At 32.3% G+C, this 144179-nt stretch overlaps 1 protein-coding gene across 1 annotated transcript; it reads right to left on the bottom strand.

Annotated features, from left to right (window-relative positions):
* Positions 1 to 41145: 41145 nt before the first annotated feature.
* Positions 41146 to 123830, bottom strand: LOC121120521 (peptidyl-prolyl cis-trans isomerase F, mitochondrial). The gene is made up of 5 exons (XM_040715403.2): positions 123611 to 123830; positions 104868 to 105020; positions 67408 to 67596; positions 61605 to 61839; positions 41146 to 43493 (listed from the first exon to the last, which is right to left on the bottom strand). The coding sequence occupies exons 1-5, from the start codon at positions 123792 to 123794 to the stop codon at positions 43175 to 43177; spliced, it is 1080 nt and encodes a 359-aa protein (XP_040571337.1). The 5' UTR covers positions 123795 to 123830; the 3' UTR covers positions 41146 to 43174.
* Between the last annotated feature and the right edge of the window lie 20349 nt (positions 123831 to 144179).

Genomic DNA, 144179 nt, shown 5'->3' with positions numbered 1-144179 from the left:
TTTGAATTTATCAGTCAAAAATGATCGTTCGTTTTTTTGGGAAAATAGGGGGTGGGGTCATTTATGTTTAAAGGATTTATTTCAAAGAAAAATGTGAAATGTTCGACCATGTGTCTAGAATTCTAGACACATCTATACTTTAAGTGTCAAAATCTCTTCTTATTTATACGTTGAATATCACACAGTATCATAGTTTAAAAAATAAAAATATAAGTTGTTAAAATAAAAATTTGAATGGGCTTATTTCTTCTTTTAAAAAAAAACATTTTAACCTATCAGCGAGCAAGGAGTACTATAGTTTATACTAATTTCTAGTTATGAAAATAATGTGTATATTGGTCATGTTAAAAAAAAACAACAACCGTAAATCAACATGCAAAGCTTGACAATTTGAAGAATGTTTTTGAAGAGAGCAGCTAAGCTGCCATGACGTTTTATTATATCAGCTACAATGAGATGTGAGAAGAGAGGAGGAGGAGTAGGTAATCAACAAGGACAGAGGAAGGAATTACTCCAATGTCGATCCTCAATTCGACTCCGAGTCCAACAAGGACCTACAATTATAAATTTGGAACAAATCCTCAAGATTATTCTCCGTCTTTTATAAGTACACACGGATATTCATTCAAGTTTTGAACATAATTGAATGTCGTAGATTATAAAGATAACTGCTCAGGAATGAAAATAATATTATAGGCCATTATCTTAAAAAATGAACGTGGCCACCCTGATAATTTAAAGAATGTTTGGGAGAGAGCAGCTGAGGTGTCATGACATTTCATTTGGTAAGCTGAGAGTAGCTATGCTATAAGATTAAGAATATAAACACAAATAATATAGGCAGGAGTTACTTCAATATTGATTCTCAATTCTACTCCAAGTACAGCAAGGACTTACTCTGATAACTCAGCAACAAATCCTCAGTGTTATTTTTCGTCTATCACATACTATCGATTATTATATAATTTTATGTTCTCTCTTCAAGAATATAAAAATAAAAACATGAATCTTTGTAAAATAAAATCACTTATATTCAGGTACCAATTTAGCCAATATTCGAATTAAAAAGTATGATACGTATAAATATAGAGAGGTTTTGAGACTAAAGGTTATATGTTCCGATATTTAGGAACATTTTGACCCATTATCATTTGTTCTCATTCTATTTTTTTACTATCTCTAAATAATTAATACATACAAAATTCAATCAATTTTAAGTAGTTTTGAAGCATCAGTATATTAGTTTTGAAATTGATATTAGATCGATTTCTATCAATCAAACAGATTTTTTTTTTTCATATCTTAAGGTGATGAATGGATTCATAAATCATTATAGTCCGTGATATATATATAAATTCTATAAATGAATCGTATATATGATTACGCATAAGCTTTTCTCAGAATCAACCAAATTACATTGTACAGGGATTTAATTATAAAGTCACAGTTTGTTCTGATAGACAGAGTTAGACATTTGTTCTGGGGGGTATATATTACTTTTATTTACAGAATAATTATATGAATGCATAAATCTTGAGGATCACAGTTGGGGTTTGGGCCCCCTGACCATCTTGTAAACTCCGATTATGCCTGTCCCATTATCTATGATAATGATTCCCAACTTTTTATCTCTATGGTGTCGTTAGCTGGTGCTTTTTAAAAGAAAGGAAACAACTAACTTTGTCCAAATATTTTGATCTAGAATGTATCAGGATTAAAGTTTCACTATTTACGGGGGAGTCTGCAGGATTTTTGTTTGGGAGGAGGCTTGGTTCTGGGATTTGTTTTAGAAAAAAATTGTGACATTAAAATTTTTGATTTTTATAAAATCCATGGCTATTTACAAAAAATTAAATTTTTGGAAAAAAATTTCAAATATTAAACTTTTTCGAAAAAAAATTCATAAATCTGTACAAAAAATAAAGCTTTGGGAAAAAAATTAATATTTGAAATTTCATACATAAAATTTTTGAAAAAAAAAATCGAAAAATCCCCAGCTGTTAACAAAAAAATTATATTTTTAGGAAAAAAATTTCAATTTTTCAATTTTTTTCAAAAAATCCATAAATATTCAGAAAAAAATTAAATTTTTGAAAAGTTTTATATTTAATATTTCATATATTAAACCATTGGAAAAAAAAAATCAAAAAATTCACAGCTTTTCACAAAAAAATTAATTTTCTGGGAATAGTGAAAAATCCAAAAACGAAGCCTTCCCCCAAATATAAACCTGCAGACGCCCCTGAAAGTAGAAGTGTTTTTGCAGGTGATTTTTACTAAAAAATAGCACCAATTTTATTTAGTTTTCACTCAAAAAAGAACAACATTACCAATTATTTTTTTCAGGGATTGAGCTATCACACAGAATTCCTAAGTCTACTAATTACCTACTAAGCCTTTTTTCAGTTGTTTTTTTCCACCAAGAAATGTTCTGTGATACAATAAAGGTTACGACGTCTGATACAATTAAATCTCGAGGGATTTCAAAACAAATCTCAACTGCTATAGGGATCTTTAAAGCAACATCTTCATTAAGTAGAATTTATTACCAACAATATATTTTGGATACAACTTACATCATCAATATTAGATGGGAATATTGTGTTAACTCCAAAACCATTAGAATTAGCACTTAAAGTTATTCATTATACCTTAAAAATGTATTTGCCAAAGGGATATTACTTCTATTTATTTGGTTTCAGGCAGATAAATACTTCCTTTACCTATAGTGTTTATTATCTCACCCCTGTATCTAATTTTTGGTTTATCTATGAATCAGCTCATCTTCTCGCAAAGATACTTACTGAAGTGATTATTCCAATCCCTTTTTACAAGTTTCTTGATAATTATATATTTAATGCAAATATCAAAAGAAAAAATCCATAAAGGAATTTTTCTTGAAAAAAAACTTTGAAAAATTATTTTTTTGGAAAATATTTTTAAATATTGAATTGTTTTGATGAGAAATTACAAAAATTAAATTTCAAATATTATTTTTTTGGAAAAATTTCAAAAATCTTCACCTATTCACAAAATATTAATTTTAAAACTAAATTTAAATTATTATTTTCAATTAATTTTTTGAAAAAAAAGTTAAAATTTTGTAGAGAAAAAAGTTTAAAAGGAATGGTTGGGAAAAAAATATTCTAAAATCCACAGCTATTCACGAAAAATTTCTGATAATTTTTTAGTGAAAAATTAAATTAAATTTCAAATATAAAACTTTTTGATTTTTTTTTTTTAATATTATATTTTCTATTAAAAAACATAAATTCCTTTTTGTTGGGTGGGGAGCTACAGCCCTCCAGCCCTCCCCTGTGGATGCCCATTTGTATTCTTGGTCGATAAGTTACACTTTATAAAGTAGCAAAAAGTGATCAATACAATAAAATAATGATAAATTGATAGATTTTTTTTGAAAGGGCATATCCGGGCCAATATAAGTCTCCTAATTCAAATAAAGGTTCTGAACTGTATTTGAAATTCTTAGGTATCTTAAATCATACCAGTAATTTGAATATAAAGTCGTATATAATGGACTCAAATATGTGTATGTCCACATGAAGTAAAAAATTTGAATTTTTTCCTTTTCAAAATTTTAGTTTAAGATTGTTTTTATGTTGATGCACTGCATTTTAAATCTAAGTTACTAAATACTTAGGAAAATAAGCTTATAAATTTATGTACATTGTATATTTTATCGATAAACCTTAAAAGGCTAGTCAATTAATTTTTTCAAGGATGCAAATTAGATTATTAAGAAATAAAATATTCGACTTTTATGAGTTTAAATCTTGTTTTTCAACCTTATATTCGAATGTATTATTCAATCTATTATTATATTTAAATAATTCTTTAATTAATGACGAAAAGGTTTACTCTATTTTAATGATTAATTAATTATTTTTTAGATTTAGACAAAAGTCGAATAATAATTCATATTGTATTAAAAAAAATGTCGGAAGTTTACACGTTGTTGGTCATTTATCATTCAACCTCTTACTTTGGTAAAAAATATATGGTTATGATTAAATGAAGTTAACTTGATTAATAAGGCGTTTTCAAATGACGTCAGCATTGTTAATTTCGTCCATTTTGGAGCCTAAAAAAGTAAGTTTTACATAAGGAATCCCCTTTTTTCATCAATATTAAGGCATACCTATAGTGAGGCCAACACATAGAAGGACTTCAAGCTTACTGTCTATCAGAAATGTTTCCCTTTTTTGTCTAATTTTATTATACATTAGACCCTAAAATGTATAAAATATATGTAAATACATCGTAATGTAATCTTATTTTCATATGGTTGACAATAATTAAGCTATCACAATAGAAGGTATAAGATATTTTTCCTTAATTATTCTACTTTTATTGTACCTAATCCATTAAAAAAAAAGTACAAATTTAGTCATTCCATAGGGATTTTCAGTACTTATTACCTTGATTTAGTTCTAATATAAGTGTGTACTCATAAACAATGATGTAAATCTAGTGTGATTTTTAGCTACCCATTAATTTTTAATTGGTAATATACAAAGACATCTTTTACTACAGGACACGAACGCTCAAAACGAATTTGTGTATTTTACAAGAGCTACGTGCTATTTATTTTCTTATTAATAGTTACCAATATAACTTATATCAATTACTTAATGTTAAATGTATTCTATTAATTAATTATCGTCATTATCTATTCACTGTTCATAAAACACAGTTTTGTTTGGATTAATTGAATATTAGTTTTATTGTCGTAAAATCCTTAGTTAGTATTTTTAAAATAGGCTGATACTATTCGCTTAGAATCGATAAAACAATATTATACTATGTTTAAAAACTTTCTAAGGATGATTTTTATGGATAAGTTTTCGTGGACAAATAATGATAAATAAATAGAAATGAGCAATTCCAAGAAATTAGGACCATCGAAACTTATTAATTAAATTAGTATAAATATGATGATTACTTAACAATATTTATTATTGTATATAAAATAGAAATTCAATGTTACGAGTATATCGTGACGGAGTAATTTTTCTGACCACTATTAAGATCTTAATTAATGCGAGATAAGCTCAAGTGAAGTCTCTAACGTAAAGTGGCGAGTTTTTGGGTACGTGAATCAGTGAGTTTCAAGCCCTAGAGTCTAGAGGATTACGAGTCTTTCATATTGAGTCTTAGTTTAATCTAAAATATATTTTGTCTAGTCAAATCGAGTACTCCTGGATTTCGAAGTCCCAATTTAATAAGCGTAAACTGCAACCCATGTTTGAGTCTCCAATTTGGATGAGTGAGTTATAATTATTATTAATTGATGACCAAATAAACTGAATAATATTTTCTTCACTTCCCTTCAATGTATTAAATATAACTACTTTAATAGGTTGCATGAGGCATTCAAGTCCTGAAGTAAAATATGTCTTTGGGACATATAAAGCAGGAATTTTCTTTTCCATAGCAGTTCTCATTACTATTTAATTCCTGAGTAGTGAATATTAGTGTTGTCTCCGTCCTGATTTATTCGGTCCAGTCCAGTTCAGTATTAGGGGTCCAGTTCTTAACTATACGTCTTTGGAATTTTTTTATAAAAATATCGATGGTTTATTAAGACAAATAATATATATGAAATATGTATTAAGATTATTGCACATATTTTGCAAAAAAAAAAAAAAAAAAAAATAAATAGATAAATCATTACAATAGAATTAATACGAACGTATTAATTAGTTATATAATTGATTCAATTGCATAGCGGAATAAAAAAACGAAATAACACCCTCATTGACGTCACGAGGGATCGATTTTACCTTCTGTAAGGACCGACAAATGGGACTGTACTTGACTGCGGTCCTCGGTTCTAAATAAGGACCGACACAACAGAGTTATAATTGTAAGTCTTTGTTGGATTACGAGTAGAATTTAGGATTCGAAATCGGAATAATTCTTACAAAGTTTCTTTTTTATATCCTTTTCTCCTTCCTTTCTTGTCACAGCTGATTGTAGCTGATCTAATGAAACGTCATGAACATTATTCTTTCTCTCCTCCTAAAAATTCTTCAAAATTTTCAGGGTTACCATGTTGATTTTCGGTTTCTTTTTTTTAACATGTTCATTCTACAATGGATTTTCATCATTAATCATTAGAGTCTCCAAAAATAACCAAAATGTGTTTGTATTATGAAACCAGTGCTGTTTTATTGTGAGGCTTACCTAAGCATATCTTCAAGCCTAAAGTTTATATGAATGCATGTTAAATTCAGCGAGGTCTCAACCCATGAAAATGAACGCCTAAAATCAGTCAATTTTCTCACAATTTTTTTTTTTTCAAAAATGTATTCAAGTATATAAGGATACACAATTTTTTTCAAAGTGTTAGTTTAAAGCCCTAGACTCAAGTCAAGGTCGATTGCTTCTCTAAAGTTTTTTTTCTTTTTTTTTGCGTCTATATACATTTTTTTCCCCTCATTTTTTAACTATTTTTTGTATAAACGTATATTTTTTTAATGTTTTTATTTATTTTTATCTTATTTGTTTTGTTTTAATCAATCGTTTGACATAAATAAGTTATTGGAAAGACTTTAATTGTTGGAAAAGTAAAGTCTTTGAGCAGGAGCTCTTTACATTGAATTTTTGCTTCAAGATGGTCTTCATTGTGAACAGTAGGAGCTTGGTCGGATATTCTGGACTTGTAATCTAACCAAAAATACACTTCCATGCAGATTTAATTATTAATTCTCCAATATGATGGCTACCGTCTAAATAAAGAAGAGGTTTTTCTAGAGCTCTTTCAATAAGAAGATATGCTCCTTTATGAACTCCAGTATTTGATGCTGTTGTATCAAAAGAGATAGCAGATAGATTTTCTTTTGTATTCCACTCGTTTATAGCATTACAGGTAGCATTAGCTTGTAGTTCACCAGTTGCTCTTTCAATTACAGGCATAGCCAATATTTTTGCATTAAAAGAGGCTCCAGTTGCAACTACTGTCAATGTATCTGCAATTAATATCATTTTGGAATCCCAGTGAATTTGTTATTTCCCATGGAGACTTGGATTTAACTTCTCTAAAAGAGTATTTCACTTCTTTGGATATTTTTGTGCGTATTTCCTCCTGTGCTCTGGCTGTTGATGACTTTGAAAGAACAAAATCCTTTATTTCTCCTCCGCCAGCTTTAACTGTTTTTGCAATTCTATTCGAAATTTCTGCTCTTTCAAGGATTTAGGGATATTTCCGGAGATGCAATAACATTTTTTGAGAAAGATCAGCTGCTGTTTTTTGTAAGTTAGTTGATCAGAGAGTTTTCTCTTTGTGGGAACAAATTATAAATCCTTTGAACTGAAGTTATTGGTTTAATCAGAGGATATTCTTCATTTGAAAATGTATTATTGGCTGCATTATCAAGACGTTGTTTTCCTGTTTCAAATAGTTGCTTTTCTTTTGTTTATTTTCCTTTGATTTTGTTTTTCTTCGGATTTCTTATCTTTTGCTCCCAAATGTACATTTTTTCCTACTCTGAGCCTTTTCGAAAACTCCATATCTTCTTGAACTTCATCTATTCCTAGCGTAGAACGCATTATTTCTTATGTTTTGGGATTAGAGATATCAAAAATATTTCAACATTTTGTAGATGAAATTCTGACGTCCTTTCTTTGTCTTTAATTTAAGCTTGTCATTCTTTGTAGTACTTGATAAAGTTGTTTTTGGCATAACCTTTTGCAACTGTGAGTAAATTGCACATTTCTCAAAACAATTGGACTTCATCGATAGCGACTCCAGTTTATTTTATATCTAAGCTTCTCTTATCTTGTATTTGATTATAGTGTAATGAAACATATTTAATATGATGAAAATATTTCGAGATTTTACAAACTGTTGGTGAAGTTGATGATTCCATCACAGAAATAGGTTGGACCTCATAGGAAATTTCCATGCAGCTTTTAATAGCAGGTTTAACTTTCGCTATAATGTACTCTAAAGTTGATATAAATAACTTAAAATGGTATATTTATGCAGAAAAAACACTAAAATAAACAAAATGAAGCTAAAATATATTACAACGCTATAAAGAAAATATTGATTTATAGTTGTATCAGAATGAAAATATAATATATTTGTCACATTCACTGAAATATAAAGTTTTAATTTGCCAAAACAATAAAATTCGAAGCAATTTTTTCCCTTCAAAATCTGGCAAATCTTTGAACCTCCAGAACTGGTTTTAAGATATTTGTATGACTTTTGTTATACCTTGAAAACCTTATAATCAAACAGCAAAGGTTTCATGACACCAAACCATTTTTTTCCGGACCCTTATTGATCATAGACATCAATTAGTAATCAAAACTTTGTTGTTCTTTGAACCATTTGATTAAGTTTTATCAAGGTTTGTTAGAAATTTGTTCGTTTATGTAGTAAATGAACCTTCATGATGGCGTTGCCTTTAATTATGATGCATTTTATGACATCAGTGAAAACGCTCTATGTCAAGTTTGCCAATGAATACTAAATTTTATAAAATTATATCTTCACATGAAATATTGGTTTTTAAATTAAGTTTTATATATTTTTTCAAAGATTTATAATGTAATTTCCAAACCTTTCACTCGCAGTTACACAGGAACTATAGGGACCAAAGGCCATTGACCTCTACTTTATTAGCGTAATTGTAATATTTATTTAATATTATATATAATAATAACGTTGCACGACTATAAAGTCACCATTACACATAAATTGCTCCCCTCCCCCAATACAAATACATTCTGACACCACTGCTTACTCGTCAGAAAATGCTATATTTATTGATATAGCAAGGTTTGTCTGTACATCAAGGCCTCATTTTTGAGGTTGTACTTAATATCCTTGATCTACGTAACTAGTTGCTCTAAGAAATAACAATGTAGAAACAACTATGTGAAGGGGAGTATACAGGGTCCGCGGAAAGTCCTGTTAATTAACTTTTCATAATATATTTATATGTAATGTCTAGAAATAACATCTTCTACTTTCCAATGTACAATTTTTTCCATTACTTTAAGTATGTAGTTTGAGAGGGCGATTGGTCTAAATGATTTTCCTGAGCTGTAGTCATCTTTACCCGATTTCGGCAAAAATACAACTTTCATTTCTCGCCAGGTCCTTGGTGTATAGCCAGTGCTGAGAATTACTCTGTGCTGAGATGTCCGTGGACCCTCTATATCTATTGTCAGTCTTTTTGTCTGTTTTTTCTAGCAATGCTGGGTGTTCCCCCTAGTTTCTTCAACATATATATATGAAGAATATTAGGAGTATTATAAGTAGTGATACAAATCCTGTGTATTTACTAGCTCACCTGTTTGTTTTTGAATTGGTAGTCTGAAGAATTAACTTCCTTTTCTACTAGATTCAATTATATTCAAAATCTATTTGAATATTCGTGTGCTCATAAAAGATAGCGGGTTTACTTGAGGATTAGTTGCGGAGTTATAATTGTAAGTCCTTGTTGGACTCCGAGTAGAATTGAGGATCGACATTGGAGTAATTCTTACCAATGTCCTTGTTTATTTCCTTCTGCTCTCCTTCCTTGTCGCAGCTAATCTAGTGACACGTTTTGACAGCTAAGCTGCTCTTTTCCAAAACATTCTTCAAATTGCCAGGATTACCATGTTCTCACCGAGATTTTATTATGGCATAATGTGCGCATACAACATTTTCTAAATTATATTCCTCTGCAAATGATCTCATATCCCATTAATTTTTATCTTTTTTATTGCAAACCTAATAACAATTAAATAATATTTTATTCTAATAGAAATTGCAAAACATTTCCCGAGGATGGATATCGATTCTACATATACTTTATAATATATGAATAATGCATTTAATATATTTTCGCTTCAAATGAGAGGCTTTTATTGAATGGGAGCTCTTTTCAATGCGTTTGAATGTTCATTGTATTATAAATACTTATATAACTTAAGAAAATAAACAAAATAAGGCATTTAGTCGAATAGGGATTGAATCAAAATTTCTTTAGGAGCAACAGTTCCTATTAAATAAATTATTTACTCCATAAACTGTAGACACGTCGCAAAACAGAGTAAGGAAGGTAAAAAAAATCAAAACATGATATTATTCAAGTTTTATACTTAAACCTGCTGATTAAAGTAAAATACTTTAATAAGTGGAAGTAATGTTTGTTATTGATGGACTGTGTGATAATGGTTTACCTTCAAGTCGTTACCTTGATTCTATCACACAACCTTTCCTAAAAAATAAACAGAAAAAAGGCCAAAAATCATCTGGTAGTTAGCCAAATAAGTGAATCATACCAACCGCTACTTATTTTGTAAGTACCCCCAGGCTATCATTGTCATATTATTTCTCTAGCATTTTTCAAATGAATTAGATACAATATATATTATAATATTAAAATCCTACATATTATTTTATTTGATATTGTATTATAATAGTGTTTTTTAATATTTTATTAAAAAGTGGAGCTACAAATTTGTATTTCGATATGATAGCCAAAATTTCATCATATAAATAATAACGTATATGTCAATTATCATGATGTGTGTTACATCAGAAATTATATACTACTATTCAATATTTATGAAATTATTACTATTGTAAAACTTAATTGTGTTATGTAATTAGTAGATTAACTATTTTATGCTTCATTATCTTTATGATGAAACCTTCTATCTACAAAACTCTGTAGTTGGTTGGTACATAGAAGGTTTCATAATATATTTTTAAGTATTAAGCCTATTTGATACTATTTCTCCAATAAAATAAAAATGCAAAATTTTGTAGATCGGAGGTTCCAAAATAGGGCTGATGATATATGCAGTGAGAGATCTACAAGAAATTGTATTCCTGTCCTTTTAGAAACGGAGCATAATAAGTATCCCTTGATTGTCTCACGCATTCTTTACTCTTAAAAGAAACCGAAAAAAGGTCTGAAATCCTCTTGTAGTTAGTCGAATAAGTCAATCATGGCAACAGCCATTTATTTCTTATTTACTATCAGACCATCATTCTCATATTATTTATTCCTCAATTTTTAAAATGAATTACAATTGTAATTCTCTGACAATCCTTAAGTTACGTCAGTTTGTTTTTCAGCTGTGGGAAATGAACAAATTTTTCCTTCTTTCACTGCTTGGGAAAAACTTAAGGCTGCATTAAGAGAGCAAATACATCCTAACCATGTAATTTTGTGTTTAATTCCTGTATCTCTTGCAATATGTCAACATCAAATGCAAAATCTACAATAAATATTTGGAACTAGAGATGCTTGATATTCTAATTTGGAGTGAATCCTGTGCAATGCAATCTGCATACAACTAGGGTTACCAACTCTCTGAAAAATATATAAGGAGCACCTCATTAGCAAACTGAACAACATTAAAAAAAACCAAAACTCATCTTTACATACATATCTGCCCTTGGCGTGGTCTGGTAGGCAACAAATTGGTCTAGGGTTCTCTTAATTCTGTTTTTCCTTATGCTTCGATTGTGACCACCACTAGAGGCATGGCGCTTGAGGTCCGTCAGCCCACCCTGGGCTACAGAAAAAGTTCGATGACACACTTTGTATGTTTTCACGCACATTTTCTACCCAGGTGTTCGCTCTCTCCCACTCCTCCCGGTACATTTGCATCCTTTTCTTTCTTTTTTCGAAGGAGTACGAGTTGAATGTGTATTTGAAGCTAGACCCCTGCGTAGAGCTGTATCGTCGTCTGAGTCACAGTCAGCGATGTTGCTGTGTTTTTCCCGCTATCTTTTGCTTGTGCAGTATTACCTCCTTGGCCAATGGGATGAACGTATCCTGTGTCATTGTATACGTATGTGAATATGCTGTCCGCTCATTGGTCCCAGAGCAGGGCATGAGCTCAGAACACGTTTACCGACAAATACCATACAAAATGCTTTATTTTTATTTTCTAATGGCATTTTAATGACCATTTTTGTAAACTAATCGTATAACTGGACAAAGTGTCTACCGTTTCAGCTCAATACAGGACGGATGCTTTTTTTCTGGATATGGGACAATTCTGTTTTTCAAGGGGGGTTGGCAACTCAACCAATAGTGGTTCTTCAAGACTGCTCCGTCCCTAACTATCCATGTTTTTTTTTTCCTTTTTTGTTTACTAATAACAGACGTGGTTATTCGGAACGAATATAATTTTTATCACACAACCTATGGAAACCAAAATATAAGAAAGTGAAATTGTTCCCTATTTATCTGGACCACCCTGTACATGACAATGGATCTTAAAATGAGAGAAAAAAATTAACAAACTCTGTAAACAATAAATATTTTGAAGATTAAATTTTCGTCGAATCTGTGCAAAAAAACAAAAAAAAAAAACACACTCACGAAAAGAAACGAAACAAAATATATAAGACAAACATTGTCTTTGACTGAGATAATCATAAAGTCAAATTAGATTTTTTTTTTTTTTTGCATAGAATAATCATAATATTTGCATGGTTTATTCATTTGATATACAAAATAAATAATATTTCAAGTGCATTTTCACATTATGGTAATGATTTTTTATGTGTTCCTTTCTGATAAAAATGCAAAATATATCAACGACTATCATGTGATAAGCATGAAATATCTTGTTAAGATAAATAAGGGCTATTATATTTAGGCCATTCAATTATTATCATACATAATTTACGTATTTTCTTATTCTAGATTTGTATCTCTATATTATGAGTCATGCTTATAAACAGAACGCAAAACTAAAATGCGTTATACGAATGAATCTGATTTTTTTTCAATGCTGAATCCTATAAATTTTAAATTAAATTAAAAAAAATAAAGAAAACAATTTTTATTATTAAATTAATCTTGTTTAACTATGATTTAAAGGCCGATAAAGCAAAGACGAACGCTTAGGAGACGACCTATTTTGTGGGAGTGGCACAGTGAGGCTGATGCACATCGACACTAATATGGGGAAAGACACAGACACTACTTTCGATAAAGTCCCAGGTACTCTAGTGAAGAGAATTCATGTCGGGCAGCGAGGAGGGAGGCCACAAATCGTGTTTCCAGAAATCGGAAAAATTCTCCTCGAGCCATTGCAATGATTCCCAGCATCATTGTAGAGGCTTGGAACCTAGTCTAGTTGACTGGTGGAACCTCATCGACCGCACAGGCGATGTAAAGGTCATTCTTAGAGTTCTCGACTAGTACAGAGTCAAGTTTACTTATCTTGTTGCTGCGGTGGGTGGGAATCAAATCGACTATACTTTGCCTTTTGGGCTCCATTTCTACGATAAATGAACGGATTTTAATCTGCTGTAGCTTATCTGAGCGCTAATATTCACCAGATTATTGTGTTGAATAATTTTGAAGCATGGTCCTCAAATGAGGCCTCACTGACACTATCAGAGTGGAAGTTGCGATATGCTAGCCACCAGTGTATATGGACTAATGCTTGGAACAACGGAACATAAATAATTGATGAACTCTGAAATTGGAACGAATACAAATATAGTATGGAAGGCTTACAAGTCTGTTGGGGGTCATGCATTTATTATGTCCAGTTGATGGGGAGGGGGGTTCTGATCTGTAGTTTGTATTAACAAAAGATCACGAGGAAAAGGCGAGAGCGAGACATATGGTAAACTTGAATGAAGATCCTATTTAACATTAGCTGCTTCTTATATGATTTTGTGGGAAGAAATTGAAGAACTGAGATAAAGAGGAGAACTTTCTACATTTAAAATAGTAAAATAATAAGTTACGCTGAAAGTTCTCTGCGTTTTTTTGCTTTATTTTGACATATAAAAGTAACATAATTGGGATTGTCCTTCTTAGATGGGTCCAAAAGGTTTTCTGGCTAATAGGGTGATGGCTTTCCCTCATTTTCTCTTTAGACTTGAACTTTAAAACAACTCTTCAAAATTTGGTGAGGATTGGACAGTATCGTACGTTGGCACATTTGGATTATTTTCATTTTATTTCATAGCAACAACATATATATATATTTTAACAAATTTGAATAATTTATATTTTCTTTAAATATAGGTTTTAATCACATGGAGTTAGATACCATGTTTTATTGTCAGATTGATTTTATCGCTAGTAGCTTATGCGACCCCGACATTTATCGACTACTTGTAGTATGTTTTGAAAGGTTTGCTTTCTTTTTTATTTGCCTATATAGTCATTTCAAGGCTTCGTTCCCCTCTCTGCGGTATCATTTACAACAGATAGGTTTTCCACGATGGATTTTATATGTTATTTTTTATATCTTTTGTTTGATTTCCATTTAGATACAGGTGTCTTTAAAATATCAGAACTGATATTCAAAATAATGCCCAACTATCTGACCCAATGAATTCTGACAAATCAGTCATATTTTTTTGCGGTACGAGGGTTAATTTTGTTTTTTCAGACCCATTTCCATGTATGTTTAAGTATTTCAATTATTTTTCTAACTGGAGAGCTTTGCTTGTAATGCTCATTTTTGCCGCTTCATCGATTGCCTCACTAAACAATGCTAATAAAACCCAATCTTATTTCAAATACCACATATGCAACCCCATTGCTTTAGTAGCGACTCTTCACAAAAGTAAGTTGCACATTTTTATATTCTAGGCTAGTATGAATAAGATTTAAATCATTTATAGGAGCAGAAGTTGAAGATTCAGCGTTTATCCCCCAAGGAATATAACAATATACAAAGAATTGGTACAAATTGTTTTAATTTGTACAATTGTCCGGGATAAAAACCTGTTGACCAAGATAAACGAATGTGAACTGAATTTATTCTTTATAGTCCCCTCTTGAATAGTCAAACGCTAAAGCCTGCTTGCAGAGTGAAACTCTCACATTTTTTTTTTTGTAATTCTCTTCTTACTCTAGTTATTGATAGATAATCTTTTTTTTTCGTGGTTTAATGTTCCAAACTTTTTTTAAATCTTCAAAATAAAGAAACTTTAGGACTTTTTGATACTTCAATTTTCAATGTATCACAAGAATGTATAATAAATCTTTCTCCAATAAGATGTCTACAAGCAAGCCACAACAACTTTCTCTTCAATAATTGTTGAATATAACATGCAAGCCAAAGATAGTTTCTAGTGTTCGATGCTGTTGTGCCATAACATTTTTTGTACAACTCCAATCACTCAAAAGTAGTCCTTGCGATTATCTGGCAGTATAAATCATAATTTATTTGAATAATGCAGGAGCATCGAGTAATTTTACTATACCATTCTAGAAAAAAAAGTGTGCAATTTTTCTTCCAAGCAACTAGGATTTTCAAGAGTTTCCATAAGTTTCCCATCCCAGTGCAATGGATGGAGGTTTATAACAACTTTTATTTTGTTTTACAGTACTAGTAACGGTTTCAATACAATATTTGTTAGCTGTAGCATAAGATGAATTAATCTTCTATACGTCAGCATTGCCTGCTTTGTTTAATGCTGACGTTATTTACGTGTTATACTTATGTTATTTATGATCTGTAATTTTTGCTTTAATGCTTAGGACTAACAAACAAACAAATGACAAAAAACATTATCTCCATTCTACTTCTTTGACGGAGGTAAATATTATGATCAAACTAAAATCACGTTTATTTTTTCTTTAAAAAACTAGATCGCAGTAACAGGAATTTAATGTTTGTTCATATATTTATTTGTCTTTATTAAGTCAAAATCGAATAATGGGACACCTCTTTCGTCGCTGCTGTCAAAACAATTTATAGGATAAAGCTCATTTCTCATCTTATACTAATTGGCAAAACGGTATTTTTATACATGGTGGCAACTAGCCTGCCATTCTTTTATGAAAGATTTAACAAAAATCTTAAAATAATATTTCATTCTTTTTCTGATACATAGCCAATGTCAAATTGATTCACTCTATTCGGCACCTATTGGCCTCACATATGGCGACAATCCTCTTGCAAAAAGAGTTACAAGTATAGTGAATTAAGTTCGAGTCCATGGGAGCTCAATCCTTGTCGACAGAGGCCTTAATGTCTTCAATGTTCGGGTAACAGATGCTGCAGACCCTCCTCTCAATGAGCGGTTCGAAAAAAAAATTGAGGGAATTTACATCCCACTATATCGTGTCCACATTCTCTTGTCCCAGAAAGCGATGTCGTTTGCTAAGAAGGTCTGAGTAATTTTTGCAGTTTGAGTGAGGGCCCCATCTTGCTGAAAGACAAAGTTGCCTTTGTAAAAATTTACCTTGAGCCAGGAGTATAGATTGGTCTTGATAACGTCGATGTATATGGCTTCCGTGAGGCTGTAACTAACTGGAAACCAGATCTGGGGCGTCCTTGAGGGCATCCACATTAATGCAGAGCCCCCTGATCCCTTCTTCCTCTCTATGGTCTCGTTATGGTCTAGCCTCTCTTATCATTGTAGATGGTCTTACGAGCCCTTCCTGTCAGCCTAGTCACCACTGTTGGAATGTTATTCACACGAAGATAAGTTTATACCCTAAGCCTTAAATCTCGCTGCGGCCACATTTCCCGTCCGATTTAAAAGAGTCAAAAAGGAACAGGTGCTGTACAATTACAGACAGTTATAATTTCCTCACAAAATCCTCTCAAATCGATATTATAAAAGTTTGTAAGAGTCAAGTTTCCAACCGGAATATGCCTCGACACTCTTCTTAAGTGAAATGATGTGTGTTTTTATGAGTCAACAGTCTCCTAAAAAGTGCCCAATATATTTTTTTAATATTTCCTCTCAATTTAGTCCATTCAAAGTCTCTATTCGTACTCTTTTTAAAGATGTAGAAAATTTGTTTCACTTCCTTTTCCCCTTCATAAATTATTTACCATTCGTATGGATATAGTACAAAAATGAATTAGGCTTTTTATATTTACTCAGGGAGAGGGACTCCGAGTAGATCCATGGACAAAGGGAAGGGGTTAGAGGAGATGATTTTGACTTTTTCTCGTATCTACCATGAGTCATTAAACGTATGATAATTTTTAGGAATATGTTTTACGGGAGTTGTAGTGTGCAACCCCGCATCTTTCAGTTGCTTCTGGCATTCTTATTCTGAACATCGATGAACTTGTATAATGTTGTAGTGCCTTACATAATTATCTCCTCCGGCATCATGCCTTTGTCCATAGATCAGAGGAGATAAATTCGAGGTCCAACTCCTCCTACTCAAATAATATACCACTCTTCGTTTCGTAACTTCATGTAGTTATTTCCGTAGTTTAAAAAGGTTGCAAAAATCGAATTTCAACTTTCTGCTCTCTCTTTCTCCCTCCAATTTCAAAATAGAAAGAGATGGTATGACGTGCTGCTAAACTTATTCAATGTATCCTCAGTTTTTTAAACCAGTCCTTGAGATCGGCAGTCCTTCGCAATGTCAGACCCACAACTGATTAAAAAAGAAGACATAAAGTTGAGTAACGTCATCAAGGACCGAACTTTATAAGTTTTAGGACTGATATGCAGGACTGACCTACCCCGACCCGGGTTGGATAGGACCAAATAAGTACCAACACAACACTAGTTCATGATATATAATTTTTTAAAGGGTTACAAGGCTTGGAACCCTTCATCTGTTACTTTCTGAAAAAGTTAAGTCCTTATTTTTTTCCTTGTATCTGTTCCATTTTTTAATTGCCAAAAACCAACTAGTTTATTCATTATGCTTTTAGAGTTAAGCTTAGTTTTTCTTTACACAGATCGTTTTTTTAAAAATATTTTATACCAAGTGAAGAAACAAACGCCACGTGATCCATATTTGTAGAAGGTTTTGTCCACTAGAAGTGCTCTAAGTTACACCGTTTCAAACGACACAACCTTCATGAAATCACTCTCTCTTACCTAAATATACAAGGTGAATTCTGAAAAGGGAAGAACAAGTTGTTTACTTCATGAGGGGATATGACAGAAAATTAAAAATTATTAGAATTTTGTCAGAGCTACAATTGGAAGTCCTTGTTAGACTCAGAGTAGAATTGAGGACCGGCATCCGAGTAATTCTTGCCCACCCGAGTTCTTGTTTATTTCCTACTCCCCTTCATCCCTTGCTGATCTCTTCCAAAAAGTATTCTTCAAATGTTCAAGGTTACCATCTTGATTTTCGGTTTCTTTTTTAATTACCCAAAATACGCACCATTTTCATCTCTAATATTTATAGTAGCGAAACGAAAACAAAGTGATTAACACGTGTACAAAATGATAGTCAGAGTGATGTCGTCTGTGGTATCATAAAAAGAAACATCTTACGTTACTAAATATACATCAATACCCCCACTAATCTACTCAAACAAATAATCGTGTTCGCTACTTTATTTGAAGGCTTTAGTATCCCTTGTAATCTCTAATTAAAGAAAGCTTCAATAAAACAACTTTGCATCTTCATAATTATATCTTTTGCAGGACTTGTCAGATCTCTATATGGATATATGTCTTTTTTATATTTATGGTACATAAGTATATCTGCAAGCTATTGAATATTAAAAAAAAGAAGCTGTAGGCACCTTTGATGGAGAACAAAATATGTTAAATTCAAGAATTTTAATGCACATATTTATGTACAAATATATGCTGTGTACAAGTTGTAACTTGTAGGAGCAAAACGAACAAGTTGAAATCGACATATTGGACAAATGTATAATCCCATGTCCAATATGTCGATTTCTTTCTCGTATGGTGTGCTCATAGTGGTGACTAGGACATTGCTTTTCTTAGGAATCGATAGCTAATTATGTATTCTACAACATTGCTCATCGGATTATTGTAGAACAATGACTCTTAACCTCTCAAAGTTTGTATAATAGAGGTGAGTAAATAATAAATGTTGGGCAAGTAGATTGGACGGATCCACATTTCTTAGGATCTGGGTCGGTTCGTATCTTTAGACGGAAATATTCGAGTAAACTTCCAGATCCGAAACTAAAATTAAAAAAATACTTTTTTTAAATTTTATGAGCATATTAGACAAAGTTCTTACCTTATTAAAATACAATACGGATGAAGGTTACACTTTGACTAATTACTAATGACAAAAAAAGGGATTACTTAATTTTCTTACTATTAAAACATACTTATTCGTATTTATTCTAATTATTCTTGTAAAAACACTAGACACGTCGTTGTTACCTTTATTGTGTCTTGTAACCTATTCTTCTAAAAAAAACCAGAAAAAAGGGTGAAAATCAAATGTGGTTTAGCCAATTCTTCCAACTATAAGATTATTATTACTTAATAATAAATGATAATTGTTAAAATCATAATAAGAAGCACTTCGTAAACAATCAATTAATGTTAAGAACACTGATTAGAGTAAAAGAAGAATAAACATCGACAGCTGACAGCTGAATACACTATACATCTTTGGTTACTGAGGTACTATGGAATAATCATGCAATGCAACTGTTTATATAGATTTTATCTAGATAATATATTTTTTTGTATAACTAGATTAAGTATAAAGTAGTATGGGACGATTAATCAGAATCGTGAATTGGAGAATCGGCTATATCGTCTGGATTCAGTATTTAACTCAAAAAAATAATGTTCCATTTGCAATTCTGATTCTTATTTGTTACTGGTGATTAACTATTCATTATTTTTCTAAGTTATGAAAAAAAAATAGCCCTCCAAATTAAAAAAATTTAGCTTCTTACTAGAAAATTTAATACTTGGACGTTTGTTTCACAAAATTTGATTATTCACAAATTAAATTTCGAAAATTTTAAATTTCTGTGAATAACTATGTATTTTTGAAATGTTTTTCAAAAAATTTTATATCAAAAATGTATTTTTTTTTAAAAAAACCCGAAGATTTTTGATTTTTTTGAATAATATTTTTTGAGCAGCTGTGGATTCATGAAATTTTCTCCAAAGAAATTAAATTTGGATATTTTAAAATAATACAAGTTTACTCATAGCGTACCCGAGTACTTTGGATCCAAAACCCCATCCTATTTCTACTTGCAATGCAAAGATAATTTTTCAATTCTTTCCAACTCAGGACTATTCTTCATTTAATAGTATTTAATGGTTCACAGCTGATCGTGAGGTAATTTAGTACAATCTTTTAATGTTTAAAAGTTTAAGGAGCAACCATGAGATGGACCAGGGAAAACTAACAAATACATTAGTCGTCGTAAAACTAAACACAGCTATGGGTATTAAGTTAATTAAATAAATTATTTAAACACATTTTGAGAAATGAAATCAAATATGATTTCTAACAAATATAAATGACCTGAAAAAGCTGGAAAACAGCATTAATAGATTAGATTTTATTAAATAATTAATAGTGGACTTATAATTGAATTATTACATTCGAAAGAGATATTTACAATGTAATCTTTTTTTTTTTCTTTTTTTCAAAGTCTTTTCGCTTACTACAATAACATTTCCATTCTCATTAGGCTAATTTTGTTTTAGAAACTATGACCAAATCGGCATTATTCTTTAATATTATACATATTTATTAAACCTTTTATTTGTTGAGTAGCTTTGCACGACGATGAAAAGACAATTTCAATGTTCAGAACACTGCCAAGGCTGATAATAATTAGAAAAATCTCCAGCTGACACCATAATACGATGTACATTTTTATGTAAGTGAGGGTAACGCCCTGCTTTCTCTTTATATAAGAGAAAAGGTTGTGAAGGCTTATAAAAATTATGTAAAAAAAATGTATCATTTCAACTTTTTATTTGACAAATATTTAAAAGTATTTTCTTTCCTTTGGTTCCGTGACAGCGTTAATTAAAAGAAAAGGAACTTGTGACCTCATATTAGTCTGATAAATAAAACTTTCTTCTTGCGTTTAGAAATAAAACCTTCGTGGAAATAAAAATGTAAAAAAAGTTGGTATGTAAGAAGGTAATTTATAGCTGAAAAATAGAATATATTAGTCTACAATAAACAGGAACTTTTATTTTTCAAATGTCTAAGACTTTTTGTTTTATTTTTTACCAATGTATATTCCAATTTACTATATATAAGTTATTTTATATACTTTTATATTTATAAAAGTATACTTTTTGTGGAGTAAAGACCCACCCTTCACCAATAACAAGGAGTAAATTGTGGATTAGAAGAGTCAATTACATAATAAAAACGATTATTATTTTGTGTTTTTTAAAGAGTAATCATTTAAAGTATCTAGACATTGTTTTTTTTACTCAAAGCTTGCTTCCATCTTGGCTAATGAATCTTGGACATATATAGAAAATATAATGTAGTTGTCTAGAAATGAGAATTTGGGAAGACAAAATGACAACTAGATTTTTTTAGAATCCTCAACGATAAATATATTCGAAAATAAAGATTACTACCGGGTGGTCCATTGAAATCTGAACACTTACAATGTTAATACTTAATGAAGGGCTCTGTCAAAAAAGACCAAACTGGACCTGGAGAAAACAGCCCAGGCCCATCTCCTCAAGTCCAAGATCTCGAGGTTTCACACTAGACTGTCCAGAGAGCTATCAAAAAGTCGGTGGAAAGAGCCTTGTGAGGGTGAAGAGGACACTTAGGACACTAGCAATGAAAGAAACCCGTCTCCTTCGTCCCAAGACTCAATTGAATAAGCATTTGGAGTTCTTTTGACCTCATTTTTGACACTTTTGACCTCGCCCCCCTTTGTGGAGGTGACAAAAGTGTCAATGAAAGGTTTTTGATGAAAACCTGCAATGTCCGTCATTCAAACACAGAGGGCCTCTAAGCCACTGCGACGCCATGACTGAAGACTACATCCACAGATGGTGCTAGGCATTCAGCCACCTCATGGAAGTAATCATTGCTGCTAAGGGGGAGGGGGCTACATTAATGATTAAGTCTGGCTACCAGTAGTGAAGCTACCTGAATCCTCTTCAAGTCATCAGCTAGGGTCGTTGACTTGATGAAAAAAGAAGTTTTGATAAATGTTGACAATGTTTCCTATCTGGAACTGTCAAATTTTTTTCTCTACCATCACCCAACTCCGAGTTTTAAGTCATTAAATTTGAGTCTCAATTCATTTGCACAGACAATGGTGTCCTTCATCCAAACACCGAAGCTCTCTAAGCCACTGTCAGCCAGCACTGGGACTCCATGACAGAGGGCTACATCCTAGGCTAGGTTTTCCGTCTGCACCTGGAATCCATCATTCGCGCTAAGGACTGATACATTTATGATTAAGAAAGCATAGATACACATCTATATATGGTATTAATTTTGTTGAAATTATATTGTTAAATAATAAATTATATCATGTTCAAGTTGAAAATTTAAAGTGTTTAGATTTTAATGGATCACTTGGTATATTAATATAGTTTCAAGAGGAGGGCTGACTAATCCCAAAAACCTAATTATTATTACATAAGGCTGTTTTCTTTCAAAAGCTGTTATAATTGTTCTTTAGTCCTTATAGAGAGAACATTTAAATAGAAAATAAACCACTTCTGGGTTTGCTCATGCATGACAGAGAGTAAAACTGATCTTGTAGATGTAAGTCCTTGCTGGACTCATATAATAAAATGGAAGATCGACATGAATATAATTCATATCGATGTCCTTGCTACATACAAATTAGGATTTGTGTTTATTTTCTTACATCATAGCTGCAGCTTGTAGTTATTCTAACGAAACGTCATGTCAGCTAAGCAGCTCTTCTCCCAAACATTCTTCAAACTGTCGTTTTTTGGTTTCTTCTATTTTTAATTACTGAGAGGGTCATATTTTATTCAAATGAAGCGTAAACATATTATATATATATATGGGTTTGAGAAAAAATAATTTCTTATTTTTCGCTATATTTCATTGCTTAATAAGAAGTGTTACAATGTTCTGTTTGATAACTTGTCGTCGCCTACGAAAACCCAACTTATTAATGTCTTTCCTGTAGAAGCTGTATTGGCAAGAACCTCGACCAACTAATTTTTTCAGTCCCTATTGAGGCCAAATTTGTACCACAGAGGGTATTGACCATATAAAGAAACAGGTGGTAGTCACTTTGTGCCAGGTCCGGACTGTAGGGTGGATGTATAAGAACTTCCTATATAAGCTCTCGGTACTTTGGGCGGCTCGTCAAATATTGTTTAAAACCTGATGATGTCATGATGAAACACAATTCCTCTCCTATTTGAGTTTCTTTTTCAATCCCACTTTTTTGCAAATGGTTCTATGATCGATGTTCAGGCCCTGGGCGATGCTACGACTGGTAATATGACGGTCTATTTCGATATTTTCTATGATTTTATCGACATTTTTGACGCAGGCCTACCAGTGCGGGGTGCATTATTCCCCTCCACTACGCCAGAAGGAACCACTCATGTGCAATACGAACCGAAAGAATATCGGCCCCGTATACATTGCTAATTTTTTTGGTTGCGTTCGACGCATATTTCCTTGTAGGTAGTAAAAATGTAGAATATGGCGAATTGATAGTTTGAAACCTCCATACTTGTATATATTCATACCTTTACAACGCCTTACTGTATGATACAATAATGAACAAGATATACTTGGTTACACAAACACGGGAAAAGAATAGAAATTACATTTTCCCTAACCTATTATTTTAAAATGAAGTTTGTCTGTGGGAATATTTGAAAAGGCAGCATTTTTCAGTGTTACTACTTGAAATAGAAATGTAGCAACGAGCATGTGTAGCTAAAGATCAGTGCATCAAATGGAAACACAAAATAAAATAGAAGTTCGTAAATCTATAATATTGAGCAAAGTTTGTTTTGCTTTTTGTCTGAAACGCCCCCTAATAACTCAAAGCCATGCCAGGTACTTCCACGAGGTGTATAATGAAATCGTTGAAAAAGAACAATTTAAAGGTTTCCTAAGTTATAAGTTGCAATTACTTTTAAGGGGCATGCCTTGGATATTAAGCGTCCTTTCAGACAAGAAACATGCAGACTTTGCTTTTTCTGTTTTAATATGGCACTCTGAGCTTTATCTACAAACGTTCATTTTACAGTGTTATTTCAAATACAATATAGTCACTACTCAATTCTAGGATATTAAGCAGAAACTAAAAAATAGTTGGGGGGGGTAAACAGTCAAACAACAGCAATATAAAATATGATATTAATTCGTGCGAGAATGTTTTGTTTATTTTACAATGTTCTTATCATGGCTCTTTAGTAACTGAAGCGAGAAAATCTATGTTTAAAGTAAGTACTAGTGCGTTTGATCCTAAGGAATCTAAGATTTTAGGTGCTCACTCAAAAATAATCAATCCACGGAATAAGCAGAATCCCACAGGCACATATGAGAAGAAGCTGAGGCCCATCTGTTTTCCTCCTTATTCAAGGGGGTCTTTAGGTCAGCAATGTTGCAGTGGGAGACTCAGCAGGCTATGACTCCACTCACCAACAGATTCTATAGTTCAAGGTTTCAGGTGGTCAGAAGTAAATTAAGAACTCATTAAGAATATTTCTACAAGGCTCCAATGCAAGTATTGATGGTTTTAAGTAAATAGTGGCCTGTCTTCAAACTTCTTTGACTTCCCCACAGCAGCTTTGAGTACCTTTCACACGATGGATCGGAATAAGGACTTTTCTAGCGAATTCGGCCATAAAATTGGTCGGGTTGGTCTCAAAAGTGTGTTTGGCAGCTTCTGGGCTAGCTTGATAGGCCTACTTCAAGGAGCGTCTCTGAGGCCGGACTCATCTTCCAGGTACTTTTATAATGAAGTAAATGACAATGTGGTTGATCTCAAAATAATTGACGATGTCCAAGGTGTAAGTGCTGATGCGGATTCAATCTCCAACCTTTTTGTATTCATCTTTGTTCAGATGTGAGATGTATTTATTTGCTATATCTTGTTTGAAAGATGACAACGGCTTTTCAGATAGTCGGTCCGGTTCATTCATTCAAGACTCGTCCGACACGATTTAATTGGTCAGATACAGTTGCTCTGATAAAGTATAAGTAATCATTACAGTATTACATTTACTCCATTTAACCTAGGAATCTTCTTTGAAGTCCATAAACAAAAACTATATTTGGTTCTCTAGGAACAACCGGAGCATTAACCTACTCACATTGAGTTCAAGATAATTATTTTTCCTAAGTGGATTGTCTATTGAGCTACGTCGTTCCATGCTACTATTATTATTTTATTCTTGAGAAAAGAATGTCTAAATATGAAGTGAGCAGTTACCTGTGAGTGTTTTCATGACAAATGGAGGTAAAACCGTGGATTTGTTGGTGTGTTAGCGTCTATATTATTAAATCAAAGTTTATATGTTTTTTGTATGCATGCACTTTGTCGTTGTCATCCTTTTTTTCTTCTTTCCAATTTGAGTGTATAAAGAGAATATGTACAGTGTACTACATAAAAGAAAAGGATTTTGATCTGTGAAAGGCTCTCTCTAAGGAATACATAAAAGGGATCTAGATTTATATATTAGTTTTTTTATATCAAGTAAGACATTGAATGTACACAAGGAGTTGTATACTCAGGGGGGTCTAAAGAGATGATCCAAGTTCCCCCCCCCCTTTTCCTCTTTTATAGAGTTATAAGAAATATGACATGTGGGCATGCTATAAAAATAAACCAAAAATGAGCCTGGTAAGCCTGACAATATTAAAAATTGTTTGAGAGGAGTACAGGATAGCAGTCATGAATATTCTTGTGTTAGATTAAGGACCACGGTTTCATTTTACTCCAGTTTCCCTCCTGTTTAATCCACCTTTTCGGTCCTTAAAGAAGATAAAATCGATCCCTCGTGACGTCATTGATGATTTTTTTTTAATTATTCAATTATATAATAGAATTTAGTGAAAGTGTAATATGTTTGTATTATGCAACTTTCGAAAGGTTACAAATTAATTTACCCTTTTTCCCCCGTTGTATCAACGGGTAGAGATAAAAGGAAACAATTCTTACAACACATTCTTTCATCAGACCAAGGGTAACTGTTTCAACCCCTATTGCTTCGGGAATGAGTTATGAAAAGATCCTCTGAATCTTCCAAATAATCCAGGGGCATCATCATCAAGTTTAAATGATTATTTCAAGGAAAATAAATATATAAAGTATCATCGTCTTACTTTTGGCTTGTATTTTTTGAGAATGTTGAAATAGTGAGCATGGGGAAAAATTTGTTCCTGACTCACAGAATTAGAATGAAAACAGGAGTATTTTTTTACAATGGTCTTAAAACATAGATTAAGGACTAATATGCCCGGTCCTATGACTGGACTGTACCCAATAAATATGGACCTACACAGCACTAGTTACGAGTATAAACAGTTTACGATTATTTGGAATCGTGAATGGAAATTGATTTACAATTATAAGTCAATTTTCAGCACAAAAATTAAGAATCAATTCAAATGTTAGAAAAATGAAAATTCTACGACAATTTTAAATAAAAGTTTTTTTTATACAAGAATAGTAATGCATATCTCATACAATTCTACTTACTCTCCAAAATTTTAAAATATTAAGTGGACACTAAAAAAAGACAGACAAACTTTGCTTTATTTATATAGATTTAAATTCAGATGACTTTAACTCATTTGAAAATGGTTAATTTTGCCTTTATGATGTTTAAAAGTTGAGTAATTTAAAGATACATATATTCACATAAAATTTCTCGAATTTGCTATAATAGTCGAAGCAAGCAAATGTTGTAGGTTGGGGCATGTTGCCGAATTCAAAAGATACTATATCAGCGTGCTCTAAAAAATGCTCATAACGATGTTATACAGTGCACGAGATAGTTGACATACTAAATATATAAAATGGCAGTGTGTTTCCTATTCTGTATGAAAGTGGGTGCTGCGTTTGCTCACATTGACCAAAAACTGCAACGTGTCGAGAACTTGTAGCGTTATTTTGAGCCGTTTTGCTGCAATAAACCGGATTTCTTACATCGTTATATCCCAATGGACAAAACATTTTATTTAAAAAAAAAATGAAAAGTATCATGCTTGAAGGAGACTATGATGAATAAAGTTGAATTTTGCTAAAATATTTAGTTTCTCTTAGTTTGCCTCGTTACTTTTATTGAACAATGGGTTAAGTGCATTCGGTTTACGGATTTAGTACTAAAAAGATGGACACCAGAAGAGAAAATATATGCTATATTTACAGTCTTTCTTCGAATTTAGTGATAAAATAACTGAGCATATACACAAAAAAAAAACCCACAAGATTCTATACATTTTCTAACTTAACACCCAAGAACCCAACATGACTCTGTAAAACTCAATATCTGGAGGAGGACCCACACACTGACAGTCCTGATTCATTTTTTTTAGCACCCTGGTAGGTCATATTGTATACATCTCTATATATAGGTATTAATAAGGTTTGTTCTTCTTCTCTGGATTAACTATAAAATCAATCAACGAGGTATGAAAGTATATATTATTTATGTTGCCAGTTCCTTCTGCTTTTGAAGAAGAGTAATATTATACTCATATAATTATCTTTGGTTGAAGAATTATTTATATTTTGTAAAATCTATTTTTATGTGGATAATATTATGGAAAAAAAACCCCTTAATGGTTTATTTTTTATTACTTAAGCACAAAATGTAATTAAAGAAAGGGTCTAATTATACATATAAATTTATAATGATAAAGACCGTAGAGTACTTGAAAATGGAACATTAAAATGAAAACATTGGGGTGTATCAAATCCGTATAATTATCTTGGATTTTATTACTTATTCTCTCAAATGTGACTCATGGTAATATAAACATTTAGTTTCAAAATCGATGATATTCGAAGTAGTCCTGGGTTGCCAGCGAGTACTTATATATAAGGTATCAAGGGCTTTTTTAAAATTATAAATATATTTTCATGTATATGTTTTTTTGGGAGGCTTTGTTAGGGAATTAAAAAAAAAAAAAGAAAAAAAATCAAATATTGCAGATCAAATATTTCTTTTTTTAGAAAAAAATGGAAAATTTATATTTATTTAGAAAATAATAAATTTTTTTCCAATAAGTTTCAAATGTTAAATATAAAATTTTAATTTTAATTTTTTTCACAAATCCAGAGTTATTAAAACAAAATTACATTTTTTGAAAAAAAAATCAAAAATTAAATTTAATGTAATAACTTTTTGGAATTTTTTTCTCGAAACAGTTTCAAATCTTAAAATTTAAATGTAAAACATTTGATTTTTTGGAAAAAAAGTTCAAAAATTCTCAGCTTTTGAAAGAAAATTGATTTTTTTGAAAAAAAAATTGAAAAGTTATATTAAATTTCTTTAAAAAAAAATTAAATATTAAATTCTCTACTGAAAAGAAACAATTCCATAATTTGGTAAGGGATACAGCCCCTCCAGCCCACCCCCTTTGGACTCCCCTGGATATAACAACAAAATCTAGCACTTTCGATGTATCTAATTTAAATGAACATGAAATGTGTATTTTTTAAGATTTATTCAAAAAACAAAAACAGAAGTAAATAAAGGCCTCGATTCGAGTTCTGAACTGCGAGCAGACCCTAGACAATAGAGCCCAATCTAAATTTTTTATAATACTTTTTCGTGGTGTGAGGACCTCTGTTATCCTTAGACCCAAGGTATTTTCTAGGCAAAATAATCGATCAGATTCAATTCAGTGGAGCTGGGAAGCCAAATATCCTTAGACATCCTGTCGTAGAAGTGCTCCTGGGGACATTCCTGAGTCTTTTTGGAGGTGCACGAAGGAGCAAAGTTCTGTTGCTAAACAAAGGACTAATCCCTGCCATCTTTAGGACGTAATCTTTGAGACCTTGGAGGTCAAATATAATTTTTAGTCCCAGACATTGCAGTGCTCTTGTGTCTTGTTCTCCGCCAGGGCCTTCCTTAACTCTGCGAAAAAAAATAAAAAATAACCTTTATTAAGACAGCAAATAATTTAGAAAATTAGAATCATCTAAAATTATTTGGAATTTTTTATTTATTTATTGCATTTACAGAAATATAATTACACATTATGTTTTAAAATTTATTCACCAGATTAAGGCTTTCAAAAATAAGATATCCAATTTAAAAACATTACCATCAAAAATGAATAAAATACAAATATGTAACCTTAAGAGCAAATTTTCTTTTAAACTAAAAACTAACACGTTGTTTTTTGCTCTTTCTAAAAAGTTTGAGTATTTTCTGCAATGTCCAAAAATGTCTTGATGGAGGATATCTGTTATATAGTGTATGTGCAACTGAATTTGTTATAATATGAAGAGGTAGATAGGAAAGAAATATATATATCTACAATAGTTATAAACAAGCAAATATGGTAACATTAATATAGATTAATAATATTTATATATATAAACCACAGCAATTGCAGAAAAAATATATTAATAATGTACTCTATTCTTGGTTTTTGTTGCAGTCTTTAATTTGAGAAATTCCTCATTCCTTATGTAAAGTGCGTGCACTAATTTGCTAAAGAGTCTCCATTCCATCATTTGTTTCGTGTATCTTTAGATAAGGTAATGTCAAACGACAATACTTAAGAAGGTCACATATTCTTTGTAATAGTTTATTATAATTTCTAGCAAAAACTGAAATATCATCTACGATCTTAAGTATACCATTAAGTCCAGTAATTATCCTGTATCAATGATATCCCCTTTCAACATTCAGATCCTTAGAAATAGATCCTAGCGACTGCGCCACGTTGTAAAGTTTATGTGTAACTGAATTTATTATCAAATATCCTCTTTTGAATTTAAAAAAAAAATCATTTTCAATTGCCAAGGACCTGGCATATTGTGTAGGGGGGTAAAGTTCTGTTACTAGACCAATGGATCAAAACCTGCCATCTTTAGGACGTAATCTTTGAGAGCTTGGAGAGCAAATGTATTTGGACTCCCAGTCGCTGTAGTACTCTAGTGTCCTTGTTCTCCAACAGAGTCTTCCTGAACTCTGCAATCCTTCTCCTGTCGATCCCTCTCATCTTTGATAACTCTGCTTGCTAATATGCAAATCTTTTTTCACCAAAATCCTCACTGCAGCGCACCTGCCTTCTGCTTCTGAAAGTTTAATTGGGTTAAAGTTTCTGTTGTTGAATCCATGGAGGGGTTCAGGGTTTTAAGATAAACATATATATATAGAATTCTACCACAAAACAGAGCATTGCACAATTTCGTCATCATATATTATGAGAAAATACGGAAATCTGAAGCTCCGGATTATGTTTTTACATCCTCTATATGTACTTTAATATTCTTAACCCTTGTCATGTATGATATTCTTAAATAATCTTCTATATTAATAAGCAAGGTTTATTTGTATGTTGAGGACTTATACTCGGTGGAAACTTGAAACTTAAACACTTGAAAATAAAAAAGAAAATAGCCGCCAATTCTTTAATTATATATTTAACAAAACTCTTTATTAATCTTATTTAGATAAAAAAGCGAATGCAAAATTGATTTATTCTATACAGCCGCCTTTGGTTTCATCTTTTGGCCCTATCTAACTGAAAGACTGAAAGACGAACACTAATTATATTAATATATAATATTTTGATATCTAGATGTTTCTATTTTTTCTTTGTTCTTTCTACCACTACGAGACAGCCTCAAGTAAGGTACGTCTACGGCCAATAAATTGTCTCCCATGGCTACTATATCTGTTTGGATGTCGTCGAGAGAGCGAAATCATTTATACACGACAAATTCGCTCATTCCCCTTCTCTATGTATAACTTACTTAATTTAACTGTTGTTTAGATAACAAAGTATGTAAATAAATTGCATATTAGTCATTTGTTACTCGTTCTTAAATTATGTCATTTATATTCATATCATTGAATCTCTAATGAAAATGATACAAATATCATTTAATTTTTTTGTCTATTCATGGGAAGCTTATTTTTTTGTATTAAATAAATAATTTATAAGCCATTAATATGAAGGTAGATAACATGGTTCTTCATCTTCTTTTTTGATAGCATTATTATTTTTTTGTACTGGTATATGATCTATATTTGAGTTGTAAAAACTATTACCTCCTGTATGTTAAAAAAAAGAAATAATGTTGAAAATTTAGGGTAATCCTTATAATTTGAATAATGTTTCGGAGAGGAACAGCTTTTTTGTTCAGACCTAGACCAATTTTAGGAAGCCATAAGGGGCAATGGCACCAAGCTCTTGACTTGAGGATATAACTTATGTAAATTTATACGAGGTGTGTTCAAAAAGTAAGATGAGTTTTCAAATTTCGTGGGCAAGGTATATTTGGTAAGCTCGATTATTTTATGTTAGTACACTCCCCATGAACATATGTATTTACTGTCTCAGCAATATAATATGATAATTTTGTTTGTGAGAGGCACAGCCGTTCGAAATATTTTGCATTTTTTACGATTTTTTGCTATTGAAAAAATGGATAACTGCTTCGCAATACTGTCGAATCACTAACAGAAAAATTGCTATGAATATTAACATATTGGTTAGATCGATGATTTTTTAAAAAGTTTTTGGGCATGAGACGGGTGTCAGGCAAGTTTGCTTCAAAGTTGCTTAATTATGACCCTAAAAAATCGTCGCATTTTTCGTCCTAAAACAACACCACGATCATGACATACCTCAGCCACCATATTCACTGGATTTGGCTGAGGTTACCACCAAAATTGAAGCCAAACAGAAAGAAATATACCGATCTGGCTGAAAGTTGGTGTGTGTTCTTCCAAGAGATGCCACTAACTAAACATAACTTCGATACGCGACAGTAGTGTCATCTTTAGGACTTTGCAAGGACTTTTCAAACGACCATCCTATAAGGGTTTGTCCTTGTTGAGTAGAATTAAGGATCGGCAACGAAGTAATTCCTACTAATGTACTTGCAATAAAAAGAGGTGGATTTAAAAAAATAATCTTTTCTTAAACAACTGATTAGAGAAGTTTTCATAAGCCGTCATGGCAGCTAAGCTGCTCTCCCCAAACATTCTTCAAATGGTAAGGGTGGCTGCTTTCACTTTTTTATTTATATTTAAATACCGACCCGACATGTTTTATGAATCACTGATAAAAACTCCCTTGACTTTGCAATGCTGGGTTTTGCCAATCCAGTTTCCTGGGTCAGCATGAATTTCCAAATAGAAGTAGCGGATACAAACATTCGGGAAGACGTTGGTCTACTAGCTGCAAGTCAGTGGCAAGGAGTATTTGACAAGTTGTTTAGAACAAGGACCAGCATATTGAATGATATTTTAGTTAATTGTTAGCATCATTAAACCTGCAAAAAGTACAAAAATCGGAGAGTAAATTAATTTTTTGGATAGAACTCGAATTTTGTATATACGCTTGATATAAAATAATGAAATTTATTTAAAAAAAAAAAGGGGTGGGGGATTAGAAATGACTGAATATAAATTCTTAAATTAAGTATGTAAGTTTATAAGTCTTCTTTTTAAATTCAATTAATTTATTTAGTATTCTTTGGAGAAGGCAAGGGTTTTTATTGGGCTCTTAATTAATGCACCAATAACACTATAAATAAATTTTTTATTGACATAATTTTAATCATTAGAGCAAACAGAAAATTTAATTATAAGAGATTGTAAATTGTTATATTCACTGTGAAGTTACTACACTTTTTAAACATGTACAAAGTTGGGAACCAAAACTTGCAGTATCATCACTAAATTACAAAAAAATCCGTGATTTTTATGGAATCAAGAAATAACACCTCAAAACGAATTTGCGATATGTTTAAATACTATATTTAGCTATATTTTTTATTCAATATGTCCTCCTTCACTAGCAATAAGAGCCAACAGATTGTATTCCTTGAACACGTCGTACCATGGTGTCATTATAGCAGCTTGGAACGAATTCACGTTTGGATGGGAGATGCGACAGACATTCTTCTCCAGGACCCCCAAACTGCAAACTCCAAAAGGTTGTGGCGAGGGCTAGACGAGGGCCGGATGGAGGCAGGCCAAAAGTCAGCCATATTGTTGCCGCAGAAGTTTCAATTCCTATTGGCTGTATGGGGACTTTTTGATATTATTACTGATTTTGGGGCTTTCCAGTTTCTTTTCGGAGAAAGGATAGCGTGAAATGGGGCGAGGTGGTGGTTTAAAGGAAATAACTATTTGATCCCTTTCCGATTTGATTCCAGTTTGTCCACTGATAAATATTTTCTATGGAATTGACTTCAAGGTGAATCTCCTGTTCCACTCCTTTGTTGCCATGGTCGTACGTACAGGGTCATTCATTGCCTTACTGGAAGACCCATTACATTTTCAGTGTCCAGCCCTGAGGGAAAGAGGTTGTCCTCAAGATTTCAGCGTGAATCTTCCATTCTCCTTAACAGAGAAAGTACTCCAAAACAGAATGATTCCCCATTCAGAATACCATTCCCATACTTAGTGACTTCTTGATGCTGCATATAGTCTGTGAAGATGCCAACTGTCTTTGCAGTATTCTCGGCATTGACACAGGTTGTTTAGGTCGTCCATACCTTGCCTTTTTCGTTGTTTCTCCAAAGGTCAATAGAATTACAAGGTTAGCCCATCATGTAATCGGGCTTGCTTGACTTTTCAATTTGATGTATCGTACCGACTGCTGGGCAACACAAAAATGCAACCAATCATACGCTATGACGTCAATATTAAAAAGCGTGGTGGAAGTCGGTATAATCTAGTATTTCTATTTACCTTGGTTTCTCCAACATTTTTATACTTAGAGATATAGGATTAAAAAAAACTTGTTTATTTTTGTTTCAGCTGGCGTTTGGTTGCGTAACTAACATTGTAGTTAAAAATAATGGGGTTAGAGTCATAAATAGCTGCTACTGTAAGTTTTGTGTCCCCATTTTGTAATAAATAATGAGTATATTAAGGATTGGAGTAAGTAGTCAATAAATAATTTGAAGTAACAAAATGTGACCTGTCAAGGCAATAGTAAGCAAAAAGGATATAGCAATTCATACATTTACTGTCTTAAAGTGAAAGACAGTAATTATTAGATAATATTTTAAAGTCAAACATGATTAAAATGAAATATTTAAAGCTTAATTTTGATAAAACAATTCTTGTCTCAATATCTTTATTCTCACAAGAGAAAAGAACGAAGAAGGCGGAATAAGATGATGAATTTATTTTATCTGACGCTTGGTAAATAAATTCTTAATAGTGGAACTCTAGTTTTAAGATTGTTTATTTTATTTTCTTCTACTCACTCAATCTTCTTCTCTCCGCTCCACAAACTTTGTCCATAGAAACTCGTTTAGAGCATCACGAGCAAAACTCCTCGTAGGATAAACATTGTCATAGTGTTAAACAATATTTGTGTAGCCATTTCAGTTTGAAGAATGTTTTGAAGGAGATACAAATTCACGGCGTTTCATGAGATCAGCTACAATCAGTTGTAACTAGGGAAGAGGATGAGAAGAAAATAGTCAAGGAGATGGGCAAAAATTACTCCGATATCGATCATCCAAAAAGTACTTACAATTAAACTGCCCCAAGTTAGTCTTTTATAACGAATCTTCTCTCAGCTTTTGAATATATTAGGAAAAAGTTAACTACTGGGGAGTTAAATAATAATGATAACAGCCAAGGAAGAAAATTCATTCTTCAGATTACCAATTCCAAAAAAACGGGACTATTTACATCACTAGTCATGTTGTGCTCTAGATAATAAACATTGGAGTTTATTAATAACTTTAGCGACTCACTCGAGATCGCTAGCTTCCACAAAACCATACAATAGTTTGTGGCTTGATGGCATTTTTCCCAAATTTTGACTCTGCACCCTGTCTAATTTCTTGTAGAAGTAAATATTTATGGAGCATTAGTCTCTTAAATTATGCAATACTGTTTTTTTTTTTTTTTCATCACATTATTTGCAGATTGGTAACTCGTCCTTGAAGAGTCTCTCTGTGAAAAAAACTACAAGGAGATACAATATTTCAAGTACATTTGCTTTAATGTAAGGATTGAGTGCCTTTAAATTGCACTTAAAGTAGCCAAAAATTATCTTCAAAAGCAAAGAATGAGAAGTTAACAGATCCTTTTTGAATGGGCTATATGGGTGACAATATAAGTTTGTTAAAATAAATAAAGGTTATAAACTATAGGGAAGATTATAGGATGTTTCATTTTAGTCGATAAATTTGAAGAAATAGCCGTTAACTGATTGAAATATATTTATGAGTCATTGAACAGTATGCACAGGGTCGTTCAGGTACATCCGTACCATCTTTAACTACACCCTGAAAAATAAGGAGAGCATTTAACTCGGTGATTTCAATTTTAAAGTGAGAGGTTTTGAGCCTTAGATTTAAGTTAGTTGCCCAGCTTTTAATTCATGACATTTATTTACGATGAAGGAGACCCGGAAGAACACCATCATCGAATTTGCTTGCACGGGGCACAGTCCAGTGGATATCAAGAAGACACTCAACTATCCAAAGAGCACAGGCCTCGAATTCTACAACTGCTGGGAGGAGGAGGGGGCATATAAGAGAAAAGCCCACAAGTCCCAGAGGGATAAAAAAAACACTCTCCCATATTCTTTGAAGTCATCTTTTAGGATTTACGCTCTTAGCAACAGTCTTCAGGGCCATAAACATTGAGCTTGGGATGAAATAATACTGCCTCTACAAGAAGACATATTCTTGCAGACCAAATGAAGGCCACCCAGGCTGTCTATGGAAGAAAATTGCTGAACGATTTGTAGTCAATTGGGAACCAAATCATTTTTTATTCGGATGAGAAACAATGGACTTTCGACAGATTCACCACAACATCCATAACGACAGACATTTGGCCACAGAGAGGTTTAATGTCCTCCACGTCTTTAAAATCAAGTTTTTGGTCAGCATTATGATCCTTGGCGTCATCGGGAACAACGGCAGAGTCATGCCACCATCTTCTTCTTTGAACCAAAGGAGAGGGTAGTTACCGACAGGTACTGTGCACTCCTGTTGGACAAAATGATACCTTGGATGAAAGCTGGGGACAATGTTGTCTAGTGGCCCCCTCTCACAAGATCACAAGACGCAAGACTTATTTAAAGAAGATAATATTTGTCATTTTTACACACCCAAACCTCCCCCCCTTTATGAATCCTCTGGATTACATCTTTTAGAGGGAGGTAGAGAATAAGGTCTCTTCCAATTCACACAACAGCATCGACCATCGACTCCTTGAAGTCCTTCATTATCAAATACTGGAAAAAAGTATCCCCCACGAACGTTATCCAGGCAGGAAAATCTTTTAGGCCTCGTTATGAGCGAATGATTGGTGAAAATTGCAAACACATTCAATGATTTTTTTAATTAGAGCTTGATAATAAAATGTCAAACCTCTACTTGCTTTTCTTATTGATCAGGATGCAGTTGATAGTATTCCGGATTTAACCAAACGACCTTCTATATTTAAAGTAAAAATATATATGAAGATTGTCTCCTTTTCTTGAATCTTGTTCAAGGAACTCAACTAGTGATTGCTCCTAGACTTTTGCTTTTCTTTGAACTTGTATACTTTAAGAGGTATTTATTAAAAAAAAAAAAATTAACACATTTCAAGTCTTATTATCTCGAAAGTTTGTAGTTTGAAAATAAGATTTGATAATACAATACGAGATTTGTGCGAGATTCCCCGATAAACCCTCCGTCTTTGGCCGGAATGTTTCCGTGTAAACTAAAGCTTTCTTCTATGTTATTACAGAAAAATTCATTCACAATTCATTCAGGTCCATTTATTACTTATAATGGGTTACCACAAATCGGCTCATTTAAAAGTTATTATATTTTTTATATAAACTGAATAAATCAGCGTCTACCAAAACAATTTGATTCTTTTTTCCTTCATCAGAGAGCACGCTTCTTTCTTTTTGTTGACTTTAAATTCAAAACATTAGATTGTATTATCACGTCGTAATAACAAGAAAGGCGAAAGATTACAACATTTTTTATCGCTGAAATGTTCTTAAAATCAGTTATTGGGGCCAAATATGGCTCAAAAGCAACCTTCTACCGTGTAAAGGAGCGCATGGATAAGGGCGAGGATCTCAGAGGAGCCACCAAGAGTGGCTGTCAAAGAAAATGGACTACTAATGCAGTAGCCAAAGTTTTTAAAGAGGAGTCGGATTTCTCCAGGACGGATATGGCCATGGACGTCAGTGTCTTAAGCACTCAAACACCCTGATGAATTACCAAAGCACCCCCACAAAAAATCATTTCTTAACACAAAGGAAAAAAAGTCAATAAAATATAATTATGATGCGACAATTTAACGTTTTGGAGGCCATTCAATTTTCTTAGACAAGAATATGCTCTTACCCATAGCAAATTATTATGGAATATATAAAGATAATTTGGCTGTGGAACTTCATTAAGTGCAACGGCTAAAGCCCTTCAAGGACAATTTATTCACCGTTCTAAAGATTTTTTTTCATCTCATGCGCCCATACAGAGATGTCTTTATCGATTTATTTCAGTCAAATGGCATTTTTCTAACCTTTCCTGTATCATCAGTTAGCTGTAATATACATTTTTCATGCCTTAAGAGACTAAAAAAAACCATTTGAGAAATAGCTGGAGGGATAATCGTACAAGTGATTTAGCTATGCTATCAATTAATGTATCTACAGCAAGGAAAATGACGAAATTAATGATGCCTTTCCTAGAAATCACAATCGTAGAAAAATTGTACTTATGTAAATAAATATTTAGATAGAAAAAAAAAAGTAAATAATATTTTTTGATGTTGTCGTATAATTATTAAAGTAATATAATATTGAATAAATAACTTTATACGTTTTTATATTCTTTTATTGTTGCTTTTGTTCATTCGTACGGTTCTAGCTATCTTTCTTTTTTCTTCAACCCTAGCTAAGTTTCAAGAATATAAGAACTTAGAAAATATTAAATGGTATTAAATGGTTTTTTTGGATAAATCCAACACTAGATATTAATTAATAAAAAACATTAAACAAACACTAGTCCCAGTCCGTATCTGGCAATGACATAGGCAGGATCCCATGTTGATCTTGTATTCTACTATGAACCCAACAAGAACATAGACATATATATATAAGTTCACAAAAATCCTACACGGAGTCTAACATGGGCATACACTTATAACTTTCAAACCAATCTTGAGTGTCTTTCCTTACTCTTGTGATTTTCTTTATACTTAATGTATGTATAAATATCCGGGATTCTTCTGAATTATTAGGCTTCTAGGAACGGATGTTCTTTGTTTTAATAATCACTCCTGCACAAAATCCTCAGAGTTACGCTCCATCATTTATGAGCAAAAACATTCGCAATTATCGGGTTGCCAACAACGGAATTTTTTTCTAAAAATTACTTAGGATTTAGAACTCTAATAATATCTTTTAGTATAAATACATACATAGTTAAACAGACATGAATGAACGGAAAGAAGGAAAAAAATTGTCAAAATTTTGTTTTAATAGGATTAAATTATATTTTAATTCCAAAGTATTATTTTTTCACTTTTTAAAAGGGTCTTTTCATCTTTTTTTTTCTCCCATCCATAATCTTTTATTTTCGTTCCTAGTTAGTTTTTCTGTAAATATTCTTTCTGGGCTTAAATGATTTGTTTTTCTATAAAAGAAATTATAGACATATATAAGACTGTAAATCCTAAGCATTTTTTAGCGTAACAGTTCTTGTTGTTGTTGGCAACCTGAAGAGATTTTTCTTCGTGAGGAAGGAACATTCAAGTATAAACCACATGTGGTTATGAATGATGGAGAGTAACTATGATGATTTCTTGGAGAGTTATAAGTACTTATGAAAATCCTTTATACAATGGGCATGATCGAAAAAAAGAATCCAAAGATCAACATTGTAATCCTAACAGTTTGAAGAATGTTTTGTAGGAGGGAAATAATCATGCTCAGAACGTTTTATTAGATCAGCTACAATCATCTTTGATAAGGGAAGGAGGAGAAAAGGATATAAATGGTTATTTCTTAGCTGACCCGTTTTTTTGGAATTGGTAATCTGAAAAATGAATTATCTTTTCCATAGGAGTTGTCATTATTATTTCATTCCAGAGTAGTGAATATCCTTTCCTAAATAGATTCCATTATATTCAAAACATGTTTGAAAGTTCGTGTATGCTATCCATAATCAGATTCCAAACGAACAGTGATAGAACACCCCTTGTGAGCTCCCACTGGTTGGATTGATACTCATTTATGCGCCTTTAACCATGGCGGTGACCGTACGGGTACTTAGTAGATTTTTGTACCAGAATCTAATACACTTTGGAATACCGAGTTTTCCATTGGTGTATCAGTTGAATGAAATTGTATGTAATCAAATGCACATGTGTAATCAAAACTGACAACCACTGTGCATTGTTGTTAATAGATGGATTTTTCTATGATATTGGTTAATTATGAATGTGCTGTCTCACTCGTTAGCCCCAGTGTAAAATCCGTTTAAGTCCCTTAAGTATAAAGTTGGAAAGAGTTATCGGTCTGAAGGATTTGGCCAGGTTGTAATCTTTTTTTTCCTGGTTTTGGCAGACAACTTACTTTCATTTCACTCCAGCATCTAGGCGTGATGAAAATGAGTTTATAAAGTTCTGAGATACAGGAGACGAGGATGTCCCCCAAGTTGAAAAAGTACAACTTTTTTCAGTTCATCATGTATAGAGCTTTTGTATGAGCCAAACGAGTTGAAGGATTCCCCGATTTTATTGCTATCGAAGAAGTCTATGTTAAAATAATTTACGTGCATGGATCTTGCAGAATACGTACTGATTCTATTTACATTGCAGGAAATGAGTTTCCATGAGTACTTTTAGTGATTCGACAGGTGATGGAACGTAGCCCTGATCCGTTATAAGAAGACCAATAGAGTTGTACGTCGTTTTTTGAAATCTTATAAATTGAGCGATATCTTTTGGACCTTTCGCTTTTCTGCAGAAAATCCTCCTTTACTATCTTTGCTCTTTTCTAAGCACTGAACGATAAGCATTCTTTGCGATAAGGTATTAATCTATGGGGGAACTACGTTGACGGTTTGGTTCGAGTTTGCTGTGTTTATACCTTAGTCAGGGAAGATTTTTTGTCCACCAAGGAATTGATTTCGCTCAAATAGTTTTTCTCCAATATCTAATGCCATGTTTATAGCCTTGTTAAGCGATTCAGCGCTCTCATCCATAACATTTTGAGTTTGAACCGGTAATAATACTGATTCTGTATGGGACCTAAAGATGTCCCAGTTAGCTTCTCTGAAGTTTCTTGATTGCTCCGCGATTGACATGCATTTGCCGAATCCAATAACTATATATCTATGGTCCGACATAGATGGTCTAAGATATACGTGCCACCCTGTTATTGTGAACTTGTTAAAGGGATGTTGATTCACGATTGTGATGTCGATCTCATTAATGGTGAAAGTAGACTCGTTCCCTTCGTTTATAATAGTCAGATTGCTTTCATCAATGATGTTTTCCTCTGGTGTCAGTTTCTCAACTACTTCACAGTTGATTGTGGGCATTTGAGTCCATAGCTAAGAGAAGTGGTTTTTGTTCTGATTCAAAATGTTTAATGAGACGTAACAATGCTTCATTCTTAATAAGTAATAATGGTTTAATGTAAGCAACAGAGATATACGTTACTAGCCCATCTATTCTCATACATATCGTGCAGATGCCTCTGTCTAAAAATTCTGTAACTGACCATGCTTGCGAATAGTTAGCAGATCATATACAAGCCCTTGGATTTTACTCAGGTGACTTGTGGATTGAAAATCCTCTAAGAGTGATACTTTCTGATTCGACGGTTTTGCAAAACAATTTTCTTGAGTGTTTCAACGTTTTCATCTGTTTTTAACGTCCGAGGCTCGTCATTGGCATTTTCGCCGCCACTCTGACCAATTATAAACATTTTTTAAGCTCTGAACAGTTTTTTTGTACGCAATTGTCAACATTTCACGTGTTTTGGAGCAGTTAATTTCATTTTTTACATCAAATTTGATGTAAATTCTTTGTTCCATGTTTTCAATAGCAAAAAATGGTTGCATACGCAAAATATTTCGAACGGCTATACCTCTCACAAACATACTAAACATATTATATTACTGAGATAGTAAATATATTTACGTGGCAAGTTTACTAACATAAAAAAATCGAGCATACCAAACATACGTTGCCCACGAAATTTGAAAAGTAACATTTGAAAACACTTCGTATATAATTCCCCCATTACAAGAAAAATGATCACCTAGTTTTATATCAAAAGAAAGGTCGTAGTTTTTATTGATAACTAATCATTTATAATTTAATGTTACAATAATTGAAAGGATCAAACAAATAATTAAAATATGTATAAGGTATTTCTAGGAGAATGATAGACCTTCATTTGACGAGTGGAATTAGTTTTTGTTCTTTAAATATTAAATCAGAGGGAAATAAAAATATTAATAATAGTTATTTAAACACGTCGTTACTTTCATAGCATCTCGCAATCTTTCCTACAAAAAAAAACCCACATCAAACAAGGCCCAAAATCAATTGATATCAAAGAGTCAATTCTTCTCCACAACTAAATAATTATTGTACAGTAAAAATTGTTGGGACTGGCCACCGCTTCCCGCCAACAACTAATTCGAATTTAACCAATCAATGCTCAAAACATTGATCAGAGAAAAAGAAACAGTAACGTCGACAGCTGTCAATTAAATCTATAGTAATTATTTTATGAGTAAAGTAACGCCGTCAATTGGTTTCCAAATTGGTTTGAAGGTTTATTTGTAACCTGTACAAGCAGTGGCGGCCTGGGAAAGGGCCCCATGAGACTAATATTTCTTCAAGGGGCGGGATATTATAGTGGGCGGCAAATTTATGCAGGGCCACATTTTTGTTTTTATTTAAAAAAATCAATTAGCCCTTTGTTAATCAAATGGGGTTTTTAAATTATATAAATTTAAGTTACAATTTTGTTAGAGAACATTTAGGATGTAATAACGATAAGGATGTTTTTTAAGCTTTTTAAGTGGCACACGGGTGGGAAAATCAATTTTTCATATAGCAAAAATACAGTATGTGTTGTATACAATGACAATAATATAGAAAATTGACAATAACGGATTAGTAAATATTGTTAAAAATTATCGTCGTTTTTTATTGGACATTTTGTGCCTTAACTTTGGAGCTTTTGCTTTGTGTTTTTATGCCTCTCTATGGATTTCTATTATTATGTCTAATTGTGTTACGAAGTACTTAGTGATAATTAAATGCCACAAATAAAGTCCAAGAGAGAGAAGAAAAGCTCTTTTGTTGAATTTTGTTTTTTGAAACACCACTTTTTTTGAATGAGTTGTTTCCCCTTATTTTTTGCTTAAATTTGTTCACTTTTTTTCCAATTTTCTTCGAGTTTTTGTGAAAATGAATAAGGATTATTACAAAAATTGATAAAAAATAAAAGAAAAGATGAAGGGAACAGAAAAATAAGCATAACGTTAAGATGAATAACGACGTCATCTGGATATTTCGTAAGGGAATTGTAATAAACTTAATTATAAATAATTTTTAATAATATAATTCTGTGATAATCCTAAATGTTATTTGATAGTAATAAAAATGGATCTGGATTTGAAAATTATAGAAAAAATCTAAGTTGGACCGGTTTTAGAGCACTGCCACCGATAGACATCGCACTGGATCTATAAAAAGCATCCGAAAATATGTTTTCTAAAAAAAAAAAGTATTCTTAAAAATTGAAAATAAAGGCAATAAATAGTATAAATCATTTTTTCTTAAATAATAAACAAGATGGAAAACATTTAAAAAACAAAAGTAATTCAATGAATAGAAATGTTTTATTAAAATTTTTTGAAATGACTTTTTTAACCCAAAGACCGGCCCTGATACTATAATTGCAATAAAGCTTATTCTTACTTGGATGGAGAAATCCCCATTATATCTGATGGAGGGTTAAAAATAGCTGAAAGAAATAAAAAAATTATATCCATAAAATACTTATTTAAAAAACCAAGATTAAGGGGTGGTAATAGTTACTCATGGTTCCCTCTGTGAAAGTGGGGTCAGGCCTCGCCACTGTGTTCAAGAAAAATAAGCAATTAATAAAAATACTTTACATATTTAAAAGCAAAAAAAAAAAGAGTTATAATAATTAAATGTTACTTGATGCATATTTAATTGTATTTATTAATTAATAATGATTTGTTAATAGTAAAAGAGGTTTCTTGAAAGAGAGTCTATATATATTTATATGTAGTTAAAAAATTGATTTTCTTAATGTGTTGGAGATGGTGAAGAGCCTTTCTCTACTTTGGCAATTTCAACAGGAGTACATGTACATTTTTCAATGACGATCTTGGCCTTTGGATTCCCTTCCTTCGAGCCAAAAAACTCGATCTTTTTGACAACTTTCTTTGAGGTCTTGTTGAGTACTTTTCCAAAAACGACGTGTCCACCGTCTAACCAAGGGGTTTCAGCCGTTGTAATGAAAAATTGAGACCCATTTGAGTCCTTTCCTGCATTGGCCATGGAGAGGCTAAACTTTTTATGCTTTAGCTCAAAGTTTTCATCCTTGAATTGTTTACCATAAATGCTGAAAAATACATTAAATAAAAGATACATTAGGAATGTAAAATTTTTTGCACATTAAAACCATCTTGTACAAAATAAAAAAAAGAGAGATGCTCAATAGAGTGATCTGTTTTTCTACTTTTTTTTTTTGAAATTCCTTTACGGCTAATTCAGAAAAGTTGTCGTGTCTTAAGAAAATAACCTCATAGATCAATAGAATTTTGCATATGTAATTTTTATACTATACGTCGACTTTTCCGCTCTAGCCGTAACCGAAATTCGAAAAAAGTTAAAAATCTAACTGCTCTAATGGTCAATTTATTTTTCTACATCATAAATATAACGTCCAATATTTTTAAGACATATTTTGGTCAATTATAGGTTTTGTAGTCAAATTCTATGGATAAGGTGAAATATAAATGTATATTAACCATTGTTTTGAATCTTTATTAAACATTTAAAACAGTATTTCACCCTGATATGATCCTTTAAGCCAAATCTACAAATATATAATTATTTCGTTGCGACAATAAATTTGTATTATTTTAATTGCAAATTAAAGCGCTTATGAACTATTAATAAGAATAATTGGTGATAATTCCATCTCTAAGAATACAATTTATACAATCCAGATTCAATTTTGAGATAAAACATTCTTGCCTGCTTTAGTGTTGATGGGCATCCTAATGTAATTATATCTTTGTGGTTTATCATTGGTTGGTTTCTATCTTATATTAATTTTACTTTATACTTAAATTTAATTAATTAATATGATCCCTTTCTGATTTAATAAGTTAGTGGTTGATCTTCCTTCGTTAATCTATATATGTGGTGCGTCAATATACAAACAATCTTAAGCAAAAATCAAGAAAAGAAGAAGATAACTTTTTTGTTTCTTTATATATACTTCCCAATATTTATTTAACATATTATGTTTGAGTCAGTTATAGGCCTCATAATCAAATTTGTGGTATAAGATAAGACACTCCTGTACTTAGGCATTAGTTAAGAACCTTTGTTTGATTGAAGAGCCTTATATTTGCACGGATATGATCTTTCAAATTTCAATTTCTTATTCATTTATTGGGTTGATTAATTTCGAGTACTTTAAGTACAATTTATGACACACTCCAATCTTGCACTTTTACAAATGCATTTAAAATTTAGCCCTTATATCCTCGGCATTACTCCCTGTCATCCATGAGCACACGCAATTGGTATTACTTTATACTTAAGTTTTACCTTTTGAAGAATGAAATAGGTAATAATGGTAACCTATAGTAAACCACGTTCCCATTTTCTTGGATATATTTTTATACATCTCTACCAAATAATTGCACAGATTCTATGATATTAAGCGCACGCTCAGAAATGAGGGGTCGACAAACAGACATACAAACTATATAAATTTAGATATGACAAACACTTTTAAAGCTAAGAGTACATTTTCAATGTAAAAACATTAGATATATAATTAGAAATGATATATTTAGATTGAAAATAGTTTTAATGTGAATCCTTCACATAACTTTAAATACAAGGCTCGATGATGAAATCCGTATCCCCGCGCCTATTTTCAAAAAACAGCTAAAAATCCGTCATTTTAATTCTTTCAAATTAAAAACAAAGTCATTGGAGGTCATGTGTCTTCAAATTGTCCTCAGCCTCGACCCGGTCTTCCATACGGTCTCTGACGTGGAAGCAGACCTTGATGACTAGGTCCCTAGGTATAGATGAGAAGTGCTCCTTGATGGAGACCACCAGACTTGCCTTAGATGGGTGGGAACGTCTATTAGTGTGTGCCTCAAGGTCGCCCCAGACAAAATAATCCATCAGATTACTATAGGCGCTGCTGTGGGGTCAAGATATGATTGGTGTGTCTATTGTAAGACTAGCATTTGAGACCCTCGTTACGTATGCTCTAACTTTCTTGTCACTGACTTCAAGTTCCTTTCCAATTAAGACAGAGGACCTCTTCGGGAGTGGTTAATGATGGTCGAAGAACTCTGCGTCCTTGATGTTCCTGGAGCCCTTTACAATCTTGAAATTTTTCTAATCTTCTAATTTCATCAAGGTTTCCAGGATCTAACGCATTGTCAGCCAAGTGGGGGTACAGTTTTCACGGTTGCTCAGTTGTCCTGGATTATAAGTTAGACATATAACTATGACGTATCTCACTTTTCCCCCTGTGAACTGAATCTCTAGCAGCTCTGAGTATAGTTCTTCCATTGTGACGAAATTATACTTAATAAATGTGTTTGTTGGTATTTTACGTGGGATTTCAAAATTTGGTTCTATTGTGACCCAAAGGTGGCGCAGAATTCAGTAAAAAATATGTCGTTATGTCTTTTTTTTCTATATATATATAAGATAATTAAGAAAGAAAGAAGAAGTCGATATGTAATCTGAGATTGAATCTCTTAATTAACATATAAATAAAAGAAAATCCCTCCAATAAATTAAACTTCACAAAAGGATTCCCTCATAAAGCTCCTATCAATTTCCGGTATTCTTTTTTTTCTCTCTATGTGGCTATGCAACAGAGTATATAATTTAACAAAATCGATATTTTATAGATTGGATAATAATCTTTATACTTTTTAAAATGAAGAAAGTCTTAAAAAGAAGAAGATCTATAAGTTGTCCTTCATCGATAAATATTCTATGAGTTGTATCAATATCAATACGTTAATAAAAAAATACTCACTCACTCAAGAGATTTGTTAATCATAATCGATATGTATATAAAAAAAAACTCAATAAAGATACCGGCTGTTCTACAGCGTATGTGATAATATGGTGGGATTTTTGATAATGTACAAAAGGGTAAACTTTTGTAAGAATTAATAGAAGTATTATAATATTAAGGTTTTATCACAGACTGCTTTATTGATATATTTTTTTCAAATATTTTTCAAAATGATTTCCTTTCACGGATACCATGGCCTCCAACCTTGGCCTAAGACGCCACAGCTACTTGACAGAGGCTTCAAGTCATCCAAATTTTGACAAGGGATAGTACATACTCTCTTTTCGATTGCCTCACAAATGACAGGGTTCAGAAACAGAACGTGAACTGTAAATAAATGCTAATTATGTGATTAAAATAGAGAGGTTTTATAATTTTTTCCTGTATATTCCAAATCTCCTGTCCATTTGTATAAATAAACAATAATAAACATTTACCAAAACTTTGATCATGAGTGAACAAGAAGCAAAAAGGGAGAGGATCTCAGACCATCTGGATGCCAAAATTGAGATGGCAGAGATGATTGACATTTCGAAATGCTCCAGGAGCCTCATTTTCAAGGTGGCCAAGATGAAAAAGGATGGGAAAGACCTCTCAAGGAAAGGAGGAAGTGGGGAAACAACTTGAAAAGGGATTCTGAGTTTCTGGGGTACCTGAAGAAGAAGATTATGGAGGACCCCACAAAATTCATGAATCGCCTCCCTAACAAGTTTGACGTGGACGAGGGGACAATCAGAAGGGCGATGAAGGATGACTTGCGGTTGTTCTCTTACATAAAGATCCCATGCCATCAGTCAGTGCCGTATGCCAGGAAGATTTTTCGGTCCGCTTTACAAGGGTGAACGGTTGATTTTCAGTGGTGAACGTGGGATATTTAAACAGGGCAAATGCTACAGCATAGATTAAATCTTGCAAGAATATCGTCCAATGGACTGTCTGACCATTATTTTCTTCAGGAAAACATTGGGAAAAATAAAATGAAAAGGAAAAACTCTAGACGGAAAGTGAATGCCGACCTATTCATAAAGGAAGGAGTATAATGGAGTATAAAATGCACGGTGCAAGAATGAGAGAAAATTTTTGAACTATACAATTAAGTCAAACAATTTAAACCTCCTTAAATATTTTTAAAATAATAACAGATGAAGATAATGAACGAGATTATAATATACCAGGAAACGGTTACATCGACAGAAAATAAATTATGTTCACAAGTCTTGATGTTCTTAACTCGCATGTATACGTGGTGATGTGTTTAAAAAAAATGAAGAACAAAATGCATGTGTTCTTTATCATGATTAGAAGAAGAAGTTTTCCCTCTCTTTCCTTGACGCAAAGGTGTCAAACATCGGCCCAATACCAGAAGTTCTGCCCACAACCGGGCTGATTTTTGGCCCAAGGACATGTAGCCATCATTTTCACCAGATTTAAACCCATTGGACTTTGCTGTGCAGGACATCTCACCCGAACGTGGACTCCCTAAAGTCTGCAAGTTTGAAGGAGTTGATCAAATTGTCCGATAAGTTCATAATCAACTCTTGTAAGTCTTTTCGCCGCCGTGTTGAGGCTGTGATTGCTTCTGAGAGCAGCCGTATTGAGTGAATATATTCACAAAGGTCGGGTCTCAATGTTTTGTTAAAAAAAATTCAAAATTATTGTAATTTTTCTAAAATCAGTCATTCAGTCCACCTTTAGCTTCCGAACCCTGTTGTCGACGTGGGAACAGTCTGGGGAGAAGGATAGACGTTTATGCTTTAACCAAGGTAACATATTCTTTCCCCTATTAACCCGGTTGGGCTTGGTTGCTTTTTAAAACAGTTGCCAGTGTCTTAGTTTGTAGGAAGCCTTCTCCAAATCTTTCACATACCTCCTCACTGTCCAATCACTGAAGTTGAGAGACTTGATATCCTGCCGTATCGACTTGGCCGGACCTTTGGGATCCACGTCCTCCATGATCCGATTTTCCAGTGTCTACCGCTGCCAGGGGACCTCTCAAGGCTCTGAGTTACAGTCACCGTCCTTTTAATCTTATAAACAAGACTCCAGGAGTAACTTTCGACCTTCATGATCTTTTTGGCACTCACTTGGGCGAGGAGCAAATCAGACACCCTTAGCATTATGCCTACATGGTGACAACTGTTGACTTTAGAAATTTTTTTATTCCTTATTGGTTATTAATCAGAATAGTTTTTACTTTTAATAATGTAATCTATTATTTTAAAATATTCAACCTAAAGTAATCCAGATTGATTTAAAGTTAATTCCACGATCTTAAAGTACAGGATGATGAAATAAAATGTACATAGTTTTGACTATTAAAAATAAACCCTATACATTTTCACTAAATAATCTGTTTCTCTTTCAGGATGAGCACACGCATTAGGTATTAATTTCTTTGTACTTAGAAGTCCTGTCTTCAAGAATTAAATACTATTAACAACATCTTTGGAAAAATTAAATCCTGTTCAAATTATCAACCAGAAAAGTCTCTCCCACTTTCTATGACATGTTTCAATATAATTAAGGATAAATCTCATATCAACTCCTCCATCTCTCCTTGCTAGATAATGAGTGGGGATTATGTTTAAAGCATTCTCTCATTACTGCTCCCAGGTAGTATAATCTAACGTCATCATAGCCTAGCTGATCTTCCCTCAAACATTCTTCCCATAGGAGATATACTAAACTAAAAAAATGAAAAATTATTACGGTGTTGAGACATTCTGTAGTTTGGAAAGGAAAATAAACATTCAGGGAATTCTATTATTTTGCCAAAAGACAGCATCACTCTTTGGTTCTTTGTTTACAAACTAATATAATAAATACCGTTCTTCACCATTAGTCAGTGTTTTAATGTTATTTTTTCTTAAATTGTTTTTTTACATACATACAAGTTATATTTTATACAACTCTATCTAGATTGCTATAACCAAGTTTTTCTTTCTTTTTATCCATTCGTCAACACCTAATAACTCCAAGAAATAGCGGATACTTCCGCTAGAATGTATATAATCGGTGTTGTATAAAGAAATAAATAATTTTTTAATCCATGGCTTTAGTTATGTATATCTCACTTTGTATATGTGTAATCAGTTTACACTAGATGGTGTTAGATAGATAACATTTCATACTTAAAATACTTTTGGTATAGTTTGGTGATGGTTGATTCAGATTTGTTTGAGCGTGCGTGTGTCAAAGATGGACACCAACAAAGAGAAAGCTGCTCTTCTTAAAACAATCATCAAATCGTGTGGGGTATCACGTCAATTTTCGTTTTTTATAAATTGCACATATCGACAGGCATATTTTATATAAATATGTATAAAATACCACGATTATTTTAGAGTCTTCTTCAACAAGGAGATAGCGCAAGTATTTTGATTTCCTTGATTCCGCTCTGGTAATTTTGATGTCAAAATACGCCAAGTTCCGGAGGACCAATTGTGGAAAATGTAGATCAAATAATAAAATGGGTTCCGACCTTAGGTACTTTTTTGATTGCCAAGGAGATAAACATTGATAGAATAATTAATCAAAAAACCAATTAAAAATAGTGAATATCTTTTAACTACACCTAATATCTGTGTTGTTCACGTCAAAAAATTTAATTTTAAACAAAACATGACCAGACTCTAGCAAATATAAGAAATTTAAGGATGTTTATAGCTAATTTAATTAAATGTCTTCGTTGCTAAGCTGCTCTCCTTAAAAGAATTTTCAAATCCTATGGGTTATCATGCCATTTTTCGTTTTCTTTTTGTTGCATATATCGACAGAGCATATTTTATACAACTATCTAAATAATACCCCGATTATCACTCTTATATGAAATAGAAAAAGACGACAAAAAGAAGTTTTCTATGCACTGAAAGAATTTATTACCCATAACAAACCCATATATTTATATACATATATATATTGGTAGGGGAGAAAATGAAGAAAGGTAAAGAGTATCACACTTGGATCTATGAACCATGTGCATACTATAGATTAGATTGTAAAACGAATTTACAATAGACCCACTATTTACCTATATACAGGGTGCTACGAATTTTTTTTTCTTTTCAAACGCTGCTATTTTAACTCCTAACAGTTGTAGGATAAACAAATAAAGCAAAATCTGAAAACTTAATGAGCTCTGATTTATTTAATTTAATAAAATCACCTCTATACGAGGCCGAAAGTGCGAGCAGACCTTCACCACATGGTCCCTTTGTAAATCCGGGAGTACCTCCTTTCACCGACTGATAAATTTGTCTATTTTGTTGCAGGAGGTTTGGTTGGTTTGTCATTTGATAGCCCACCCACACACAAAATCTGGATAGTTTGGAGGGCAAAAGTCTAGCATCCTGAAGTCGTCAAAATTGTCTTGGAAACAATTGATAGTTTTTTTCGAGTTGTAGAGGGAGCCCAGTCCTGCTGCCACAGGAAAGGTCTCCCATTGCCAACCCTGTCTATCCAGGGCTTCACTTTGATCTCAAGCACGTCCAGGTAGGCATCAGTGTTGACCTTGAGGTCCACGTGAAACACATGAGGAGGCATGACGTGTTCTTCGGAGCTAAAATCACCAAATAGCATGATTTGGTGTGTGAATTTCGTATGCATGAAGAAGGGCACATCCTGGGGGTCTTTTTGGTCTGAGGAAAAAGGTATGTCTTGGTGAAGTGAGTGTTTGAGGTGGTTGAAGTGTTTTTGGGAGTGGTCAAAGATCTTTTCATATGCCTATTTTATCAATATCTGATCATTTAGGAGTAGTAATTAAGGTTTTTGTGAAGGCAGAGCCGGATCAGCGATTCTGACCGGTTAACTTCTCAAGCAATTGCCCAGCTGGATTTCACTACGTCCTCATTGACGCTCTGTTGGATTCTGGCCACGAATTTTGGCTTCCAGATACATTCATTTCGAACTCAGCCCACATTGTTGTTGGCTCAAAATCACTTTTTGAGGCCTCTAATTCCCTCCTTACCTTGCAAACGAACGGCTTATTCAGTCCCAGAGTTAAAGTGATGTTATGTTATTGCTCCAGGCGCGGGTTTCAAGGAGGGCTCTGTGCTTTTTCCAAATATTTGGGATTACAAATTTATCTACTGTTTCCACTTAATGTAGATTTGAATGATACATAAATATGTATGTATATATATATATAATCATATGTCTAAGTGTCCAAGAGAGCGGGCTAATGTGGTGACATAGACAGTTTATGCATCCAGTATGTGGTGCGTCAACATTAAACCAATCTCTAACAAAAATCATCAAAAGAAGAAACCCCCAATTTATTATATTCTTTATACATACGAACACTATGCAGTCCAATATTTCATAAAGATATTTGAGTAAATTAAAGGCTTTAAATTTAGATTTTTAGATGAGTAAAGATATCTAAGAATTCTTTTATTGGATTAGTACTCCCTCTCTTTGCTTCAGATGCACCATTAAACTATAATCCCATGTTGTTGTTTTTTTACAAAGGAAGTCCTTTGTATAATTTGAAGCCAACCTTTAGATTAATTCTCTTGGAACTGAATAAAGTGTCTTTGAAGGGGTTCTCCAAGACGTTTCTAGAATTAAAAAATTAAAAAAAGATTTAATCATTACTTCCTTTGTCCGCAAACTAATTTTTATTTTCCTTTAGAGATCGTACCGTTCAAGTGAGTTTCTGATGATACCAATGGAAGTCTTATCAAGGAAACTCAAGCCAACTTAGTCAATAGGAGGTTCCATCGTATTTGATGCTTTACTAATGAAAATGTTGTTGAGGACTCCACCAATCTCTTCAGAAACCCCACTACATGTGATCTCATCATTATTCACTAAGAAATCTTTGAAAGAGAATCAGATGAAAAATTGTTCATTCTGTGCCTTGGAAGAGGAAATCTCTTTTCATTTATTTTACGAATGCCCGAAAGTAAGCCACGTGGTAAACATCACCGTTGGGCTCTAAGAGACTTCGTATCAAACATCGATATGTCATGGTGATTTCATCTTCTTCATATAAAATTCTCGACAAAACCGAACTAATCATTACAAAAGTCATACTTGTCCTCAAATCAGCACGTTCAAAGAAGTCGAGGCTTTTTAATTTTGTTAGAGTACTAGAGAATATTATGAATCTAACAAAAGGAGTGTGTAAAAATTCAAATCTACTTACTCCTTCCTTGCCTTTCCCTCTTGCAAATAAACTTCTAATATTCAAAGCTATTTACAGAAAATTTCAAATATTTAATTTTTTTTTTAATTTCAGCTTTTTCATAAAAGAAAATAATATTTTGGAAAAAAAAATGTTCACTATTAAATTTTTTGGAAACAAATTTCAAAAATTTTCAAGCTCTTTAAATAAAAATCAATTTTCGGAAATAAATTTAAAAATTTAATTTATATTATTATATTTTTTTGCATAAAATTTCAAAAATCCCAGCTATTCACTATAAATTAAATTATTTTTTCTGTTGCATAATTTTTTAAGAAAATAAATCTGTTAAAAAAAATTTAACACCATTTTTGATGTTAAATGGATGGATAAGTTGCATTAATTATCCAGACACTTCCCCCCCAAAAAAAAAAAAAAAAAGAAACTGATTAAGTTTAGCTTGACAAGGATTGCACTTTTTATGCTATGACGTTTCTTCATAGAATAACAACCGGGAAACGAACCTACGCACATGCAGTTCAAGAGAATTGTTCATTGAGCTACGTCGTTCCATTATAAAATTGAGAGCGGGTAAGAAAAAACAACTTAACTTATCTACTTAAGAGGTAACGCTGTGGTATATGTACTAAGTACTTAGATGAATAAAATCAGCAAACTATACTTTTCCCTTCTTCTACGTTTTATAATTATATTTTCTCTTTTAGTTAGTATGTTATTTCTATGATTAATTTATTTTATCAGAACGTGAAATGCCACTCATTTGACATGTAGGAGAAACGCCTATCATTCCTTTCTTTCTTATTAAAAAATCTTATTAATACTTTTAAATCTGAATAAGATTTGGTTATTTGAGAAAGGTTTCAATATATAGTAAATAAGAAAAAAAAAACCAGTGACATATGGGGATTGAGATGTTAAATATTATATAATGGAAAGGTTATTTCCTTTTTTTTTTTTTAATGTAGGACTTACTTAGGAGGTAAATATTATAGTGTTGCCACTCGTAGGGAATTTAAGTTGGGGAAAAAGGCAAACATCAATTTGCTGCTTAGTCCTCACTCCTACTTGGTGTTGGAGGTTTAGCTATGTGTTATGTATCATCTATAACTTTGAAAAATCAAGTTCTATTTATATGGCATTGTTTTTTAAAGAAGAAAAAAGAATGCCAAGAGTTTTAACTATGTTTATAAATCTATTCTATTTATTTAAAATACTTTAATTGCTCCCGATATGAACTTTCATATAAAACATCTTAAATTTTCATTTTTTTTTTTTGAGAAATTTTTTTTACCAATAGTTTAGAACCTTTATTTGATTGATGATACTTATATTTTAGTGGTGTGTCAGTTCTTAGTCAATTATACCCTGTCCAGTCTTTGGACATGGCCCTAAGACTCTCGGTCCTTTAGACTCTCAGTACTAGAACTGATTAAACAAAGAAGACGTATGTATAGTTGAGGGACGATAAAAGGGCCACACTTTATAAATTTAAAGACAGATAAACAGTACTTAACTGGACTGGACCGATACTGGAGATGACTGCAGTATTAAGGCCTACATAAGTAAAATACTACATTATATGTGACCCCTTTCAAATAAATAGGATCTATTTTGTATACTCCAACTGCAATTTGCAACCTTTTGGATTTGCGTATGGCATAGACGGTGGTCCTGGAGACGGTCAACAGCTTGGAGTGCGCGAATAGAATGTATCATTTTCTTGACTTCTGCGTGAGCTACAACGCTCAGATTTGTTTTGTTTTGTAACATACTGTTTATGCTTTTACATATCGAAATATAAATTAATTTCAATCTCTCAGCCTTCATTAATTATTGAATTTAAGTGTTCTGATTTCAATAGACCACCGGGTTTGGATGGAATTACAAATATACTTGATATATATATATATCTATGACAAACTATGATTTTTTATAAATTAAATAAAAAAGAGGGATTTATTAAACTGAGTAGGACTACCGTCAATTTTGCTCTCATATAAATATATTATGGCAAAAATATATCCTCTCAGATATAATTTAAGGTTTAAAATGAGTCTCTCTCCACTTAAAGTCAATTATAATGCATTTTTGCATTCATTAGTATAAAATAAACGCATTTAATTCAATTTTAATATATTTAAAATATTATGAATTAATCTTGAATTAGAAAGTATTTCATAATTCTCAATTCAGACCTTTTACTTTGATCAAATCACAATATAACTAAAAATATATTAGTGCTTAATTAGGTACAAAAAAGTTGGTTCGAACTCATAATAAAAATGTACAACATTCATATTTGATATTTTTTATTTGAGATATATTAAATTTTGATTAAAATGCACTCATTTCAAGTTATTCTATATTTAAAAAAAAAAGAATTATAAAGGACTTCAAGGGAAGGTAAACACATTTTAATGGCGAAAAATAAGTACGAAGATATATTTATACTATAATATATGCTTCTCAATAATTTTGCCTTAAAGCCATGTTGCTTATATTTTGCCTTAATAGATAAATAAATAAGGTAGACAACGCGCTCAGGAGAAGTCATTCTCTTGAATTCAATGTGTGTACCTTTGCACCCAAGTGATTCCTAGAGAAAGAAATATACTTTATGTATATGTATTTCACCAAAAGATTCCTAGATTAGATGGAGTTAATGTAATACTAATTAAAGGAACATTACAAAAAATGAGGTTCAGACGTTGGTTGAAATTGATATTCCCTTGGAATTTTTTAAATCAAAATATGTAGTTCTTATATTGATAAAATACATTAAATATTTGTTTTCTGATTGATTGAATAATTATAGAATTAAGCTCTTGTCTCATAATATACTTGTTCGTTAATCCATTAGTATTTTCTAGTATAAATAATCCATCATGTCTAATGATAATTACTAACGAGAAGTAATTAGCAATTATTCTATTCGAATCGTTGCCGTGTTTATTTATTTTTGTTTTTTATATTAGACTAATTTTATAATTTCCTTTGTCTCTGGATCGAGCTCATTCCATAGTGAGATTTTGTTGGTGTATTCATTTAAATTGTGGAGGGATGTCTCAATCCACTTGCAGCAGAAAACAATCATTTAATTCATTTATGATAATACACACTATATATTTTGATTAAAAAATTTCCAAGGAACATGAATTTTAACTCGAAACAACAAAAATGATATAAAAATCTCATTTATTCATATATTAGGTGAAGTAAAAAGTTCTGAGCGTTTTTGGCTAGTTGTCTTTAGTGGCCTATATCTCACAATGTATACATTTCATCAAAAAAAGCCTCAAGTATACTTAAAGGTTAAGCGAACATTTAAAAATGTTTTTTGACAGTTTTGTGTTTTGTGAAGCCAGTTGTGTGCTAGAGCCTTCCAAAATGAAGTATAAAAAGAGAAAATTTGATACATTCTTCAGTATCACTACGGCTATGGTGAAAAAGGCAGAGCAGGCGTCTATAAAAATTTGTGTTGTTAATGGACCCAATACCGTATCAAATATAACAGCAAAGCAGTAGTTCCAACAATTCTGTTCTGGTGATATGGACGTCAAAAATGTCGATAAAATAATGGAAATCGTCGAGTTGTATCGCATGTGAGAACTTATTCCATTGCCCAGGAACTAAAGATTTGCCAGAAAACCGTTTGGAACTATTGAAATCGGATAATCCTAAATTTATTCATTTTATTGTCAAAATAAAGCGAAAAAAGGCTCAGAACTTTTTAGTTCAGCTATTATTAAGGGGTAATATCCTTGCGATTTAAGGCAAAATTTCCTTAGTCGAAATGGTTTAAGGCAAAATTAACTAGCGCCAATATATATATATATATATATGAAAGGAAAAGTTGTCAGGGGCGAATATTGGGATCCCCAATTTTTTCATGGAATGCGCCATATCCCAATAAATTCCGTTTTTACATTATTATTGAGATAATAATACAAATAAAAAAAAATCTAAGGACTATAAAATATTTTAATTAATGCTTCATTTAAATTTTTAATTATTCAAAATCCCATTTGGTCCAGAATTTAGGTATTTTGAGGAGTATGTAAAAGTAATCTCTCAAAAGGAAAGACCTCATCAATTTTCAGAGGGGAAATACATGGTTTTTATTGTTTTTTATGTATGTACGTACGTAAGTAATCCTAAAATATAAAAAAAATAGACCGACAAAGCTTGATTCCCTTACAAACAATAGTTTTATTATTCGGATAAAAAAAAACATTTTCTCTTTTTGTACCTTTGGACAAATAGAGAAAATGTTGTGCATAGAAATTCTAGTTTGTACAATGACTGTTCCTTTATTGATCTTATTGATGTGTACCACAAGATAAGACAACCCTGTAAAGTTGATATTCGGAAGGACTGGCCCCAAGGGCTGATAGGAACGGTATTAAGACTGGACTGGACCAAATAAATAATTAGCGAAACAGCACTAATCTCGATATGCGTTAAGGGGTTAATGAGAAAATAGGTCTACTCTTTGGTACAAAATTCGTAGTTGATCAATTCGAAGAGTTACCCAAAGCAAAAAATATCTCTCATTCAACATATAACATTAAATTAATCAGTATGTTTTTTTGGTTCATCAAAAAAAAAAAATATTTTTTATAAAATCCTATTTTGATGGCTCCAATCTACTTAATCCAATTTTATCAAACCCACAATAGGCTAGCTAAAAAATAAATTTCCATCTTCTATAGCATGAAAAAAAAAAAAAAGAAGATTTTTCTTTGTCTTTTTCCCTCTTAATTTTTTATTGTCGAAAAATATGTCAGCCTCATATAACCATTTGTGTTCTATTATACTTTTTAGATCCTCAAAGATATTTTATTTCGAATAATTTGTTTAGAGTTGTATAAAATATGATCTACAAGGCGTGCTAGATTTTTTGTAGTTGGCAACCTCAGCAGTGTTTTTTAAAAAAGCTGTTATCATTGAAGTTTATAAAACATATTGTTGCTAGTATGCTAAAAAAAGAAACAACATGATAACCCTCCCAATTTGAATCCTGTTTGGTCAGAGGAAATAGAGCTTTTTATCCACTCTCAATCTAGACTGTCAAAGCAAAAAAAGAAAAAGAAATAATACTTGTATATAGTAGCTAGCCTTCTGTATTTTTCGGTTTGCCAATTGTTAATTATTATGAATGGCACAAGCGTTTGGTTCAACTCATATTGTACAAGAAAAAAAGGGAAGTACTTTATATAAAATTAAAAAATATATATGTATATGTAATGCTTTAGCTAAAGTAAATGAGCTAAAGTACACACTGGCTCATCAAATTATATAAAACAAATCTGAGCCTGTTAATATTTTATTTTAATTCTTGGGAGAGAATGTCTTTGTGTTGACGTCACATGGGTGTGCTCATGAAAAAAGGAGAGTAACGGCAATAATTTATTAAGGAGTTTTCTTTAGTGATGAAAATCCTAAGTATAATGGGCATGTTAAAAAACAAACAAACTGAAAATCAACATTCTAACCATGACAATTTGAAGAATATTTTAGAGGAGAGAAAGAATAATATTAATAATTCTCATGACGTTTCATTAGATCAGCTGTGGTAAGAGAGGAAGGAGAGAAGGAAATAAACTAGGACTTACAATTATAACTCCTCAAGAAATCCTCAGGGTTACGCTCCGTCTTTTATGAGCATGTACGAATGTCCAATCAGGTTTTGAACAAAATTGAATCCAGAAAAAAAACCCCATTTCTTTTAAAAAATTTACAGGATTTACAACTCTGGTTATCTTCTATATTATTAAAGCAACATTTGTATGTTCGTCGACTCTAATAACTCCTGGCCATGTTGGGTACTACTAGCCCTCGTAATAAATAACCTCAAACTAACATCCTCAAGTTCACCAACATATATATTTAATAGAATGTAGGATTACGAAGACTTTGACCATTTTAACATTCGTAATTCGTGTTTATTCAGGAGAGACGGAGAGGTACATTGAAGATGTATCATCAATAATGATGTAAATCCACTGTGGTTTTTAGCTGGCCCATTAATTTTTAATAAGGAGGGAGCGTAACACTGAGGATTTGTTGTGGAGATATAATTGCAAGTCCTTGTTGGACTCGGAGTATAATTGGGGATCGACGTTGGAGTAATTCTAGAAAGTATCTTTATTTATTTACTTTTCTCCTTCGTCTCTTGCCACATCTGATTGTAGACGATCTAATGAAACATCATGATTATTCTTTCAATCCTCCAAAACATTACTCAAATTGTCGGGGTATCATTGCTGATTTTCGGTTTCTATTCTACAGGGGATTTTCCTCATAATTCATCAACAAACCCTCAGTATTACTCTCATGAGCAAACACACCTAAATTGTTTTTCCTTTTCATTTTTTTCAATAATAGAAAATCGCAAAGTACACCAAAAGACGTCTTATCTTTTATTCTGTCAAAAACAAACTAACGATACAAAACAGCTGATATTGTCAACATACGTTGTGGAGATGTGGTCCACCATAATATAAATATAAATTTGAGAATCGAATGAGAATTGAAATCGGTCATAGAAAATAAAGGTTTTATTTTATTACCCTCGTATATTCAATTATCTAGCAATAAGTTAAAAACTTTTGCTTTCAAAAGTCAGATTGCAGACCTTTAAAAATGTTGAGACACATATTTCTGACACAATTATTTCTTATCTTATTCTTTGAGTATTACAAAGACTTCACAACTTCCCCTTTCACAAAGGATCTTTAGTCCAATCATTAACTTGTATGTGTTTTTTTTAAACATATGTTTATTTATCATACATAATATATATTAGAGTGGTTCTTCAATTATTATTTTTTAGAAAGTTGGGAAAGGAAATAAATATAGTTGTGGAAAAATATGACTTAGAACACGTTCGTTACTTTTTTTTACAGTTGCAATCTGAATATGATTTTATATTAGCTAAATATCCCAAATTTCCGGTATCTATTGCTACCAGGGTACCTCTCAAGACCCTAAAGCCGCCATCCTTTTAGTCTTGTAAACAGAACTCTGGAAATACTATACGCCCTTCATGATCTCCTTGCCACTCACTTGGCTGTGGAGCAAAAAAAGACATCCTTTCCCTATTCAACCCATTACCAACATACTTTTGAAAACTTTTGAATGTTTGTTTATTAACCAGAGTATTTTTTTAATATTTTAATAATACGATTGTACCTCGCACATTGTAAGTCTGAGTCCTAAAAAAACATAGCAAACCCCGGAGTCTAAGTCCGGGTCCTGGTTCTTATATATTTGTATTTTTATGTAAATATTATACTTATAGCTTCATACGAAAAAGAACAAAAACATTCTAATATAATTTAATCCAACTTCCAAGACTTTTTAATGAGTTTGAGTGGAAATTGTTTATCTTTGACAATGGTTGATTCAGCAAAGATAGAAATAATAATATTATCTTTTTTAACTTTTGTGATATAAATCTATGTTGATATGGGTTTTTTTGTTTTTGTGGAGGAATAAACAAAACAAATATAAAAGGTTGTGTCTTAAGCAAAAAATACTAGATTTTATTAATGTGACTCATATATAAGAATTTCCCTTCCTTTAGATCTTATTTAATTTTTGTTAAACTCCCCTTCTTTTGTGTCAGATGGAAAAGTAATCATTTATATTAATGTATATTATATGTCTCTGGTTTAGCGTAGTGTTTTTATAATATACATACATATACATGAACCCCAGACTAAGTGGATTAAAGGATTACACTTGTCATCCCTAGAGATGTGTAAAATATGACTTGCTCCTATGTTAAGAAGAAAAAAAAAACTTAAAGAAAATTTGAAGAATGTTGGCTATTGTCCTCATCGATTTCTAGAAAGACTTGAACTCCATTAACTGCAAACCAGGGGGTCCATTGAAATCTGAACACTTTGTAATTCAATAACTTATGAAAGTTGAGTGATGGAAATTAATTCAAATTTCGATACATTAAAGCATAAACAATGCGTTGCAAAACAAAACAGTCCTGAGCTCTCTAGCTTACATATAAGTCGAGAAAATGACACTTGAGCATGATTGACCAATTTCCATTCGTGCACTTCAAGTAGTTGGGAGTCTCCAGAACCATTTTCTACGCCTTTAGCAAGTCCAAAACGTTGGAAAGGAAGAAGGGCTCTGTCAAAACGCCAAACTGGCCCCGTAGGAGTAAAAGAGAACAACTTAGACCAATTCCCTCCAGTCCATCTCAGGGTTTGACACTAGATTGTCCAGAGAACCATTAAAAAAATTGCTGGAAATAGCCCTTGTAGGGTGGAGATGCCACTTTTGACACCAGGAGTAAAAGAACCACATCTACTCCATTTTAAATTAGTCTCTTACATTCTTTCGAACTCTTTTTGACACTTTTGGCTCCCTTACTGCCCTGATGCCAATCCCTTCGACTACATCTTTTGAAGAAGTCGCTTGGTGTTAGATCTGGTAAATAAGGCATATGTTAAAGCAGTTCAACCATAATTCCTGAATTTTGTCCATTTTTGAAAAAAAACACTCACATCAACACACTCAAATGACCCTTACATAACAACTGCTCGTCCAAAATGGCTGAAACTTTGGTGGTGACTAACTGTCATAGTACATATGATATCTCGCAGTGATCCAAGAATCCCTTTTGTTTTTTCTTTATGTTCCTTTAATTGATCAAATGTAGTTGTACTGACTCAATCAAAGTTATCATTTTAGTATTGCATTTGCCCATATGACCTAGGGATTCAAGTCCGTATTCATAATGCATAATCATTTCAAAAGTCCTACTTGTCGATGATTCTTACTGGCCTCTATAAGTGAGTTGGAAAATAATTTTATCTTTTAGAGAAATTTGTGAAAAAGGGAACCCTTTTTTTGTTTACGGATAGACTCAATAAGTAACATACTACATAGTCCTCGCCTAAGGCAGTTTTTATTTATTATCTATGTATGACTAATCAAGTTCTGATAATAAAATGCTGATTTTATATTGAAAAAAAAAAAAAAAATTATCGATATATACATATATATTTTTACAGATCAATTTATATCTTGTACAACTATTAATTAATACATATGATTTATATAAAATAAAAATTAATAGCTTAGCTTAATATTTTAGAAGCAGGAAGAGTACTCCCAATTTGAATACTTTTTATATTCAATAAATTAGATTAGTATATTTTTAATATATGTAAGTAACCTAATTAACTATTTATATTGAATTTCCTTACCTTCGACCTCCAGTTCCGTCATGATTTGAGAAATCTCCTCCTTGGATCATAAATTGAGGTATAACACGATGAAATGTAGATCCAGCATAGCCAAATCCCTTTTCTCCGGTGCAAAGGGCGCGAAAGTTCTCTGCTGTTAGGGGGACAACGTCCATTCGAAGTTCAACTTCTATTGCACCGATATCTTTGGAGTCCGCTGAAATGTCCAAACGACAATGAGGCCGCTTGGCAGTCCCTATACAACAAATTTAAATAAATATTAAAAGATAATAAATATATGTGAGCACGAAATATACACATTAATATTTGGTGGGTGAAAAAATAATTTATTGTATTTCCCGGCTCTTTTTTTAAATTAATGATATCTTGTTCCTTATTAGTCACATCAGATCATACGATAACGTGCTGTAAGGTTCTGATTTTAAACTCTAAACTCTTAATGAACAGTAGTGCACTTGGCCGTTTCAGTCGTGAATTATTGTGCATCGAGTATGAAGGTCTCAAAGGAAGAAATTCGCTGAATTTGCATTTTTACTGCCTGAAAGGGAAAAACCCATCTAAAGCGACCAAGAAAATTAGCAATTTAAAAATGCTAATATTATTTTGGTTCATGTTGCACAGAAGTGGTTCAAGCGGTCCCCCCCCCCACTCAATTCTGCCCATATATCATATAAATATTTTTGAGATAAGAAATATTATATTATAATTCATTTGTGGATATGTTACGTTTTGAATTAAATATAAACGCTGGCATGTTCCAATAAATCTTGTTTGGTTTTATTAAAGAGTGTTCTAAAGACTAAAGTACTCATAAGTTATCCCAGCATATTAAATTTTTTTTTCCTCAAATTCTTATAACTATTCTTTCATTATTGAGTAGGGAACACGCCATAACATTGGGTTTCCAATAAGAGGTCTTATTTTGAATACCCCACTATTTTGGTAGATCTTGTCACTTTTGAAGCTCTAATTTGTTAACACTTGACAGGTACAAACTACACCATAAATAAAATTGGAACGATACACACTTCAACAATGCTTTGAAATTATTAAAATTCACTATAAAAAAATCATTTTCACTGTTGAGTGCCATTTTAACCTCGATGGCTACGTCAACAAGCAAAACTGTCGCATCTACATCTTGGAAAATCCAAGATGTAGTATTGAAAAGCCTGTCCATTCTCAACGTGTAACTGTTTAGTGCGGTTTCTGGCCCGGCGGGGTTATTGTACCTTTCTTTTTCGAAAATAAATTGGAACAACAGTGAAAGTGAATAGATTGCATTAGAGAGAGATGATTTTTATGGCTGGAATTGGATGGTATTAATCTGGACAACTTTTTTTTTAACAAGACGGCAGGCCGAGCCACAAAAGCAACGAAACCATCGTTCTTTTACAGGAAAAGTTTCGGGATCCTGCTATCTTTCGAAGATGTGATCGCAATTGGCCACCAAGATCTTGTAATTTAACACCTTACGACTTCTCCCTTTGGGACCACGTGAAAGATAAGGTCTACAGCAACAGCCCAGCGTCGATTACAGACCTCAAAGATGGAATTCGTGTAGCGTATGAGGTCATACATCAGCCACTATGCGATTTGTTGATGGCATAAAAAAGGATATGGTTTCTTTAAGCCTAGTAGTGGCGGCCAAACATCCGATCATTTATCTCAAAAAGGTCATTTTTCCTTGAATATCAAAATATTTCCTTTTATAAGCTATAAGTATTATTGTTGTGAATAGCTACGTGTGAGTGTGACAAGTTGAAGATTTCCAGGGGAGTTATCTTTGATATTATTAAAGATAAATTTATCTTTTAGACTACGTCTAATTACTGCGGCAATTATGTGTACTACCGCTAGTATTTGATCAATCAAGAAATTACTTAGAAAATTGAGCAGTATCTGGGTGGGGTAGATAAACACCCCATGAAGTAACACATGGTTAATAATTGAGAGTGTAAACGTAAGAATATTATGTTGTATGAATATAAGTGTCATTCCTTGATCATGAAATATATTCCATCTAATATCCACGGCAGCCAATTAATCAAATGAAACATACTAAAGCGTTTCCTTATTCTTGAATGGTTTATTATAATTCATATTATTTGCTTAGATAATGGCAAAGATGTGGTGCTTTTATCAATCTTCATGTGTACATTGAAAGAGATTTAATATAATTATTTTTTGTTATTTCTTTTATTTGATCTATGTCTTTACCGTAGGATTAGAGTGTAAAAATATAGTCCTTTTAGTAAATATCCATATGCGTTATGTTTAAAAGGGATTTTACAATGATATAATCATTAGAGTTGTATAAAATATTAATTGAGAATGTGAGATTTTGTATAAGTTTTCAAAAAGAAGAGTTTTGATATTTTGCAAATATGTTTTTCATTATTTTTTTATTTTTGAGGAAGAAACATTTTAGTATTTAGTAATCACTAGCATGTGTTTTTATGAAAGACAGAGAGTAACAATAATGATTGGTTAGGGGGTGAATGTCCTTGTTAGTCATGAGTGGAGGTGTACGGAAATTTGTCCTAGAAAGTGGGAGGATCTTTATCTAGTTTACAATCTGATAGGTTTTTATATTCTCCAAAATTGTTATCATTAATATTCAACTGTTGAAGGACGATAGGACGATTTCAAAAACAAATATCGATACCAAATCCTATGCGATTCTAGTAAAAATTCCCGATGAAGATTTCCATTCTTTAATATTTGAAATAATAGTTTAAAAATTACTATTTAGGTATCAGGAGTGTCCAAATTATTATACTTTTTTGGGGGAGGGAGTAATTAAAAAAAAAAAAAAAATCCAAAAATTCTCTTTATTTGAAACAATTTCAAATATTAAATTTAAAAAAAAAAATTTAAATTTACAATTTGATATTTAAAAAGAATTCCAAAATCCACAGCTATTCACCAAAAATTAAATATTTTAGGGTAAAATTTCTAAAATCTACAAGTGTTCTCAAAAAAAAAAAAAAAATATTTGGCAAAAAATTTCAAAAATTAAATTTTTAATATAAGTTTAAAAAAAAAAATCAAATATTATATATTCTGGAGAAAAACTTTAAAAATATATAACTATTAACAGAAAACTAATTTTCTTGAAAAAAAAAATCGAAAAATTAAATTAAATCTCAAATATTATATTTTCAACTAAAAAGCAAAAATTCATTTATTTATTATTAATAGCTTATAAAAGTAACAAATAGTTAAATACCAGTAACATATAAGAATGAGAATTGCATATTAAATATTATTTTCCTGATCCCGAATACAAAACAAACAAATATAAAACACCCGATTATCCGATTCCGATGAATGATTTTTCATTAATGCGGAATTAAAAATGAAAATAAACAAACCAAATTAACGACCTAAAACATCGGTTTGGGCATTTTAAAAGGCGGAGAGTAATCCGGAGGATTTTTTGCGGAGTTATAATTTGTACTTTCTTTTGCCTTTTTTATCAAAACCTACCCCATCCTCATATTGTATGAGTAGTAAATATGGTTTTCGATTAATATAGAGTCGGATCAGCGACTCTAACGGGCCATCTTCTCAAAAAATTATCCTGATGAACTTCCCGGATCCTCATTTCGAATTCCGGCGTCCAGGCACAGTCACTTCAACCTTAGTTCGCATTTCTGTGGCCTCAAAATCACATTTAGAGGCCCAAAATTCCCTCGTATCTTGCCAACAAACGTCTCTCTGAATCCCAGTGTTCGAGCAATTGTTACATTGTCGCTTCCGGTGGTGCGAATTCCAAAGGAGGGCTCAGTGCTTTTTCCAAATATTTGGACAATGAATTCGTCAATTGAATCCATTTTTTCAACTGGTACAAGTTTGAACAAACTATCGAACAAAAAACCACCAACGTGGTAACATAGATAGCTTGTATACACTGTTTCTTCAGCTAGCGATATATTGTCATTAAAAATCTACTGATAAAAATTTATTTGTAATTTTGTATAATATTGTAACCGTAGGATATGAATCTGCTGTCAAACAAAACAAATATTATAACGGATACAAAAGCATCGAATCCTTTTTAAAATATTGGATCAATCGGAATATTCTATTCATAATTGTATCATGAATAGTGTTGAATCGGTCTAAAAAGATTGCCACCCATTCAGTCCGGTCCTCATAAAATTTGTAAGTTCTAGGACCGGTCATTATCGGTCTTTTATATTAATTACAAAAGCTCTAATTATGTAGGTACTAGTAACTAGGTCATTTAGTAGTTGAAGTTTCATCATAATTCATAAACTCTTTCAAAGAGACAAGATATCTGAAGATAAATGTAGAAAGTGTAGTACTAGATCGTATTATTATACGTTCTAGCTACCAATCAATATTTTCTAAGTTCTTCTATTCTTCAAACTTAGCTAGGGTTGAAGAAAATAGAAAATATAGAAAGAACTGTAGTACTGAAAGACCGAGGTATCGGTCCTTAGGACCATTAAATGGTAATAAAGATAAATAAAAAAAAGATCAAAGACACAAGATACTTGTAGTTAAAAGTAGGAAGTGTAGAGTTAAAACTTATAATAATAGATTCTAGATATCCTTCCTTATTTTCTTCATTTTTATATTATTCAATACTAGCTATCAGTGAAGAATAGCTCTAGGACTGAAGGACCGACGTATTGCTCCGTATTACCGTTGAATAATAATAAAAAATCGAACCGGTAATAAAAAAGACTGATGGGGCAATCAGTTATAGGACCAATCCAACACTAATTGTGAATAATTTTTCTCCCTATTCTGTCATTTGCAATAAAGATTTAAGGTTTTAACTTTGAAAATGACAACGATAGGGGTATATCGATAATCTTAAAAAATGTGTGTTTTTTTTCTTTATTCATCATTATGGACTTTGACATATCTTTTAGCTTTAAAGGAAAAAACTTAATTTTTACTTTTCAATAGATCATTTTAACTTTTTTTTAAATATATGATTTGATTAATCATATCCACTCAAATCAATTCAATCTGTTTAGTAATTGAATCTACTATGTTTGTAATATTTATTATAATTTTCTAGTATAAGGTCTTGTAAAAATGAATACATTTTTTAAATGGATTTACATTTTAATTTTTATACCCTTAATCTTGATCTTCTTTGCAATCAAAAGAATGCTAGCATGACGGTTGGAATCGAACATTTCCATTATTTTGCTTGCTAGCCCTTTCTTTTTGGGCGAGCAGGGGTGTGGGCCTTGAGTCCCCCCCTAAAAGTTTCTGAATCTCCACATTTTTTTTCTCATATCTAACATATGTTTATAAGTCTGTTTTCGATGCTATCCCACATGGAATCAAAATGATCAAACAGATCCGTCTGAAATTTAGCAAGGACACATATTAAATAACCAAAATTGTCCCTCTTATACCGGTTTACATATAGTATAAACCGATTACACTTATATAACGCAAGATACATATTACTAAAGCCATCTATTGGAAAAAATAATAGATTCCTTTTTGTTACATCTATTATTTTATGTTGAATGTTATGAGGGACAAGGGCGTAGATAGACTTTTAGTCATGGAGGGGGTCTACACCATGCCCTAATATTCTAGACTTATATGGGTATATGTTTTTTTAGATGTACATGAAGAAAAGATCATTATTAGATGAGGCCATGATGTTATTAGACGGCAAATTATTTTAACTAAATGTAAATTGAAATAAAAGAAAATCTAGAGAATATTTTTTTACCAAATAATTTTGGAAGTAAAAAGTAAAGAATAATATACTTAAAGAACAACAACAAAAAAAACTTACCTCCTTTAGATGATGTCTTCTTAGCCTTACGATCAAATTTGCAGGTTTTGGTCATGGTTTTGACTGGTGGACAAGCCATGTTTTTACCCTTTGTTTTGATCAGCTGAAGGATTTTTCTCATTACGTTATCATGGGATTCTAAACAAGAAGTCCATGCCACATTTTTGGCCTTTTCATAGATACATTTGCCTAAAAAGATAAAATATTCTGTTAATTATTTGGCAATTCTTAGAAAGTAAGATTTACGTATATAAATATTATTGCTGAAAATGTAGTCGTCCTGGAGGCTAACGTTAGGTACCTTAGAGCCCACTTAATCAAAAAATATTTTATGCAATAATTTTAAATGAGCGTTGTGGTCTCTGGCTTCATTAAAACAAGTGAAAATTTGCATACACAGGATATAATTTGCATAAGAGATATTATAACTTGTACAAGTAAAGAAGAAAAGTCAATCTTCAAACGCCGAATGCAATTATTTAACTTTTTCTAGTAATAATGTACGAAAAAATTATTAACATAGTACATTTTTAACATAAAAAATTATACCCTTGTATACAGGGTTGTCCAAGTAAATCTGGAACCCCTTCAACTGCATCCTAATGAATAAGGGAAACAAGTAGAGGTTTGAAATTTTATTTACAAGTTTAATAATACAAATACAAAAAAAAATTAGTCAATATGTCTGCCATCTTCACCAATCATTCATTCAATACGAGAACGAAAGGATTTTCAGGCCTCGACCTTGATGGGAGGCTTTTAAGGAGTCAATGCTCTTGTTTGAATTGACGAGACCTTCCTCTCTAACTCCCTCTAAAAGAAGTAATCCATGGGATTCATATTGGGTGAGTTAGAGGGGCAGTTCTCTTTGGCCAACCGTTCTGGATGATGTGGGATCGGTCGACAGTCCATAGTTTTTCATTCAAAAAAATATGATTTGGTTACTATGAGACTTCAAATTATCCGCAATTTTTCGTCCATGGGTAGCCCATGTGGCTTTCATTTTTTCTCTAAGGATATATATCTTGTAGAAACGGTATATACTACATCCTCAGGTCAGTGTATATGTCCTTGGAGACTGTTGCACAGCTTAGTTGGCACTTTTTGGGCAGAATGGAGTATCAGAGATGCCTTCGCGGACCTTTTCAAGCCTACAATGAATCTAGGAGCGGTTTTTTTATCACTCCGGGACTTGTAGGATTTCCTTATATACGCTCCCTCCTCCTTCAAGGGGTTGAAGACGTCGTAGACTGTGTTCCTTGGATAACCGAATCTCTTTCTTATGTACGCTGGACTGCGTACCGCGAAAGACAGTTTGATGATGATGTTCCTTTGTGGTCTCCTCCATCGTAAATACTTGTTTTGACTAAAATAATCGATTTAAATACTTTCCATATTGTTTAGGATTTAGTTAAAGATGGTCCAGATTTACCTAGACGACCCTCAACATACAGCCGAGTATTTCATGCCTCCAATCCTAACGACTAAACATCCTGTAGGCACCATGATGCTTGGAACTGTCGCTTTAGATGGGAAGAGCATGCCAGAATAATTACGGATAGGAAAAAAAGGACATAAATTTAACAAAATAATGAGTTGTTAATAAATTTTAACTTTAAAAAGCTAATTACTCTACGTGGTCAGGACTCAATTAATTTGTGGTTGGCTCATGTTAAAGTTTGAAACCCCTTTTTTATTAGATATTTAAAATCAACATACTCGTCCTATGCCTCTTATCTAATTTTAACTTCCTCCCTGCTAAAAAAAAAACATGCGACACTCACAAAAGGCTAGTTTATATTATTTTACTGGTTCGGCCCACATGATATCAAATAGTATTGAATCGGCATTATTGAGTTGATGTCGATAACCGATTCCAATGCATTGCATCAAATTACTGAAAAAAACTATTCATATTTGGCCTAAATTACATAATTATTACTATCTTTGTTAACGCGTTATATTTTAATCAAAAATATTGGACTTTTTTTTACAACATTTATTATATATTTTCTACATTATATATATACTGATGAAAACTAAAACAATTTTCTTTTCCTAGAACTAATTTATTTTTTTTACAATGTATAAAAAAACAAAAAAAACATATCAGATATGTGAGTTACTTAATTGTTTATACACTGAATAAACCAAACTTTAATCCCTAAATTTTTTCGTTTTTCTTTTGTTTTTCTTTAAATAACTTTAGGTTACCAGGTTTTAGAAGGATAGTTATTTTATAAAAAATGCAAAATTAGATTTAAAAAGAATCTTATTTAATAGTTGTGAATGATTAATTGATTAACTAATTATTTATTGACGAATTTGTAAAGGTTTTAAAAGGGTTTATTTTTCTGGATTAAATTCGGTTCCAATTAATCAATTTGGACAAACTGCATCAGTTCAATGTTCATGTATAACACAAAAGTTTATAGCAGATATTTTAGCTCTCTTAAATCCTTATCCTTTGTGTTATGTGTATTCCAATATTTTTTATATATTGAAGCAGTTCACTGATTTTCATAGATGCACCAATAAAATATCTTTAGCCAACTTGCAATGAGTTTAGTTTTATATCACCATGTATTGGCAATATATATTTTCGACGGTAAACAAACTTAATTCGCTACTCCTACGCATAATGGTAACTTACTATATTTGCAAGAAAACTTTAGAATCCTTCTAATACTTTCATCACAGGATTGCACATAAATGTTTAAAAAGGGTGTAATTGACATAGCTCATAGACATCGAATCGGGAGAAATTATTCTCCTTAACTCAATGTGCGTAGGTTTGCACCTCGGTCATTCCTAGAGAAAAGAAATATACTATGTGTATATCGACTTCAAGGAAGATTCCAAGGTCAGATGGATGTAATGTAATACTATCAATTTTAATCAGTTCACCACTTACTAGCCAATAAAAGGAACATTAAAGAAAAGAAAGGTATGTTACGGCACACTGTACATATATTTTAATATTAAAGTATAATAAAACAATTTTCTTTTTCAAAGGCCATCATATGGGTGCCAAAAAACCTTATTTTAAATTAATGCATTAAATTAAAGTTAACATTATTGGATATTTAAAAAAAGAAAAAATAGTGAGTTAACATAAAAGCAATATTGAATAAAAATTGAAAAAAGAGAGAAGTGTGTAATATGGTCTTTTATATTATAACAGGTATAGCCTGAATTATAGATTTATTTTGATCAATTATAGGGTTTAAAATCAATTTTATGTGAGGAGTTGAGATACTTAGCAGGGGCGTCCGCAGGAGGTAAGCTGGACAGTCTGTATACTATATAATATTTTTTTACTAGAAAATATATTTTTTAATTTAATTTTTTGTAAAAAGCTATTGATTTTGAATTTTTTTACAATTTTTTTTAAATTTGTTGTAAATAGCTGTTGATTTTTGTCCAAAATTTTTACATTTGTGTTTGAATAGCTGTGGATTTTTGAAATTTTCTCTCAATAAATCTAATTTTTATGATTCTATTTTTCAAATTTTTTTTAAAAGTTTTTTTTCCCCAAAAATGTTAATTTTATGTGAACAGCTGTGGATTTTTGATTTTTTTTATATATGTTTATTTTTCTTTCTTTCAAAAAAAAAATTAATTTTTTTATTCTTTTATCAAAAAAAAAAAAATACAAAAATTAGGCTCCCTCAAGATATAATCCTGCAGACGCCTCTCCATAAAAATATTAGGTGTCCCTTTTCATAAAGAAGCAATAAATTTTTAATTATTTTAACCTAAATAATTACCTCCGCCAACGAAGTTATAGTTGATGATTCCGCCTCAGTTCGCTTGTTTGTAATCAGGATTAGTGAAAGTTATGATCTATTTCCCTGAAAACTTAGTGGGAAGGTTATATATGTTAACCGTAAGGCAACATTCAATTTTGAGAGGTCAAAGGTCAAGATCCCATAAAATGTTTAGATTATAATTTTAACACAGGATTCCAGATAAAGTTAAAAAATCGATTTTAGTGACACAATGAAGGAAGGTTATAAATGTTATCAGTAAGAGGTCATTAATTTTTAAAATGATTTGATTGAGATATTCGCGCACATTAAATTTTGAGAGGTTAAGGTCAAAGTTCAAGGTCACACATAATTTCAAATACTTTGAGGGCCTCGGAGTTTGCATGACGGACACTACAGTCCTTCATCCAACATGCACCTTAATAGATGTAGTCAAGGGGTTTGACATAATGGCTGTAGGGGGACAAAAGTCTGAAAAAAGAGTTCAAAAAAACTTAAAGACTCATTCAAAAGAGTCTTGCAACGGAGGGAGATGTGTTTCTTTCAACAGAAGCCTCTTCACCCTCAAAGGCACTTTCCACCCAGTTTATTTATAGCTCTCTGGACAGTCTGTTGTGAAACCCCTACATCTCCTGCATAAACCCTCATGCACATGAGGGGATTGGCCCTGGATGCTATTTTAACCCTTCTGTACCTAATTAGGCCTTTTTGACAAAACCTTTCTTCCTCCCCTACGCTTCAGACTTGCTGACGGCCTAGACGATGGTCCGGGAGATGCCCAACTGCTAGCTGTGCGTGTATAGAAATTTATCGATCACATTCAAGTTTCATTTTCTCGACTCGTACGTAAGCCATAGAGCTCAGGTTTGTTTTGTTTCGCAACTAATTGTTTATGCTTTAATATATCAAAATATGAATATATTTCAATCACTCAACCTTGCTTAATTATTGAATTTGTAGGCGTTCAGAATACCGATGGAAACCTTGGTATTATATGTCCATCTTCACAATTTTTAAACAATTTTGACGTCTTCAACACTTCATCTTGATAATTAGATTTTAGATCAAATATATATCGGTCAAGGAGAACATCAATGTCGGCAAAAATAAACAATACGGTGTATGTACCTCATTTATTTATATTTAAAGGTGAAATATCCTTGAAGGAAAATGACTTTAAGGCGAAATATTTCAGGTAAAAGTACTAAGAACCGTTATTTGTTGATAACTTTGAGAAAAAATTGTTTCAGGGGTTTACGTTCTGCTGAATGTCCACTCTACTTTTTTTGATAGAAATGAATGAAATTAAATTTATGAAAGATTATAAAAGTTTTTTCCAGGCTCCATTTTGTGTAGCATTACTTTACCTTCCTAAAGTTTGACGTACTTCATAGATATATAGGGTGCTCAATCTATCTGTGCCGCGATAATGTTTTTTTTTTTTTCATAACATAGTTTTCTCTCCAACAAAATGAAAAAATAAAACGAGATTCCGATGCATTTTATATAATATTAAACTTCCAGCATCAATTAAAGTCCCAATACAAGACCATAGGCGCAAGCAAGCCTATGCCATTCGATCTCTTAGCAAATCCTAAAATTCCTTCTTGATCCGACTCATAAGTTTGTCTTTGATGTTGCGGAGGGTTCGGTTGGATTATACTTTGATCACGCTCACATAAAAAAAATCAGATCCAGTGAGTTTGGAAGCCAAAAGTCTGACAAAATGAAGTTATCAAAATTGTCTAGCAACCATTTGATACTTATTAAATTTCGAGGTCTGGCTGGAAGAAAAGTCCTTTAGAGGGCTCCAATTCTCTCCGTACCTGACGAATGAACGTCTCACAGAGATCCAGAGTTCAAGCAACTGTTATGTTTTCACTCCTGACGCAGATTTCAAGGAGGGTTCCATACCTTTTTTAATGTTTGGGACAACAAATTCGTATATTGATTCCATTTTTTTTCAACTGGTGCAAGTTTGAACAAGCAGTCTAGCAAAAAAAGAAATAAACAGCTCCTAAGTACCTACGCTTGCCTTAGAGAGTGCACCAAAGTGAATGCCACCTTATATGCTCTGTATGTATTTTTATCAAACAGAAAGGTGGTAGTCATATTGTCTTCCAACTTTTTAATATCATTGATAGTTCCACTACATATATTCATCCTAATATTTAATATTATTTAAGTATGTATGTGTATATTTTTTTCGATATTTGATAACCCTTAGGCAAAAACGTAGATAGGCTAAAACAGAATCAACATATAATTTTTACTAGAAAAAATAATTACTACTTTATAGTACAATCTTTATTCATATAGCAACAACATCTTATTGGTTCATTGGTTTTCTTACATATTACATTGCTGTTTCCATTAGTGATGTCACGGATCGGAGGTACAAACCAGCTCGCAAATACCTCTCCTGTCAACCTAATAATCTTTTGTACTTGTCTTGTATTTTTATTTTTTTAATTTTCTTTCATTGGTCAGATGGAGTTGCACTGATTAAATATAAGTAATTTACTTCATCTGGCCTAGGAATTTTCTTTGAAATCCATATACATAATGTGTTTTGATATCTCAAGGAATGACCGGGGTGCGAACTTAAGTTCATTGAGTTCAATAGAATACATTCTCCAGAGCTCTTTGTCCATTGAGCTACGTCGATTCCATTATATATCTTAGCTGTTCTCCTCATAAAACATATTTTGAATTGTCCTAGATGCTATGTTGATTTTTTTATTTTAGCATGCCCAAAATGCACGCAATTTTCATATCCAGTGAATGTAGTAGCCCACATTTAATTGTTCAAACTAATGGCAAAAACAGGGAAATAAAAAATATATGTTCCATCCATAGAGCACTCCTTGACTAGAAAACTCAAACAACAATCATAATTATCTCCTTCATGAGGAAATAATTCATCATAATGATTAATTATTTCCCATGTCATGTGAAAATTTATTTTTATATTTTCTTAGACATATTGGGACGTCTTCATTGTGTGCTGCCTACTTATTTTGTGTATTCTTTTAACCTTGAATGCTGCTTCATACTTTGTTGATAACGATGAAAGAATGGTTTAAAAATTACAATCTTTTTATTACAATTCTTTCTTAGAAGTTATGTATATAGAAGATATTAGGGCGGTTGGTTTTTGAACTTTTTTCAAAAATCAAATAGGGCTATTATATTTATTTTTCCTTTTTTTCAGTAGAAAACTTTGACAGGCATTTTTTAAACCGATCAATTTATATCTTCTTTTATGATCTTCTAAGAAGGTGTATATAGTTTTTTTTTGTTTTTTTTTCTAGTCCTATGGTTTTTGAATCGAACAAGGGACGTTTAAGGACATTTTCTGGATGTGCAAAGTAGGAGTTTGTCTTAAATGAGACCGATTTTTTAATTTATTTCTTCAGAGTTGAGATGCTGGTTTGCTTGATTTATTGAAAATAAAAATGGTTTCGATCCGTGTTTGATGTCAAGGAATCTTTTATATGATGGAATGTAGGACCATAGACATTTAAAATCATTTTAACAACTCTTTTAAGCTTCATTAATGGATTTTTGAACGCAAGATCTTAAAAGGGTAGAGGAAGTGATCCTCCATCTTGTATTTTCCACTATTCCTGAAAATTTTCAGGTACATAATGTGGCCCTTTTTGTACAATCTGACAAATCTGAACAAAGTATTGTTGATCTCTTCTAAAACAATTATATAAATATTCGTCTTTGTCTGGTACACTTCCTTTGATAGCCACAAATGTCAGTTTTCCATGCAAAATTTGAAATTTGAGAGCTTTATAAGATTTTGACACTTTTGGTTTAGTTTCATAGTATTCAAATATGTTTTTTTAAAGTTAGTTCATTAATGTAAAGTAAACAAATAATCAACAAAAAAATCCCATAAACCATATGATCAAGAGAAAAAACACAAAATGTAATTGTTACAAATCAATCAAGATCAAATAAAAACTTTCAAAAGGAATGATTTCATGAATTAATTTACTGAGATTTCAAATATTTAAAAACTATGCATGTTTATGCCCAGTTGTATCTTGCTTTATAAAAATTTTAATAATATAAATTGCGGATTCAATAGAAAATCTATAATTGTTTATTTATATTTGTGTGCCCTGTAGTTGCTTCATGAGTTTTAAATTACAAAACGGACAACGTAATAAAGTGGAAAAGATTACAAAGAAATTTAAAAAAATTCATAAAACAATTTTTTTCTTTTCTTATACATTAATTCTTTTTTTAATTTGATTTCATTTTGAAGTACTTTTGGTAGACTGGAACTTTGATAGGATGGAGGGTAACGGTTTTGGATGGTAGAAAAAGCCTACAAAAATTGGGAGGTGATTTCCAAAAATACTAAACACATCTCGTGATCCTTGGTAATTTTGAATTTGGTTTACTTTATAAAATAGCGTACACTCCAAACTGACCACCCTTAGCCTCGATTCTATACCTGAAGGTCTTGCAGGTCTTCTTTACGTATTCTTCCAAAATGTCAACCCACTCCTTTTCTACGGCACCCTTTGGGGCATCTATATTCCAATGAGAGATGGCACAGGCTTTCCTTCGACATTGCCCAGATCCCATTGTCAAGAGTATTCCGGTCTGGTGAGGAAGAAGTCCACAAAAAATAAAAACTTTCAACTTTTATTTTATACGAGATCAGTAATTTCATTCCCAGTGAATTCCTTTCCTGTAAAATTCATTCTTGGACATTTCATAGAGGGATTTTTTTAGTGGATGCCTGGGCAGTGGTAATCGCCACGTGAGATGAGTGATGACTAGTGATGGATGGGAGACGCATAATAATGATTAAATGTGTTTATGGATTAGAAATGACGTCATAATAAATCTTATTAGTAAGTAACAATGGAATTCCCATCCGTGGATGATACTTATACCTTGGGAAATAGAAGTAAATCCCAGTATTAGTCTTCTTCTTCTTCTATTTCCCAAGGTATAAACACCATAAATCATTTACATCCGTCTCCCATCTGTCACTAGTTATCAATGACTCATCACTCATCTCCAGTACCGATTCCCGAGTTCTCAGCTCTCCTTCTACAACCCTACACAAAAACTACAAGTGGGTTAGAAACATAAACCGTATGACTTCACTAACTATCCCTTTTCAAAGCGGGAATGAAATGTCGAGAGATAAATTTTACAGGGACACCTAGCACCTATTTTATAACCACATTATTCCGTACTAGCCGTAATCAAAAATCGAGAGAAGTTGAAAAACAAACCATCCTAATTAAGATACGTAGAAAGAGGAACCAAATATTATATATTATAATAATCCTCTATGTTCTTTGAGGGATATAACTATATAGAAAACCATAGCTACAAGAGAAAAGGATTTTAAAGGAGAAAGTTGTAATATAATAATAAATATATTGATCATAATTTAATATCTTTTAACACAAGTACACATATGTATATTTCATATCCTTACATGGGAGTATATACAGGGTGTTTAAAAGCCATTAAACACATTGATTAAGATACAAATAACCAATGCAGATGCTTAGATCGAACTTCTGGATAAGAGAATGCTAAACTGGGCCACAAAAAGTTGTAGAACATCTTTGTTTTCACTCAAGCTCGGTGGCATCACAACTTTCCGCACTTTTGGAATCACCACATGCGGCGGACTTCTTCTCCAGACACGGACCACTAGGAATACTCTAGAGAAAAGGGTGTGCGCTACTCTTCATAGGAGTTTCAAGTCTCTAGAGGGTGCCATCAAAAACAAGTGGACCAAGCAGCTCAAGTTTGACTACAAAGTCAAGACCTGCAAGGGATTTAGGCCTCGTCTGAGGGCTCACAGATTCTATAAAAAGTTGTTGTGAAGCACTATTTTCAGATGATGAATGCCCTCTCAAAACCTCCCCTTTAAATTTTACTCTAAAAAAATGGAAAATTATATAATGTGTAACTCTAGATAAGATCAACCCTCTACTTTTGTATTCAAACATTCTGAAGATTACTATTTACGAAATTGATTTCTACCATCATCAATTACGGACTCTAAACGAGATCGGAGGGCAGCAAATACTTTAGTAATATAAATCCTGAATATTCTCTTCCAATGGGACTCCACAGAGGCTTTCAGATTAGGGATGTGGTGCGGCGGATTCTAAAGGCCTTTTACTTATTTTGCCACCATATAGAAAAGTCCAAAGTACTCAGATCAGGCGACTGGGGAGGCCCGAAGTATTTCCACAATGTAGTTAACATAAATAAAATAATTTAGATGGAAATTTGCAAATCCTCTTAAATAGTCGCCCTATTGGTGGTCAAAGACTTTTTGAACGCCACGTATGTATGAAATGATGTCGAATAAAAGTTATGTTTTTATTTTTTGTTTTCTAAAGCTGTTATCCCTATGCTTTCACTCTATGGGAGGGAATATCTCATGGTAAAATATTAACTAATGTGTGTGCTCATGAAAGACGATGAGTAACGCTCAGGATTTGTTGGGGATTTATGAGTGTAAGTCTCTCTTGGACTCAAAGTAGAATTGATGTCGGAAACAGAGCCTTTGTTCTATAATTGATAAGGAAGTGGATTTGCATTCATTTTCCTTTGTTCAAAGCAGCTTGTAGGTAATCTAATAATGAAATGGTTAGGATTCCATTTTTAGTTTTAAGTCTTTTAGCCTACCAGCAAGTCATATTTTCTACCACTCTAACTATTATTGTATTAATATTATTGATTGGACGATTAATAGGAATGAAGAATTGATTTATTGAAGTTATAGGTATAAGTCCTTTTGTTGTATTCTTGTCTAAATCTTTCCAAAAAAAAAATTTACTTTTATTTTTGAAGCAGGAATTGAAAAACCATAATGTCAGCCATGAAACGCCATTTTGACGCAAACATCCTAACGTTGCGGGATCTAATGTCCAGTATTTTAAGAACAAAGCTAATGATGTAAAAAAAAAAGCAGGCTTGATTTTGGCTACAAATACCAACAGCAAAATATGGCAGCCATTGAATCTTCAAATTTGGTGGCTCTCATAATCGCCAAAGCCAAGAAAATGCATACCATTTCTGCTGTTACTGTCGAATTATGTTAGGAGCTGAATATGCTAACGAATTGAATACATTATCCTTGTCTAAAACCACCGTCACTATTAATCGGAAAAAAATGAAACGAACCAGGATTAAATCAACTATCGGGAGGAACTCGAAACTTACTTACTTTTATTATATGGATTTGAGAGGTTTTGGGTGTGGAAAATAGAACGGTATGTCATTTTATAGGCAACTATGAACCTCAAGCATCCCCTTCTTTTGATATTTTTTTAAACGGACGAGAAATGTCATCTCAGCTATATTCAAGGCTTAGGGCATCAAATCCTCTTCGTGCAGGTCACACTCAAACAGAGGGGGTCAGGCTGATAGGAATGGCTAAATGTTAAGAAGAGGCTAGACCACAACGAAATTATAGAAAGTAAAGAGGTTTCCACAAAAAAAAATCATCAAAATGCGGATTCCCTCAAGGATATCCATGATCTGGTTCCAAGAGGGTTACAGGCTCACGGCAGTCATGTACATCAACGTTTTCAGAGCCAACCTGCTCTTCTATTTACCCGACGGTAACGTTGTCTTTCAGCAAGATGTGGCCCCGCTCACACTGCAATTATATCTCTTACCTTCTTAGCTTACAGCATCGCTTCCTGGGACAAGAGAATGTGGCCACCATAGAGTCAAGAGGAGGGTCTGTAGCATCCGTCACCCGAACGTTAAAGACATTAAGGCCTCTGTCGACGGATAGTGGACTGTCAGGGACCATAATTTCATTCGCAATATTTGCAACTCTTTTCACAAGAGGCTTGTCGCCATTTGTGAGGCCAATGGCGGAGAAATATAAATAATCAATGTGACATTGGCTATTTATACGATAAAGATTTTTTAAGTGTATAAGAAGACCATTTTCTTTTTTTTCTCCTAGATGTATAAGAAGTTCCCATCCGGTAGTTCTGTTTCCTTGGGGTCACTCCAACTTGGCAAATGTTACCAAGGGGTCACGGTATCAGAAAGGTTGAGAACTGCTGTTTTAATTAATATTTTATTTTTTGAGTATTTTAATTGGATCCGATGAAAAGATTCCAGGACTCAAAATGAGAACAAAGACTTGAGACTACAATTGTACTTGCAATATAAAGTTTTTCTCTCATTTCTACTGTAACTTAATTAATCGTAATCTGAGACATTACTTTATTTTAACAACCAATAGCATTAACTGTTAAAAACAAAATGTTTTTAACCAAAAAAAAAACCTATTCAAAAGAGATTAAATGATAAAGTTGATTCAAACTATTTACATATCCATGTATCAGGTACCTACAATGAGTTTTCTAGAACACAAGAAAAACTTAAGTATATAGATCAAAGGAAGAAAAAAAAATTAAATAAATATGTAAGTTCTAAAAAAAAAACCTTTTTCAAGAATTGAATTGTTTCTGGATTTTTCTACTCAATATACGCGTGTAAGTAAATATATGTTGGTGATGGAGCTGTATATTAATCTATGTTATATTTTGTAAAAAATTACCTAGTCAGTTATATACATCCTTTTGTGAAATAAATAATTTATTTTGTAAAAATACTAAAATGTACAAAATATCAAAAAATACAACGATACCCATATCTCAGAGTAATCTAATTTTTATTTGAAGAATTTTTCAGGCAGGTACTACTTTTTTACAGTGTACGGGAGTAAAACTTTTTTTCTCCAATAGACTATAAAATAAGTTTTATAATTTAAAAAGTTTTTTTTTTTTTTTTCATAGTGATATTAAATACTAAATGTTTCGTTCAATACAGTTTTGAAAATCATATCAGATAGGTGATACCATTGAAAAAAATAAAATATATTTTTTGCTGGCCCGTTAATTTATAATTTGAAATATATAAAGAAGGGATTTTCTTATCCTTACCAGTTGTAGTTATTATTTAATTCCTGTGTAGTGAACATCATCTTCTACATAAACTGAATTATATTCAAAACCTGATTGAACATTTGTGAGTGCTCATAAAGACAGAGCGTAACCCGGAGGATTCGTTGCGGAGTTATAATTGTAAGTCCTTGTTGAACTCAGATCATAATTTGGGGATGGACATTGGAGTAATCCTAGCAAAATGTCCTTGTTTATATCCTTTTCTCCTTCCTCTCAGATCACAGCTGAGCATACTTCTTTTTCTCCTCCTTCTTCAGATTGGCAGGGTTGCCATGTTGATTTTCAATTTCTTTTTTTAAATAGGTCCTTTCTATACTTGATTTTCATCTTATGGTATGATCCTCATTGTTCATACACAGAACAGACCGAATTTAGCTACATTAACTCCTGCAGATTTCTCTTTTTTTTTCCAACTTTAAATTACTTTTCATTCGGAGGTTTTAGAAGGATAATTAGTTTATACAAAAAGATACAAAATTTAATTGCCCACATATCATACTTTATGATTGCGGATGATTAGTTCATATGCAATTCTGCAAAGGTTTTCAAAATCTTGGTGTTTCCTAAATAAATCTGGTTCAAATTACTTGATTTGGGCAAACCTGATTATTTTAAAATACTTATACAACCAAATCTGACAAATACTGTTGTTAGTTGTCTATTTTGTTATCAAAAGAGTATTTTGCGTTAAATAATTTTTTAAATTTCATAGTATGAAAATTACATTGAAAAAGTCGTCTTTTATAGATTAAAAATTGAAGTAACTAATTGAAATTTTTTTAATGTTCGTTTCATTGATCGGACGGAGTTGCACTCATTAAACACTACAGTATTACATTTACTCCATCTAACCAAGGAATTACCTTTGAAGTCCAAATACATTAAGCATATTTCCTTCTCTAGGAACGACCAAGTATTGAACTTACTTACTTTGAGTTCAAGATAATAATTTCTCCCGAGAACGTTGTCCAGTCAGCTATGATAAAACTTCGTGCCCCCCCCCCCTGCTACTACTTCTACAACTAGATTGTCACGCATCATAAAAAGAAAGTTCGGGTTACTGACGTGTTAAAAAAAGATACAATCCATAAAACACCATTAAAATGTTACTACACTTCACTTCAACAACTCAATAACTCACTCAGTTGTTTTTTTTAAATTATGCTCAAAGGTTATCCATAAATTAATTAAAACAATTCCAAAATTGAAAATTCAATTCCTATAAAATTAAGTAATGGAAAGATATGTCCACTAAAAAAATAGTAACACTAAAATGTGGCCACCATAGAGTCAGGATATCCATTCCCTAGACTTAGTTGTCTGGCCACACATCAAGAATAGGGCCTGTAGTATTCCTCATCCAAACGTTAAAGCAATGAAAGCCACCTTTGACGAAGAGTGGGCTGCCATGGACCCAAACATTACTTGCAACTCTCTTTGCAATAGGCTTGTCACCATCTTTAAGGCCAATGATGGTAAAATAGAATAAATCATCAATTTGGCATTAACTAAGTCTGAGAAAAAGATTAATGGTTGACCATTGTCAATGTGACTTATCCCTCCCCTTGGCCAAAGTAAGGCTGGCTAACCTTTTGCTACTATGTTATAGCCAATCAGCTCCTAATTAAACTTCAGGTCTATTGTCTCATTGAAACTGGTTATTATAAAACTTCAATAGGTGGTGAAAGAACGTAGTTAGTACTATGTTATTGTAGCTGTTATATTTTCAATAAAAGAACGATAAGGACTGGCCTGCAGACTTACAAATTTTATTTGTGCAGACTGTTAGGAATGTATTCGTTATAGTTTGTTTTTTTTACTGATCAAACACTAATTATGATCGAACCAGGGGGGAAATCGATCTAGGACCGAGTATCAACACTAATAACCAAGGTTGTGCCAAGTTTTGGTTCAGCAGTTAAATCCATACCAGTCTCGGTGCTTTCAATTCAAAGTTATCAATCCTGGTTCAGCTTTATCGGTCTCGGTTCCAGTTTTCACTCTCGATTCTTTCTTATACAATCTCAGTTTTGTAACAAACACTTAAAACAAGGGACGGACCTAGAAAATTATTTTCCCATGAAAAGATATTACATACAAAAAGGGTAGCTGCTACCTTAGACAACCCCTGCCTTAACAAATATTATAGTTATCATATTATAGGGCCCAACAAGCTTAGTAGCGTACCTGGATCTAATCTACCCCTCCCTCTTTTGTCTACACCGTCCGAAAATTAACACATTGATTGAAGCTAATATATTTTCATAATTTATATTGGATTTTTTTTCTATATAGAAACAAAAGAGCAAGAACCGAGACCGTTCTTGGTGCAAAATATTCGATCCCGGTTCTAGCAGCTCAAGAACCGGAACCGCTTGACCAATAAAGGCACAACCTTGCTAAAACCTACACAAAGAAACATATCCTTTAATGAAAAAACCATGCATTTAGAAAGGAGTTAATATCAGGGGATATTTAATAAGATGCTGATCCACTTTCACTATGGTATAAAGTAAATTATTTACAAACACTTCAGCCTTACCTCTTTCCCTTTCTATTTCTGCTTACTAAAAAAATTAAGTACTCCTAGAGCAAATAAAAAAAATGCTATTTTATTATTAAGGCATTTGCCTTTAATGGAGGGAACATTTAATGTGAAGAGTAAGTTGGAATCCTTCTCCTTAAAAAGTTTATATCATTTATATATGGGGTGTGTTAACATAAAAAAAACCATGTACAAAAATCCAGAAAATAAGAAACTTACATTTATATTTTGTAGTTCATTTAGGCACAGAGTTGATCTTATCTACACTTGGTACACTTAATTTAAATTTTAATGCAGAACAATTTTAAAACAAACGAGAAAGAGTCAAATGGAGCCAGAAAGGTAGGAAATTTTGAAGCTTCTCTCACGCGGGATATGCCCTATGGCCATATCCAAGGACCTCATGTCAGCTTCCGTGAGACGTGTTTCCAGAACAAAAAGCAACTCCGGTCTTGTTCGTTGTAGAGTCAGCCCTCCCATTTTTTTAGAGAGGAAGGAGCAGCTGAATGCAGATATACTTACATCGAACTTTTGGCTAAGAAAGTAATTCCTTGAGGGACAGAAGAGCTCGAGAAAAACTTTGTTTTCACTCAAAAAGGAGCTCCATTTCATCTTGCCACTAAGACCTAGAGAAACAACTTTTCCCTACTTTTGGTATCTCAACACGTGGCCGTGTATAGGGCGCATCTTTTTTACATTTTAAGAAAGGAAAAATTCAATTTTTTAAAATTTTATTCTCTCTTTTTGCTTTAGAAGCTTTTAGCTTTAGAAAAAACCTTTATAAATCTATTTTATATGTTAGAATAATGTCAATCATTATTAATGAATGTAAAATAAGGATTAATGCTATATTTTAATCTTTATTGACGAAGTAAAGAACTTTTGTCCACTTTCAAACTATGAACTAGATGATGTGCTACTTAAAGATGGAAAAGTTGGAAAATGAGATTTTGCATAGGTTATTTCCCTACCAAATCCCAACTATCCCAAACTAATTGTAATCGTAATTCGAACAAAGTGGAAACCGCCCTAACGGACAGTGTGTACCAGGGAATCGTGTTTGAAACGTTGGAAAACTTCATTGACTAACAAAATAATGTAACGGTATTGTCCTCTAAAATTAACAATAAAAACAAAAATTCTTCCGAAACAAATTTGATCATCAGACTAAGGAAAGCTGAGATGGAGGCCAAAATAAATCCTGCGCCATTGGTACTTGATGTAGGAATGAGATATGACGAGAACCTACATATTGTTTCCTGCTCCAAAGGTTTTATAACTGAAGTTAAAAAGCTGAAGGATAACAAAAAGAGCCTTGAGAGGTCAAAATAGTTCAAAAAACTGAAAAATGGGATCTGGGTTACCATCAAGAGGTAGGCCTATAACACCTCCCATGTAAATGTGCATCCCCTGAAGGCTGCTGTGGAAAAGGAGTGGACTGAAATTGTCGGAGGAATACGTGAAGAAGAACTGCAAGGCATTCAGGTATAGGATCAAGACCATACAGAACTCCCAGATTTATGTTTTATTTCTCATCTTTCAATTGTGACTAATATAATCTTAATTGATTTTGTGTCTAATCCACTTATAGCTATTTCCCTTTCTGTTCTTTGATCTGTTATGAAGGTCTTTTCTGCTCTAGGAATGTTTCTTCTTGAGGACAAATACAATTGGGAAATAGTATACACTTACAGACTTTTTCCTCGTCAATGTGACATCCATCTTCAACAGACTGCAACCCTTTGAACTATGGGAGTTAGGGTGCTCTCGAAATGATAGTATGTGCCACCTCCCACGTGGATTTCCTAAAGGCTGTCATGGAGAAAGATTGAGCTACCATGTCAGAGTAATACGTGAAGAAGACATTGAAGGCCTTCAGGCCTAGGATTGACATAACCGTGGAGGCCAAGGGTGGCCACAGTGAACAAAATTACTTATTTACAGTTTCACTGTCTTACTACTTTTCTTTATTGAGAATCATGATGAAGTTGTGCTTGGAAAAATGGTTAATTTCTTAAACCTATTTGAGAAGATAATAGGGCCTGTATTCAAATTTATGGTAAATATAAGTAAATATACGCAATAAAATTATCTAGAGTTTAAAATCTTTATTTTATATACCAAACTTAATTAGCCCCAAATAGAGAACTAATCAATTTCCAATTTTTTTATTGCGACAGTGAATATAATACAACTTTCGTTCGGACATAAATATATTTTGATCACATATAGGCTTTTTATTTAAAATTATGGGATTTGTTAAGTTACTTAAGAATCTTAGCTATAGTTTAGAACCTATATCGGACTTAAGGGACCGATATTGGCCCTGATATGGCCGATTTCAAATAAAATATATCTATTTTAATAAGAATAATCCTTGTTGATAGAAACAAAGAATAAAGAAGAATACAAATGTAATACAAACTCAATTTAGAAAAAAAAAAAATCCTTATAGCTTGCTTTTATTTTGACAGGCCACATATCTATTCAAGTTTCCTTTCTTTCAGATACAATATAGAATGAATAAACAAAAGGAATTTAAAATATCTTTTTTTGTTTAGTTTGGCTCTGTTCATAACTCCGAGTACAAAGTGAAGGCCAATGTTTCTTTATAGTATCTGAATAAATAAATATATTCACATTCCATATTCTATGTATTACGTAAAATATGAAATTCTCTTTAATGCTTATGACGGACAGAGTCCGGGGAATATATCAAGTAGAACTATAAACCGGGCGTTGAAAAAGTATTTGGGCATTTTGATTGTGCTATCAGTCACTTTGCACAACAGATCTATTAGATTTTAAGTACATTTTTTTATTCCACACCAACATTACTGGTAAATGATTATTGGAGAGAAATAGAAAATGTACAATCAATAATGTACACACATAAATTACTGAAAGTCCGTTAAAACAATTAAAAACCACACGAGGAGTTATAAAATATTTGGAAATACAATTTGAAGAGTGGAGGTTTCGTTGATTTCTAAATAAGGTTCCGATAAATTAATTATTAAACTAATTATATAAATAAACAATATCACAAGTTATATAAAGACATGCACATTGCCACTGCTTTGGATGCTATCTTCAAAGCCACATTTGGATGTCCAGCAAGTAGCCTTAGTAGTTCGTGCTACCCAATATTCTGGAGAATACCTTCTGCCAGGACTCCCACCACTTTTTCTATTCTTTTGCACTCCTTGAAGTAATCTCATTACAGTAACTACGGAGGCTCTGCTCATCGTGAAATACTCTCGGCGTGAAGTAGAGGCCACACCCTATTCCGTACTTTGTATACCTTTGTTTCGCTGTTAGTATAGGATTTCAAATTGTTCTTACATATTCTCTTGTCTCCTCTTTTTCCATTGCAGCCCTCATATAAAAGTAGAGTTCACCTGGATTCTGATCTAGCAGTCTTCTTTTAATGGCAAAAATGGTATTTTTTAACTATTATTTAAAATATTAATCAGGAATTTTTACTGGAATCGCTTCAGAATCGGCATTGGAATTTTTTCCCTGGAATCATACCATCACTCACATTTAGGCAGGTTACAAAATTATTCAAAATTTAAGTTAAGCTGTATGCGAAGGAAAGAAAAAGTTGAGTAATATTTTCATCTACTCAAGATAAAAGTGAGTTTCACCATTTAGTTGTTTGTTTTTCTCAACACATAGAAATTATAAAAAAAAAGACATGATTTGCAAGGAAGTTGGGGGTACTGTATTTTGAGCACAATGTATGTATATTATAAAAACTATATGCCTAACAGTTTTTTACATTTATTTGAAAAGAAAAAAGTAAAATATAAAATTGTTAACGAAAAGTTTCTTTGTTTGCAGTTCAACTTTTGTACCAAATGAACAGTTTATAATAAATTCTCTTTTAATTTTGTTTCTTTTATTTTTATTTACAAGAAAGCCATGGGCATCTTGTAAATAAGTTTTATATCATGGTAGAAGTAGCATCTTTCGACTATTTCCCTTTTCACTTTCATTCCTAAGAAAATCATACCCAAAAATGTATCCTCCCTCATTTACACAGATTATCATATTACAAAAGTGAAATATGTAAGGTTTTTGACGGTGTTTCAAGGCTGAAATTGCTTGTGAAGGAGAGCATATTGAATAAAAAAAGTATAGATGAATATAGTATTGAAACATATCAGGAATTGGCTTCGAGTTGTCTTTTCTTCATTGCAGCATACAAAAGTATATTTTTCGTAATTCAATCATGCACCTGCAAGATTTGGGTTCCAACTCTATTAAGTAATAACTAATGTGTGCGGTCATGAAAGACAAATGGTAAAAGTGATGGTTTATCCGGGAGTGATATGCGTAAGTCCTTTTTGTACTCGGAGTCAGTGGTGTCGGAACCAAAGGAGCCAAGGAGGCATTTGCCACACCACTGTACAGATTACCCACTATTAAAAGCCCCTCCCTCTTTCTAGGAAATGTTTTATGAACCTCTAACGCAACACAAGTGGTCCCACTCTTACAAATAATATGTGGGTACTTTTTAAATTGATAGCGATGAAAATATTTGATATTTGGGGCATGTTAAAAAAAAACTGAAGATCGATTTCTTTATTCTGACAAATTGATGAATGTTTTAGCTGTCATGACGTTTCTTTAGATCAGCTACAATCAGCTGTGACGAGGCAGGAGGGAGACAAGAAAATGAACAAGGAGATTGTCAAGAATTACTCCTATGGCTATCCTCAATTTTACTCTTAGTTCAAAAAGGACATATAATTGTATCTCTACAGCAAATCCTCAGGGTTACTTGCTGTCTTTTATGATCACACACGAGGATTCAATCTGATTTTGAATGTACAGTGTGCGAAGTAATATCGTGAACTTGACTTTAAATCAATCTAGTTTGCTTTATGATGCATAACTTGAAATACTAGGCTTCATTATTAAAAGTATTGGCTATTCAGGTAAATAAAGTTTCAAAAATCAAAAGTTGTCAGGATGCAAGCGAAAAGGCAAAGGGGTTCTGATTTGGTCCACGCTCAAGTGGGTGTCGAGGAGATCATGAAGATCATAGGGTACTCCTGAAGTCTTGTCTTTAAGATTAAAACATGGTTTTGAGCCTTGAGAGGTCCCCTGGCAGTAGTAGAGGCTGGAAAATCGGAATCATGGAGGACTTGTAAACAGGGATCGCAAGATGACACAGTATACGAAGGCTCTCAATGTGAGTGATAGAACTGTGATAAGATATCTGATGGATTTAGAGAAGGCCTCTTATGTACGACGACATAGGCAACTGGATTCAACATAAGCCAAGGACGACCTTTCAAGAGAGGCCAGAAATTGTTGACTTGGTTAAAGCAAATGGGTCAGAGGTTTCCATCTTTTCAGAGACGGTTTCGGTATCGATCCAGCTTTATCCGTCTCGATTCTTTTTTTTTTTTCTTTACAGGCTCAGTTTGGTAACAGGCACTTAAAACCAGAGGCGTAGCTAGAAAATTCAGGCCCAAGATATGATATTAGATACAAACAAGCCGTAGCTACCTTATATGCAGAGAGCGTTGTGCCCCAAAAACTAAGGTTGCTTAAGACAATGGTTTTAAAAGTGGAGGCCATGAGGGGAGGCCAGAGGTGGGGGTGCAGGCAAATGGAGAATTGAGGATTGTTTTCCGTCTACACATACATAGTAAACATGTTGCGTATAAAAGGAGGCCTCAGCTAAAAATGTATTAGTGTATGGGGTCTTGGCATAGGAAAGTTTGAGAAACCCCGGAATTAAGAAATATTATATTTATAATATTATAAGGACCCGTCAAGCTTAGTATCAGACCTGGATCCCTAATGTGCCCCACACCTTCGCTCTTTTATTTATACCGTCTGGTGTCACTTTTAAAGATCCACAAGAAGCCCTTTACTATTTGAAACTCAGATACTACTGTATCACCCTGGCGACGTAAAAAAAAATCATTGATAAATTGCACAAAAAAAAGCCCAAAAAAATCACTTATTGATTTAAGCTAATTTATTTTTTATAATATATTTTGTAATTTCTTTATATATTCTATATAGGAACAAAAGCACACGAACCAAGACCGATAAGCAATATATTATGGTCTCCGTTCGGCTTTGTCGGTTCCAGTTCTACCGGTTCAAGAACTAGAACCACTTGAATTACTAGAACCGATAAAGGGCAGAACCTTGCCATCGGCTATTCAATTTTAGGTGAAGTCGAGAAGAGAGACTGTGCAAACTCTCACCGATATTTGGAGGATCTCAAGGCCTCTGTCGTGCAGCAGTAGGCATCCATGAGTCCAGGTTTGCTTTCTTTTCTAATTTATTAACTCGGTTGAGTTCGACTCAAGTCAAAATAACACTATAGGAAAGTCTCGGTCTCGAGATCTAACTTGTAGGTAAGTATTATTTATAGAGACTACTATTTCAAGTTGGAATAATAATCTTGGAGGAAAATTAATAATCATATATAATATAGTACGTGCTCATAGAAAATGAAGAGCACTATAGTATAAACGAAATGAAATATATTGAGTGAGATTATATTTTAATGGACCCTCCATATAATTGAGTTGGTTTTTTTATACTACAAAGGCAAAAACCCACTCAGATTAGATAATGTTTACTTTGATAAATATTGTATGCTTCAATTCTTTGTCAAATCATTTCTATTCAGAGGGAATAAAACAAATGGATATTTATTATTGCATGCTTTTGTCCAGGAAATTTTAGACCAGTGGTTCTCAACCTTTCAAATGTAGTGACTCATTTTAGAACAAACAATCGAGAACGTCCTATTTATTAAAATATCTTATAGATATATTCATTTTCTTGTTGTACAACAAACTGCCATATATTATGATTTTGAATAATAGATTATTTCTTCGTGAAGAAACTATCACACTCTCACCATGATGCCAGAGGCGATCAAGAAGACTCCTACAACGCTAAGTAATTTTCCCACGAACTCTTTTACCCTTGGTAATTTTCCCACTTAGATTTTTGCCACTGGTAATTTTGCCCGAAGGAGATATTTCCGTATGCATATTTTAATGATTTTATATTAATTATCTGTTGGAATTTTAACCTTGATCACATTAATTATATAGGTTGGTAAATAGGAAACAAGGAGAAAAAATCAATAGGATTGACTGAAACATAGATTAATGTGTTTTATGCTCAGCTCTATTCCTCTTTGATTTTAAATTCTATACATTCAATTGATCCATCTTTTTGGGAGATTTCAAATACTACCGCAAAATGGAAGAGTTGCTTTAGTACCACGGGATTTTGCCATAAAATTACAACTACGACAAATGTTATTGCTTTATTATTATAAAAGTTCAAATGAGTTGACCAACAGTAATTACACATCAGAAATGATAATTTCACTACAACAGGTTGCTTCCAAATTGTATTATTACTCATTGGCTATTCATTTTATTCTATTATTGATTTATTTATTTTATCATTATTTTCCTTTAGTTAAGCTCTTTTCAGTTAAGTTCGAACCGATAATATAAAAAGGAATAAATAATTCAGCAAAATCTGCTTGAGGCAAAATTAGAAGGGGAAAAAATGTTCGAGACAAAATTACTGGTTATGGCTCCATATATAATTGTCCATAATTGTGATTCAAGAATGGCCTCTCTCAATCTTTTTTGACTTCTGCCCACCTACCTTGGTCGCCATGGACACAGTATTCTTACGAAAATCTAGCCACTAAGTGAGATCAATTTCGCACAGAAACTGCTAAATTTCCATAAATCCAACCAGAAAATTGTTTAATTTCTAGATACTAGTGGCAGGACCGAAACAAAACACAGAAAATGTTCCATACGGGTTCAGACGTTTTGTTTAGTGCTTCAGAGCAGTATTTCCAAATTCTTTTTGAGTTTGACCCTTAAAATAAATAGCTAGACAATGTTCAACCCCATACACTGCTGATTGAGAGCTGAATATAAAATTTGGGGGGCATTTTATGCAAATGGACGACTTAAAGGCCATATCAACCTTAAAAAATTCAAGTCAGAAATCGGAAAAGGTCTTCTCACATATGAAAAAAATTGAGCCAAATAGTAAAAATATATTTAAAGCAACTTTAGCTAGCAGTGGGTACTCATTCATTTAGGAAATCCAGAATTCGTCAAGTGTTTTAGACTCAAAATCTGCTTTTTGTGCATCTTCCATATCATACTTTGGATAATTAGCTGTGACGGTAAAAGGGGCGTATCCAGTTATGTTTTTCTGGAGCTCTGTCTTCTGGGAAATACTTTTTAAAATGATTCAGAAGAGACTTTTAAAAATATTTAAGTCCATAATTATTTAAGTTTTAATGACACTCAAAGCAATGTCAATATAAATAATATACTTCTTTTTGGAAATCATCTTGCGATTCCTCTGTTGTCTCTTGCAACTCCCAACGGGGCCAGGACCCCACTTTGTGAACCCCTTTTTTAGGATTATCCTAGGACCGTTATGATTTTTAATGAACCAAACTAAATAGGTCCTGGAAAGGACCGTTCTAACAAAATATCGGTCTAGATCGGCAGACCGAAGAAATTTTCTGTTTGAATCGGTATTAATTTAAATTTTGTGTAGACCGATTCTATAAATAAACTATTGGTCACCTTACTTCTGTTATAAAATTGAGAATATCAATCTACAATAACGTCATAGGAAGTTAAATGTCTGACATAAAATGAACGAACGTATTCATTTAATTCAGCTTACCCCACATAAATCATATTTGTACAGCTCATAAATCCGATAAGGGGGGAATTGGTCCATAGATTGGACTTCTATCGTGCGTACGTCATGACGCTTTGGAGGGCCAATAGTTGATATTTTTGTTAAAGCAAATGGACATGTTTCCCATAAATCTTAATGAAAATCCCTATGAAAGGGCTGGTTTTTATAATTAATTATATTCTGGCTGGATAAAAGAAGGATAATTGGATATAATATCTGCTCTTTGCAAAAATAAAATTTAGTTTATTGTCTACATAACGGGAATAAGATTGTATAGCGATGAAATATCAAATTATCAATAGATGTTAGCAGTGGCGTCGTAAGACACTTTTTGGTGGGGCTTGAGCACCCTAAAAGTTTTTGAAGCCACCCCAAAAATGTTTATAATTCCGATATATAAATATGTCAGTTTGTTTTTGGTGTTATCACATTTTGAATCTAAACAGTCGAATAGATCACTATGAAATTTAGCCAATATAGTATATAATCACCAAGCATGTTCCTATGATATTTTTATCAGGCTCCGAGGTCAATAATATCCTTCTCTCTTTCTATATCTCTCTCCTTCTCTCTATCTTCCCTATTCTCTTCTTCCTTTGCATATTTCTATCTCCTTCTCTTTATCTTTTTCTTCTACCTTCATTCTTTGTTTCTATTACCCTCTATTCAGCCCTGCAACGGAGACACCCTTTGGTAGTATACATGTAAAAAATTATTTACATATTAATTTTAAATTGGCGTTGACAATTTTTGGAGCTAAGCTCTCAAATAATAAATTCCACCATTAATACTTTATTCACAGTCAGTCCTTATTTATTATTTATAGTCCAGTCCTGTCTTAAGGCCAGTCCTTGGATCATCTCATTACTAGATCAGATTAAAAGAGAAAAATAAAGTCCTCATTTTTATATGCTCTAGGATTGAAATGGACGGGATCGAGACTAAACTATACGGGACCGCAGTCCTTACTTCTATATAAGGAATAATTAACTATTTATCGAGGGCTATTTTTTCAACGACATTATTCTCCATAACTTTTTTGTTTTTGCAAATACGAAATAAATATGGGTAAGTTAGTGCTTCTCTTTACAATAACAATAAATACGATTGTCTTCCTTTTTTTTTTCTTCGCGAATTTCGATTTGGCAATTTTTTAACAAAATTAAAAAATTGACTTATCGTTTTTTGAAGTTTATAGCACTTTAAAAAAAAAAAAATAATAATCATAATAATTATTATACACATAGTATTTATTATAGTGCTCGCCCGCGTCGAAGGAGTCTAAACATTAAGAATAAATAATATTGGCCATTGTCAATGTGACTTCCCACTCTCTCCTTTGCCCCAGCAACGCCGGATAATCTTTTGCTAGTTCATATTACATATATAAAAACGATCTCAAACAAGTAGCACATCCCAAATTGACTACTCAAACTTTTATAGTAAATATATACAAAAATAAATAAGAAATATTCATATATTTTTATTTATAAATAAAAAATATTAATCATATATTTCTTTCTAAATAGGATTTAAATTACCATTATTATTATTTTATCTCATCCTTGTAAGATTTCAGACAACCCCTCTCCCCCCTTGCCCCCATTTTCTTCCACTTCATCTACCTATACATAAAAATGCCTATTTAAATTTTTTTTAACATAAATCCCATTTTATTTTCTATTTACAAAAGTAAGGAGTAAGTTTCGTAGAGAAATTCAAATCTCAACTCGTGTAGTGGAGACCATAATAGTTGTGAGTCTTTTATCAATTAATCAGAGCTGGTTTGATTGGTACTTAATCAAAGTATAACACAAGATAATGAAAACTTTTTGATATTGTTTATATATATATAATACTTTTGATGGTGGTGTTCGTCTGGGTCTCCTCCATCATAAATAATTGTTTTGAATTAAAATTTGTGCAACCAACTTATAGCTAACGCTCAACGTCACACTTTAGTCCCCTTATTGTTCATAATGTAGTTAAAGATGGTCTAGATTTACCTGAACGAGCCTCCACATACAGCCCAGTACTTCATAGACAACTTTGATGTTGATGAAGTGCCTCCAATCCTTACGAAAGAACATCCTGCAAGGGCAGAGGAAGCTACCCCTCTTCTTCTCTACGAAAAACATGTCCGACTTCTGTGAGACCAAAATGTGGTCCCCATCCTCTCCCAATCTTAACCCTCTTGATTATGGCATCTGAAGTCCCATTGAAAAGGAGGTAGGGTGGGACCTTAACCATAAATATATACCCTGAATGCTGAAGTAGACCTGGAGTAGGAAACCATGCACCAGGACTTTGTGCAGAAGATATACTCTATTTCTATTGATTAAGGATGCAGGTGCAATAAGCTTCAATCTTTTGATATAATCGAACTTACCCTTGCCCACATGCAACTCTCAACCCTTGCTAAGATTGTAGGAGTCTACCAAAGTACTGTATCCCGGACTGGGGCACGGCATGAAGCCAGATAATGTGTTCAACGACATTCTTTGGGTCCTCCAACGAACAAGAACAGGATGACAGATTTGAGGGAGATGAGGAAGATCCTCATTGAGTCGAACCTGATACGATCAATGAGATCACTGGCAGAGGGGCTGGAATACCAGTAAAAGCAAGAAGTTAGATCAAAGCTTGAAGCCCATCACTGGGCTCAAGCACCAGGGGCCCACGATACGGTTATTCTCCGACAAGAAAATATGGACTGTGTATCAGGCCAGATACTGCAGGAATGGACACTTTTAGCCCTTTTTTATTGATGAGCGCCTCCAATCCTTTTGATAAAACGTCTGGCAAGGATCATGGCTTGAGATTTTGTACTCTAATAAAACCGAGACACCTTCTAAAAGAGCAAAATGTGGTCGCCATCCTCTCCCAATCTCAACCTTCTTTACCCTAGTGTCTGGTGTGCCATTGACAGGAAGGTTGGAGAAGTTGACCCCCTTTTTGAAAATACCCTAAAGACTTCCCTTGTACCTGGGTTTGAGTCCATGTACAAGGACTTCGTACAGAGGATGTGTTTTGACTTCAGTAGTAGGTTGGAAATGTTTGTGGAGGTGTATGGTGACCATCGGATGTACGAACCCTTTGTAAATTTTTTTATATAAATAAGGACAGATTTCTTTTTTAAATACATCAGCTATGTAGCTAAACATCATCAAGATTCCTTTGGTGACAGGAGTCACCCCACTATAATGTTTTTGATCTATGACTGTAGCTAATAGTACTCTTCCTAGTTTCCCTTATATATATTTTATATAATATACTCCTTCTTCCCAAACTTGATTCACAGACATTTAAATGCTTTGCTTTATATGACAATTAAAGTAGAATAATATTTTCTTAATGATCCCTCCTTTTTTTCCTTAAAAAAATATTTTTTTAGTTCTTTATAAGGGACTACCTTGGTATAAAAGCATAGGACACAACACATTCAAACAATCTTGAAAATAAATGGATATTTTGTTCGTTCTTGATGTGGATAAACTATCACAACAACAACAACAGAATTGCATTCGAATGAGATATTTTATATGCAGATGTAGTAGATATTTATTCATGATAATAAATGATTTTCCTTTAAATAAAGTGTAAAAATATTCATTCTTAGTCATTTGAGTCGATCATCTGTATATATATTTAAAATACAGTTTTTGTGTGTGTCTTTTTTGGGTGCCAGCATCGTTGGATCTAGGAGTTGGAAACTTTCCATGGGCGATGTGCAACACAAGCAATGAACCCATCGTTCTTTGACAGGAAAAGTTTCCGCACCGTGTTATCCCTCGAAGAGGTGATCGCATTTGGCCACCGAAATCTTGTGATTTAACACCTTGCAACTTCTTCCTTTGGGGCCACGTGAAAGATAAGGTCTACGCCAACAGCCCTATGTCCGATCCAATACCTCAAAATGGAATTCGTTAAGCTATTTAGGGCATTTAACAGCCACTTTACAATTTGGTGATGGAAAATTTCATAAAAAGGATACAGTTCTATAAGTGTAGCTGTGGCAGTCATTTGGCTGATTTATTTTCCATTAATAATGTCATACATTTCTCTTTTCTCTCTTATTAGGTGCCTTATTCTAAGCCACAAAATATTTTTTTTACCTCGAGGAGACTAGATAGGGTGATGAATTTTAATTTAAAAAGTGACTAGCGTCTCAAAAAATAACTCTATGAATAATTAATTTTTCTAAATTTACTCAAAATCCAAAAAAAATTTCACGTCCAAAACAAACAGCTTTCATCAAAATATTAGATTCATAAATACAATAAAGTTTTGACACATAAAAATGGATGTTTAACTAAAAAAATCTAATTGTTCAATTTTTTCTCTTTTTTTTTCTCCATTAAACGTCAATTTTTAAGAAGAAATGCAACAAAACAATTTACGTTGGACTTGACATGATATACTCAAGCATTAACTAAGAATATTTTCAATTTTTGGAATAGTTTATCTCATAATTTCTGCAATATTTGGAAAAATGAACCAGTTATCGAGGGATATTTTTTGACAAAAATAAAAGATGGACTTCTCATCTTGACAAATTTTTTCATGTTAATATGGTGCTATTCCATTTGAACATTATAATACTTTTTTTTAAATTCCTAATAATACATATATATATATATTAAATACAGGCCCAATATAAATATTATTAAAATGCCTATCGGCATCGAAAGGGACTAAAAATTAGGAAGAAATAACTTTGACCATTGTTCATCACTAATTATACTCTGAGTCCAATGAAGACTTACACCCATAACTCCTCAAGAAATCCTTAGTGTAACTCTTCATCTTTCGCAAACAGGGGATGAATTTACACATTCACTTTTACAAAAGTCGCAGGTCTATTTATAATTAAGTATGTAAATCGTAAGCAGTTTGGGTGTATATAAAAAAAAGGTAATCCTAACAACTTCAAGTATATTTTGGCGAAAAGCAGCTTAGCTATCATGACGTTTTATTGGATTAGCAGCGACCAGCTATGATAGTATGGTAATAAACACCAATCCCACTTTGTATTGTGTACGGACAAAAACAGTAATTACTCAGATGTCGATCTTTAATTCGACTCCTAGTTCAACAAGGACATATAATTTATAAGTCCTCAAATAAAAGACTGAATATTGTCTCCCAAACTTATTCTTTGTCATGTAATCTTACATGAAAGTTATATTTTTGCGATATTTAAAAAAAAAATCTTGAATGCATAACTTCAAAGGCGTATGTTCAGTTGACAAGCCACAATTTGTAAATATTTAATAGCATTAAAACTGCTTTAGAGATGTGTTGTTAAAGCTAGTTTGTAATCCTATCAATGGAAGCCTTAGAAAGGAAACTCCAGCAAACTAATGCAAGGGGAGGCTACAACATCTTGATTCCCTTGCTAATGAAAAAGTTATTGGGGGCTCCAGCAAACTCTTTGGAAACCCCTTCACAAGTCAAAAGGAGAAACAGGATGGTGACCTCTTCATTATTCATCGATAAATCTATGAAAGAGAAAGAGGTGAAGAATGGTTTCTTTTGTGTCTGGAGGAGGAAACTTCTTTTCATTTCTACGAATGTTCGAAAGTAAGCCACATGGTATGCAGGACTCTGGGGCTCTTGGAGTCTTCGTTTCAAACAGCGATCTCCAAGACAGATTGATTGGTGATGTCATCCCCTTTCTATAAAAACCTCAACAAAATCGACCTAAGCGATTTTATTCTCAGGGGCGCCTGCAGGATAAAATTTTTGGGGTGGCCTTGGTTTTGTAATTTTATTTTTTTAATTTTCATAAATTAAAATTTTTTTGCTGTGTGGGGTAATTCAAATGACCTTTTTTTTCTTAGAAAAGAAATCCCCTTTAGTGAAATTTTATCCTGGCGAGAAACTAAAAACTAGTAAAATGCAAAATTCCTGATTCTGTACTCTGCACATTCAAATAAGATCAGTTTTCCTACATGCCTCCCTAAGTTGATTGAAAAATAACTTAATCTTTTGAAGAAGTTTGAGGAAAAGAGAAACCCTGTTTTGTCTAGGAATATACTCAATGATCAATCTGTTAGAGTGTTACATAGTCCTCGCTCCTACTCAGAGTTGGAGGTTTTAACTAATTTTTATTTATTATCAAGAACTAATCATTTGTCGTTAGTCATTATACCATATAGTATTGTTTGTAGTAAAAAAATTTTTTTAAAAAAACATTAAAATTCGGTCTGAGAGGGACTTTTTTTTCAATTCGGTCTCAAGTGATATTTCTAGAAACAATCTGGACCCCTATACTGAAACTATAGATTTAGGTAGACTGTAATTTCTTAAACTTAATTTTATTTTTATCTTACAATATTTTGGGTGAGCCTCATAATAATTGTAAGTTGTGTTGAGGGGTAACATATTTTTAGCCAATCCTGGTCTTACCTTTTTTAAACATGTCACTGCACTAAGTGGCAAATTCCAGACTTCAAATACTGGTGCAAGACGTCTCCTACACTAAGTTGTCGCATTTCAAGTTATCTTTGCCCCATCGCTTAATACAATCCGGACTCATTAGTGGTGATACACGGTCTGAGAACGATTTTTTTTCCGGTTCTTTCTTGATATACTTTTTTCAAGATTGATATGCACTTAAATATTCAATCTGTGGATCGAAATTTATATCGTAGACATTCAGTTTTCCTTTTTGGATAAATATACAGTTTTACCTACAAAATAGTATCTTAAATTTAAATTCTAAAAATGACGTGGGACGGGATTAAGATCGATTTTTTTAAAGACCAAATTTTACTAAGAGACAATTCTAGATCGATGACGGACCAAATGATATAGTTAAGATAATACCGGTTAAAGATCGGTATAGGTTTTCTAGACCAAAACCACCTAACACTAACGTCATGTATAAAAGAATCAACTCTTTAATCTATTTAGGGGCATCTCATTGTTTTAAGTACAATATATTTTATTTGTATTTATTTGGAGATCTTGTCAATTTCATGCCAAAGTATGGGCAATTGGAAACGTACAAAAACAACAACAGATATACACATTTCAAATACATTTAAGGTCACAAAATAAGAAATTAATGGCATATTCGGAGGGAGGGTACCACAATCTCCTTCTCCATTAAGAAGAATGTAATTTTTTTTATATAAAACGTCATTCAAAAATGGGATATGAGTCAAGAGTGATGAAAATCGTCTTTATTTTTTGGGTGGCCCGCTTTATTTGGAATCGGTAAAATAAAGAATGTTTTTTTTTAATTCAGCTTTTGTCAATATTATTATTTAACTTGTGAGTAGTGACCTTATTTTCTGACTATATTCAAAATCGGATTTAACATTCGTATGTGCCTATAAAGACGTAGAGCAATCAAGAGCATTTGTTGTGCAATTATAATTGTAAGTCGTGTTGGACTCAGAGTGGAATTGAGAATCGACATTGGATTAATTCTTGCCAATGTCCTTCCTTTTTTCCCCTCCCCAATTTTTTACACTAATTTGCAAAATAAGGGGTATATAGCATTGTAAAGAAGAGCAGGAATGTACCCCAAAAAAGTTAGTATTTACATAATTAAAAAAATCATGGATAATAATGTCATCGAAAGAAACTTCCATGTAAAGTTTCAGTCTCTTAGACCCAACACCCATAAAAAACCCACAAACTCTAATATATATACAGATTATATCAATATAGAGTGATGTTTGCCTCAATAAAGCTGCAAATAAATCAATATTTCTGCTGTATTAAACCTATTAGAACCAGATATAGTTAATGGTAAATAAAAACCCATTATTTATACTTCAAATAAACTCATTTTGATTAACTGCAAATGATCAATCGCGGCGTTATTTCTTTTTTATTTAGACAAAAGGTTTTTACTTTTAAAAAAAGTTTATTGCAATTAAATCAATTTTCCAAAAATGAATTTCATTCAGGATGAAGTCAAAAAATGCAATGTGTACACAATGTCATTTACATAAATTCTTATTTAAATGCGTATATTTGTCTTAATTTGTTTTTTAGCTTCTTCTATCAAATTAATTATAAACTCTTGATGTAGAAAAATAATTATCCTTTTCAGAAATTTAATTTAAATTTAGTTTCATTGTGTATCAAACAAAAAGTAGGTTAAAAGGCACAGATGTACGAGGGATTTAATTTTAATATTAAAAAGTTAAAATGATACCTAGGAATATACTAGCATAGACCTCACATATGCCTGTATAGTTTATTAATAAATATACGAGAATTATAACTAATCAGTATTATTTCTTTGTTGAAAAGAAATATCAATTTTTGTCTTATGTATAAAATCGGTTGAATTTTTTTAGCTCACACGCTTTTTTAGGAGTTCTAAGCTTAAGAGTAATTTTTCCATTCATAAGCTGTTGTAATATTTATTTAATTCCTGAGGAATGAACTGCCTTTTCCACGGAATTAAAAATAATTTTTTTCTGAAAATTTGTTTAAAAAATCCATAGCTATTTACAAAATTTTCAAAAATGTAATGAAAAAAAATTCAAGTATTAAATTATCTAATTAAAATTAAATTCCAAATTTTAATATTTTTGTGATAAAAAAATCAGAAATTTTTAATATTTTACAAACATTTAAATTTCATGGAATTTTTTTTTAAATGAATGTTCAAATATGAAATTATTTGAAAAATAATTTTTTAAGTTTAAATTTTTTCAAAAAAAAAATCGAAAACAAACGGCTATTCACACAAAAAAAAAATTTTTTTGAATAAAAATTCAAAAATCCATTGCTATTGATAGAAAATTAAACTTCTAAAAAATATTGAAAAATTAAATTTTTTAGAATTTTTTTTTTAAGAAATATTTTTTTAGAAATTTTAATATTTGGGCGGGGATATAGACCCTCCACCACACCCCTTGCGGACGCTCCTAATTTTTGAAAATCATGATTTGAATGGAATTAAATTTTGATGCACGGTTATTAATGTTAGAAAATATTATTATCATTGTGACAATCATTATATAAGTATGCAGATCAAAATCTTTGCAGTTCAACCCCCCCCCTCTCTCTCTCTCTCTGTTTAATGACCTTTGAATGACTTTAAACGCATAGGGAGTCGAAAAGTAACAAAGATGAAAGTCATGATGATTAATCTAAAACGAAGTAAATAAGAAATTGCAATTCAAAGTAAAGATTTATCAAAAAAATTAAAAATTATTATGTGTATTTTATATTCTACAGTACAAAAAAAAACAAACCTAAATTTTGCAACTTAATTCCCTTTTATTCCCTTTTTATTTTTACTATATATAGTGCTCTATGATGTCATATATTCATACATACATTTAGATAGACAGAAAGACAAACTTTCTGTTATTTATATAGATTTGATGAGAGAAAATATATTGGCTACACTCCGTCGCTTAATACAGAATAATTTCAACAACCCATAATTTCCACAGACAAGTTTAGTAGTAAGAGGGCAGAGAGGCTAAGGGCTCATCAAAAGTGCATGTTGGGCGGTAGTGTGATGACCCATGTGCCAAAGGATGTTGGAAATTTGTCAATTGACTATGATTGCGTTTTGTTTTTCTGAAATGGTTTAAAATGTAACAAAACTAAAGTCGTTTGAAAAGTGATCGACTAAACAAATTCAAATTGAAAAATATAGTGAACAAAACAAATTTGAAAAAAGGACAATTAAACTGAACTAAATGATTAAAATAGGTGAACGACAACAACCCTGCTAACGGAATCCCTTAATTTATAAATTGGTTTTCCAGGATTTTCAAGGAAAGTTAATCTCAAGACAAGTTCATCTCGAGGAGTGTTCTATTACAATACAGTTATTATAAAAGGTAAAATGAGTGGGTTGTAACATTTGCTTGTACAAGTTCAAATGTAATTTAAAAAAATTAATTAAAAGTCTAAATAATTTGAGACAATCTCCATAAATTAAAATGATAATTAAATTAATAACATATCTATATTTGAAATATTCAAATTGGGGGAAAAAATACCTTAAACCTATACAACCAATTTACTTCAATCGAAGACAAATGGATTAAATAGTATTTCGTTAGAATAAGCTCGTATTTAGATTAGGAATGTCTTTATTAGGATAATGAGTAAGCAGAGTCCTACAAGTAAATCTGCAAGACCTTTAGCTGCATCCTGATCAATAAAGGAAGAAAGTAGAGAATTGAAATTTTATTTTCATGTTCTAATAATACAAAAAAAAAAGAAGGAAATCATTCAATGTCTCCACCATCTTCGCCAATAATTCGCTCGATACAAGTCTAAAGAATTTGCAGGTCTTGACCCCATCTGCAGGGGAGACCTTGTCCCTATCCCGCATGTTTGAGGTCTTCAAGGAGTTGATGCTGTTGTGTGAATTTATAAATCTTCATGAACGAAGTAATCCATGGGATGAATATCGAAAGAGTTAGAGAGCTATGTCTGTGTGTCCATAAATGGCACCTTATCTTCTTTCCAGAAGTGTTGGGTCTTGCATGCCATCGTAGAGGGGGCCAAGTCTTGTTGAAACAAGAGCTCGACACCATTGGCCTCAGCTTTCATCGAAGGTATCACTTGGACAGACAGGAGTTCACAGTACCTGTCGGCACCCATCCTATCTTTTGGCTCAAAGAAGATGGGCCATGACACTGCTGTTGCTCCCAATGATCCCAAGGGGCATGGCACTGGCCAAAAACTTGGTTTTAAAGACGTGGGGAACATTATCTCTCTCACTATGGCCAACCATCTGTCGTTCTGGATGTTGTGGGATCTGTGGACAGTCCATTGTACCTCATCCAGATAAAATATGATTTCATATGTCCTTCATTTTGTCTGTAAGGATATATCTTTTGTAGCTTCTTCTTCTTGCTCAGGTTAGTGTTTATGGTTCTGGAGACTGTTGCACTGCATACTTGGGCTTCTTGAAAGGATCGTTAATCGAAGTCTAAAAGATGCTTTCAAGAGCCGTGTTAGGCCAACGAAGAGTAGTGGAGTTCATTTTTTATTTTTTTATCACTCCGGGACTTGTGGGATTTCCTTTAATATGGCCCTCCTCCTTCAAATGGTTGAAACATTGTAGACTGTTCTCTTTCGATACCCGATCATCTTCTTGATGCACGCTGGGCCGTGTCCTACACAAGCTAATTCGGTGGCAGTGTTCCTCCAGGTCTAATCCATCGTAAAGAGTTGTTTTAAATTAAAAGTTGGCCGACTAACTTAAGGCTGAGACTAAACCTCTCAGCTTAAAATATAAATAACCAAGGGTAATGCTTTCCTTATAATACAGGGTGTGGTTGTTAGAAATGGTCAGGATTTATCTGTGTGTTATTTTTGAATGATTTAAATTTTGTATTAGAAAGTAGAATGAAATACTACATCTTAATTGATTTTTTTCATTAAGATATATTCCAAATATTTGTATTGCTATAGTAAACTTTCCGTACACGATATATCTCTACATCAAAGATCAAACCTTTATCTTCATTCTCGTATAATCTTTCCTTATTTTATTATTGAATATTCCTTTCTTTTCCAACAACGCAGTACGCAGTAGGAAGGACTGAAGAAACCATAAAACCATTAAATATATTATTCTATCTTATGCAATTGAAACTTGGCAGGGTCTTTATTCACAATCTCAAAAAGTCTTCCAACTCAATTATTTTCTTTTATTATTATGTATTAAAAGAATATTTCTTCCTTAGCCACATATTGGAGATACGAGAATATAATATCTATGCAGATTATTGTACATCTTCCCTTGCGTATATTGAATATTTAATCTTGTGACCAGTGTATTACATAAAAACTTTTATATATGTACATTATGGTAATGAATTTTTTAATTTGATATCGCTGGTTTATTTTTGAACAATTCATACTTATTTTTTGAATGCTTTGTTATTTTTGTAGTAATTTTAACAAAAAACATCACGCATAAAGCTATATCAAATTTGTATGACTAGCCTATATTCATAGTTTTTGGCGTGCACGAAAATTTTCCAAGTAAAAAATTGCTCACGGAATATTTCCATCATTTGCTAACAAAATTAAAATACCTCGTCCCCAAAACTTGTTTTGTGCAACGACAGGGCCACCAAGTATGTTAAAAAAAATAGTAGGTCCCTCACTAAATATTTATACCCCCTTTGAATATGTAGTTCAATACGCACACCAAACCCATGGGTTCAAAAATTCGAAAGTGCATTAACTAAGCACCTAACACAAAAATCAATTATTTATATAGTACGGTATTTTTAATAAATGGGACAACCTACTAAAAGCCATATATAAATTAACATATGAAAAATATACAGGAGCCTGGAATTTATTTATAAGTATCACAGGTAGAAGTCGGCTGATATATGTCCTGACTTTCTTGGTGGTGTTGTCAGAGGTGCCCATCTTCTTAACAACCCTCCATATTGTGTTTCTGGGGTAGTCAGCGAGTTTGGCTATGGCTTTTGATTCGTGGTTCACGAGGTATAATTCGACCGGCTTGTTTATTATAAACTGTTTCATTTTGACAACTGACACAAAATGAAAACGACAAAAAATTTATTTTATGAGTCAGCTAACTAATGTTGTATCGATCCTAATTCAGGATCACAGAATATAGTCTCAGACAGTTCAGTTTCCTTCCAGTTCAGTTTTGTCCTGCATATCAGGCCTACAACATATAAAGTTAGGTCTGGGATGACGTCATTCAACTTTATGTCATCTTTAGTAATCAGTTTTAACTTCTTGTATGAGCAGGGGGAAAATTCGGCCATAGGATCTGGATGAAGGCAAAGTTTATAGCAATTCCAGTGAAGGACCCTATACATAGTATTACATGACTATTTGAATCTCTAGCCCTGAAAGTAGAGGTTAATCGAATTCGGAGAATCGACATCGGGGGAATAATATTTAATTTGCGATTCTGATTTATTACTGGTTTTTAACTATATATAATTTTCCAAGTTGTAAAAAAAAATAGCTACCCTCACATAAAGAAATTTTTGCTTTTTACTAGAAAATATAAAAAAAAAATTTAATTTGAAATTTTTCAATTTTTTTTACAAAGAATTTAATTTTCTCTGAATAACTATGTATTTTTGAATTTTTGTGAATAGCCATGGGTTTTTGAAATTGTTTTTCAAAATTTAACTTTTTGTGAATAGTTGGGGATTTTTGAAATAAAATTAAATATCGAATTGTTTATTGAATTTTTTGTCGTAAAAATTTAATTTTCCAAATTAAAAAATAAAATAATTTACATACACCAAGGCCTCTCAGCCAAAAAAACATAATCTTGTGGATGCCCCTGATAGTATTTTTTTACTATTATTTAAAATTTTAAAGAATCAGCATTTTTTTTTTTTTTAATTGTCCCATCACTACTTAAAAGTAGTTACATTTTTGTCCAAATTAAGATAGACTTACCTTTCTTGGAAGGACGATTGCATCGCTTTGTAACAGTGCGGGTGGGTTGGCAATCTGAAGAATGAGAGCGAGTGATTTTCAACGTATCTGTACGATTCTTTAATTGCAACACGGAATCGCAGCCCGACCAGGATCCTCGTTGATAATGACAGTCTGTACGATGAAAAAGAAAAACACATTAGCTTTCATTTTTTATAAAAAGGTATAATTTATGTATAATGTAGACTTTTTTTTTTTTTTACAACGTCATCGATTAAAATTCCAGGGCTTTCATGTATCCTCTTAAAAAAAAAAAAAAATTTTATTATTATTTTTGAAAGGCAGGAATTTATCCATTCATTTCTTTTTACTGCAACTTCTCTCGAAAAAAGCAATAAAAAGTTTAGTTATTTTTTAATTAAAATGGTTATTTTTCATTTTGATAATAAAAAAAAGTGTAGTCTTCTCAGGTCAGTTTTTATTTATTTTTTTTTTTTTTTGTCACAAATCTTCGCATCGTTGTTCTGCTACATTACGTTTGCTCATGCATCAATTCGTCTTCGTCAAGGATTTATTTGCCTTACTTTTATCATTATTTTATCAAGTTTCGTCGCATTTCGCCCTGTCTTTATTGTTTCTCGTTTTTATTACGCCATGTTTTTTATTCTTATTTCGTCAAAAGGCGTCTCTTCTATGTAACACTTTGTCTCATTTCGTCAAACTCCGTCTTGTTTTCGAAATGTTTGTTCTCGATTCGTCAAAATTCGTCTTGACTTTGTAACGTTTTGTCTCATTTTGTTCACTTCACTGTTTTTGTCATACATTTAGTCATTTCTTCGTTTTGGTTTCGTCTTTGTAACGTTTTACCTCATTTCGTCAATTTAGACCATTCGTTTGTCGCCTTCCTCGTCTTTGTAGAGTATAAATGCGACTCAATTTTGTCTCATCAAATTTTTGTTTGATTTATTTGTTACGTCAAAATTCATCTCGTCTCTGAACATTTGTCTAATTTCATCAAAATTCGTCTTTATGGCAACGTTTTGTCCCATTTTGTCTTCTATACGTTTAATTCTTATCTTTCTTTCGTCACATTTGGTCTATTCCTCGTCATGTTATCTTTGAACCCACGTTTTGGTACATTTTGTTTTGTCTTCGGTTCGTTACATTTCGCTTCGTCTTTGCAAAGTTGTTTCTCATTTTGTTTGCTCCTGGTTTCCTTCGTATTTCATCTTACCTGCGCCTCATTTTCATTTCTAACCCTTTGTTTATTTCATCTTGCCTTTGTTTCGTCACATTTTAATTTGACTCTGTCATTTTTCGTGACAGTTATTTTTTCTGCTCCTTGTTGGGGTGTTGGCTATTCTAGTATTTCATCCAGAAGATATACATTTTATTACGTTTTTTTTTTTTATAGTTCATATAAAAGGCTACTAGCTTAATTTTTAGTATTAATTTAGTTAACAATTTTATTCAATTTTGTCTAGAGTTTGTCAGTTCAAAATTTAAAAAAAAATGCAAATATCATTCGTTAACGAATACATTTTGCCTTGTCTTTGCGGTCGAGATTTTAACACTGTTTTAGTAAGAAAACGAGAAATATTGCAAATAACGAGTTAATAATAGAATTCTTGTATTTATTTTTTATAGAAAACTTGTTAATTGATGTAGAAAAATAATCATTTGTATTATTAATTCAATTTTCTCCTTCGTGTTCTTGAATTAATCATCGATGTAATTCTCAAAATGCATTACTTACAATATTTGGTATTTAGTTATTTGATGGATGAGTTAAAGTGTTAGCATTAATAATGCCTAATTTTTGTGGTGGTAGACCCTCTATTTGTCATCATTACGTGACAATAAAAGAGGTCTACAATAATAGAATCTTTCATGCATCACGATGTTACATAGACAAAGATACTTAGGGACAAGGTACATTGGAGAAAGTAAGTACCCGATTCTCTAACGATCTTATAAGTTTGTCCACTTACAAAGAAAAGAACGATCTATAATTTTTGTAGCGGATTTATTTTAATAGTATATTAAAATACCAGAAAGTCCATTGAAATCTGAACACTAAATAATTCAATAATTAATGAAGATTGAGTAATTGAAATTAATCGATATTTCTGTATATTAAAGAAAAACAATTAGTTATAAAACAAAACAAACCTAAGTTGTCTAGCTTACGTACAAGTCGAGAAAAGGGACACTTGAACGTGATTGATGAATTGTCATTCCTGCACTCCAAGCAGCTGAGCGTCCCCAGGACCACTGTCTACACCGTCAGCAAGTCCGAAACGCTGGAAAGAAAGAAGGGCTCTATCAAAAAGGTCAAACTGGAACCGGAGGAGATAGAGAAAACTGCCCAGGCCTATCCCCTCAAGTCCATGAAGAGACATGCAATGAGGAGAGGCAACTTTTGACACCAGCTCCACTCCGGATTTTGGTAGTATGCCAATTTTCCCCAACCATGAAACTATTGTCCAAATGATTGTTGTAAATTGTTACAAACTTGACCATAGCTTATTCAAATTCAACCAATCCACGTTCAAATATTAAATATTATTCAGGAAAGGCGGAGAATAACACTTTGGATTGGTTGAGGATTTAGAAGATGGGCACAGAATGGAATTGAGAATCGGCACCGAAGTAACTCCTATCTATATTTTTTGCTAAATATGAAGTAGAATCCATGTTTATATCTATTTCCCCGTAGCTGTTTTAAGCAAACCTTATGAAACGTCAATACAGCTAACCTGCTCTCTTCCAAATATTCTTTAAATTGTAAGGGCTACCATATCATTCTACAGATTATTTTCTATTTAACATAACGACAAGCATATTTTTTTCAAATTCCATCTACTAATGATTAGCCATTAATAAAATAAATGGAAGAAAAATTATGCAGATTAATTTAAGAATTATTAAAAAAGATATGCATATTCTAACGCATGAAATATTAGACTAAATATATCATTATTTTTTAAATAAATATTCATATAACTTTTTAATTTTATAAATTGAATATGCTCATAATTGTGATCAATCTACTGCACATTCTTACTTATATTGAATCATGCTCCGTAACAGCGTACAATTTTCAAAAAGTCAAAGAGGAGTAAAAAAGAAACAATATTCGGATGAAATTCTTATCAAATTGTTATTTAGAGTTAAGTGCAATGATGCAAGATTTTCACAGAGGAGTCCGTGTTAAGCGCCCCTAAGATACAGATAGTAAAACCTTATGATTTAAAAACTTTTTTAGCTATTTGTTATGGGATATTCGGATCTTGTAATTGACTTAAAAAAATAAATTTTTTTTCTATTCTGCATGTTTTCTGACAGACACTGACCAGGGACAGCTTTAGTGTGAGTAGACCTATGGCATGGATAACTATTCTGGACTTCTTTTTTATGTTTTTTTTTATTTTTTTAAACAATATTTTTCCATTCCTTTTTTTTCAAATGACATTTTTAAGAAAAGATTTTATGTTCTTAAACGACCTTTATATATATTTTTATGTGTGAACAGACTAATGGACGTAAACATTTTCCCCAAAGAAGAGTTTACTGAATTCAAGATGAATAGAAATATAAGCTTATACCGAAACGCTTTTCTCACTGATATATTTCATAGTGAAGTCATGGAGAATAAATTTTACTATGAACCAAGGTTAATAGAAATACGAGGTTATGCCATAACGTATGTACGACTGATGTTTGACTTCCACCACGCTTTTAATATTGACGTCGTAGTAAATGAGTGGTTGTGTGTTTGGTCAAAATCACTTTTTCCTGTCCAGGAGTCGGTACAATACATCAAATTGAAAATTCTAGCAATATTGACGTCATAGACTATGAGTGGTTACGTGTTTTTCAAAATCAGCCTGTCTTGCCCAGCAGTGGGTAAATAGGTCAGATTAAAAATTCTAGCAAGCCCTATTACATGAAGATTATACTTTGTATAGGTATCTAAGTATCTTCACCAAGAGCAAATATATATTGCATTCCTTTACTCTTACCTTTAGAGTACAGCTATTATTATACTACGTATAAGACGTTAAAATCTGAATATCTAACCTAGCAGTTGGTAAGGTATATCAAATAGAAAATTCTAGCAAGCCTGATTACATAATGGTCTAATCTTGTATTCTTATTAACTTTGACTTAATTTACAATTTGGAGCATTTGGCCAAAACAATATATTCAATACATGGATAATTGCGATTTCATACTCTAATTCAATTTAAATTGAAAGTATGATAAATAGGTTTTGTTCATATGATATATATGTGATGCAATTAAATGAATGAGTGTTATTTTGTAGAATAATATTTTTTTATTAATTATATTCATTAATGAACATTATATAAACAGAGAGAGCAGAGTAGCATGTGGGTGGAATGTAGTTTGAACCTTAACCGTTGTTGTACTCTCAATAAATTAAATTAATAAACAAACACGACAAAATCGGAAAGGAAGAAGTACTCATCATTCGACATGATGGATTATTCACAATATAAAAGGCTCATTGATTAGCAAACAATCATAATATTAATTTAGAGCTTTGAGCACATTTTGCCAAACGAACACTTAGTTACAAAACAAAACAAACCTTAGATTAGCTTAAATACAAGTAAAGAAAATGATACAAATTATCGACAAATTTTCATTCTGTACTCCAACCATTTGGACGTCTCCAGGACCACCGTATACGCTCCCAGAAAGTCCAAAACGTTGGAGACGAAGAAAGGCTCTCTCAAAAAAGGCAACATTGGATCCGAAGGAGTTAAAGAAAACAGTCTATACCAATCCTTTCAAGGCTATGAGGGCCCATGCAAGAGATATCGGGGTTTACAACAGAATGACTTGAGAGGGTTAAAAAAAGGGTGGAGAGGCCATTTTTGGCATCAGAAATGAAAGAAACCCATATCTTCCGTTTCAAAACTCTTTGCATGAGTCTTTTGAGCTCTTTTTTGACACTTTTGGCCTCCTCTACAACCCTGATGCCAACCCCTTCGAGTGCACCTTTTGTGTGCGTGTCAAGGTAAATGCCTACTTTGTCCGTCATCCAAATACAGAGGCCCTCAAAGCTACACTAAGGCAACACTGGGACGCCATGATAGAGAAGTAGATGCGCAGCAAGTGCCAGGCCTTCACCCCCGTCTGGAAGCCATCGTTGCCGCTAAGGATGGTACATTAATGATTAAGAGAGCTCAGATAAACATCTATTTATAGTATTAATTTTATTAAAATTCTAGTATTAATTAATAAATTATATATTGTTGAAAGTTAAGATTCAAAGGGTTCAGATTTTAAAAAACCACTCGGTATTAATAAATCATCACTTAATCAATGCAATTCGTGGCATATAATCCGACTTGTTATCCTTTAAAATTGGTCAAAAATAAAAGGGAATCATGATTAAATAGGATTGCAGCATAAATAATCACTAAATATATATTTATTATTATTTTCGGCAAAGTTTCCTTTTGGGCAGGGTGGTCATTCGGAATTGTAGCTTCCTGCAATAAAGGTTTCAGCAAAGTGTCCATGCACAAACCAAGATTAATGATTTCCTTCTTTATACTAACTTTTTTGATAGCTCTCTGGACGGTCTGGGTGAACCCCCGAAATCTCTTGATTGACCTTCATAAAATTGAGGGCATTGGCCTAGACTGTTTTCTTTCAATCGCCCAGATCTAGTTTGGCATTTATGACAGATCACTTCTTCCATTCCAACGTTTCAAACTAGTTGACGGCGTAGATAGTGGTCCTGGAGACACCCAATTGCTTGAAGTGCACAATTTGAAATTCGTGTATTAGGTTCAATTGTAATTTTATCGACTTGTACATAAACTAAAGAACTTGGGTTTGTTTATTTTGTAACTATGTTTTTAATATCGAAACATAAATTAATTTCAATCACTCAACCTTAATGTGTTATTGAAGTCGTAAGTGTTTAGATTTCAATGGAACACCCAGTATGTATGTAAAAAAATATTTTAAGATGTAGTAAAAATTTGACTCTGTCCCTGAAGACGTTTAGGTTCATACATCAGAATGTTTATCTAAGAAGCAATTGTCGATCACAAAATATAAAAATTAGACGATGAGATATATAATTTAATCAAAACCTTGACTTGTTTACTTAACAACATTACTTAAATAAATAAAAAAACTATTTCCATTCCTGATACATACTTATATATTTTCTACCTTTTATTAAGTAATTTTTTAATTACATTAATTAAACGTCCTTAAAAGTTAAAAACATCAAAGATTTTATTTATTTATTCATTAAAATACACTTTGGTAGGTTTGCTATTTAGATACGTTGTTTATTACGAACTTATATATGTGTGGACACGATCAAGGGTGTAGTTAATTCCCTTAGCAGTAGGTTGGAGTCTTAGGGTATAAATGGTTTTTTCTTTGTGAGCCATAGGATTTTATTTTTGTTTCCAAAAATCTTTTGTAAAAACTGTTAAATATCGATTCCACATTTTTATTAATTAATGGCAGAGGTTGCTTGATTTTAATTGATAATAGGTAGAGAATAAGTCTTGCACAAGCTGCTCTTGTCATCTTTCAAAAAACGTATTGCAAAAAAATATTTGTCACTTATGGACAAAGAAGAAACAAAAAGTTGAAGATTAACGCTATGTCATCTAGTGTATTTGATAGTGCCTAGAAGAATCTTCCTCGAAGCCCTAAACCAGTCAAACTTACTCGTACAAAACGCTCTAATGAGGCAACCCCAATCATGTTGTAGGCCAAATTTGTGAAAAAGAAGTCCAAAGATAAGTCTACTGAGTCAAAAGTTGGTCAAAGTTTCTGGAGGGAAATGGACCCGTTTTTGACGACCAACAATCAACAGTTCCGTATAGAAAGTTGTACATAGAAGTCTCCTTTATTAATCTGTAACCTTTTAATGCCTGCAATATTGCACGCGTATGGGTCATATTATACAGAACTCGGTTTATGAATTTATTTTCACATCCCTAGCTTGTATTAAGATTGTAAATCCTAAGTGTTAGTTGTATTGTCCTTGTCAGCCTGAACAGTGTTTTAATTTACTTTTTTTTAAAGCAGTTATTAATGCTATTTCATTCGTAAGGAGAGAAAATCTTAGTGTAAAGTGTAACTACGAGTGAGTCTTCTCTTCAGTGACGAACAGGATTTATCGGGGAGTTATTATCAATTATGCTAATCAATAACGTTTTTTTTTTTGAGTTGTTAATCTTAAGAGTAAATTTTCCTTTCCTATACCTGATTTAACATTCGTGTTTGTTCATTAAAGAGTGAGAGTCAGTCCGAGGATTTGTTGTGGTGTTATAATTGTAAGTCCTAGTTGGACTCAGAGTAAGATTGAGGATGAATATCAGAGTAATTCTTGACTTCGTCTTTGTTTATTTCCTTGCCATCTCCTCCTCATCACATCCCCTTTTACATGTACAAAATGCCACCCATTAGCATAATTGGTAATAAACATACGTTCTTGTATGGCTCAGAGTAGAATTGAGGATTAAAAACGGAGTAATTCTTCTCCATGTTTAATATCCAGTTGGACTTATATTGATTTCCCCTTGTTCATAGCGACTTATAAGTAATTTTCATAATACAATTGTTAAGATTACTTTTTTTAATTATATTCGCTTCATATATGAAACAGATCTAAATCTAATATCTTATAAAAATACAATTATTAATTACGGTCATTAAAATATATTTTTACTCATTTACATACATTTTTACGAAATATAAAGAAAAGAAAAGAAGACAGAAAAAAAATAAATGGAGTGGAGGCCAGTCAGTCGTGAAAAAAGAGTGGAAGAAGGGGCACCCGAGGCCTTGATACCAAATATTTCACCCAAAGCTATTTCAATGTATTCCTCTTTGTTCATCTCTTTCGGTACAGACTATTTATTCTCAATAGTCTCACATTACCTAGCTCATAAATATATACATTGATAATACCAATGACTAATGTAAAGTGAAACGAAAAAAAGGGGGAGGAAGCGACCTGGTTATCAACACTTGAGATAAACCGATTATTAGTTTACTGGTCCTGGTAACATCTTGTTCTCTGGGACACGAGAACCTCTAAGCATAATGGAATTTTTCCTCCCCAAACTTCACCGCTTACAGAATTCCCTGGACTTTGACGATTAGGAACTGAATTTTAAAATCCTCGTGATGGTTGGGGGATGTTGTAATAAGGCAATCATAGGAGCTCAGGACGACCACTTTATAAGCTCCGACAATCATACACTCCACCCAAGGGTAATAGAAATACAAGGTTATACCATAACGCGTCTACAACTGATGTTAGACTTCTTCAACCACGCTTTTAATATTGACGTCATAGTAGATGAGGGGTTACGTGTTTTGTCAAAATCTGACTTTCTTGCCCAGTAATCGGTACCATACATTAAATTGAAAATTCTAGTGACGTCATAGACTATGGGTGGGTTCGTTTTTTGTCAAAATCTGCCTGTCTTGCCCAGTAGTCGGTACAATACATCCGATTGAAAATTCTAACAAGGCCGATCACATGATGGTCTAACCTTATATTTCTATTAACCTTGACTCCACCATTCCAATGAGGGAAGTATTTTTGGGCAATTTAAGAGAAGATGAAAACACGTCTCCAGCTCCGATTTACACCAATGATACAAGCACTCATCGACACTAAAATTAGATTTATTTGCATAAAAAGAGTATGTGGCAATTCATACTGCAACCATTTTTGGTGTGAGTTAGTGAACGGGTTCCTTATAATTATTAATGGGTCCAGGTGTGTCAGCTTCATATTGAGTACAAGTCAGGATTACCTTCTTGATTTTCAGTTTCATTTAATAAGCCTGTATATATATTTTATTAATATCATCATATAAGAGTGCATAAAGTCTGTTAATTATATATATATTTTTTTTTTCACGAAAAATAATGAAAAACTACAAAGTCTAAATAATTGATATTATTAATATTAATAATTTTGATAATTTATTATCATGCTAAAAATATCATCTTAAGCTTTTTTGCAACTCCCTTTATGAGTAAAGGGGGGAATGGTTATGTTGCTAATAATTAAAAGCAACAAAAATATTATGTTACTTAAATATAAACATTTCGTGATGAGAGCCACAAGGGATACCAAACCAGTGTCCACCTACTTCTATATACATAAATGCAAACCATAAAATATACATACAGAGTGAAGACTAAAATTTGCACAGTTTTGTCTTGAATTCTTAATATATATTTCTTATAATATATGTTGCAAATATATTCTTTTATATAAAAATATCTACAATACCGTCAGATATGTCTCTATTCAACTTTGTCACCATCAGCTGTTACTATGACAGTAATTATCTTAGGGAAAGAGATGCTGGACTTACGGACGTAGGTATAGTCAACAGCTCATTTTATTTTAAGAAGTGGCTAGAACGAATAATCCAGATGATTAGCATTTGGGCTATGGTGTGGTCACTTTGACTTCTCCTAATGATGTTCTAGAGATAATATGCATTGATAATGGACTTTCTCCTCTTTCAATGTCTCCATATTTTTTCAACTTATTTTTTTACATGATAAACAGTATTATTATATATTATATATGAAAATTATAAAAAATAACCGATTATTTCTCAAAATTTGCATAATAGAGATGATTAAATAATAAAGTTTATCACGGTGCATAGGTAAAAGCAGAGATAATCCCTTCTTCTTTCCTAGATGCGATATACTGGCTATAGCCAAAGGGTTTTTGGAAAACAACGCACGGACTCACACCCGAAGCGTTTCAGTCTAGACCATCTTCATTCTTCTCTTCAGAATGGCTTGAAAGCGAAGAAAATTGGAATCAGAGACCTGGTTGACCTCCTCCTAGGTTGTGTGAAACTCTTAGGTCCCTACACGCTAAAAGGAAGTCATTTAAGCCTACTTCCCCCCTGGCAGACGAATTGACTAGCTCAAGTGAGGTCGACCTCCTTAGCAAACTCATCTCTACTCCTTAGTCTTGGACTGAAATTTAGGAACAATTAGGAGAATTATCAATTTGGGCACTCGCCTATTAGCGTGAGTAGTCTTGGAAATTTAATCACCCAGACACTTCTTCTGGAGAAATTATTTTGTTAGATTGACAGTATGTTTTGGGTCATTGTCGTGCTGGGAGACATATTCACAACGCAAGTCCCCTACCTTGAGTGAAAAGATCGTCACTCAAGATAAAGAGGTCAATAATCTGACTTCTCCAAATGATGTTCTTGAGGTTATTTGTATTGATAAAGCGTTTCCTGCCACATCATATCCTCCCTTTCAAAATTTCCATCCTCTTCCAACTTCTTTTTTTATAATTAAAAGTTACCCTGGCCACTCCAATTAGATTTAGATCTCATTTGGAGAATGACTCACACGAATTAAAACTGTTATCTTGAGTCTCGTGTCCTACTCTGACGTCATTCTAAACTCAATTAAAAAACAATAAATGTTTGTTGATAGCTTCTATTTTATAAACAATATGTAGCACTGAAGTTTTAAAATTAGTTGCTAAAACCCTAATAATTTGGATGTATATGAGTGCGTAAATATTTAGTGTTATCTCTCAAAAACATTAAATAAAAATGGTTAATAAACCGCAAAAAATATCTAATGAAGTTTCAATTAATTGACAAAATCAGTAATTTGATTCTCCTCCACAGAAAAAAAACTTTTGTACATTGGGAAAGGGGGGATGGGAGTTGACATTAACCCAAAAGACAGGACAGTTCAATATGGCCTCGATCACAGACCTGAAGACCTTGCAGGTCTTCTTCACGTATTTCACAGCACTTTTGGGTTTTTATCGCCTTGTCGCTAGGGGGCAGAGTCTTAATAGAAAACTTAATTGCTCTTGGTGTAGCTAGTTTTCAACCAGGGAAAGACCACTGTCTGCACCAACTTTGGGTACACATTTGCACCGATCTTGAGGCCCTTATGGACACCAAAAATACCATACAGTCTGCTGGCCTTTTCCCAATTTTGCTCACCACTTCCTGGCCTCCTCTCAACTCTTTTGTTGTCGTCTTTCAGCTTTTTAATTTCTGTAATAAGACCTTTGGGGCAGGGGCGGATGCGAGACATTAGGTCAAAGCTTAGTCCCACGTCAAAAAGCACTGACACACGATTTTTTTTGCTTCCATCTAAGTCGCCCTTGGTCTAATAAAGTAATTTGCTTCACAGGAGTTGTTTGCATTAATTGTTCTATCACTTGATATAGTGCAGAAATAATTATCTAGTAAGTCAACGAAACCTTTCCAAAGTTTCATTCACAATTCGCTTGGACACGCTGTACTAGTACATTTTCCATGTCTAGAATCATAAAATTTACGACAACTCTTAAAAAGTAAAAAAAAAAGTCGGTAAACAAAAACATCAAGTAAAATAAATTATGAGTTAAAATTAATATACATTGATATGGGAGTGTATCTTATAGGCACATAATATTGTATGAAAGTGCATTGACTCTGGCAAATGAAAGGCAATCAATGAGGTATTCAAAAACTTTTTCATAATATCATGAAAAGTTATACTCATAGATCCATCTGTATGTTAAAAAAAAAAAACTAAAAAAAACTGAAAATTTACGTGGTCAATCTGACGATTGGAAGGAGAGCAACTGTTATGACGTTTTCTTAAATTATCCCAATCAGTATCAAGTAATAATATAGGCAGGAATTACTACGATGACGATATTGAATTCTACTCCGAGTCCAACAAGGGGTTAAACCAGGAATTTTCAACTGGTGAGATACCGGCCATGTACACCTCACAAAAATTATTGTTTCATACACAAAAGCGTCGTGTGCCGTATAATCAGATTTATAGTTATAATTATATAATTAAATTTCCAATATTACATTTTTTGGAAAAAAATTCAAAAATTCATTAGTATTCAAAAAAATAAAAATTTTGAAATTTCAAATATAAAATTTTTAGAAAAATTTGTAGGAATTAAATTTCTAATAAAAATATAAATTCATAGCTTTTCAAAAAAAAAAAAATTTGTTTGCTCTGTTGTATGTTCTACTCAAATGAAGACAAAAATTATAATAAAAAAGCAAAAATTCCTTAATTTTGGTAGACTAAAGCCCTCCAGCCCACTCCCATTGGACGTTCCTAAAGGTATGCATACGGTGGTATATTTATAAATATACCAAAATCCGGCAATATTTATTCAGTATGGTTAATAAATTTGATTATACAGGAATTCATTGACCTCTTATAAGACATAATTCAATTACATACGCAATAAGATACCAATTAATTGGTATTTATATACTTTTTAAGAGTATTGAATGAAGGAGGTAAAACTTGGCAAAATAAAAAATTAATTAATTTTGACATTTGTCAATTTTAATTCCGTTTTGTAGGAATAAAAAACTAATGAAATTATATAATGTTTATAAAAGTTCGTTCACATTTAGAGTTAAAAAAATATTTTTTTACACAGTTTAAAAACATTATATCAGGTAGGTGATTAGGGGCATCCACAGGGGGTATGCTGGAGGCCTGTAGTCCCACCTAATATTAAGAATGTTTTTGCTTCTTATGAAAAAATACAATATTTGAAAAACAATATGATTTTGAAATTTTTTTCAAAATAATTAAAAAAATTTAATTTAATTTTCTTATACAATGTAGGAATTCATTGTCCTCTAATTAGACATAATTCAATTACATACTCAATAAAATACCTTTTATTTGTATTTATATACTCTTTAAGAGCATAAAATGAAGGAGGTAAAATTGTACAAACAAAAATTATAATTAATTCTGACATCTGTATATTTTTACTCTGTTTTTATCTTTTATGAATAAAAATAATAGAATTACAGAATGTTTAAAAAAGTTAGTTTTATACACAATAATAAATTGTAATAAAATTATATTCATTTAGTAGCAATTCACCTTTTTTTATTTAATTTAAAAATCATTTATATCAAAACTTCCCTTTTCCAAAAAGCTATGAAACTATCAGAAATAATTTGGTTTCTTTCTAAAAGGATAAACATTTTAAATTGTTTTTTTTTTTTCTTGCTCAGTTTAAAAAAATTATATCCAGTATACTACCAGGGGCGTCCACAAAGGGTAGGCTGGAGGTCTGTACCCCCAACTAAAATAAGGAGTTTTTCCTTTTTTCGAAAAAATATAATATTTGAAATTTTTTAGTCAAAAAGTTTTATTTTCTGTAAATAGATATGGATTTTTGAAATTTTTCTCCCCAAAATTGAATATTTAAAAAAAGGAACTTTTCAAAAATAACTGTAGATTTAGGAATTTTTTTTGAAAAAATTTAAGTTTTGAAATATTTTCCAAAAAATTTAATTTTTTGAAAATATAGATTTTCGAAAAAAATTTAATTTTTCGTAAATAACTGTAGATTTTGGAATATATTATTTTGAAAAAAATTCCAAAAAGCAATCCCCCCCCCCTCAAAATATATTTCTGCGGACGCCCCTGGTGACGTCCCCATTTTTCAAACAATTAACATCAATATTCTATTAACCGGGGGGTTTTGTAGATTTTTTTCTCTCTTTAAATTACTTCTCATTGAGTAGTTTTAGAGGTACACATATATTTTATTAGGTAAAGTAAAGAGTTCTGAGCGTTTTTCGATAGATGTCTTAAATAAGCCATAATTCACGATTAATACAATATATAAAAAAACCTTAAAGTATGCTCAAAAGGTTAAGAATAGACTTTAAAAAAAAGTATTGTGTTTGGTGAAGCCAGTTGTGTGTTACAGCGTTCCAAAAATTGAAGTAAAAAAAAGAGACAATTCTATACATTCTACAGTATCACTACGGCCAAGGATAAAAGGCGGAGCAAATGGCCAAAAAAGCTTGTGTAATACATTATTCAATGCAACTGCAAAGCGTTAAAAAAAATTGACAAATTTCAAATTAGGAAAAAAATTCAAATTATTGATTTTTCTATTTAAGAAATGGAAGCAATTATTTTTCTACGAAGGGGAAAAAAAATTGCATACGACATAATAGAAAATGACTAAAAAATAATAATCTGACGTCATCTGTACATGTATCATAAAAACAACATCTTTCATGGGGAAATACATCCTTACAAGCATATATCATTTGACTACTTTGATTAACAGCTTTAGTCTATGGAGGAGATTATAAAATATATATTGTAATACCAAAAAAGACAGTATTGGCAAGTATTGGGATTTTGTCCGAAAATCCTAAATCGGTATTGTATTAAAATACAAAATACGTTCTCAATACCTAAAGTCGGTTTTGATCGTTCCCAAAAAATCAATGACCTTTTTTTAGGAAAGAAAAAAAAACTTATTTAATAAAAGGAATTTTTGGTCCACGGTTTAATTTTCAGTCCATTGTTTCAGAGCGCGTTCTGGAGGGAAACATCGTTTTAGAAAAATCCCATTTAGACAGAACCCTTAAAAAGTTTGTTTGGGGCTGCATCTCAAAAATAGTATTTACGTTATGAACCTATCAATATTTAATCCCGTCATCCTAACAATGCCTCTGATGATATCATTAACGAACAGAAAAACGTTTTTTTTTCAGAAGTGGCTGTTACTTTTTTTAATAATAACATGTACGATTTCAAATGTAAAATAGTATGAAGTGGACCTCCATTTCCTACGACCCATTAATGCACCTTCTAACAGGTTTTGAATGAAATCGATAGTATAAGATGAAGTTTGTATTTAAAGCCTCACAAAAAATTTGGTATAAAGTGTGCTAGTGCATTATTTAAAAATATCACCTAAAAATACTACATTAGAGTACTTTTTACCGTACTGGACAAGTATATATCTTTTTTTTTTTCAGGGACAGTTAAAAAAACGTCTTTGGTAAAGGTTCAAGTCTATAAATCCAATTTTTTACCATATTACAATCTTTTTTTGAGTAAAAATTACCACATTTGATGACGTTCTATATAGTTGAAAAGTTGATTCAAATGTATGTCAAAAAACATATTTTAAGGACTTTTTTTTCCTAGCTAACATTTTCAGTAGATTATCACTGCTTACTTGAGCTAATAAAATAAAAAAACTGTTTTTATGGAGCAAATGTTAGACTTTTTAAAAACATATGCTCCCCCATACCCCCCCCAAGTATAACTTTCCTGAGGATAATAAAAGACAATAAAACAATTATATACAATTGTTTTTAATTTGCTATGCTCATAAAAGTTTGAAAATGATCAACATTGACCCAAAAAAGGCTCATTTCTTTCACATTTAAAGTAATAATGCGCAACAGTGGCGCCGCTAGCAATTGCAAGGGGGGACCAGGCTCAAGTCCACACCCAAAATAAAGCTCTTGAAGTCCCACCCTACCCAAGAAAACAAAACAAAACCGATAATGGGTGGCCCATTGAAATCGGAAAACTTACTAATGAGTGTTTAAAATAAAATTCATATTGTGATATATTAAAACATAAACAATTAGTTACAAAACAAAACAAATCTGAGTTCTCTAGTTTATGTACAAGTCCAGTAAATGACACTTGAACGTAATCCACGAATTTCCATTCGCACACTCCAAGCAGTTGAGTGTCTTAAGGAACAGTGTCCACTTGCCAAACTGGATCAGGAGGAGCTAAAAAAAGCAGGCCAGGCCATTTTCCTCAATCCCATTAGGACCAATTTAAGAGATCTATCTAGAGAACTATCTGAAAACGGGGGGAAAGAGCCTTGTGAGGGTGGAGAGACCACTTTTGACACCAACAATGAAAGAACCCCATCTCTTTTTTTTTTGCAAGACTCTTTTGAACTCTTTTTTGACACTTTTGGCCGCCACCTGTACCACTGATACAAACCTCTTGGACAGCACATTTTGGGTAAATGTCGAAGGGAAGGTATGTCCCTCATACAAACACCCAGACCCTCAAAACAACTGTCAGCCAGCTCTGAGACGCCATGCAACAGGACTACATTTGTAGTCGGTGACAGACCTTCCACCGCCATCTGGAAGCCATCATTACAGCTTAGTTTAATAAATTATATCTTATTGATGTTGGAAATTAAAATTGTTTATATTTTAATGTACCGCACGTTATATAAAGTGAAACCTCTATGTTACAACTAACACAAGTTTAACGAAAAAATGGATTTTGTTCTAAATAAAGACAAATAAAAGCTTAATTTAAATATAATCATTTTTGGTGTCACTAACGGACTTGACTCAAGCTCAGAAACGGGAGCATGTCTTGACTTTAAGAAGTTTGCCATCTAAAGATTGTCTTGTACGGCGCAGATTGCAATAAGGACAATCTACCTTTTCGGCGATTGTGGAATAAAAACTTCGTTGTTATATGCCATTTTTTTAAACCCGACGCAAAACCCTTCTGAATAGCTGTCAAAACAAAAAACAACATTCTACCTGCTCATACGTTCGTAAATTTGTTGTGAAATTAGTGGACAGCCAACAGCTCAAACCTAAATCCCTGTTATTTTTACCTGTTCGGCTGGGTGAAGAAGATCACCTGCAAGAATGATAATCCCTCATTAGAGGCCCCGAAGGCCTCCATCGTCAAGGCAATAAAGTACCTGGATCTGCATGAGGTAGCAAGGGCATACCAGCTATTCAGGCGCCATGTACAGATATGGATCGAAAACGAAGGCTTTCATTATAATTCATAGTTTTACATTTAATGTGGCTTTCAAATGAATAAAAAATTATCTTTTTATCTCTTATACAAGTCTCATACTAAGCCGTTAAAGCTATTCCGAATTGAATGCCCATCTTGTATATATAATAAACTTTTTTATATTCCGTCTTTTTATCATTTTTGGGGCTAACCCCATCCAATGATGAAAACTAGCAACACCCCTGGTGTGCAATAACCAAGTCATTTTAGAGATCTCATATTTGCTATATTTTTTCCCCTAGCAGAAAATAATGTCAGTTAAATAAAATAATTACTCTCAAAACAGGACACTTTGATATGTACAAATATAATTTAATATATAAACTTTTGTAAATGTCTTATTCTAACAGAGAATAAATATATTGAATTACCTTCGCTCACAGCTTCATTAATTTATATGGTCTTATTCCTTTATTGTTAAACTTTTTAGCTTAATAGCAACATAGGAAAATGTACCATCATGTATCTATGTATATATATGGCTAAACAATTTATTGCACAATTGTCAATTAAAAAGTGAATCTCCAAAAAAGACTTGGATTAAAACTTAAGTTATTTTAATTTGTTTATAAAAATAAGTAGTATGTCCAAAGGATGTGACTTTGATTTATGAAAGGAAGGAAGATAACTTGTCTAAAAAACATCCTTCTTGTCCATCAATGTCACACGCGTCATTCTACTCCCTTTTAGACAGCTTTAAATGTGAAATGAGAAAATAGCATTAATTATATGAGCTAGAAATGATCTTTCTGGCTCAAAAAAAACTTGTGACTTGAGGTATCTTTTCCGCCACTTTTAAGTCGCCCTTGGTCTAATAAAGTAATTTCTTCAGGAGTTGTTTGCATTAATTGTTCAAACAAAGGCAGTCAAGCACCAGTTAGAAAAAATGGAATCAATACAATTTGGTCAGGGTGCGGATCCTTCCCTGATAACAAGTGAGACGCTTGTTCGGGAGGTTAGGAGGGATTTAAATGGAGAAGCAGGACTCGGCTCCGTGCCGCAGCTAGAAAAAAAAGTATCAAATGGCTCCAAGACAATTTTGACGACTTCATCTCGACGGACTTAAGGTCTCCAAACTTGCCAGATCTCAAATTGATGGATTTTTTTAGTGTGCAATCGAACAACAAATCAAACGAACCGACTACAACGCCAAAGACGAACTTATCCGTCAGATCAAGGAGGAATTCCAGGATCTGTGAAAGGAGAAAGTGGCGAAGGCCTGCTTGCACTTTTGTAACGCTAATAGAAATAAAAGATGTTACCATAACGCATGTACGACTAATGTTTGACCTCCACAATGCTTTTAATATTGACGTCATCGTAGATGAGTAGTTGCCTGTTTTGTCAAAATCTGTTTTTCTTGCCCAGTAATCGGTACGAGACATTAATTTGAAAATTCTAGTGACGTCATAGACTATGAGTGGTTGCGTGTTTTGTCAAAATCTGCCTATCTTGCCAGCAGTCGGTACAATACATCAGATTGAAAATTCTAGCAAACCTGATTAAATGATGGTCTAACCTTGTACTATTATTATCCTTGAAACTTGGATGTTCTTGCCTCAAAAATTAAAAAATAATTGTGGCCAACAACAGAAAATGGCCAACTCTATCAATGAATAAGTGCTTCTAATATATAGTTCCTTTATACTCATAAATGCATCTATGATGTTATTAAAAGTTTTTAATAAGGACAATAATTATTTAGTAAAAAAATAATGCTTAAAAACAATGGGACATCATGTGATTTCTCGTTTTCATGCAAGGTATTCAAACAAGATATTTTTTTCATTAAAAAAACTTTTTGTTTGTTTATTTATAACATAGTGAAAAACATTTATCTATTATTTATTTTGTAGTTAATTGAAAAAATAATAATATTTGACAAAAAATAATTTATTTTTAATAAAATTGTAAAAGACGACATCAATGGAGAAAAGGGGAGGGGGAATCCTTTTAGCGGAATTAAAAAGCTTTAAATATATGCTTTTCTTCCTCACTTTTTTGACTCCATCAAAGTATATTTACAAATAGGGCATTAATCTATTATATTGGTATACTTTTTATTTCTTTACCTGGAACAGCTGATACTTTATTTGAAGAGGAAGAGGCTGAGAGAGAGGAAGATGACAAGGAGTCCTCGACTCCTTTGTGTTCCTTCCCAGGAGACACATCTTTTGACGCCTTGGCCAAGACCCTCGTTGTATATAATGTAAAGACTATGAAAAATATTAGCTTCATTTCACTGTTTCGATTCATGAACTTTTCAAAACCAACTGAAGAAAGTTCGTAAAAAGAATAGAAGAAAAAAAAAAGGATTTTTATCCGAAAGCACGCAAAGCGATGCAAAAAGAAGAAAAAAAAACAGAGGGAAAGAAAAGCGCGCTCACAGATTGACATAGTATTGGGCCCCTAGAATTATACATCTACGAACATAATAATTGTGTATACATAATGATTAGTGATGGACTCAAATATACCTCAAACTCGAAAAAAAAAAAAAAAAAAAACAGGTCACTACTTTATACGACTCTTAAAATTACACCAAGAACCGGGTTATTATTTAAAAACTCGACGACTGAACTTGAACCCGAAATGTCTCCAAATGTGGTATGTCAGCCTAAAAAAACTTTAAAAAAAACCATATACCATACTCTTTGAATCGTGAACAGTTTTCTCCTTTGGAACTATATGAGGACTCTCAAAAGGAACAAATACTTTGACAATGAGAATACATATATACATTATTTTTTTATTTTTTTATAAAAGTAATTAAATATCAAAATGTACTCCTTTCAAATCTTCTTGACGTATTCTTAAGACATGTCAGACCACTCCTTCTCCATGGCAGCCTTTTCGTTATTTACCTTCACATGGGGTAGGAGAAGTCTTCCTCTCGATGGTGCCTCAGATCCCATATTAAGGAAGGTTGCCGTCTGGTGAGGAAAGAGGCCAAATTGACTTGGGCCAGAAATTTGCTGAGTTGTCTTTACAGCATTTTTAAGTTTTTATGGCCTTGTAGCCGGGATTGGAGTCTTTCTGGATAACATAATTGCCCTTAAAATATTTGGCTTTCAACCATGGAAAATACCATGGAAAATTTCGAATTCAATCTTAAAGACCTTTAGAAACCAAAAAGTTCGCTGTACTTTTCCGGTTTTGCTTACCACATCTGGGCTTCCCCTCAAGAGTCTTGTTGTCGTCCTTCAGATTTTTAATCTTGTTAATGATACACTTGAAGCAAAGGATTTCTTCATAGCTTATTCCACCGTTTAGAAGATTTACTTTATATGATCAATTATATTTTAAAGTGCCATCCTTGGCCTCCACCATGGACTCAATCCTAGACGGGAAGTCTGGTGAGGACGGAGGCCAAATTGTCCAGTTCCAGAAATTCACTAAGTTGTCTTCACACCCCTTGAGGTCGGGATATTGCTGGAAAACATAATTGCCCTTGAGATATTTGGCTTTCAACCAGGTAAAAACAATTGTCTCCATGAACTCCAGGTGCACGTTTGAAACGGTTTTTTTTTTTCATCTTAGTGGTCTTGGTCGGTAAAAAAATATGTTTGTTTTTATTGCTTAAAAGTTGATAATATGGGGAAATATAGGTAAATTATATAGTAAGTCAACAAAGTTTCGATCATGCATTGCTGGACACACTATATATAGTATATATCAGTGAATTTCGGGACTCTTCATCTAACATATCAAATTTTAATTAACATAACATCTTCATTTTTCAAGATTTTGGGTCTTAAACCGCTCATAGTCCTTTGAAACTAGAGCCTTATCTGAACTCTTGTATTCAGGTGCTTCTCGGTGATGTGAGGAACTCTATTGGCACTGGACTCAAAGTAGATAAAAAAAAATCTATCGGATTCAGGCTGGGGGAGAAAGGAGGCTAAATATCCTTAGGTGCGTAGGTGTAGCAGTGCTCCTGGAGCAAATACTTAGGTACCAGGGTCTTCCTCCACTACACAGCCCTTCTCCTGTTGATCCCTATCATATTTGACACCTCAGTATTGCTAACACCTAAAACGTTGCTCACCAAAATCATCACAGCAGCACACCCGTGTTCTGCCTATGAAAATGTACTAGTCTTGAAATCTTCTGTTGTTGACAGTACGGTATTGTAAAAACCGATTGAAACATTTAAATGGACAACGATCGTTTGAAAAGTCAGTGCAAAGTCCGAGAGGTGGCCCTACTGGTTATATTAAGTTTTTAGCATCTCTTGGAAGAACTCACACCAGCTTTCAGCCTATCGGTCCATTTCTTTCTGTTTGACATAATAGATAAAAGGTTTTACAAAAAAGAGGACCCATCTAGTGATGGTGTTTATTGGGGATATTAGAAAAGGTGACCTTCATGCTCGGAGACAACTGTTGTGGGATTTAACGCGTCATGGGGCTCTGCGAATATTCTGCACAATCTGTAGGCCTGATGTATCATTTGGTGAATTTACCAGGTGGTCTATTAGCTTCTTATCATTTTAAATTTTAAACTTCAACAAGATGTAATTAAAAAAAATAGAATTTAGACAAAATTAATACTTTTAAAGATGTTTATCTGAGCTCTATTAATCATTTATGTAGTAATGATGACTTCCAGGAAGTAGCAGAAAGTCTGACAATCACTGTGGATGTCATGCCGTACCAAAAAAGTACTTGAGGGGATTGGCCTGGGCTGTTTTTTGTTTAAATCCTCCTGGTGCAGTTTGGAATTTTTGACAGAACCCTTCTTCCTCTCCAACGTTTCGGATTTGCTAACGGCGCAGACGTTGGTCTTGATGACGCCCAACTGTTTGGATTTCTGGAATAGAAATTCACCGATCACGTTCAAGTGTCATTATCTCAACTTGTATGTAAGCTACATAGCTCAGGTTTGTTTTGTTAAGTAACTAATTGTTTATGCTTTAATGTATTTAAAAAAAAAATTATTTCAATTAATAAGTGTACAAATTTCAATGGACCATCCGGTAAATGTGTATTTTACTGTCTCCCATCTTCAGATGAGAACATAATCTACGCGTTATTCGATGGGTCAGTCTTATCTTTACATAGATGGTGGCAATTTTCCGTAAATGATAATATTCCTTTGGGTGATCTTCTTAGTAGTAGTTAAAAGGCCTCAATAGTTGAACATAGATATTGTATCAATTCAATGAAAAAATATTAAAATTTGCTTTACTCAAATTTGACTTGACTGGAACAATGCTCCAAAAATCAAGCTAAACTCTGTATTCAAAAACTTGACTAAGCTAGATAGTAACATATATCCAACACTACAAATTATTTGTATTATGCGTTCATGTGAGATGATCGTATAAATATTTTTTCTTTTCTTTTGCAAGAAGAATTTAAAATCGACCATGTGCATAAGAAACATTTTTTTTTTAGGGGGGGGGGAACAAAAAATGCTCCTTCAATGGTCAAATAAGAAAAGTATAAAAGTACAATTTAACATTGTTATACAGCTAGGTTGCTTTTAGTTACATAAAAAGATATTATCCTTGACGAGGCTTAAACACAACAAAAAACACATAAACCATCATTGAAGAAAGTTTTATTGCGTCGTTATCTTGTAATTGTATCACGAAACCTTTCTCTTTCAAAATGAAAAAGAAATCATGTCTAAAATCAATTGGTAGCTATTACCTAATTCTTCCCCAGGACATTGAAGTTATTAGGCATCTATAACATGAGTTATATCGAATTCAACCAATCAACGTTCAAAGCACAGATGAGGGGAAAAGAAACAGAAAAATAGACAGCTGACAACCAAATAAATTATATACTGTGCTAGGTAAAGTCGTTGACTTTTTGGTAACGAACGAATAGGGTAAGTTTTTGCCAGAGTGAAAAGGATTACCATATTGAGGCTTTATCAGAGACTTCTTTATTGATATATCTTTTTATATAATTAAATGGGCATGGCCTCTACCCTGGGCTAAATTTAATACAGCACTTTTTGATGAAGGCCTCGGACATAGCCGCCCACTGCTGCTCAATGGAGGACTGAGACAGCCCCAAATAGCATAGTCTAGGGTGAACAGCCAAACTAACCATTATAATTTAACCAAGTCAACAATTTCTGACCTCTCTTGAGCCTGTTGGCCTTGTTTGCTGTGGAAAATAGTCTAGCCTTGGCAAGATACTTCATCGCCTTTGCCGGACTTCTGGTGATTCCAATGTTCATGTCCTCAATGATCCCGATTTTTATACATTAATCTCTTCCAGGGTACCTCTTAAGGCTCTGATTTGAACACACCATAAGTTTAATCTTGTAAACAAGACTCAAGAAGTACCTTAGGACCTTCATTATCTCCTTAATACTACCTCAGCGTTGTTAGCAAATCAGATACACTTCGCCTTTTAGCCATCATGGTGATAGCTGATGATTTATTTAAGTTTGTAATTTTATTGTTTACTTACTGGTATAGTCCTTACTTTTAATAATGCAATCCAGTATTTCAAAAGTTACATCCTAAAGTAATCGGATTTGATTTAAAGTCAATCCCAAGATTTTACCTTGCACATTGTGTACTTTTGTATTAGTTAAGTAACACCGTGTGTCAGACGTACAAATTGTAGCTTCTACAATCTTCCTATAAAAGTTGTAACTTGTATATCATATCTGTGGGTAGTTAACTTTAAAACAATCTTGGAGAAATATCAAGAAAAAGAGAACATATGTGCATTGTGGAATACATATTTATTCAAATGATATTTATATACAGCTTAATATTTTATAGACATATTTCGGTAAATTATGGGGTTATTATTAAAATTCGTGGGATGAATTTAGGTACTTAGAGTGCCAACCATGATTTAAATCATATAGTCTCCTCTGGCTCGGATAACGTCATGACAATGATTCTCCAACTCCCACGACTACCTGGAAAGCTCATCTTCGTTGACTAACTTCATCATCCTCTGAACGCTACGTGTGAAGTATTCATGGCTATCAAAATCGCAATGTCAGAGTATGTGCTTGAGCTTACGGAAGAGAAATCGACCATGGTAATTGAAATCCGGGCTCTAGGGACTCTGTTTGATCGTTTCCGCTTTATCCCGCATTAAGAACAGAGATAAAGTGGCGACCACACGAAGATTAGGTTGTGTAGAGGAGAGCATGAGACAGGATTCTAAAAACCACTGTGTGTGGGAGATAAAGCTCTGTTGAGACATTTGGAAGGCTCAATCAGTGTTTTTTCTTTACCAGGTCCCCGACTTGGGCGATATTGTTGGGTGTCCTTGTCTCCTGGGGGACGTACTGATGAGACACATGTCTCGAGCTCAAAAGTGCCATCCAGGATCTTTCCAGTCCACCGAAAGATGGCTACATGACTAGGACAGGCGTAATGGTAACGATATTGAGGTTGATGTGGATCTCAAACACTGGTGGTGTGCCCAGTTTGATGTGTCTCAAAAGTAGAAGCTAAAATTGCAAGTCTCCATGTTTAGCGACGAATGGAAAAATATGTGCAAATGTGGTATGGCGGCATTAGCTATCTATTTAGTCTCTGAATAACTATGGAATGTTTTTCCTGCATAAAATTCATGAGAAAACTGATGCTGGTAGAATTTGTAGCCATTTTGTCTCCTTTCTCTTCAAACGAACCTGTCTTAATAATTTCGGAACAGACCTATACCTATACCTATAGTCACATGTTGCATAGACATATTTGAGTGAATTATAGGATTTACATTCAATTTTTTAAAGAAAACCTAAATTAGTATTGAGTTAACACTTAACAATCTGGAACAAAAATCACGAATAGAAGAAATTTCCAGTTTATTCTATTACATCATATCACATTTACGGAAAATCCAGGGCTTCACATATAAATACACATTTTTTTTTTAATTCACCTCATTTTCAGGGTATGCCAATCTTCAAAAAACGGCTGTCAAAATTTCATGACAATCTTTTATTTAGTTTATGAGTTATTGTACTAAGTCTGACACTACTTTTGCTATTTCCAGGACCATTGATGAAGAAAAAAAATTGTGTTTGCATTTTACATTCCTTCTCTTTGAGAAAAAAATAACAATCAAACTAAGCAATGAGTTGAAAAGTATTAAAGTGAACCTGTTACATAAACCGAATAATAATTAAATTAAATTAAAACAAGCCAATTTTAAAGAAAAAAAGGGTTTTCTTTGTTAAACCCAGATATTTCCGCACATATGTTATATTTGTACAAATAGCCAATTACTTCGATTACATATTTGAGTCAACTAACGGCCTGTATTCAAATTTATGGATTGATTAGAGATAACCACGAATGTCAATTATAATTAAGCTATTTTCAGTTTTCTCGTAGTGACGAATTATTTCAGCTACTTTAAAAAATGCAATATACTGTCCAATTTAAGCATTAATAAGAATAATTTATTGATAAAAATCGGCAAAAATTATACGTTACAGAATTCAAAATATATCATCTAAGCTCCATTGGGGGAAATATCATTCTAGATACGTTTTGAATGGACGGCCACATATATATATATATATGGCCATAAATTACATCTAAATAGAATCGAGAGGCTTACTTAAACTTTGCCTATATTAAAAATATGCTATGTATATTTTTAAGAGTTCTCATTTTAAGCCGTACTCGCTCACTCAAATCATTTGCGGTACGTCAGCATAAAAACAATCTTGAACAAAAATGGTTAACAGAGGAGAAAATCCCTATATATATATATATATATTACTTAATATTATACAAATGTACAAGGGTCGCCTGAAAGGTTTCCAACCTCACCAGCAACTGATAAAATTTACTCACCAAAGTTTCATCCATTTTTGACGTGCATTTGTTATGTAACAGTCGTTTGAGTGAGTTGATGTTAGTTGTTTTTTTAAATGGACAAAAACTATTTTTTCGGCTGGGAAAGGGATGGTGACTGTTTTTTAGGATAGTCGTGGAGTTATTTTAATCAATCGAACAGGATAAAATGTTACAGAAGCACACTACGCATCATTACTTGACAAGCTGAGGCCGATTTTAGTCAAATTAAGAGGCAATTACCCTTGTGAACAATTATAAGTTATAAGTTGAGTTAAAAGGAGATTATGTCGAAAAATAAATAAAAATTTGGAAAAAATGTATTGCATTTGTGTTAGGTCGCAAACTTTTTAGACCTCCATCGTATACATACATCCCAATATTTAATCCACATATTTAAATCAATTTTAGTGTTTGCATACAAATGTGTGCAAGGAATTAAGATCTTCAAGAATTCAAGCAATAGTGTGTGCCCATTACTTTTATTAGAGACCTATTTTGGCCTGATATGGTACTTTTAAAATATAATGTATCAATTTAGGACTCTTTTTCTTTTGACGAGAAATTTTGGCTTCTTCAAGTTCAGTTGGCAATACACTCAAAGAGTTACGAAGAATAATTCGTTGATAGAAGTATTCAATAATTCGCCAATTAGTATAATATATTCCAGGCTCAATATCAAGAAATATCATTGTTCAGGTCGTTACGTTTATTATATCAGACAACCCATCTTCCTCAGGGAAACCGAGAAAAAAAGGCCAAAATCATTTGGCCTGAGGAATAAACACCGGATAGTATTTTGCATAGTGGTTGGGCAAATACTATAATGGTGACATCATTAAGGGCATCTGCAGGTTTTTTTTGGGAGGGGGTTGGGGGTATTACTGTTGGGCTTTTTGACTAATTGTTTACTAACCTTTTTTTTACGGATACAATTTTCTAAAAGAGAAGAAAACTTGAAAGTATGATCTTTTTACAAAAAAAGAAAATGGTTATAACTTTTACGTATTTTTAGCAATTGTTTCTGAAAATTGTTTTTCAATTTTTTATTTTTCAAAAGAATACAAATAGAATGGTAAGTTATAATGGAGGGAGATAATTTTAAACTGGAGTGTTTATTTATGATATTTATTTTCGTGTTCCTCCTTAATTTTTTCACTCATTTCATGAAGTATGCATATTTAATATATATTTTGGTGAGTAATAAAAACATATTTTTTTTAAAGTGAAAAAAAGTTCATCAAACTTTGATATTATAATTTTTTTAGGTAATGCACAACTTTTTTATACAAATCGCTATACAAAATTTGCAATCGTGGGGTTTGGGAAATGGCCCCTGCGGTTCCAACGCCCATATTCACATAAATTCTATCAATTCATATTTCTTACGATCCATTTTAGCTACTTTAAGTGGAATTTACGACACAACTAAATGGTTCAGGTTCAATGGTTACCCCCTTCTATTGTATACCTATCAGCGACATAAATCCGGAGTGTGTTTTAGCCTGCCTCATAATTTGTAATTGGGCATTTAAAGAATGAATTTTCTTTTCGTTAGCAGATGTCATTATTATTTAATAACCGAGGAGTCCTTTCCTAAATAGATTAAATTATATTCAAAACCTGTACGTTCGTGTGTGCTTATAAAAGACGGAGCGTAACCCTGAAGATTTGTTGAAGAGTTATAATTGTAAGTCCGTGTTGGACTCAAAATAGAATTGGGGATCGACGTCGATGTATTTCTACCAAATGTCCTTGTATATATCCTTTTCACCTTCCTCCTTGTCACAGCTAATTGTAGCTGATCTAATGAAACGTCATGACCATTATTCTTTCTCTCCTCCTAAACATTCCTCAAATTATCAGGGTTACCATATTGATTTTTTTTTTTACATTCCCATTCTAAACTGAATTTTCATGAGTGCACGCAAAATAAATGCGGTAGCCCACCTTTAACGAGAATAATATGTTGATAGGAGTTGCCAATAACTTGTCAATTAATGCAAATATATTCCAGGTTTCATTTGATGAAACTTTTATTATATAATACAACCTGCATTCCTAAAAGAAACTAGAGGAAATGCCCAGAATCAGACTTTGGTAGCTGTGAGCAATTATTTATAATTGCTCACAGCTTAAAAATATTTAATTGCAATTGCATCAATCCACGTTCAGGATATTGAATAAGAAACAGGAAGGAGAATCATCGAAGGTTTGACAACAAAATACAATGGACATTTTTGTATTAACGAAGTGAAGCTTTGTCTAGATAGCTTTCGAGAAGGCGGGCAATATTTACAAAACTATTCAACTAGACATTGGGACGAAAAGAGATCGTGTAAGAGGGGTAAAGGATTTTACTCCTTGATAGAGAGCCTATCATTGTTCCACTTTGTGTTGCAAGAATGTAAGTAACTTAGCTTACATACAATTACTGGGTGTGTCTGTTTTTTTGTTGTTGTTTTTTGTCGAATGCACTACTTTTTTATGTGTCTTTAATTTTTTAGGAGAGTCTTTTTCTTTCATTTCTCCCCCCTCTTTTGCTGATGCTTTTAAAATTATAGGAGTGTGCTTTGAGATAAGAGTGAGTACAGGTCCCTCAATATTATTGTAGGGGGAGAAGAAGAATAAATAAAAAGGAAAGGAGAAAGCCGAGCTCTACAAAGCAATTTTACTACTTTGTATATTGTATATAATAAATGCTGTTGTTACTCTATCTACATACTATCACAGTTAGTCATAGAGATAGATATCACAAATTGCTTACTGCTCAAAGGGCTCTTTGTTAGTATTTGAACGTTAAGACTCATTGAATACCATTTTTATGGTGTAACCATCACCGATTCGGACTGTGAAGTTTAAAAACGAAGGCGTACGCAGGAATTATATTTTTTTGAATATTTTTATTTGAAAAAAAAAGTTAAAAAATAAAGCCTTTCACAAAAAGTTTACTTTTTGTGAAAAAAAATTCAAAAATCCAGGGTTAATCACTAAAATTTATTTATTTGAAAGAAAAAATTAAAAATCCACATCAATTCATAAAAATAAAAAAATTTTGAAAATTAAATTTCAATTTGTCTTTTTTTTAAATCCACAATTGTTCACAAATAATTGAATTTTTTTGGAAAAAAAATTAAAAGGGTGATTTTAAATATTTAAACTTATTGGAAATAAAATTCAATAGTGAAATTTAAAAATATTTAAACTTTTTGAAAAAAAAAAAAATTCAAATAGAAATTTTTTGAAAAAAATTTCAAAAAACCACATCTGTTTAATAAAAAACTATTTTTTAAACAAAGTAAAAATTACGTCATTTAAGAGGAGGATGTTCTAGCCCATCCCCTACAGACGCCTCTAAAACACCCATTTTAGTCAACTTTTAGAGAAAATAGTTACAAAAATATATTAATCTACGATATGCGGTAATACTTTGTCTTAAGAGTTTCATTCCTCCCCGGACGGAGCTTGTACGTCAAAGACATAAGTATAAAGAGTGAGACTTTTAGCAGCTTGTACGTTCCATCTTCGACTTTGGTATCTTTAAACTTTGATTGTGTAGAGAAGTAATGAAATAAAAATTGAAGATGTGTAAGTTCACAATAGTAGCACAAGGAGCAGAAGGGATTTTCGCTCTCCTTTTATTTTTCAAACTATATATAATGTAGACAATAGTATTGTGTCAGGTTCTTATTCAGGACTGAAAACTTATCTCTCCGTCCGGTCCAGTTTAGTACTGTATATCAGCCCTAAAAACAAATAAAGTTTGGCTCTTGGAGGAAATAACTGAGTTAAAGGCTTTCCTTATTGTTCAGGATGTAGTTAAAGATGGCACAGATAAATTTGAACCACCCTGTATGTTCAGTGAAAAATAGGAGTTTCTTCTCCATTGTTCTTAGGATATCATCATCTTTGAGTCCAAAACGCTTGCTTTTGAAACAGTTGAATGGCTCTCATATATATATTTATTTTTACCAGGATACTTATAAGGATTCCAAAATTTGACTTCAAAAGTTTCCTAAGTTGATTTTTTCTTTCCATTTATTCAATAGCAAAAATTAGCAGAGTACATCAAAATACGTTTAAACTTTTGAGAGTGTATTCCAAATTAAAAACTAACGTTTCTTTTTTAATAGACTTCTTATCTATAAATGTGATTATTTTTTATGTCAAGCAATAAATTCGGAAAAACTCATTTTTTTAATTTTTGTTTAAGCTGTTTTTGTGTTGATGCACCACATATGTTTGTACAAGAAATTATACAAATTGTTATTTGTAGGTTTATTATTTATTTAATCACAGCATCCGCAATTTTAATAATGATATTATGTATTTAGGATCAATAAAATTAATGATAGAGTTAATACTCCTCAAAATAATTATTAGTGATTACTAGTTATTAGGTATCGACAAACAGATAAACTTTGCTTTAATGATATAGAACATAACAGTTGAGTGATGTCACCAAGGACTTTATATGTTTTTAGAACTGATATACAGTACTAAACTGGACCGGACCGAGACTGAATTGGAGGGAACTGCAGTAATTAAGGACTGACACAATACTATTGGATATAGTTTTAAAAAGAAAAGAAGGTGAAAATCCCTTTGGCCAACTATGCCCATATTGTGAAAAAAAGATATTTATTTATTATTTGATTACCTCTCTATAAACAAAGTTGAGATACAAAGGTTTTTGACGTTCTCTTCTCAAGAACGGAAATAATAATGATGAAGGCAACAGCCCCTCAAGCCCTCCCTCTTAAGATGCCCCTGATTACTCAAATAGGGACTGTAATTAATGCATTGATCCACGATGCTTAAGACATACAGTAAAAAGAAAATTATATTTATTATAGATTTTCAGTCAAAAGATATTGCAAGTTATCTATTCCGCCACTTTGGGCCACCCTCCTTGTCAACACCAGGAGCTAAGACAGCTGATTTTTGTTTGTTAAATAGCTTGTTAAAAGCTGCACCAATTGAAAAAAATGGAATAGATTGACGAATTTGCTGTCCCAAATATTTGGTAAAGGCACGGAGCCCTCCCTGAAATCTTCTCCGGGAGTGAGAATTGGTCAAACTCAATGGGACGTTCGTTCGGAAGATTAGAAGGGAGTTTGAGGCCTCCAAATGTAATTTTAAGGCAACAGAAATGCAGGATAAGGTCAAAGTGACTGTCTCCAGACACGGGAATTCGTTATCAGAATCCAGCAAATCCTTAATGAGAAGTAAGGGAAGCCCATCAGGGAAAATTTTTTGAGAAGGTGACCTATCAGAGTCGCTGATCCGGCTCTTCCTTCACGAAAACCTTCGTTACAACTAATACAAAATAGGCTAAAGAAAGTATAGTTATAATCTTTTATGAGCATACATAAATGTTCAATCAGGCTTTGAATATAATTGAATCTATTTAGGAAAGGATGGTCAATCCTCCAGAATTAAATAACAATGAGAACAGCTTAGCAAAAGAAAATTCACTCTTCAGATTGTCGACACAATAAAAACGGAGAAGCTAAAAAATAACTACTTGAAGAATTAGTAAATAACATTTATTAAAAGTTTAACCCATTAATACTACCTGGACTTAAATTTTATCAGTTATTGTAGTCTTTTATCCTTTATTTCCAAATTAAGAATTTTTGCAAATTAGGAAACTTGGTTTTGAGAGATCACCTGAACGAAGCGGTCACTTTTTCAGGTTCCCTTACCTAACCCCTTAATACAAGTTTGTCTAGATAAACAGTTTATCTCCCGGAATTACCCGGGGTTTTACCCTATGAAAAATTTCCGACTGATTAATATTATTGCAAGAAATCTCGCATTTTTAATAAAAGTTTTCATTATGTAATTCATTTAATGGAAAGTAGATTTACTTTGGATAAAGTTTTTAACGATTTATGCTACCGTGCAAATAATGTGCTAAGTGCATACGCAAAAAGTGATGCCCAAAGAATTAAGTAACTATAACAAACAAACCAATTAATATTTAATTATAACTTTATGTTCTAATGTAGAAAGTAGAAATTAAAGTTTGGACCTTTCACGTCTAGCTTGCAATTTACTTTTTTCTTTAATATTTGAAACTTAATTTTCCAAAAAATTTTGCCAAAAATTAATTTTTCTGTGAATATATATGAATTTAGAAAATTTTTCTACGAAAAAATTTAATATTTGAATTTTTTTTATTCTATGAATTTTTGAAATTTTTTGAAAAAAAAAAATAAATTTAATTTTTGATTTTTTTTTCCAAAATATATATTTGAAATGTAGTTTTTTCAAAAATCTATGACATTTAAAGTTAAATCTTTTTAAATTTTTTCCAAAAAATTATATTTTCTGGAAATAAATATGATTTTTTCTTAAATTTTCGATGAATAAATAAAAAGTTTTATTTTATTTTTTTTCCAAAGAATGTTACATTTGAATTTTAAATTTCCAAATTTTTTGTAATTAACTATGGTTTTTATATTTTTGTCCAAAAAATTTAATTTTTGAAATTTCTTTACCTCAAATTTAAATTTAATTTTTTCCATAAAATTTAATATTAGAAATTTTTTTCCATGAAAATAAATTATCTGCGAGTAGCTATGAAGTTTTTAATTATTTATCAAAAAAAATAAATCTTTTGTGAATAACTATTGCTTCTTGAAATAAAATTCAAAAAATAAAAATTTTTCAGAATAGGCTTTTCAATTTTGTGAAAAAGAAAACTCAAAAATCCATATCCCCCCCCAAAAAAAAAAAAAAAAACCTGCCGCCGGCCCTTTTAATGTGTCTGCAATCATTATAAAGATGTCATGAATGTTTCTTTTCTTTTTTACGGAAGGAGCACAGTTTTTCCTCCGTTGAATCTTGTTATTCACTGTATCTTTCAGCTAGGATTGAAGAATATTAAAACGAAGGAAATATTGAAGGATAGCTAGAAGCTATAATAATAAGTTCTAGCCGTATACTTCCTACTTGAAGCTTCAGGTATATTGCCCCTTTGAAAGAGGTTACTTAATGATTACTTAAATTTCAAAGCATTTATTTGTAACTAACTCACCCCAGAATATCCCAGAATCCCAAATTTTATATATAACCTAAATAATTATTGAAAAAGATAATTATCATTCAAATCCCCATACTCATATTATATATATTTTTTTAATTGTAATTTATAGTGGATTAAATTTGTTGAGGCAACTCAGATTAAATAATAATTTTATTATAAGCATCAGTTTCTAAGACTTTACATTTATTATTAACATAATAAAATATATGAAATGGCTCTGTGGGGTGATATGAAACACACTAATTGGGGCAATATTACTCATGGCTTTATGGATGTTTTTGATATTTTCATAGGCTCTCAAATCCCCAATTTGTAGGAAGTAAATTTAGAGGCGGAACTATCTAGGGACCCTCCATAAATTCACTCTTTTAATCTAAGAAACATGGTAAATTGTGCAGAGGGAAGACAAAGTGGCATAAGGCATAAAAATAACAAAAAATTGACATCATCTGTACTGGTATTAAAAAAACAATTTTTATGCAGGTAAAAAATATTAGTACGACCGGTAATCAACTCGAGCTAACAGTCTCATTTAGCTACTTTGTTCTACGGTAGATATTCTAAAAAATGTAATATCAAGATAAACAATATAGACAGGATTAGATCTGAAAGGCCTAGATTGGTCTCGTAGTAAAATTCAATCTATAAAAAAATTGGTTTCTGCAGCTCTAACGGAGTTGTAGGGACCTTCGGCACAAAAAGGAGTGCGATCTTAACAGTGATGCACATTTAATGAAGTCAAATACAGGAATAGAGACTCAAACCGCGTTTGTAACCAAAATATAAGTCTAGAAAAATCACATTTACACAAAAACGAAAAAAAAAAGAAAAGGTATCTGACCGAATATCAGCACTAGTATTGGCATCATGAGCCTGTAAATATTTGATTAGGTCATCGTGATAAGGCCCTTGATGATGTCACTAGTTTTTTCAGGACTGTTTATTTTTATATATATATATATAAAGGAAAATGATTTCAGCATTTGAAAAGTATAAAAGAAAAACACAGCTCAAACTGCCAACTGCTAAAAAAAACTTGGAAACCAAAAAAGGCTTGGAATTTACATCTCTATTTATGATTCGATAGTTCACAGTCTCAGTAAAAAAACCTAAAATAATAATAAAAAAATAGAAGCAGGGCTGTCACATTATTTTAAGACAAAATGATGCAGGAAAACAAAAGAAAACCTTTCTTCTTCTCAGTAAGTTACAAAAATAAAATAAAAGTTCAAAAGTAATTTACACATTTTTAAAATGGCTTTTACTCCCCCCCCCCCCCTACCTCAACCTTATGGATAGTGTAGAAGCATATTTGGTTAATGTAATATACCTAGATTATTTACACTAAAAGTAATGCACAAGACTTATTGAAAAATATATGTTTTAGCCTTAGATACACTTATCCTCAAAATTATTTAAACCCCTGTTAAATCTTTTGATAAAACTAACGCATTTTTGTCAAGTTTGTTTACGTGTAGGGCTGGGCTAGGTGTGAGCGCGAGGAGAGGGTTGGAGCATATAGTACGTTTGATTAAAGTTAATTTTTAAAAAGTAAAACAACGTGTTTCTGCTGGTGCTAGGTAATATTGCCTTAAACCATTTTGACTGAAAGCCATTGTGCCTGAAGGATATTTAGCCTTAATATATAAATAAATTGTATTTATATGTCATTTTTGCTTAAAATTGATATTCTTTTGGAACTTTATAATAAATAATTTAAAGTATATTACTATAAAGTGTATTAAATGGTTGTTATCTGTTGGAAAAATGATGAAGTCATGCCCAAAATTTCAATGCATACAAATACACAATCTCTCTATGTAATGAATTAAAACCAAAGATAAAATTAGTAAAACCATTAAAACAAATAGAAATAAACTCGGCAAATTCTTGGTTGGCAATTATCATTAGACATGATGGATTATTCATTCTAGAAAAGCCTCATGGATTGACGAATAAGCATCATATGGGACAAAAGCTTAATTCCATCATTATTCCAATATAAAATAATCATTTAATGCATTTGATTGAAATAAATATTGCATATTTTGATTTAAAAAATTTAAAGGGAACATCAATTTCAACCAAAAATTAACAAAAATGCCATATTATCTTCCTTTTTTTATATATTAAGGCAAAATATCTTAAGGAAGGGAAAACGTCCAAAGGCCAAATAGTTTAAGACAGAATTACTAGGCACCAAATCTGCTAGAGAATTGAGAATTATTTATATTTCAAATAACAAATACAATTTTGTTACACAATTTATAGACTACTAGCAAAGGGTTAACTGTCGTTGCTCGGGCCAAAGAGGGAGTGGAAGTCAATGCATTCTTCTTAATGGTTAGACACCTTTGGTGTGAGGGAGTATCTGGCTATTCTTACAGGGATTATAATATAGGAACAGAGAATTACAATAAATGTATTATTATCAATTTAAAAAATTGTGTTATAAACCTCAATAATGATTATACAAATACGTAAGAGGGTAAAAATTTGTCTAGATAAGAAGTCCATCTTCTATTCTTTTTTTTTTTTTTTTTTTTTTGTCAAAAATTACCAAATCGAAATTCCCAAATAAAATTGCAAAAACTTTTTTGAACTAATTTTTCATTTATTGACATTGTAAAGACGAACACAAAACTACCAAAAAAAAATTCATACTTGCAAAACTAAAAAAGTTATGGAGAATAATGTCGTCGAAAACGTAAACCTCGATAAATAGTTCATATTTGCAAATATAACAAAAACTATGTTAAAAAAAATGTTCTGGAAATTGAAAAAAATAGATTTTATTGTTGTCCAAAATGTATCGTTTTCTGTCATTTCTTCATAAAAATTGACATTTCATGAAAGAAAGGAAAAATTTTTAAGAAAATGACAGATATTTCGGTAAAATATCAATTTTTATGTTTCAAGTTTATATGCAAACAGATTTCTATACAAGTTTCTACAAACATTATTTTATTTATCAACCCAATAATTTATTGGAAATTCAATTTTTTTGTACCAGAAAAAAAAAAAACAGAAGCACAATTTTCACCGATTTCTTTTTTAACTTTTTTGATATTGAATAAATTTAGAAAACGCCCATATTCGTATATAGTTGTTTTTAGAGACGCCCGCAACTTTTTGATTCATAACTCAACCCCCTATCTAGAATCTTTGAGCTTCAAGAAAACCTTAAAACCTTTTTTTGTGTTTTGGGTCTATAATAAGCCTCCCATATATAACCCCCCCCTCCCCGAATATGAGCCCCATTTTAGCCTAAAATGGTTGAAAAGAGGCGCCCATGCAAATTTTTAGCATCTTAGGCCCAAAGATGGGATCAACAATAAAAAAATATATATTACAAAAACTCAAAATTTGTATTCTATATTTATAGGATTATCAATTGACAAAAAACCAAATGCTTTGAATGGACGTTTTATTGACTTTGAATGGTCTATTATAAAGAATAAACTAATTTTAGATATGGAAATATCTATTATATATTTTTTTAAATTATCTGTTCAATTATTATCTTAAATGCTTAGTTGTTTGTCGTTGGAGGTTTTATTTTTTTTACCCATTTCATATATCATATTAATTATATTACAGAAAGGTACGGGGCAAATTATAGATTTTTATTACTGGGAGATGTAATCAGAACATTAATTTGTCAAAGAATGAACAAAAAAAAAAGGAAAAAGAGTACACGGAACAACCGTTTTTCTATGCCTATTATCAAGGTTGTGCCCTTATCGGTCTAGTAGTTCAAAGATTTCCAGTTCTTGAACCGCTAGAACCAGAACCTACAATGTAGAACCAAGACTGCAGTATATTGCTTACCAGTCTCGGTCCTTGTGCCTTTGTTCCTATTTAGAATATATAAAGAAAATACAATATATATTATAAAAAATAAATTAGTTTGAATGAATAAGCCTGAGCTTTTTTTGTGCAATTGCAGCGTTTTCCAATAACTTTTTTACGTCACCAGGGTGATACAATTGTATCTGAGTACCAAATATCTAAGGGAAAAGTAGAAAAGTGGTTTGAGGCACTAGATAGTGTAAATAATAGAGGGAAGGAGAGAGGTCTATTATGGATCCAGCTTTCGCTACTAAGCTTGTCGGGGCCCTATAATATGATAACCATAATATTTCTTAAGCCAGGGTATCCCAAACTTTACTATGTCATTATATTTTTAGCTGAGGTCTTTTTTATACGAAACATTTGAACTATATATACGTAGAATGAAAGTAATCCTCAAATTTCCATCTTCCTGCAACTCCCTCTCTCCCCCCCCACTAGCCTCCCCTCACGGCTGCCACATTGAAAACCATGGTCTTAAGCAACCTTAGTTTTTAGGGCCCCGGCTGGAACTTGGGCATATATGGTAGCTACGGCCCTGTTTGTATCCAATATCATTTCCTGAGCCTGAATTTTCTAGTTATGTCCCTTGTTTTAAGTGCCTGTTACCTAACTGAGCCTGTATAAAAACAACTGAGACCGATAAAGCTGAACCATTGAAATGAAAGAACCAATACCAGGACCGATAGAACCGCTGAACCTGAACCGGGCACAACCTTGCCTATTATTGGTTTGTAGATGTTCCCGTTGATTATCTGACAATTATGGATATGTGTAGCTCCTACATTATCCTCTCCGTCCTCCCAGGAATTATCTGCTACCCCACCATTTTTGCTTTATCTCTGCATACATCTCTTAGAAGGAACTCATCCAGTTCTGTAGCTCAAGGTTTGTTGTTCATATTGACATGCTTCCTTTTTGCTTGGAAGTCTTCAAGTGTTTCTATCTTGCCTTACTGTAGGCCTTTAAACAATTTCAAAAGATATTTGCACTGTACTGTCTGATTTGAAATTTTAACGGCATTGTATTAATGTATTTATAAATTGTGAGAGTTTTAAATTCTGCTGTTATGAAATCATTCTCCCGGTATATTCAACATGCACGAAAATGAAGATTGTTAAAGGTTGTCTTATGTTAGAGCTCTTCGAAATATGGGAGAAATCCACGAACAGTGAACGGCTCTACAGGGTGACCAATAAGCCTTAAGACAGCTTCAACAGCCAAAAAGTACACACATATTTATTTATTGAAACATCTTTTTACACCATTGCAATCAACGTGAAATTTCCTTCAAAATGTGTGCCAGTTCATTCCATATAGTTACCATTGGCGGGAACTACAGCTCTAAGACGGTTCGGAGCTGCTTTACACGCTGTTCAATTATGTATATTGAATATGCTATGGTAATTTTTAAGAATTTGGCAAAATAATAAACGTGGAAGCTATTGAATGATTATTTACCATATTTATGAACTAAAATCGAATTTAAGCATTCCAAAATGTTTCTTAAAGTCTACAAATTAATCATATATAATTTTTAGATTACGTATTTACCCATAATCGAAGCAGAGATATTTAGATAATACTGTATCACAAGTAGAAAAAAGAGGGACGCGATCAAATCAAAATGGCTTTTCTCACCTAGGTTATGAGATTTTAGAAGCTACAAAACCCCAGCCTAAATTAAAATAAAACTTTCCCTCGCACAGCACACTCCTAATAATTACCATGTGATTTCAATAGATCAAAATGATGTGATAGTACTAATTTATTTCTTTATTTGCATTTCTTTATTTATTTATTCCTTTAGTTATTGCGTGAGCTAACATAGTCAAAAAGAAGTGATCTCGAGCTAATTCTGATAAATAATTGTTTGTTAATATTATAGTCTAAAACGGTAGAAGCGCCCTCAACTGTCTGTCAACGAAATCCTCGAGTTCTGACGTCTCTAATAATGACCTCTTAGTCCGGTTGATATTATTAAATAATAGGTCATAATTAAAATGACCAACGTTGTAATTAAATAATGTATTTGAAAACGAATAAATTGCAACTTGTACGACATCGCAACGTATACACAATATATACACTCGAGTGTTTGCTATTTTTTAAATTTGGCCAAATTCAAAATTATAATAGATCAAGAGATGTGTTTAGGTGTTGGTAATGACTTCCTAAAGTATTTTTTCTGTGCCTTCAAAAACCGTTACCCTCTTTCCGGTCAAAGTTCCAGCGTTCCGGAAGTACTTCAAAATGAAGTCAATTAAAAAAAGGAAAAAATCTTATTATAATTAAGGCATAAGAGAAAAAAAATTAAATTATATTTTTTTTGAATTTGTTTGTAATTTTTTACACTTTATTATTCAGTCGGTTTTCTAAGTAAAAAATCATGAAGTAACTACTGACAGCATACAAATATAATTAAATAATAATGGATTTTCCATTTATTCAGCTATTTATATAATTAAACTATTTCAAGAACAAGATACAAAATGGTAATAAATTTAAATAGTTTTAAAATCTGGGGATAATCAGTAAATTAGTTAATGAAATCAGACTTTTGATATTTTTTTATTCAATTGTGATCTTGAGTGATTGGTAACAATTAAATTTTTCTGTTTTTTCTCTGTATCTCAAGTTAATCTCATTTTATTTTCTATTTTTTTTTTTTTTTTTTTTTTTTTTTTTTTTTGACAAAAGACTTAAAACAATGATATATATTAAATCTTTTTATGATGGAAAAAATATATATATTCACCAGTTTTCACATCCACATTTATAAATGAATATATTAAAAATTCTTAAATGGTAATAAAGTCTCAGGTCTCGATGGATTGGGAGGCTTATTGTTCAAATCTTTTGGATGAAAAATTACTAAAAAGGGGGGGGGGAGATCTATGGAAAAATTAGGGAATTGTCAGAGTAAGCCTCTAGAGGT

Source organism: Lepeophtheirus salmonis, chromosome 6, assembly GCF_016086655.4.
Source record: "Lepeophtheirus salmonis chromosome 6, UVic_Lsal_1.4, whole genome shotgun sequence".
Lineage (NCBI taxonomy): Eukaryota > Metazoa > Arthropoda > Copepoda > Siphonostomatoida > Caligidae > Lepeophtheirus > Lepeophtheirus salmonis.
This window is presented reverse-complemented; position numbering and strand designations above follow the sequence as displayed.

Excerpts from the sequence above, each read along its gene's own strand:
- LOC121120521 (XM_040715403.2), bottom strand. The coding sequence starts at position 123,794 with ATGAATCGAAACAGTGAAATGAAGCTAATATTTTTCATAGTCTTTACA. Across the intron at positions 67,597-104,867 it reads CAATCGTCCTTCCAAGAAAG|GCAAATGTATCTATGAAAAG; the intron begins GTAAGTCTATCT and ends TTATCTTTTTAG. Across the intron at positions 61,840-67,407 it reads GAAGACATCATCTAAAGGAG|GGACTGCCAAGCGGCCTCAT; the intron begins GTAAGTTTTTTT and ends TTTGTTGTATAG.